The 144,179-nt window shown below is 43.8% G+C and overlaps 2 protein-coding genes across 2 annotated transcripts in view; both read left to right on the forward strand.

Annotated features, from left to right (window-relative positions):
• The first annotated feature begins 45,712 nt into the window (after positions 1-45,712).
• TLCD4 (TLC domain containing 4) lies at positions 45,713-109,673 on the forward strand. The gene is made up of 7 exons (XM_083157054.1): positions 45,713-46,059; positions 75,866-76,026; positions 85,614-85,703; positions 93,135-93,193; positions 94,499-94,593; positions 104,126-104,199; positions 107,049-109,673. Exons 2-7 carry the CDS (start codon positions 75,872-75,874, stop codon positions 107,362-107,364), a joined length of 789 nt encoding a protein of 262 aa, XP_083013180.1. The 5' UTR covers positions 45,713-46,059; positions 75,866-75,871; the 3' UTR covers positions 107,365-109,673.
• Positions 109,674-130,735: 21,062 nt separating this feature from the next.
• The window catches only part of LOC146027277 (uncharacterized), a 17,267-nt gene continuing 3,823 nt past the window's right edge, over positions 130,736-144,179 (forward strand). The window contains exons 1-7 of the mRNA XM_083158217.1: positions 130,736-132,303; positions 132,383-132,482; positions 132,682-132,807; positions 133,048-133,155; positions 133,340-133,558; positions 133,756-133,794; positions 134,012-134,466. Of these exons, the coding sequence (XP_083014343.1) occupies positions 132,298-132,303; positions 132,383-132,482; positions 132,682-132,807; positions 133,048-133,155; positions 133,340-133,558; positions 133,756-133,794; positions 134,012-134,466 (1,053 nt within the window). The 5' untranslated portion in view covers positions 130,736-132,297. The remainder of the gene's footprint in view (positions 132,304-132,382; positions 132,483-132,681; positions 132,808-133,047; positions 133,156-133,339; positions 133,559-133,755; positions 133,795-134,011; positions 134,467-144,179) is intronic.

The following is a 144,179-nucleotide window of genomic DNA, read 5'->3' on the forward strand; positions in this document are numbered from 1 at the left end:
TGAAGGGGCAGTTCCTATGGGCACGTCGGCACGTGAACCCGGTCCTAACTGGACTGTCCTACACTGGACTACACTGCGCTTGAGTCGTGCCGTCACACACCCGTTCGCCTCAGTTATTTTTCACACTGGGCGCTAGTTACACCTTGGTCTTATGCTTATTTTTGAAATATTTCTGTACAGAAAATCTTCCCAGGCCGGTAGCTTTTCACTAGATACTTATGCAGGTATAAATCCCTTATAATACGCTATAGGAATCTATTAAAATAATGCTTGAGTTGCTTGTTTTAAAAAAAATGAACAAAAAGAAAAAAACTTATTTTCTTTTATTAATCACCGCCTTATTCGCAGTATATTACTATACTGTTTAAATAAAGCTAGTGGTTTAATACTGTTTACCTTTGAGTTCCTATGTGTGCTGCATGTGCAGTACCAATGAACAGCCACGTGTGTACGTGCGTTGTTCACAGGCCGCCGATGAATCGGCCACCCACGTGTTCTATAGTGTATTTGCAAGGTTGCGCTCGGGTTTCGCTATACGCAGTAATTGCGCCTAAATGTGGAATAAATCCCTTAACTCCGTCCGAAAGTTACGTATCAAGATGCGAAATAAATCCCGCACTTAATCCGTAAATCACGTACAAAGATGCGAAACTTTCCCGATGTGGGCACGTGCGCGCGCACCTTGCGTAATACACAATAGACGCTTTACGTTACTGTAAAAGGCCCAGGACTTGTCGCCACGTGGCGGAGTCCCTGGTTTTGCAGTAACTAACAATACAAGTTATAGTTTTGCACAGAGGGGATCCTCTATGTACTATAATAAACACAGACTCCACGTGTGCGAACCTTATCGCGCGTGGTACATATACTGTAATGAACAAGCAACTCAAGACACTATACCCCGTTAAACTACTTGTGGCAGGCAGAAGTACAGTTTACTAAACACTTAATATATACTTTAAACACGTGGTTTTCACTTATTGTGCTCCGGGTTCAACGCTAGCACTTCCCAAACCCCGCACCGCCGCGGACCTGGCCTATCCAGCAATGGATAATACTTCCACCCTTTTGCTGGTATAGGTCGGGTCGCACGCCTGGTACTGAGTTCTGGAATGTGGAGCGGACGGACGATGCCCCCAATTGTTAATGGCGATTTATTATGACCAGAGAGACAATAAGTGAAAAGCGCAGGTTACGTAATAAGTCCGCAACCTGCGTACCCTTTATACCTAACTACGTGCGAACAAAACGTAGCGCAGCGTAGCGTACCTTTTATTGTATATTGTACACCCAGAACCAATACCTTAATAAAAGATTCCTTCGCAGTAATTTGTCTCTAAACTGCGAATATACCTTTATGGACAGTGTTCGTAATATACCTTTATCGCTAAATGCGAATAACAGACACAAACCACAGTATAGAAGTAAGGAGATAAGAACTCCATAAAAAGGTTGTATTTAAGTCCCTAATGGACAAAAGGGGGTTACAGGAATAGAAAATACAGGTTTAACAAGTGATACAATATGCTAACAATGAATACTAAACAGGCTCTGCTAAGGGGAAAGAATACAGATACAAGACACAATCAGCCAACAATACAATAAGAATAAATACCGTTAATGCAACCGTTACCCGTCTCATCAAATATGCGAAGCGCAGTCCGGTCAGAGCTCACTATCGTTCAGGGCTGAACTATAGTCCGGTAGAAAGTCAGGGAAATGTAGATGTGCCGAAGTGACCAAGGCAGCCCTGGGTCACCTTTCTTATAGGGTCAGAAGGGGGAGGTCAAAGGCCATTCCTATTGGTCAGAGATCGTATGTCAGGTCCACTGTGATTGGGGGGTAAGATTATACACCTGGTTTGACTAGGTGCAGGGGAGTGAATTTTAAGAGTCCTTTGTTTAATGGTTTCGGCGTCAGCAGTGATAAGAACCAGTTTCATCTAGATTCCTTTGTTACATACTTTCAACAGAAACTGTCCCTGGAATATGGATTATGTCCATAACTATCGAGCCGTGTATATTGCGAAATATTCGCAATGACCGGAATACTGCGCATAATGAACGGAACGGAACGGTACTAAACATGATACAGACAGATGCGTGCAGGGCTAACTAAGCTATGTGTGGCGTTCTAAACCTTTAACTATATTTCATTTAGTGTAAGTATGTTATTATGAATTTATGTGTGATAGTATGGCTACTCTTCTGGTCCACTTTGTCACACATACTCGGGTATGGAAACTTTATTTGCGCAACTCTGCGAACCAAAATGGCGGCCATACTATCCTAAAATGGCGTGTGTGTAACTAGACTTCCACAGTATGTAGGATTGTAAATTGCCAGGGCAGTCTGAATCTTAAAGCAGACTGGTGTGGCCATTGTTTCACTAATTCACCCTGCAAGGAAATATTGTCGTTTTATTCATTCGTTTCAGTTAATGTTTACATATTTGATTGAGTAAGAGTGCAGCACAATTTGCAATATCCTCTTAATAAATATCGGTTGCTGCCAGCTGTTGTTTTTGCTCTTTTGTGGGTTCTCTACCGGGTGTTCCATCCCCTGCCGCAGGTGCGTCCTCATCAGCAAAAAGGGCCGTGAAAACTCCAGAGTGTACAGCCGTCGTCTGGTCCAGGTACGCTCTCATCTAATCGTTTCCAGGGGCTCTTGTCACAACTTGGCGTCTACGAACAGGATTGTCAAAGACCCCTGTGAACGGCGAAGATGTTGCAACCACAGAACGCAGCGGATGCAGGAGACCAACAGCAGGTCGACCAACAGCAGGTCGACCAACAACAGCTCGACCAGCAACAACCTAATCAGCAACAGCCGGCAGAACAAGTGCAAGGCAGGAGAAGGCTGCCAGATACACCGATGGCTCCAGCGGCTCAAATCACCATGCCCTACTTCTTTGGGGCACCGTGGATGCCAACATATTCCGGAGACTCCCGCACGCCTGGAACCAGCTCCTTCAGAGAGTTCAAGGAGGGGTTAATGAACACATTCCTGATGTACAACCCCAGCGAAGAACAGAAGGCGGGAATGGTAATTGGACAGCTGAAAGGGGCGGCGCGACGAGAGGTCCGGTCATGGTCAGCGGAGGAAAGGAAGTCAGCTGACGGCATACTGAAGAAGCTGGCCGGCATCATTAACGCACAATCCGCTGCAGAATTGAAACGGCGACTGTATCTTCGGAAACAGCAGCCTCAAGAGACCCTGCGGGACTTCGCCATAGGACTACAGGAAGCGATGCGGGCCATTCAAGCGAGAACCCCACAAGACGTTACTCCAGTGGATGAGACGCTGATCGACATTTTCATTGAAGGAGCCCGAGGAGAGGCAATTAGGTCACAGCTGAGAATGTGGAGGCGACAGAAACCCGACTGCACCTTCCCGGAGTTTAAAGAAACCACCCTGACCATCCTGGGGTTAAATCAAAATGTCGATGAAGAAGGTGGAACTGCGTCAGCGGGAATGGAGGATGATGAGGTGGAGCAAGCCAAGTTCTTCCCAAGATTTGAACCCAAAAAGACCAAGCTCACAGTAACACAACAAGTCCAGGCGACCTCGAATCAAATGGAAACCCTCACCACGGCAGTCACAGAGATGATGAGAGAGCTACGGGACATGCGAAAGGAACAGAATGAAACCCGTCAAGGAGGATGGCAACGTGACTCAGGCGGAAGAGGCAGGCGACAGTGGGACATCCCACGAAGGTCGGGCAGGCGCTCCACAGACCAGTTTGACGCCCAAGGAAGGCCCATCTGCCGCCGATGTAAACTCAGCGGGCATGTCGAACGAGAGTGCGATAAACAGCCTTTAAACGACTCAACCCCGAGGCCAGGGACCGACCCTCGGGAGGAACCTCGCCAGTAGGTCCGCCAACCCAAGAGTGGTGGCCGCAGTTCGTTGGCAAGTGCCCCCACTTGAAGATAAAGGTGAACGGAGTGGAAATGGCAGCTCTCTTGGACACCGGGTCCCAGGTGACAACGATACAACTTGATGCGTTTCAACGCTACTGGAGAGAGGAAGAGATAGTGTCACCCCCGACCCCGTGGCTTAGTCTGCTGGCCAGTAACGGACAGCCAATTGAGTTCAGCGGCTACTGGGAAGCAGATCTCAACATTGGAGAGGCGCGACTAGAACGTCAGGGCTGCTTGGTCACGTCCACCTGCAACGAACATCTACCCCCGGTCATCCTGGGAATGAACGTTCTGAAGAACTGCCCAGACGAGCTGGTGGAAGCTCTCCGGATCGAGATGCGGGCTGCCGCCCCGAAGGAGCGAAGAGCCATGCAGCAGACAGTGCGCCTGATCGAAGGGCACAAGCGCTTCACCAACTCACAAGGGGAAGTAGGCAAGGCGAGGGTCACCGACCGGCAACCCATCCTTCTGCGGCCCAATGCCGAACACGTGATCTGGTGCAAGGCCAGGATCGGCCCAGGTGGGCGAGACTATGATGCCGTCATCGAACCATGTGACCTCGAGGGACAGCAGCCTTTTGCCGTGGCCAGGACGTTAGCCAGAGTAGAGCGTGGGAGAGTCCCCATCCGCGTGCTGAACCCGCACTGTTCCGACACTGCACAGTGGCGAACGTGGTCCTGGTTGATTTCCAGGATATCCTTGGAGAGTCCTTGCCGAAAGCCCAACCAGGAGCCGTGGTGGGTCAGTCGAGCCTAATCACAACTGAGACCGCATGGTGGAAGGAAATACAGGTTGGGTTGGCGACTCCGATACCCCAGCAGAACAGCGTGAGGGCGTCCTTCAGGTCGTCTGCCGGAATGCCAGCGCGTTCAGCCAACACCCAGCCGACTTCGGACGTGCAGAAGGGGTGCAGAACCATATTCCCACCGGATCTAGCCCACCCATTAAGGAAAGACACCGGCCATGTACCAGCCAGTGAGGACCATGCTCGGGGAGATGCAGGAGGCCGGCGTGATCAAGGAGAGCCACAGCCCATGGGCCGCCCCGCTGGTCATAGTCAAAAAGAAGGACGGCAGCCTTCGCTTCTGTGTCGACTACAGGAAGCTAAACGCAGTCACCCACAAGGACGCGTACCCTCTGCCCAGGATCGAAGAGTCGCTGACGGCCCTGAAGACTGCCGTCTACTTCTCCACCTTGGATCTGACCAGCGGGTACTGGCAAATCCCGATGGCCCCCGAAGACCGGGAAAAGACGGCATTCACCACCCCCATGGGCCTCTTCGAATTTGACCGGATGCCCTTCGGGCTTTGCAACGCCCCTGCTACATTTCAAAGGGTCATGGAGCACTGTTTGGGCCACAGGAATTTTGAGATGGTCCTCCTGTATCTGGATGACGTCATCATCTTTTTCAAGACGTATGAGGACCATCTGAAGAATCTTGAAGAAGTCTTTGTGCAGCTGACGCGATGTGGCCTAAAGCTGAAGCCGTCCAAGTGTCACCTCCTGAAACCTCAAGTGCAGTACCTCGGGCACATAGTCAGTGCTGAAGGAGTAAAGCCGTATCTCGAGAAGATCTGTGCAATTCGAGACTGGCCAGCACCCAGGACAGTCAAGGACGTGCGGAGCTTCTTGGGATTCGTTGGCTATTACCGACGCTTCATCGAACACTTCGCCAAGGTGGCCGCGCCCCTCCATGAACTACTCCGTGGCAAGTCGGGTCAAGAGAAAAGGAGCACGTCCGTGGTCTCCTGGACAAGTGAACACCAGGCGTCCTTTGCCCAGCTCAAGCAGGCCCTGCTTGAAGCGCCCCTCCTGGCCTACCCTGACTACGAGAAGCCCTTCCGGGTCTACACTGATGCCAGCCACCGAGGCCTGGGAGCTGTGCTCTCGCAAGTCCAGGACGGTAGGGAGAGGGTGATTGCCTACGCCAGCAGGGGCCTCAGGAAGACGGAGCGGAACAGCGAGAACTACTCCACCTTCAAGCTCGAACTGCTCGCTCTCATCTGGGCGGTGATGGAGAAGTTTAAGAATTATCTGGTTGCCACTCCCTTCGAGATAGTCACCGACAATAACCCCCTGGCCCACCTGTCGACAGCCCGACTGGGGGCACTGGAACAGAGATGGATGGCCCGTCTAGCCAACTTTCGCTACACCGTGGTCTACCGAAGTGGCAAATCCAACGGCAATGCAGATGCCCTGTCCCGCCTGCCCACTGAAGATGTCAAGGAAGAGGAGCAAGACCGGTCCGAAGATGTTGAGACCCCGGTGTTTAGGACACCCAAGGAGTGCAGAGCTGTTGTCACTTCCGATCCCGTAGTGGCCGCTATGGACGCCTCCCCTGAGTCGGGCCCCAGTGACCAGTTGGGATTCGATTGGGAGCAGATACAGGAAGGGAGTTCGGTGATTAAAGGCCTGAAAGATCTTCTTCATCAACAGAAGCGACTCACCAAGGCGCAGAGGGTCAAGGCCGACCCCGAACTGGTCAAACTGCTGAGACATCGTGACCGCCTGAGCCTCCAACAAGGACTCGTTGTGCGCACCAGCCTTGATCCTGGGACCCACCAGCCTGTCTACCAAATCGTGGTGCCAAGAGAACGAGCCAACTTCCTACTCACGGCCTACCACAACCAGTCGGGCCACTTCGGCACCCAGAAGACAGAAGCCACATTGAGGAAGCGGTACTTCTGGATTGGGATGCGCCCAGACATGGGCCCTTATTTTGATCGGTGCGGCCCGATCAGAATATGCGGCCAGGACCGTGCAGGCGAATCCCCGCCTTCCATACGGATCGCCACCTCCGTCTGTACGCGGATATGTGTCGGTCCGCATGAAAGTGGACGGGGATACGCCTTCTCCATCTTGGGAGCAGCCCCTGCATTTGATGGTCGCCGAACATCGAATGCAGGGCCGCACGCTCCACAAGCGCCCGCCACCCTAGACCACACTTGTCCGTATGAAATCATGTATGGGGGCGGGCAGCTGACATCCGGCGATGTCAGATGCCCGCCCCCTACACATGCGTCACTGCCTCATTACCATGCATACGCCCTGCGTTTGCATTGGAACATCCATGAAACGCGGGGCGTATGTATAGGGTAATGAGGCTAAGTAGCCCTTCACGCCCCTCTCCGCCCCCTGTGCGGCGTCTAAAGAATTCGTTCGGCGAAACCGCTTGCACATGCGCAGAGTGACCTCTGCACATGTGCAGTAGAAAAACATCGGCGGTACGACCGCATGCGGAAAAATCCGCACCGATCAGAATAAGGGCCATAGAGAGATGGTGCCGAGATTGCGTGAGGTGCAGCCTGAAACGCCCGGTCGAGTCTTCTCAGAAAGATCCTCTACATCCGATACCCAGCAGTCGACCGGGTGAACTTGTAGTGCTGGATCACGTCAAGCTAGAGTCCAGTCCCAGCGGCTTCCAGTATGCCCTCACCATCATGGACCACTACAGACGCTTCCTGGTGGTGGTCCCAGCCCGTGACCTGACCGCGAAAACTACAGCCGAGCTCTTCATCAAGCATTTTGTCCATCACTACGGCTACCCCAACAGAGTTTTGACAGACCAGGGCCCGGCATTCGAGTCTCAACTCTTTCGCGAACTGTGCCAAATGTACGGATGTCGCAAACTCAGAACTACGGCCTACCATCCGCAGGGGAATGGCCTGTGCGAGCGGGCCAATCAGACAGTGATCGGGATGTTGCGAAGCCTCTCCGCTGAGAATCGGGCCCAATGGCCCCGCCTTCTTCCAGACATGGCCTATCTGTACAATAACACAGAACATTGCTCAACGGGGTTCACACCCTTCGGTACTTGTGAGTTATCTGGGCGCCCGATTTCTAAATCGGCTCGGATCGGGCACATTGCATCGCATCGCATGCGACCATCGGATGCGATGCGATGCGATGCGATGACCCGATTTTTCCATAGGAATCAATGTTAAAATGGACTGAGTCCATTTTAACATGGAATTCAATGGGAAAAAGGGGTTCTTTTCATACCCCTACTATCCAAGTGGGCATGGAGTTGGATATAAACCTGTGGCGAGCGTAGCGAGCCACCGAGCCCGAAGCGTGGCGAGCGTAGCGAGCCCCGCGAGGGGACACAGAATACCGTCCCCTCGCGGGGCTCGCTACGCTCGCCACGCTTCGGGCTCGGTGGCTCGCTACGCTCGCCACAGGTTTATATCCAACTCCATGCCCACTTGGATAGTAGGGGTATGAAAAGGACCCCTTTTTCCATAGGAATCATTTTAACATTGATTCCTATGGAAAAATCGGGTCATCGCATCCGATGGTCGCATGCGATGCGATGCGATATCGCATCGCATCGCATCTGATTGTATGCCTTAACTTAAGGCCTACAATCAAAAAATCGGGCGCCCAGATAACTCACAAGTACCCACCCTTCTACTTGATGTTCGGAAGGCAGGGTAAACTCCCCAAGGATCTGGAGCTAACCCCGGAACTCTGCGAAGCCAGTGCCCCGCACACCGAGTGGGTGCAGGAACATCAACACCGCATTGAGACCGCCCGCCAGATCGTGGGAAAGCGCCTAGAGGTTGTGCATGCACGCCAAGAGAGAGATTACAACTCCGATGCAAGGCCAGTCCCGTTGCAAGTGGGTGACAGAGTGTGGAGGAAGAAAAGTCGTCGAACCAGCAAGCTTGATGCGATGTGGGAAGATACACCGTATACCCTTGTGACCGTTCCATCTGGCAACTCATATACGTATCAAGTCCAAGCGAAAGACGGCCGAATTACCACCGTACCACGTGATCAGCTGAAGTTATGTACCTCCGCAGAAGAGGAGCCCGCATTACAGGAAGCAGAGAGCCCTGTGGCAGAGGGATGGGATTCCTGGGGAGGTGTACCACTTAACGACCCCTTTAAGTTGATGATGTTCTTGGGAAATGCTGTTCCCAATCTCAGGGTCAGGAGCGCCGCACCAGGGTCGTTGGAAGATGAACCAATTATTGAAGAGCAAAATCCAGTGCCAAACGTTGCTCATGTTGAGGCTGTACCAAATGTAATCGGTGTCAGGAGGTCAGAGGCGTTCTGCCCTCGCGCTACCGAGAATAACTTGACTCTGTTCATTGAATGTATACACCTCTTTATATGTCCTCTTCTGTACCGTTAGTTATTTGCAATGGGCATTGAAAGGACTTTGTTTCAGACTCAATGTTCCTGTTTTGCTGCGTGCGGACACGCATTGTTCCAGCAGGGGGATGTGTGGCACCCCATTGCAGTGGCGCCCTTTACCTGACCCCCAGTGCTGTATAGGTGGACCCTTTGCTACTGACTGGGCCAGCAGGGGTTAATGGAAGTGCAGTGTGTGTGCCCCAGCTCACCTTCACGTGGACAGCGCATGCTGCCCTCCTGATTGGCTCTCCACGGCGCGAAGTAGGAGGGTCAAAAGGTGAAGTATGGAGCGTGGGGAATGCGGGGGCTGAAGGAGTAGTCGGGCGGGACAGCTGAGCGGAGGAGAGGAGCCGGGCGAAGAGGCGGCAGCGCTGCTGGCATAAGGAAGCAGGCGCGCCTGTCACCAGTGACCCCCGCCGACCCCGAAAAGCTGTGAGCGGCACATGAGATAGCGGAAAGGAGGCAGCCACCACGGAGCTGAGCGGCGCCTGTTTGCAGCGCGGTGGGGGAAGAAACGTCCCGGCCGCACCAGTGACAGCCGGAGAAGGACGGCTGCAGTTGGGTGAGGCTAAGCCTGAGATCCAGAGCCTGCGCCCAAGCCAATTGGAAAGGGAGCCGGAGGAGGCAGCCAGCGCGGGTAGGAGAGGGAGAGCCAGCGCAGCAGTGTGACATCAGGCGACACCGTTCAAGACCAAGGACACCGCCGCACTCCAGCACCCAGGGTGATTGACAGCACAGCAGAGGACAGCGGGACGGATCGTGACTGGCAGGAGCTGGCAGTGGCAGCAGCCCCACAGGTACTTGATTCTCTGTCCTGGTCACCCAGTGTCTCTGCCACCCCATAGCCGCCCTTGCCCCAAAGCATAACTGACATCCAGGGGCCCTGCCAACCCCGGGCCGCCAAGGTCACCTGCACCCTCCTTGCCCCTGGAAAGGAGTACCTCATCAACCCCATTGCCAGGGTATTGCTGCACCAGGGCCATCCCTGGCAGTTGCTTGCTTAGCAGGGAGTTACCCCAGAAAACGGGAATTCGCCTGTACCCTTTTAAGGGATTGTTAATCTGTTCTGAACCATCCTCGATAGTGTGCACACTAAAATAGGCCTACCCTTTACCCTGAGGATTTGCCGTCGTGGGACCTTTATTTAAACTCTGGGACAGTATCTTCATCCTAGACTGTGGGGTAACCTGCCCATATAAAATTGTACGACGCCATCTTGTGGACATTCTTTACATTCTTTATTAAAGCAGGACAGTTAACTTTTTGTAACATCCGTCCTTAAGGTAGTCATCTTTAGTCTTGTTCTTATCCTTGTTTTTATTGCCGTCTGTCATTATTTGTACTGTCATGTCATGTGCGATTGCTTAGTGTTACGGTACCGTATGTAGGATTGTAAATGGCCAGGGCAGTCTGAATCTTAAAGCAGACTGGTGTGGCCATTGTTTCACTAATTCACCCTGCAAGGAAATATTGTCGTTTTATTCATTCTTTTCAGTTAATGTTTACATATTTGATTGAGTAAGAGTGCAGCACAATTTGCAATATCCTCTTAATAAATATCGGTTGCTGCCAGCTGTTGTTTTTGCTCTTTTGTGGGTTCTCTCCCGGGTGTTCCATCCCCTGCCGCAGGTGCGTCCTCATCAGCAAAAAGGGCCGTGAAAACTCCAGAGTGTACAGCCGTCATCTGGTCCAGGTACGCTCTCATCTAATCGTTTCCAGGGGCTCTTGTCACATAGTCACTGGTTGTTCCCAGGCTCAACAGGGAAAATTAGGCTGGTGTGAAAGGGGTATTAGATTGACAAGTCACTGGCCTAGACTTGAGAGTGGAGTCACAGGCCTAAAGTTGTCCTTGACTAATTATCTAAAACCCAGAGAGAAACATACCTCAATTGTGACACTTACGTAGACTAGGGGGGGGCGGAACAATTGTCACATCTCTAGACTGGTGTCTCACATTGCTGTACATGGTCCAGATAATCATTGATTCAGAATGGAGAGAGACTTGTACATGAATGGATGAACAATTAAGAGCTACAGTCCTCATAGAAGACACAGCTGGAGAGTGAAAACTGCGGCCACTACAAGATGCTTTGTCTGGTGCTGTCCTCTGTGTGCCTGGCAGAACCGTAGATAAATGCACAATTATTTCCTTCATAACACTAGAACATGCTAGTTTCATAGGTAGAGAATGATGTCCATTACTACTCATCTGGATACGTTTTCATGTTCTTTTCCATAGCAAGGTCCAAACCCTAATTCTCTGGGGGCCCTATTGCTGCTATGTGTTAGAATAAATTATTGCTCAGGTTCCATGCCCAGGCTGCGCATGGTCGGTCATGTTTTTGGGAAAAGTGCTGATGCAGGAAACCGTTTCTCAGCCCGGGCCTGCTGGGAGTTGATCCCTGCGGCATCTGTTTCTGCTGAAGCCGCACTGCTTTGTCCAACCAGTAACTGAGCCAATGAGCTGCGCCGTCCAGCTTTCCAACAATATGTGGAGCGAGAAGCCCAGGAAAATCTGGCAGGTCCAACAGTGTTTAATGAGTGCTTTTACCTCCTCAGCCTCAGAGAAATTGCTGCACACTGGAGGAACTGAACTACTGTATTTCACCTGCATGTATTACTTTATTTACTACCAGTCACTAACCAGAGAAATCTATACATAGGGGCAGATGTATGAATCTGCCTATAACGTTTTGCACATAACGAGTCCCGCTTCTCCAGTACAACGTGGAGAAGCGGGCAAACATTATAGGCAGATGTATTAACCCCCCCAAAGCCGATAAGGAGAGCCATTATGCCCAGCGTGAACGGCTCTCCTTATCGGCTCCCCCGCAGCCCCGCACATGCGCACTCGCAGCCCCCCCCCGGCCGGCTTTCTGGGCATGCGCGAGATGTCGCTGAAACCGCAAGATCTCCAGCGCAGCCCAAGCCAGAAGCAGGGCTAGCGTTGTCCCCACAGTGGGGTATAGGACAAAGCTAGCCCTGAGCTGGCACTGGGGGGATTGCAGGGGACAGCCCTGCCGAGCGTAACTCGCACTTTAGGTGCGCTAGTGATACATTAGGATAAACGTAACCCCCCCCAGTTAACCAGCATTAAGTGCATTTCTGCACTTAACACTGGTTCATACATCTGCCCCATTGTTACTGTACTTCCTTCTGCAGGCTGCTATATGACACACAGTGAATCATCTCTACTGTGTAGCTGACAAAGGCTCTCCTACCCCCTGCGTGACTGACAATGGCTCTCCTACCTCTTGTTTGACCAATAATGGCTCTCCTACCCCCTGCGTGACTGACAATGGCTCTCCTACCCCCTTCGTGAATGACAATGGCTCTGCTACCTCTTGCGTAACTGACAGTGGCTCTCCTACCTCCTGCGTGACTGACAATGGCTCTCCTACCTCCTGCGTACTGGCAATGGCTCTCCTACCTCCTGCGTGACTAACAATGGCTCTCCTACCTCCTCCGTGACTGACAATGGCTCTCCTACCTCCTGCATGACTGACAATGGCTCTCCTACAGTACCTCCTGCGTGACTGACAATGGCTCTCCTACCTCCAGCGTGACTGACAATGGCTCTCCTACCTCCTGCCTGACCGACAATGGCTGTCCTACCTCCTGTGTGACCGACAATGGCTCTCCTACCTCCTGCGTGACTAACAATGGCTCTCCTACCTCCTGCATGACCGAAAATGGCTCTCCTACCTCTTGTGTGACTGACAATGGCTCTCCTACCTCCTGCATGACCGAAAATGGCTCTCCTACCTCCTGCGTGAATGGCAATGGCTCTCCTACCTCCTGCGTGACTGACAATGGCTCTCCTACCTCCTGCGTGAATGGCTATAACGTTTTGCACATAACAAGTCCCGCTTCTCCAGTACAACGTGGAGAAGCGGGCAAACATTATAGGCAGATGTATTAACCCCCCCAAAGCCGATAAGGAGAGCCATTATGCCCAGCGTGAACGGCTCTCCTATGAACACTGGCAGGAGAGTTGTTGGGGGGGGGGGGGGTTGTGGAACCTGGTGGGGAACAAGGAGGTGGGTTGGTGACACTGGGGATGGTGCCGGGGGATTGTGGGTAGGGGGGCTGTGATATCTCATACAGTGGTGCTGGGGAGGGGGCAGGGTTACTAATTACCCGGGCCCAGGTCTGATTGAGGGGCCCAGTAGGGCTCCTGTTTCCTGGCAGTAGCAGCTGTAGCAGTAACTTTTCTCAGGGAGGTACGTAAAGTACTATTTCTTTCTGGATTTTGTTTCACTGTTCACACCTCAATCCTTGGGGTTGATTGAATAAAAGAAATGGGAGTGCTATATGTTAAATAAAAGATGGACATGTGCTTTGCCTATTGAAAAAAAGGTGGTTAAAAGAAAAGCATTTTTATAAGCAAATGTACTGAAAAAATGTTTACACTCTTTAATGAGTGATTTTGTTAGTGGCGGTACTTTTTGAAGTGTGCTACAGCAGCTGCCTACACTTTCCCTACTATACCTATGCTTGTAGTTCTGTGTGGCGCAGCCACTTCGGCGTTACTTCTTCCCAGCCGCTCCGTTCTGCGTATTCTGTCCGGCTCAGACCGGAAGTTCGGATAGCATCTTCCGGGTGTGGTATCGGCGCTCCCGACTTGCGGTCATCTAGCAACCAACGCGTTTCGAGTGGGTACTCTTTTTCAAGGATGGTTTGGCCACTGCTGGGTACTCTTATTTATACTAGAAAACTTTATTTCAAATTTGAAAAAAATGGTTTTTCAGGAAGTGGTCATTTTGGTAAAAGGAAGTGATCATTAAAAATGCGGCAAGCACGTCTCATCTTTCATATAGAGAAAATGGTGTTTCTGATGGTTTGTTGGTTATTTGCTGATTGTTTATTATTGGAGAAAGGCATTTAATTCTATGTCAATATTTAAACCGGCTGGGTTCAGGGTATTCAGTTCATATATCCATTTGGTTTAGTTTCTTTGTAGTTCATTCACAAGATCTCCTCCTTGCCAGTGTATATTGACACTTTGTATTGCAATAAATTTCAATTCAGCTGGATTTTTATTATGAACTTTGAGGAAATGGTCCGATACACGATGTGTCATCAAGCCTTTCTTTATGTTATAAATGTGTTTGCTGATTCTTGTTTTTAGTTTCCTCTTTGTTTGCCCTACATACTGGTGTCCGCAGGGGCACTCCATTAGGTATATGACCCCTGTGGTTTCACAGCTGATTTGTTGTTTTATTTTGTATTTCTTTTTCGTTTGGTTGGAGATGAATTCTTTAGGTTTGGTTCCCTTTTTGTTGGTGATTTTACATCCCATGCAGTTTAGACATGGGTGGAATCCAGATGTTCTTTTTTCTCCTGTTCTTTGGTCCAGTGGTATGTAGCTTCTGATTAATTCTTGATTTAAAGTTTTTGCTTGTCTGTATGTCATTTTTTTTTTTTTTTGGATGATGTGTCCTAAATGTTTGTCTAACTGTAAAATGTGCCAGTGTTTCTTTAGTGATGCTTCGATCTGTTTGTGGTTGCTGCTGAACTGGGTGATGAAGGTAGTGGTTGATTCTTGCTCTGAGGTTGATTTTTGTTTGTATTCAAGCATTTCTGAACTGTTCATTTGGCTTACTTTTGTTCTTCTTCTAAAATGAATTCTGTGTATCCCTTTCGAATGAATTCCTTTTTGGCTGCGAGGCTTTGTTCTTCATAGGTCTTTGTGTTTGTGCAATTTCTTTTAATACGTCGAAAGTTGGGAAGTTTTGTATCCATCTTCTTTGATGGTTACTGTTGTAGGGTAAGATATTGTTCCTATCTACTTGCTTCTTATGTGTTGTGGTTATTCTATTATTTTCTATGATAGTGTTCCCGCTAAAACAGCCTGGTGCCTGCCCTGGCTGTGTGCACGGGGATGTGCAGCGCCGCCTTAGACGGCGCTTCCCCGGCAGCAAGGTAACTTCGGCGAGGCCGGGCCCAACTCCTTTAGTGACGGCGGCGGCCGGGCCCGACCCTTTTCATGACGTCGCGGCCCGGGCATGCCCCTTTTGTGACGTCGGCTGCCCACAACTGTGACTTCGGCAGGCCCGGTCCGCCCCCCTTGCGCTGCCCCCGTGCAGCGGCGCCCTGCCCCCGTGCAGCGGCGCCCTGCCCCCGTGCAGCGGCGCCCTGCCCCCGTGCAGCGGCGCCCTGCCCCCGTGCAGCGGCGCCCTGCCCGCCCTCATTTCTAGAGGGAACACTACTATGAGAATTTCCAAGTTAAGGAATACACTGAATTGTTTGCTTGTTGTCATGGTAAATTCTAGGCCGTAGGTATTGTTGTTTAGGGGTTGTTTGAAGTGTTGTAGGTCTTATTCAGAGCCATCCCAGACGAAAAGAATGTCATTGATATATCTATATCAGATTTTTATGTGTTTTTTTTATAAGGGTTGTTTGACCAGATTTGTTCATTTTCCCATTGCGCCACGAATAGGTGTGCGTATGAGGGGGCAAACGAAGTCCCCATTGCTGTTCCCCTAATTTGCGGATAGAATTTACCCTCATACCAGAAGCAGTTGTTGTGGAAGATGAACTCTATCTGCTCCATTATGAAATTAATTTGAGTGTATGAAATATCTTCGATATGGCTTCTTAACATTTGCTTTTGGGTACTTGTAGGGTTGTTTTTCTTTTGTTGGTATTCTTCTTGTGTTCTTGGAGTGTATGGGTAGAATGTTTTCTTGTATGTCACATCTGTATTTGTTCTGTTTTTGAGTGACACCAACAACCACCAATACAAATACACACGAAGACTACATCCATACAGATTTAAAACCAAACTCCGCATTCTAACCATCTCATGTGAAAGGCCCACATATAGAGACCTTCCAACGACTAATGGAAGAAGAAATCAGACGATTACCAGACCATACGAAACAACATTTCAATATTATGAAACAACAGAAAGAAGCATTAAAAGAACTAAAAGGAGACAATACCATAACAATAAAACCTGCAGACAAAGGCAGTGGCCTTGTCATCATGAACAGCGTACAAAGCAGAAGCAGAAAATCTGAAATCAGATACCACCACTTACAGGAAACTTTCAACAGATCCAACCAACAAATTCCAAGAAACACTTCAAAGACAACTAGAAGAAGGCCTACAAATGGGAATAATTACAAAAAAGAACATGATTACATAAACACCACAACCCCAAGAATCCCCACCTTTTACCACCTACCAAAAATCCATAAGGACATCCATAACCCACCAGGTCACCCAATAGTATCTGGAATTGGATCACTCACATCTAACTTATCAAAATATATAGATACATTTCTTCAACCACTGGTAAAAAAACAACAGAAGAGTTATCTAAAGGATACCCTACAGGCTTTACAGATATTGAGAGATCTACAACAGGAATCAACATATATACACTCTGCACGAGTGACGTGAAATCATTATACACCTGCATTGATCATCGGTTAGGATGCCAACAAACCCGACACCTTCTCTCCACAGAAACAGATATTTCAAACACTCAAATAAATTTCATAATGGAGCAGTTAGAGTTCATCTTCCACAACAACTACTTCTGGTATGAGGGTGAATTCTATCTGCAAATCAGGGGAACAGCAATGGGGACTTCGTTCGCCCCCCTCATATGCAAACCTATTTGTGGCACAATAGGAAAACGAAAACCAATCTGGTCAAACAACCCTTATCAAAAACACATAAAAATCTGATATAGATATATAGATGACGTTCTTTTCATCTGGGATGGCTCTGAAGAAGACCTAGAACACTTCAAACAATACCAAAACAACAATACCTACGGCCTAGAATATACCACGACAACAAGCAAAGAATTCATTGTATTCCTAGACTTGGAAATTCTCATAGAAAATAATACAATAACCACAAGAACACATAAGAAGCAAGTAGATGGGAACACTATCTTACCCTACAACAGCAACCATCACAGAAGATGGATACAAAACATCCCAAATGGCAACTTTCGATGTATTAAAAGAAATTGCACAGACACAAAGACCTATGAAGAACAAAGCATCACAGCCAAAAAGGAATTAATTCGAAAGGGATACAAAGAATACATCTTAGAAGAAGAAAGAACAAAAGTAAGCCAAATGAACAGTTCAGAAATGCTTGAATACAAACAAAAATCAACCTCAGAGCAAGAATCAACCACTACCTTCATCACCCAGTTCAGCAGCAACCACAAACAGATCGAAGCATCACTAAAGAAACACTTGCACATTTTACAGTTAGACAAACATTTAGGACACATCATCCCAAAAAAAAAAAATGACATACAGACGAGCAAAAACTTTAAATCAAGAATTAATCAGAAGCTACATACCACTGGACCAAAGAACAGGAGAAAAAAGAACATCTGGATTCCACCCATGTCTAAACTGCATGGGATGTAAAATCACCAACAAAAAAGGAACCAAACCCACAAAAGAATTCATCTCCAACCAAACGAAGAAGAAATACAAAATAAAACAACAAATCAGCTGTGAAACCACAGGGGTCATATACCTAATGGAGTGCCCCTGCGGACACCAGTATATAGGGCAAACAAAGAGGAAACTAAAAACAAGAATCAGCGAACACATTTATAACATAAAGAAAGGCTTGATGACACATCGTGTATCGGACCATTTCCTCAAAGTTCATAATAAAACTCCAGTTGAATTGAAATTTATTGCAATACAAAGTGTCAATATACACTGACGAGGAGGAGATCTTGTGAATGAACTAAAAATAACCGAATCTTCTCAGCTGCCCAGCCAAGCCACGGCCCAGGACCCCTGCAAGTTACTGCAGAAGGTCATCACATCACACATGTTCTCAGCAGACAGCACAAACATGGCAGCATTGTGGAGGCACAAAATGATGGTAGGAGTCTAAAGTAACAGACAATTCAACAGATTATTCAGACTCCTTAAATCACTGACTGAGATTAGAGAAGTCATCAGCCTGATGGTCAGCAACATGGAGTCGCGACCCCATGCTGAGATGGTCAGGACCCACTTTGGGGTCAGGACCCACAGATTGAGAACCGCTGATCTATACTATAGAGAAGCTTTTTGTTTTACTTATTTCCCATTTCCGCCTGTTTCTTTATGTGTGTGCTTATTATCAGTTTTGAGTGCTTTGGAATAATACATTTTGTCAATTTTTCTGTAAGATATTGCACTACTGTTTTTATTTTTTCCTTGACTTTATCGGTGAAATGCAATAGTCTGGGAAGTGCAGGCTGTGCCTGATTTTGTGCAAATCTGAAAATATTTTTAAAGTAGCAATCATTTAAACGGCAACACCAGGTAGGTTTTTGCCATGTAAAAATTTCACTTGAACAAAAAACTGGACAGATTCAGTGTAGAATCCTACTTAATACTGTGGCTGGCAGTAAGCGGAAACCATAGGCAGCTGTCTTTCTCACTTTGATTTCTGCCTAACAAGTACCAGTTTATACCTGAGATCCTGGCTGTCTCCCCATACAAACTCACAAATAACATTATGTATGTCTGACAGAAGCGAGGGGGAAGCCCTATAGTGATGTGCGAAGACAAGTACAGTGTAGGGAGCACATTCATTTTTATGATGTTTATTTTATCATGGCAGCCACTGGGTCAATTTCACTGGAATATTCTGAGTGAAGGACCACTGACAGCATATTACCCAGTAAGTATGTCTGACTCTAAACCTACAGATCGGACCAACACATCGTGGGTGCTAAAAAGAACCTGAGATGTGCCACTGATGGGTCGGACCCTACAGATTGAACCTGCAGTAGGTTCAATCTGTACGGTCCGACCCGATGCGCATGCAAACGCGCGTCAGGTTGGACGAGGTGTCAAACACGTCCGATTTGAGGCGATTTCTCATCCGGATCCTTCTTGATCTGGCAAAATAATCCCAAATTGGACAAGTGTATGGGCACCCTAAGGGGCTCATTTAATATAGGATCGCATATGTAATGCGATTTTGGTGTCATTTATCACCCAGGGTTGCATTGCAATATTTGAACGTTTCTCCCGAATGTATGTCCCTGCGGTCTGCTTCGCGAGGTGGTCTGCACTGTCCCCGCTGACCACACTGCCAGGAGAAACTGTAAATACTGTAAGTGAAAATACTGTATGACTATGGGGTAAACCCCATAATCATACAGTATTACTGATGTTTTTCCCCCTAACTGGGCCTGGATTGACCCCATAGTCTATGGGGTCAATCCAGGCCCAGTGAGGGTGAGAAACATCAGTAACACTGTATGACTATAGGGTAAATCCAGGCCCAGTAAAGGGGAGAAACACCAGTAATACTGTGTGACTATGGGGTAAATCCAGGCCCAGTAAGGTGCAGAAATATCAGTAATACTATATGACTATGGGGTAAATCCAGGCCCAGTAAGGTGCAGAAATATCAGTAATACTGTATGACTATGAGGTAAATTCAGGCCCAGTAAGGGGCAGAAACATAAATAATACTGTATAGCTATGGGTTAAAGCCAGGCCCTGTAAGGGGCAAAAACATCTGTAATACTGTATGACTATGGGGTAAAACGCCCGGCATCAGCCGGAGCGTGTGAAACAGCCCTTAGGAGTGCAGCAGCCGTGGGAAAGTGAGAGAGAGTGTGGCTATCACAGACATACAGTAGATGACTTGTGTAGTCTGTGTCAGGGAATCTGCTTAGAAATCATGGAGTGAGCGAATATTGGATATTTTTATACATTGCTTCCAATCCGTATTAAGAAATTAGACAACTTATACCCCTTTTACACCACCACAAAAACCCAGGTTTTTGTTTGGTCAGCGGTGGTGTAAACGGGGCCGTGTAAATTGATATGCTGGGACATCTGTCCAGGCTCCTGTGTACACCAATGGGGGAGCCCGACCTCCCAACAGCAGCGTCCTGCGGTCAGTGTGGAGGGGGGGGGGGGTGCACAGAGCCTCTACTGCTGTACAGAGCGGATGAGGTGCAAGGAGGATGGGGGCACCCCATCCTTGGTGCTGGGCTTGCCCTCAGCATGGCAATCGGCAGTCCTATCACTGTGAATGGCGGTCCCGATGTAATCTCCAAGCCCCGCCCCCTGTACCCGTGTGCACAGGGGTAAACAGGGAATATTCCGGGTCGCTACCACAGTGTAAATGTGGAAAATCCCGCATCTGACCCGGATTGGAACTGCATTCTAAATACTGGGTTGGATGCAGGATTTTGGTGTAAAATTTGTATAAATGTGCCCTGTATATGCGCTCTCTTTATAATCTTATTTACTTACATTTTATTGCAAGGCCAGAAAGAGAAGACAGAGAATGGGAGTATGACTAAATATGAGTTGAGGAAATATGGGAAAATGTGATGATTTTTTTCCCCTTACTTGGAGCCTGAGGTGGCGCTCCAAACACCCAGTGTGTGAACTACATCAGTGCAAAGGGAGCAGAACAAACTTGTGGATCCTCTCCAAAAGGATAAGAGCCTTGTTAGTCCCTTGACTCCTCTCAGCCTAAAGCTCAGAGAGACCCTCTTCCCTCAACCCTTAAAAGGGTTAGGGCGCATGGGTTCTCCTCGACAAAGCTCGGAGGACGTGAGGAGAATGGCAGCCCATAAGGGTCGTACCACCAACCCATCAAAAATGTGACGAAAAACAGAAAACGTGGAAAAGTGACAAATGTGATGATTGAGCCATCCAAAAAAGGAGGGAACATGGGGCCTAATTCAGACCATTTAAAAAGGCTACAATTTTTGCATATGGACAAAACCATGCTACACTGCAGATGAGGCAAATGTAACATGTGCGAAGAGACACTGTGGAAGTCCCTAATGGGCAGCATCCATACAAAAGAGCTTAAAGGCTGCCGCCCACTGGTTGAAGAAGGAAGAAGATGTCTGTAAGTTCTGTATGGGCAGCAGCTATGCAAAAGAGCTTAAAGGCTATGTATGTTGAACAGAGCCAGTGGTCCTCCAATCTATTTGCACTGTTGCACCTGCTGTTTCAATTCACCCTATTGCACTGTTACAAGGTACATACAATGTGGACAGTGGCGTGCGGTGGGGTGAGGCACAGCCTTTCCTGTCATACTAACGTAAAAAGCCTATGGCAGGTGAGGCAGTGCCTCGCCTGGCTACCTTTTCTGCACATCTCTTATAAAAACTCAGTGAATCTCTAGCCTTGTATACTGCTGCACATGTGTATAATGCCGGCATGTACCCCATGGCTCATATTTTGTGTGCAAATCTGGCACTGGTACGTGCCAGGGACTCTTGAGCCATTTTCCTCACCGCACGTTCCTGAATGTGGATTCCCGTGGATGCCAAACACTAATAAAAATGCTAGTAAAGAGAATGTTTGTGTACAATATGCCTGCATGCACAGTGTTTCTCTCAGTACATACATGTAGATTGGTTTAGTTATAAACAATGTGCTGTGTTTCAGCCCCGGGGTTACCTCATGTGTGACTATAGTGACAAGGGGCCTGATTCAAACTCAATTACTGGGCTGCAAATCTTCGCAGCCCAATGATCAGGTAAATCTCTCACCGCACATGCAAAATCCCAGCCCCGTGCAAAGCTGCAAATACTATCGTAGCCGTGCACATAGGGAAATCCATTCGTATTCTCTCACCATCAAATGGATTTCCCCCTGTTCGCAGCCGCCAAGTAAGTCTAGACTGCGATCACTGGGAAGAAGGAGGCCATTGTTGACAGCAGCAACCCCCCCCCCCCCCCTGCGTTTTCCGGGGCACTCCAAACCCCTGGCGCATGTCAATCAACTTGCAAACGGCCAGCAATGGCTATGGTTGCAAGGAAACCTCTGCGCAGGCTGTACTTGCAGTGCGTATGTGCAAGGACAGCTCACGCATGAGCTTCGGTTGAACAGCTTGATAGACCTTGGAACAAGAAAGAAGTGGCAGAGCGCAATTCTATACAATTGAATCTGCTGCTGTCTCTGATAAGGGGACACCCCAGCCCCTTAGGCAACAGGAAAAAGAAGAAAATTTTCAGAGGCAGCGCTGATTCAAATAGACAATTTAAAATTTATTAAATGACACAATTTATACAATTATTACTCAGATACCGGCCGGTACTTCAATATAAAAAAACAAATATAATTAAATAAAACAGGATTAAGCAATAAAATTTGTTAGTGGCTTGCTGCAATGATCATTATATCCACTTTCTCTCTCTCCAGCTTTCAATATAGATTAGTATGCAGATGGACAGTTAGCTCTCTCACAGCTTAGTCCAGGTTAATAGATTAGATGGCATGCATGCTTTTTAGTGTTAGAAAGAGTTATTTGAGAAAACATGGAAAATGTATGGTGCTCAATTGAGCTATAACCTGCCCGCCTCTGGCTCAGTCACTCAGTCAAACTGTGGGGGATTATCCGGCTGTTGATTCCTTGCTTGTGTGCAAAACAACTCCCAGGGTTGGATCCACAGAGGGGTGTGCAGTCACGGAGGGGGAATGTAGGCAGGAAAGCACGGTGATGCAGCGGTCGGCACCTGGTCTCCTTAACGCGTTTCTCGGCCTTTCACAATCGGCCGCTTGATCAGAAGGACGTAGATGTAGTGCGCCCCCGGCGCCTGGTTTATATGGCGTCCTGAGCTCTGTGTGCGCTTGCGCTGTTTATCCCAGCCAAGCCTCGTTTTCATTTGGACGCACCGAGCGTCTGGTTTGCGTTTCATTTTACACTCAGGTCTTGTTTTCATATATATGGAGGCACTCATTGGTGGATTATTTTGTGTATCACGTGTGCGCATCATTTTACACTCACGCCTCGTTTTCATATACTGTATATGAAGGCTCACATTGGTGGATTTTATGTCACGTGTGCCGCTGCTATTCTGCACACTGTATTTATTGTATGGAGCATTCAATTTTCAGTCCGTTTTTATAATACAAATGAATATATATACGGAGAGGACTTTCTTTTATATTCATAGGTACCACAGACTGTGGTATAGTTAAAAGCACACTAACATAATCACAAAAAAAAAATAAAAAACCTTATATATATACACACATATACACTAATCTACTACAATAAAATTATAATTTTTAACATAGGAATGTCAAATAAACAAGAAACGGTGACACCACTTAGCGCTAATTGTGTGATATAATAATGAAATACATATCCTTGTTGAGAAAACAGCAATCCTGATGTGGCTCAGGGATGATGGATATCTAAAACAACAAGAAATGATACACCCCTTCTCCCACGTTGGAAATTAGAATAGGGGTATATCAATAAAGGCGATCATTGTGCAGTATCCAGGGGGTAACAATAATTTTATTCGATACAGGAAACTCACAGATTCGATGATTAAAAATCGCATATAAAACAAGGTCTTTATGTAGAGCTGCTGCAGAGTTTTTTTCTCCTCCAAACGGGAACTGGATGTTTCAAGTAGGTGGAAGACTCTGGGCACCGGTATCCCTGTCCTCTATCAGTCCAGGTAGGAGGTTAGCAGTCCAGCATCAGAGTTCTAAGTGTATGCCTCACTTAATGCATTTCGGACAGAGTTTGTCCTTCTTCAGAAGTGTGAGGCATACTGAAGAATGAAGTCCATTTATACCAGTAGTACCTACAATTGGAGGGATCCTATTGGTGGTTCCCTCCCACATGACAACAGTACACGTGGAGACGCGGGGCAGCGATGACGACCGTCGACTTCCGCCGGAAGTGACGCACCCGCGTTGCACATGGCTTTTCCTCTTGATTCGCGATACCTCACTTCCGCCGGAAGTTGTATCCCCGACGGCGTCCATGGCAACAAACACTTGAGACGGATGTATATGTATCCAGGCGTAACGTCGCCATAGATACAGCGGCCATTTTATTGCACATTGAGTATATCTCTTGAATGTTTGTACATCTAGATGAAATCAAGAAAAGCAGCATTAGATACAAATAAATATGTTGGTATAAATGCATAAATATTTTAAAAAAGGATAAAAATGACATAACATTAAAATACAAATAGAAAAGATAAAACTGCGCGGAGTGACATTATTCTAAAAAGCTTTTCAATTCAAAATCTGTATTTAGACCAGAGGGAATGAGTGTTTTTAATTTAAAGATCCATTCCATCTCTGTTTGTGAGAGTCTTTTTTCTATGTCTCTGGTCCTGGTTTTTGGTAGAATTTGAGCGATGCCTAGGAAATTTTTTATGTGGCATTCATTTTTATTGTGAATGAGTTTAAAGTGGGATGGAACTGAATGGGTGTCTAGTCCTTTACGAATATTATATATATGTTCGGACATACGGACACGAAGGTTCCTGGAAGTTTTGCCCACATAAAACATGTTACATGTGCACTCCAGGAGATAGATTACGTTCCTGGAGTTGCACGTAATAAAATTATTAATTTTATAAGTATTGCCATTCACTGTAAAAGTTAAAAATTTGGATGTGTCACTCCGCACAGTCCTGCACATTAAACAAGACCCACACCTGTGGAATCCCCTAGTACGTATGCTTTGACGGGGTTCTTCCTCTATGCTGCTTTTCACCAATTTGTCTTTCAGACAAGGTGCCCTTCGATAAATTAAACTAGGGCGTTCTGGAATGTGATTAGCTAGTATTGGATCTTGAAGAAGTAATTTCCAATTTTGATGGAAAATTTTTTCGATGTTTTTAAAAGATGAGCTATATTGGGAGATGAATGACCATTTAAATTTTTCATCAGTATCCCTTTTTGTTTTTTCTGTTAGAAGGTCATTTCTATCTATATATTGTAATTTTTCTTTTGCCTTGTTAATTTTGGTAATTTCATAGCCCTTATTTACAAATCTATCTGTTAATTCATTTATTTGCTCTTCACAGACTCCATTCTCAGTGCAGTTCCTATTTATTCTGGCAAACTGACTGAAGGGTATCCCATCCAGCCAGTTTGCATGGTGTTCACTTGAACGGTCTATGAAGCTGTTTGAATCCGTAGGTTTACGGTAGCATTTGGTTAAAATTTGATCATTTTGAATATAAATAAGTACATCTAAAAAGGATAATTCAGTTTGGCTGATGTTAAAAAACAATTTTATGGAGCGGTCGTTGGTGTTTAAGGCTTGACAAAAATTTTCAAGTTCCAATTCAGAGCCGCTCCAAATAAATAAAACGTCAACTATAAAACGTTGCCAGGATACCAGGTTCGCCCCAAGAATGCCATTGTGCCAAATCTGCTCTTCCTCCCAATATGCCATAAACAGATTTGCATAACTAGGGGCGAACCTGGTACCCATAGCAGTCCCCATAATCTGGAGATAAAAATTCCCGTTAAAAATGAAGTAGTTATTATCAAGAATAAAATTAATGCTTTCTATGATAAAATTTTGTAACGGTAAAGACAGGTCTGATTGATTTAAAAAGAATAAAACCGCATTAAGACCCTTTTCTTTGTTGATGATGGTGTATAAGGTGCTAACATCAGCGCTTATTAAAAACATCCCATCTTTCCAAACAGTACTAGATAATTTTCTTAATACGTCTCCCGTGTCTTTGAGGAAGGCTCTGGTTTTTCGTACCAGTGGCTGTAGATAAAAGTCAATAAAAGCAGATAAGTTGGAGGTAATACTATTACAGCCAGATATTATAGGCCTCCCTGGTGGATGGAGAGGATCCTTGTGTATCTTAGGTAAGACATATATTGTGGGAGTCGAGGGATTTTTAATATTAATAAAATCAAATTCTTTTTTATTAATCACATTATCCTCCAATGCTTTTTGTGTTAACAAGAGTAATGCTTTTTCTATTTTTAAAGTAGGGTCAGATTTTAATTTAGGGTATGTGTTTCCATCATTGACCTGTCGATATATCTCAGTGATATAATCGCTTTTATTCATCAAAACCACTGAACCGCCTTTTTCGGCCGGTTTTATGACCAAATCAGTGTCTTCTTTTAATGATTTAACGGCCAACATTTCTTTTTTTGTTATATTGCACTTTTTGTTATTTTGATATTTCTTTTTGTCTTTATCCATCTCAATCCCCAACAGTTTTTCAACTTCATTACAGACAGTTTTGTTAAAACAGTCAATGCAACTTCCCTTGGCCTGGGTGGGGTAAAAAATAGAAGGAGTTCTAAAGTGAACAGCTTGATAGACCTTGGAACAAGAAAGAAGTGGCAGAGCGCAATTCTATACAATTGAATCTGCTGCTGTCTCTGATAAGGGGACACCCCAGCCCCTTAGGCAACAGGAAAAAGAAGAAATTTTTCAGAGGCAGCGCTGATTCAAATAGACAATTTAAAATTTATTAAATGACACAATTTATACAATTATTACTCAGATACCGGCCGGTACTTCAATATAAAAAAACAAATATAATTAAATAAAACAGGATTAAGCAATAAAATTTGTTAGTGGCTTGCTGCAATGATCATTATATCCACTTTCTCTCTCTCCAGCTTTCAATATAGATTAGTATGCAGATGGACAGTTAGCTCTCTCACAGCTTAGTCCAGGTTAATAGATTAGATGGCATGCATGCTTTTTAGTGTTAGAAAGAGTTATTTGAGAAAACATGGAAAATGTATGGTGCTCAATTGAGCTATAACCTGCCCGCCTCTGGCTCAGTCACTCAGTCAAACTGTGGGGGATTATCCGGCTGTTGATTCCTTGCTTGTGTGCAAAACAGCTCCCAGGGTTGGATCCACAGAGGGGTGTGCAGTCACGGAGGCGGAATGTAGGCAGGAAAGCACGGTGATGCAGCGGTCGGCACCTGGTCTCCTTAACACGTTCAAGTAGGTGGAAGACTCCGGGCACCGGTATCCCAGTCCTCTATCAGTCCAGGTAGGAGGTTAGCAGTCCAGCATCAGAGTTCTAAGTGTATGCCTCACTTAATGCATTTCGGACAGAGTTTGTCCTTCTTCAGAAGTGTGAGGCATACTGAAGAATGAAGTCCATTTATACCAGTAGTACCTACAATTGGAGGGATCCTATTGGTGGTTCCCTCCCACATGACAACAGTACACGTGGAGACGCGGGGCAGCGATGACGACCGTCGACTTCCGCCGGAAGTGACGCACCCGCGTTGCACATGGCTTTTCCTCTTGATTCGCGATACCTCACTTCCGCCGGAAGTTGTATCCCCGACGGCGTCCATGGCAACAAACACTTGAGACGGATGTATATGTATCCAGGCGTAACGTCGCCATAGATACAGCGGCCATTTTATTGCACATTGAGTATATCTCTTGAATGTTTGTACATCTAGATGAAATCAAGAAAAGCAGCATTAGATACAAATAAATATGTTGGTATAAATGCATTAATATTTTAAAAAAGGATAAAAATGACATAACATTAAAATACAAATAGAAAAGATAAAACTGCGCGGAGTGACATTATTCTAAAAAGCTTTTCAATTCAAAATCTGTATTTAGACCAGAGGGAATGAGTGTTTTTAATTTAAAGATCCATTCCATCTCTGTTTGTGAGAGTCTTTTTTCTATGTCTCTGGTCCTGGTTTTTGGTAGAATTTGAGCGATGCCTAGGAAATTTTTTATGTGGCATTCATTTTTATTGTGAATGAGTTTAAAGTGGGATGGAACTGAATGGGTGTCTAGTCCTTTACGAATATTATATATATGTTCGGACATACGGACACGAAGGTTCCTGGAAGTTTTGCCCACATAAAACATGTTACATGTGCACTCCAGGAGATAGATTACGTTCCTGGAGTTGCACGTAATAAAATTATTAATTTTATAAGTATTGCCATTCACTGTAAAAGTTAAAAATTTGGATGTGTCACTCCGCACAGTCCTGCACATTAAACAAGACCCACACCTGTGGAATCCCCTAGTACGTATGCTTTGACGGGGTTCTTCCTCTATGCTGCTTTTCACCAATTTGTCTTTCAGACAAGGTGCCCTTCGATAAATTAAACTAGGGCGTTCTGGAATGTGATTAGCTAGTATTGGATCTTGAAGAAGTAATTTCCAATTTTGATGGAAATTTTTTTCGATGTTTTTAAAAGATGAGCTATATTGGGAGATGAATGACCATTTAAATTTTTCATCAGTATCCCTTTTTGGTTTTTCTGTTAGAAGGTCATTTCTATCTATATATTGTAATTTTTCTTTTGCCTTGTTAATTTTGGTAATTTCATAGCCCTTATTTACAAATCTATCTGTTAATTCATTTATTTGCTCTTCACAGACTCCATTCTCAGTGCAGTTCCTTTTTATTCTGGCAAACTGACTGAAGGGTATCCCATCCAGCCAGTTTGCATGGTGTTCACTTGAACGGTCTATGAAGCTGTTTGAATCCGTAGGTTTACGGTAGCATTTGTTTAAAATTTGATCATTTTGAATATAAATAAGTAAATCTAAAAAGGATAATTCAGTTTGGCTGATGTTAAAAAACAATTTTATGGAGCGGTCGTTGGTGTTTAAGGCTTGACAAAAATTTTCAAGTTCCAATTCAGAGCCGCTCCAAATAAATAAAACGTCATCTATAAAACGTTGCCAGGATACCAGGTTCGCCCCAAGAATGCCATTGTGCCAAATCTGCTCTTCCTCCCAATGTGCCATAAACAGATTTGCATAACTAGGGGTGAACCTGGTACCCATAGCAGTCCCCATAATCTGGAGATAAAAATTCCCGTTAAAAATGAAGTAGTTATTATCAAGAATAAAATTAATGCTTTCTATGATAAAATTTTGTAACGGTAAAGACAGGTCTGATTGATTTAAAAAGAATAAAACCGCATTAAGACCCTTTTCTTTGTTGATGATGGTGTATAAGGTGCTAACATCAGCGCTTATTAAAAACATCCCATCTTTCCAAACAGTACTAGATAATTTTCTTAATACGTCTCCCGTGTCTTTGAGGAAGGCTCTGGTTTTTCGTACCAGTGGCTGTAGATAAAAGTCAATAAAAGCAGATAAGTTGGAGGTAATACTATTACAGCCAGATATTATAGGCCTCCCTGGTGGATGTAGAGGATCCTTGTGTATCTTAGGTAAGACATATATTGTGGGAGTCGAGGGATTTTTAATATGAATAAAATCAAATTCTTTTTTATTAATCACATTATCCTCCAATGCTTTTTGTGTTAACAAGAGTAAGGGGTAGATTTATTAAGCTCGGTGAAGTGATAAACTGTCTGGTTTTTATCACCGGCCAATCAGCTCCTACCTGTCATGTTTCAAACCAAGCCTGTAACTTCACAGGTAGGAGCTGATTGGCCGGTGATAAAAACCAGACAGTTTATCACTTCACCGAGCTTAATAAATCTACCCCTGATGCTTTTTCTATTTTTAAAGTAGGGTCAGATTTTAATTTACGGTATGTGTTTCCATCATTGACCTGTCGATATATCTCAGTGATATAATCGCTTTTATTCATCAAAACCACTGAACCGCCTTTATCGGCCGGTTTTATGACCAAATCAGTGTCTTCTTTTAATGATTTAACGGCCAACATTTCTTTTTTTGTTATATTGCACTTTTTGTTATTTTGATATTTCTTTTTGTCTTTATCCATCTCAATCCCCAACAGTTTTTCAACTTCATTACAGACAGTTTTGTTAAAACAGTCAATGCAACTTCCCTTGGCCTGGGTGGGGTAAAAAATAGAAGGAGTTCTAAAGTGCGTTGTGCCTATTTGAGGTATTATAGTATCATCGTTTTTACTAAGAAAGAACCTTTTAACTGTCAACTTGCGTACAAACTTTTGTATATCTAAATAGATATCAAACGCTTTAGGGCAGTGTGATGGGGCAAATTTTAGTCCTTTCATGAGTATTTTTTCTCATAAACATTTAGTTATCTCTTGCTCAAATTAAAGATTTTTACTTCATTATTGGCGGGAGAGCATGTATTGACTAGGGATGTTTTAGGTTTTTTAGGACGTTTTTTCTTTTTACCCCCTCTTTTACCTCTTACTGTTTTCAGTTTTAATTTACATTTCTTGGGCCGTTATCTCGCCACTGTGATCTTTTTGGGGTTCTTAGGTCCCAACGAAAAGGGGTTTGGTATGAGGTAGATGGAAGTTCCTCATCCTAGTTTCATTTATCGAAGGGCACCTTGTCTGAAAGACAAATTGGTGAAAAGCAGCATAGAGGAAGAACCCCGTCAAAGCATACGTACTAGGGGATTCCACAGGTGTGGGTCTTGTTTAATGTGCAGGACTGTGACACATCCAAATTTTTAACTTTTACAGTGAATGGCAATACTTATAAAATTAATAATTTTATTACGTGCAACTCCAGGAACGTAATCTATCTCCTGGAGTGAACATGTAACATGTTTTATGTGGGCAAAACTTCCAGGAACCTTCGTGTCCGTATGTCCGAACATATATATAATATTCGTAAAGGACTAGACACCCATTCAGTTCCATCCCACTTTAAACTCATTCACAATAAAAATGAATGCCACATAAAAAATTTCCTAGGCATCGCTCAAATTCTACCAAAAACCAGGACCAGAGACATAGAAAAAAGACTCTCACAAACAGAGATGGAATGGATCTTTAAATTAAAAACACTCATTCCCTCTGGTCTAAATACAGATTTTGAATTGAAAAGCTTTTTAGAATAATGTCACTCCGCGCAGTTTTATCTTTTCTATTTGTATTTTAATGTTATGTCATTTTTATCCTTTTTTAAAATATTTATGCATTTATACCAACATATTTATTTGTACCTAATGCTGCTTTTCTTGATCTCATCTAGATGTACAAACATTCAAGAGATATACTCAATGTGCAATAAAATGGCTGCTGTATCTATGGCGACGTTACGCCTGGATACATATACATCCGTCTCAAGTGTTTGTTGCCATGGACGCCGTCGGGGATACAACTTCCGGCGGAAGTGAGGTATCGCGAATGAAGAGGAAAAGCCATGTGCAACGCGGGTGCGTCACTTCCGGCGGAAGTCGACGGTCGCCATCGCTGCCCCGCGTCTCCACGTGTACTGTTGTCATGTGGGAGGGAACCACCAATAGGATCCCTCCAATTGTAGGTACTACTGGTATAAATGGACTTCATTCTTCAGTATGCCTCACACTTCTGAAGAAGGACAAACTCTGTCCGAAATGCATTAAGTGAGGCATACACTTAGAACTCTGATGCTGGACTGCTAACCTCCTACCTGGACTGATAGAGGACTGGGATACCGGTGCCCGGAGTCTTCCACCTACTTGAAACATCCAGTTCCCGTTTGGAGGAGAAAAAAACTCTGCAGCAGCTCTACATAAAGACCTTGTTTTATATGTGATTTTTAATCATCGAATCTGTGAGTTTCCTGTATCGAATAAAATTATTGTTACCCCCTGGATACTGCACAATGATCGCCTTTATTGATATACCCCTATTCTAATTCCCAACGTGGGAGAAGGGGTGTATCATTTCTTGTTGTTTTAGATATCCATCATCCCTGAGCCACATCAGGATTGCTGTTTTCTCAACAAGGATATGTATTTCATTATTATATCACACAATTAGCGCTAAGTGGTGTCACCGTTTCTTGTTTATTTGTCACTATTGTTTGCGTGTTCGTGTTGACAGAACACTTGGTGTATCCCACTGGCTGCATATATTGTGATTGTCAGCGCTAGTCCCTGTACTTTAATCTTTTTTGTAACATAGGAATGTCGCCATTTCTAGTGACTATTACATAGTAATTAATTAATTCATAATTGATCTATATATGCTCAGCAGAGTATAAATATAATTCATATCTTTCGCCGACTACTACCTATAAGGCATAATATTAATAATTTGCTAATTTATTGTCAACTTTAATAAATTTTATTATTTTTATTGCTATTATTAAAAAAGGGGGGGTTTATGTAGTGATGTTTTATTCAATGGTTTCCACATCTATCATGGTTCAATATCTCATAATTTTTTATATATTATTTATTTATTTTATCCATTGCAGGATAGATGGAAGAGAGGAATAATACACATATGTATACAAAACACAAAAAAAAAAAAACAACAACAAGAAAACAACAAAAAAAAAGGGGGGGGGGAGGGGGGGGGGATTAGTTGCAGATATATTCAGAGATGGAGACTTGGGTTGTAGAGGACAAATGTATTAAGGAGAGAGAAGAAGTAGAGTTGGTCATATATATTATAAACCAACTCATATAGGACTCGATTCTAGTTAGGACCTGTTATAAAGGTCGGTATAGAACAGGTGGACATTATCATATACACCGCTTGTTGTTAGTTTTGATATTAACATCGGTTCTTATATCATACGATGAAGGCAGACAGAAAGGGAGGTCAATTCGATATACTACACCATGTATCAAAAAATTTTGTTCAAACACTATACACTATATATTATTAAGTTCTACACAGTCATTAAGGCCCTTAGGTGTTAAAACTCCTCATAAAATATAGAGAGCAAAAGGTAACTGAGTTACAAGGAGAGATAGAAAAGGTTTATGGACTACTTAAAGCCTTTGAAAAAACGCAGGAATATAAGGAGAGAGATGTAAAAGTAAATCAAAATATAAAAGAGTTTGAACATGAACTCATATACCAAAAGGAAAATAAATTAACTAGAGATGTACAGGATTACGAGAGAGGAGAGGTACATAGTTATAACAGAAAGACTATGAGAACATCAGAAAATTACAACAGAACAAGAAATACATATAGAAAGAACTACAAAGACACTAATAAAAAAAGTGAGATTTGGAGGCGAAAGAGGGAGAGAAAGTACAAACTACACACCTAATAAGTACAAGGAAAAATGTCAACAGAAAAATAGATCTAATGGGAGTAGAGATTTCCAGTATACAAGTGGGAGTAGGTTTGAACCACTGAGAGATGCTCAATCTCCATATAATAAATATCTGACCAGAAACAGAAGATTAGAGAGTGCACCTACAGATACAGAGGACCAGTGGACAGCATCCCCCAATCAAGACTTTTTAGGGGCACATCAAATAGGTCCCTTGATTGGCCCACTAAAAAGAACAAGAAGAGAAGAAGAGGCAGCAGGGGAGGAAAACAGGTCAACAAAAAGCCAGTGCATAAGATAAGTCCCAAAATGAAGGGCATATTCAACCTCTCATCAAAAAAATTGACATCAGATGAAATAAAACTTTTAGAACGAGGGTTGAATTTTGCACCTTCATCAAAACCTAATTTGTTCAAGCTTTTTGTGGACGGACCTGAATAGATATACACGCACCCTCAGTAGGAAACGTTTTTTTGCAACACAAAATATGAAACAAAAAAAGATAGAGGGCACCCCAATTATGCTAGATTTAGAAGATAAAATAGCTTTAGAAATGCTAGAATCCCTAGAGAATGAACAACGAGGTGGAGAAGAATCTGAGGATACGCAGCTAAAAATATATGATCTAAAAAGAACACCAAACTTCAAATGTCAATCTGAGTTTTACCCTGTAGGACCATTTGTAGAATGTTTTTATAAAACAACTTTAGATCAATTCAAAAAATTATGTGATAAGGCAGATAAACAAAATGCTAAAGATAATTTAAATCCAGGGGAACGCAGGGCACTAAAATGCCTGTATGCCGATAAAAGCATTATCATCAAGCAAGCTGACAAGGGCGGTGGGGTGGTCATACTCGATACTGTAGACTATATAGAAGAGTCATATAGACAACTAAATAATAACGTATTCTACAGACCATTGAGTGTCAACCCCACCGCCCTGTATCAGAAAGCCCTGCGTGATCTATTAGATACAGCCCTGGCTGGGGGCGCTATCACCAAGGATACTTTTCACTTTTTGTATAACTCACATCCTGTTACACCCACATTTTATTTTTTGCCCAAAATTCACAAAGCCCTGCACAAACCCCCTGGGAGACCTATTATTTCGGGTGTTGGGTCCCTCACTAATAATTTATCTGCTTTTGTTGATTATTATTTACAGGGTCACGTGGAGGGTCTGAGGTCATATATAAGAGACACACAACAATTCCTGAATTTAATAAACACAGTAACGTGGAAAGAGAGCTATACACTAGTGACATGTGACATAGAGGCACTGTACTCAAATATACCCCATAAATTGGGTGTACAGACTGTACAAAAATATCTGGAGAAGGACACCTCTATCTCTGACCCTCTGCGTGAGCTTATAATTAATGCAATTTACTTTATCCTTGAGCACAATTATTTTTTATTTAATGCACAATATTATTTACAGACACGGGGGACGGCGATGGGGACCAGGTTCGCGCCGAGCTTTGCAAACCTATACATGGGTGCCTTCGAGGAGGAGCATGTCTGGTGCGAGCGGTTCGGTGCGAACCTGGTCCTCTACGCGCGTTTTATTGATGATTTGTTTATAATTTGGGATGGGGATTCAAATTCACTTAATAATTTTTTTGATAACTTGAATCTTAACACATATGGTTTGAAACTCACCTGTAGTCACCACCCTACACAAATTAATTCTTTGGACATAGCGCTCTCGGCCAATATAAACAAACTGGATACAGAAACCTATATAAAACCTGTTGACCAAAGTAGATACTTAGAATTTACAAGTTCACATGCCACACAATGGAAAACAAACATTCCTAAAAGCCAAATGGTAAGAATTAGACGTAACTGTTCGACAGAACAAGCCTTTCACAAACAAGCTGAGGGGCTGATCCACTCATTTAAAGATCAAGGGTACCCAAATCAACTACTAAATCAGGCCTATGAAGAGGTAAAACAGATCGACAGGGAACATCTACTAATAGATAGAAACAATAAAAAAACCAGTAGAAATAGAAAAGACACCTCTCGCGAAGGGAACCAAAACAATGAAAGGAGTGTATCATTTGTGACACAATATAATAGTTTTGCATATGAAATAAAAAAAATTGTGAATAGAAACAGCAAAATCTTATTACAAGACAACCTACTGAGGGATGTAATAGAACCAGGTGGAAAGGTCATATTTCGCAAAGCTGAAAACCTAAAATCAAAACTAGTGTCAAGCCACTTCTCCATGACAGAAACCCCGTCTATAGAACCAAATATAAAAAACTGGCTCCCACCATTACCTGAAGGTTATCACAAATGTGGCAACCATAAGTGCTATACATGCCAGACAGCAGGAAATAAGAAAATCATGGAGTTCGATTCTTATGAAACCAAAGAAAAGTTTAAAATTAAAGGACATCTTAACTGCAGATCCACCTTCGTAGTCTATGTAATAGACTGCGCTTGTGGACTGCAGTACGTTGGGCGTACAACGAGAAGCCTACATGTTAGATACCTTGAACACAGAAGAAACATCCTGGGAGGTATCCGTACGCATCCCCTTTCCAAACACATCTCCTCATGTCAAGAAAATTGTGTTAATTAAATTCAAATAAAAGCTATAGAACAAATAAAGAAAACCATAAGAGGAGGAGATAGGTTTGGGAACCTATGCCGTAGGGAGGCATATTGGATATTTAGACTAGCCACATTAACACCTAAGGGCCTGAATGACTGTGTAGAACTTAATATTATATAGTGTATAGTGTTTGAACAAAATTTTTTGATACATGGTGTAGTATATCGAATTGACCTCCCTTTCTGTCTGCCTTCATCGTATGAAGAACCGATGTTAATATCAAAACTAACAACAAGCGGTGTATATGATAATGTCCACCTGTTCTATACCGACCTTTATAACAGGTCCTAACTAGAATCGAGTCCTATATGAGTTGGTTAATAATATATATGACCAACTCTACTTCTTCTCTCTCCTTAATACATTTGTCCTCTACAACCCAAGTCTCCATCTCTGAATACATCTGCAACTACCTCTCCCCCTCCCCCCCCCCCTTTTTTTTTTTTTTTTTCTTGTTGTTGTTTTTTTTTTTTGTGTTTTGTATACATATGTGTATTATTCCTTTCTTCCATCTATCCTGCAATGGATAAAATAAATAAATAATATATAAAAAATTATGAGATATTGAACCATGATAGATGTGGAAACCATTGAATAAAACATCACTGCATAAAACCCCCCCTTTTTTAATAATAGCAATAAAAATAATAAAATTTATTAAAGTTGACAATAAATTAGCAAATTAATAATATTATGCCTTATAGAAAGTAGTCGGCGAAAGATATGAATTATATTTATACTCTGCTGAGCATATATAGATCAATTATGAATTAATTAATTACTATGTAATAGTCACTAGAAATGGCGACATTCCTATGTTAAAAATTATAATTTTATTGTAGTAGATTAGTGTATATGTGTGTATATATATAAGGTTTTTTTTTTTTTTTGTGATTATGTTAGTGTGCTTTTAACTATACCACAGTCTGTGGTACCTATGAATATACTGTAAAAGAAAGTCCTCTCCGTATATATATTCATTTGTATTATAAAAACGGACTGAAAATTGAATGCTCCATACAATAAATACAGTGTGCAGAATAGCAGCGGCACACGTGACATAAAAACCACCAATGTGAGCCTTCATATACAGTATATGAAAACGAGGCATGAGTGTAAAATGATGCGCACACGTGATACACAAAATAATCCACCAATGAGTGCCTCCATATATATGAAAACGAGACCTGAGTGTAAAATGAAACGCAAACCAGACGCTCGGTGCGTCCAAATGAAAACGAGGCTTGGCTGGGATAAACAGCGCAAGCGCACACAGAGCTCAGGACGCCATATAAACCAGGCGCCGGGGGCGCACTACATCTACGTCCTTCTGATCAAGCGGCCGATTGTGAAAGGCCGAGAAACGCGTTAAGGAGACCAGGTGCCGACCGCTGCATCACCGTGCTTTCCTGCCTACATTCCGCCTCCGTGACTGCACACCCCTCTGTGGATCCAACCCTGGGAGCTGTTTTGCACACAAGCAAGGAATCAACAGCCGGATAATCCCCCACAGTTTAACTGAGTGACTGAGCCAGAGGCGGGCAGGTTATAGCTCAATTGAGCACAATACATTTTCCATGTTTTCTCAAATAACTCTTTTTTTAACACTAAAAAGCATGCATGCCATCTAATCTATTAACCTGGACTAAGCTGTGAGAGAGCTAACTGTCCATCTGCATACTAATCTATATTGAAAGCTGGAGAGAGAGAAAGTGGATATAATGATCATTGCAGCAAGCCACTAACACATTTTATTGCTTAATCCTGTTTTATTTAATTATATTTGTTTTTTTATATTGAAGTACCGGCCGGTATCTGAGTAATAATTGTATAAATTGTGTCATTTAATACATTTTAAATTGTCTATTTGAATCAGCGCTGCCTCTGAAAATTTTCTTCTTTTTCCTGATAGACCTTGGGCCTGATTCGTTTAAATCTGGCCCAAGGTCTATCCTGTTCAAACCAAATGCATGGAGAATAAGAGATGCAATTGCTTATTATCAACATCTCACTGAATTTACAATGCATTCCTATTAAGAAGAATTACAGTTTTTGTGACCAGGTGTGCGTCACTGTCAGCGCCAAGTGATCACAAATACAGATTAGGGGCCAGATGCACTAAGCTTCAAAAGTCATAAAATAGAGAGTGACAAACAACCAACCAATTAGCCCCAACCTGACATTTTTCAAACACAGTCTGTGACACGGCAAGTAGGAGCTGGTTGTTTATCACTCCCGATTTTATCACTTTTGAGGCTTAGGGGTTTATGCTGCTGGGACTGTATACGGGCGGATCGGGTTTTATTTTCATCTGCGCATGCGTAGCTTTCGCAATGCACAGGTGCGGCGACCTCACACCGCTCACGGACGAGTCTCTCCGTGCGAAAAAACCTGTCCGCAAGAGTATGGTCATTGTGGGCGGCATGGGGGCGTTTTTATGGGAGCGGCCGGAATAATGAGGAAAACTGGGTGTACACGGGGGTGTGCACACAAAATGTACGGTGCTACAACCGCTCGATCGGCGAACGCACCGTGCATTTTGGACCAAAAACAGGCAGACGCCAAAGAAAGCTCCAGATCACCCCTAGAGCTACCGTATGACAGCGGACGCCTGGGTCTGCTAATTAACGCTGATTACTACACCTGAATGTAATAAGCAATGCTGCAGCCTATTAAGTGAAAACCATGATTTCACTACCTGCAAGCCACACACAGCCCTCAAACAAATTGGAAGCATATCTTTCTACACTTCTCTACATGTAAAGGTTGTTTTAATTTTAGGTAAGATTCATTCTAAGACTTGCTTATATATGTCAAGGTAGTTATTTTATAACCATCTACACCCAATCAGAAAGTGTTTTTTATACTTTAAATGCAGTACACTCAATTCGCAGAAGTCGACATATGTCAACTTTTTCACTGTAACACCAACATAACTTTATTTAAAAGTAAAACCAATGTGGGGACACATAGATAGTGATTAAAATGCAACAATAGAAGATACTAAATATACATGTAATGAGGGTTAAAATGTTGTTTTATTAGGGTGTTTATTAAGGTAGACAATTTAGTTAATAGAAAACAATTATTAAATAACAGTTAGAATAATTAATTAATTGTCTTAATTATAGTTGAAAGGCAAGATTTGCAGTGCCATATACAGTATGTGAAGGGTATGCCACCGTGCACTGTGGCGTATCCTCAGATATATGGAAGATGTCGGTGTGAAAACGGACGAGACCCGGCCGTATACGGTGGCGTACACTCTGTTGTACGCCAGTTAACGGTGTCTAAGAGGAGACCCGTCCATATACGGTGGCGTACGCTCAAGTGTACGCCACTCCCCATTGTCGGGGTTTGTGACCGTCCGTATGCGGCTGTTCTGTGGGCGGACTTTCGCTCACCGTCCGCGTATGGGAAACGTATGGTGAAACTGGCCCTGAAACTACTTGCTGCTGTGTTTGAGAGAAAACTATGCCAGCACACCTGTGTCAGAAGCATTGTCCACGCATACACAGCAGCACTCGGTTCCAGGGCCATTGGTAGGACCTGGTGAATGCAGCAAAATATCCACCCACTGCCCAGTGGGTGGAGTCAGTAAAAGCTAGTAGGGATGTCCATCGATGATTCAAAATCATCGATGGTTCATGGCCGATGTTGAATACTTTTGCCATCGATGGGGAAGAACCAGATGGTTTCCCTCCATCGATGGAACAGCAAAATGATGCTTTGCTTTTTTTTTTTAGTGGTGGGACACGGAGCATAGCTCCGCCCCCGACACCCACGAAGCCCCCCCATGTTTTGACCATCGATATGTACAAATATTGATGGTCATCCATTGCATAGTTTAGCGCTATCGATGGCCACTGCACTGGACTTCCCTGGTAATGTATGATTGCCATCACCTGTGTAGGTAAAGGTGTTTCACCACAGGTGATGGCAATCCTACATTACCAGGGAAGTACAGGAACAGAGCATTTTCTCCTGCATGGAGAGGGGCAGGTAGGCAAGTATGGCACAGCGTCTATTCTCTTCAGGCTGGGGGGGACTCCCAACTGCACACACCGCAGGACAATGGAGGCCCCGGGACACGGGAACGTCCCCAAATACCGGGATGTTCCAGTGGTAAGCGGGACAGTTGGTAGGTATGGGTATATATCATACAAATAACCATGTCGATGTATCAAGATCATGGAGTTGATTTATCAAGCATTAGATATAGTGCAGCAGTGAACTTATAGAGATGTTGCCCATAGCAACTGGTATACAGTCATTAGGTCTACACACTTAAGGTCAGCATGCATTGAGTCAACCACTGAAGGTCGACATGGCTTAGGTTGACACATGAAATAGTTCGATATGCCTAAAGTAGACATGGATGGAAGGTCGACACAAGCATTAAGTCGACATGGGCTAGGTCGACAGTCAAAAAAGTCAACATGGGCTTTTCTCCTTCACAGCACTAAATTACCCAGACTGATGCCGCCATCGCCCCCTTTTCCCAAACCCCACACAGCCAAAAGCGTTCCCTCCGCCCCCACCAATGGATTGCATTCAGGGTTAAAAGCCACATGCGATGCCTCCTGCAATTCAATAGATATTATGTACAGCACATACTCTATCGATGCGATATTCCGCGGCGGGCCCGAGCATCGCATCGAATGGTTTGTTATAAATGCATACAATTCGATTTATCAGCCAGATGTGATCAAATTCGAATGATTGCATGCAATATCTCACAAGTTTATGGGCAGCATTAGGCATGCTGACCTATTTCAGATGTCGACCTTCAGTGTTCAACCCAATGCAAGTCGAACTTACCATAGAAACCAATCAGCTTTTAGTTGCATTGAAAAATATATTAATGTATACACACAACAGTATTTTCACATTGTAAATTTAGTACACATATCTCTTATATATTTAGCCAGATCTGTCAGTCTACACAGTGTGGCAAACGGTGGGCGGGGTTTCACGGGTGATTGACAGGCCCATCCACCGTCAGCCACACTGCAAAACCTGGCCACTTCCGTTCTACACAGCACCCCCCTTGCCTTCCGATCTCCACATCAGCTCACACCCCTCCTCGGCCGCCACTCCCCATGCCCGCCCATACATGTCCTGACTCCGCCCCACGGCTGCTCACCGCCCGCAAACCCCACCCCCAACTCATCCCACGGCACACCACCCCATGCCCGCCCATAGGGCATCCCCAAGGAAACGCACCGCGCAACCCCCTCCCCACCAGCCTCCTGACTCAGCCAGCAGCTACACAATGCGCGACACCCCCCCCCCCCTCACTCTCATACAAGTCCAGCATCACGGCTACACCCCCAGCCTCGCACTCCATCCAACGTCACCGCCCCTTCACCGCCCCCATACCTCCCAACTTTTGAAGATCCTCCGGCCGGACCCAGCTGATGCGCGACGGAAAATTCGGGGCGTGGCCTAATTTCGGGGGCGTGGCCTATACTTGCGACACTCCCGCGAGGCCACGCCCCCATTTTGCCGCTATGGGGGCATGACCCAGAGGCTCTGTGAGCCTCTAGCCATGCCCCCAGCACAGCGTTTATTCCCCGCTGCTATCGATAGCAAATCGGCAACTGGCCATCGATAGTGCTTAACTATGCAGTGGATGACCATCGATATTTTTACATATCGATGGTCATCCATTGTGTTTGATGGATTGGCCTGTGGACCAATCAAAACACGGGGGCGGGGCTTCGCAGGTGTCGGGGGGCGGAGCTTATGCTCCGTGTCCCAGCACTTTCGAAAAAAAACCAAAAAAACATTGTTTTGCTATTCCATCGATGGAGGGAAACCATCTGGTACTCCCCCATCGATGGCAAAAGTATTCGACATCGGCCATGAACCATCAATGATTTTGAATCATCGATGGTCGATGGCCATCCCTACCGCTGCTTAGCAGCCGACAGGGGGGACTCCCAACAGCCCCCCTCACCGCGGGACACTGCCGCCCGCGGGTGGGACAGCGGGACAGGCCCTAATAATCGGGACTGTCCCGCTAAAATAGGGACTGTTGGGAGGTATGCGCCCCTTCCTAACACTGCTCAGCCTCTATGCCCCGTTCCCACACCCGCACGGATCCCGCTACACCACCAACCCCTCTTTTAACACACCTCTCCTCCCTTGAAACCTCAGTTTTAAACTTTAGCACACTTCCTTTTATGTCTTATGGCAACCAACACCCCCCCCCCCACACACACACACACACACACACATACCCATGCCTCCAATGCTCACAACTACACACACATCCATCCATGCCTCCTATACTCACAACTACACACACACACCCATCCTTGCCTCCAATACTAACTACACACACACACACACACACACACCTATGCATGCCTCAAAATCCCACAAATGCACACATTTATCCATGCCTACAATACGCACAACTACACACAGACACACACCCCTCCATGCCTCCAATACTCACTACTACACACACACACATTCATGCGTCCAATACTCACAACTACGCACACACCCATCCATGGCTACCACACTCACACCTACACACACCCACACATGCATGCCTACAATACTCACAATTACACACAAACACACACCCATACCCATCCATAGCTCAAAAAATCACTAATACACACACACACATCGAAGCTTCCAATACTCACAACTACACACCCACATATCCATGCCTCCAATACTCACTGCTACACACACACCCATTCATGCCACAACTACACACACACACACACACCCAGCCATGCCTACCACACTCACAACTACACACACACACACACACACCCCTGCATGTCTACAATACTCACAATTACACACACACACCCATCCATGCCTCCAAAAATACACAATACACACACACACCCATCCATCCATGCCTCCAAAACTCCAAAATACACATGTCTTATGATTTTGACATTTGCTTCAAGGTGCCTTCAAAACTCTGTGTAACACAGTACACTTTACTAGGTTTGCCCACTAACGCATCAATGTGATTTTAACCCACACACACACTTCTATGACTCCAATACTCTCAACGACACCCACACACACATCCATCCCTCCATTACTCACAACTACACACACCCATCCATGCCTCCAATACTCACAACTACACACACACACACACACACACACACACACATCTATGCTTCCAATACTCACATCTACACCCACCCACCCACACACCCATCCATCCCTCCAATACTCAAACACCCATCCATGCCTCCATTACTCCCAACTACACACCCCCATCCATGCCTACAATACTCACAACCACACACACACACACACACACACACACATCCATGCTTCCAATACTCACATCTACACACACCCACCCACCCTTCCAGGCCTCCAATACTCACAACTACACACCCCCCATCCATGCCTACAATACTCACAACTACACACACACACACACACACACACACATCCATGCTTCCAACATTTATGCTCTCAAATGCACTTTAAGCACATTATTCTGCAAATTAGACTATATCTCACACTCACATATATTTCTACTTCTAATGGGGGCGAAGACCCACACGACGGTGTGAAGAGCGCCCGGAGGGCGCGATGAATCACCTAGTCCTTCAATATAAATGTAATATTATACATAGCATTTAGTTCCCCACTGGTTCTGTGTCTCTACTAGAATTCTGCTGATCTCTATGATTTTCAACTCTCTTTGGCCTTCCCAAGTTACTTCTGTGTTTCCTACTCCCATGTCTGCCTTTTACACCTCTTTGCGGCTCATACTGTATATCATTATATATTTGCTGTTCTTTCCCAGATATATCACCCATTTTGGGGGGTTAGCCACAAATATTGTCACTGTATGTATGAAGGAGGGACCACAGCAGGAATCTCCGATGGGATGCAGCCAGCATCCTGGAGATCATGGTACCGGCATTCAATATACCGGCGCCAGCTTCCCAACTGCTCTCAGAACACCGGTGCTGGATCTTTCAAAACCATAAGGATGCTGACACCATTATAGCAACAGCTGCCATGCTGATTGGTAGGTATGCGAATGCGAGGCGACCTAGAATGCACCAGGGAAGGAGGAGGGGTTAGGCCTAGAAAGTAACTAGTGGGAGGACTTAGGGTAAGGCTGTGAGGGAGTGGGGAAGGTTAAGGTTAGGCTTCGGGGTGGGGGGATATCTTTTGTATCCCATCTCCAATATCTGTTGTGCTTCCTCCTCTCCCGCTTGAAGCCACATCCCCATAAGTTTCTATGGTGGATGCAATGCTGCCCGATTTACTAATATCCAGAACCCTGCCTGGAAGTGGCCTCTGTGCAGGGCGGTCTTTGCTGACCACACATGCGCAGCTCCTCCAGCAGCTGGCAGAGCACATCACAGAGAAGGTCTCATTGCAGAGCCCCTGTCTCTGTGTGTGAGAAATCATACATACTACCAGTGGTATTTTTCCAGAAAAATAGGTCCAGGAACTCCGGGTCTGGGGGTGGGTTGATAAAATAAAAAGAGTTAGGGCGAGATGTATTAAAATACATCGCCGCCCTTCGTGCCCCCCCCCCCCCCTGCCGCGATGCCAGCGCATATGTACTAACATATGCGGCTGGCATCGCGGTGCGGTAATGGAGCCCCCCCGCGATACCTGTACTCTGGTCTGCGGGGGGTCTCCGTTACCTCCCAGCTGGCTTCTGCAGCCTACACGCCAGAGACAGCTAAGCAGGCTGTCCCCGGCGCCTCCTCCTCCCCCCTGCAGCCGGAAGGACGTCCGGCTGTGTTGATAGGGGGAGGAAGGGCTTACCTTCCAGGGTCCAGGAGGACCTGCAAGAAGGTAAGCCCAAGGGAGGGGGGAAAGGGGGGGTGGGCGAGGCGGCGGGGTTGCGGCGACGCGGCGAAAAGAAGCCCATAGGCTTCTATAGGGTATCGCCACCCAAAGGTGGCGATACCCTGCCCTGCGATAACGGTGCGGCCGGGTAATAGTACATAGGAAAATGCGGTAAAACGGGGGTTTTACCGCATTTTCCCTTTAGTACATCTCGCCCAGAGAGAGAGAGAGAGATTGGGGGAGATTCTCTAAGAATCTCCGCCCCCTTCGCCGCCCATCGCATATTTAATTATCGCATATGCTGTAACATATGCGATAATTAAGGCAAAGGACAGCTCTTGCATTAAGAGCTGTCCTTTGCAGTGAGAGTCGCCGGGTCCCAGCAGGGGGGCGGCGGAGGGTTGCGATAGAAGCCCATTGGCTATGGATTTTTCTGGCGATGCCCCCCGTCGCGGTAACCCGGCGGGGGATGCTTACAGCATCCCAAAATGCGGTAAAAACCCCGATAACAGGGTTTTTACCACATTTTTAGCTTAGAGAATCTCCCCCAGAGAGAGAGAGAGAGAGAGATGTATATATTGTATTTAGAAATGAAGGCACTCACAGGGGACTTTAAAATAAAACTTATCTTATGGAAAGTAAATTTTGGCTCAGAAGAGGTTCAGGAACCCAGTTCCTGATGATGTCATATTGAATAAGAGGTTCAGGAACTGAGTTCCTGCTGGTTCCTGCTGAAAAATAGCACTGCATACTACCAATGGCCTTGCATGTGGGCCCCATTGTCTTGTGTGTCCCTTATTTGTGTTTCTTCATCTACATGCTAGTCATGACTCACTCTCTTTCCCATCTTTGTTTGTCCCTGGCATTGTTTTCCCATCCTGGTGTGACCCTTGCCTTAGCTAGCTACATAACGATGATGTAATACCGCTGACTGGCCACTAGATGGGTTCAAACTGTAAAAAAACAAATGCAACAAAGATTTTAACTATTTCACTGCAGATTTCATTTGATGCATCTCCAGTATAACCTATGAGACATGAATGTAACTGATATAGCATAATACTTATACAGTGATCTTTGTATCCTTTTTCCCCCTATAGTTTGGTGATACAACTATGTTAATTATGTTAAAGTGGTTGTGATTTCACAATGTGTAAAAGCTATTTATTACAAACTTGCCAGCATGGCTTTCATACCCCTGCATGTCTCGTTTAATCACTCTTTGTTCACAATTGTACAGCATAGTGGAATATGTTAGTGCTATATAAATGTTATTCAAAATAAAAACGTTTAAAATTGATTTTTTTTTAATGTAATGGTTTTTATAAATTTTCATTTAATTTTGCCCATCTGATGCTTGGTATTTATTAGCTACTGGTTATACGCCACATTGGTGCATCTGATTTCATCTTAAGCAGCGTTGGCACGGCACAGTTAAAGGGAAGGCCCATATCCATATAGGGCAGGTCTGTCTGGCACAGCAGGGATGATGCACAAGAGATGAAACATGATCCAGTTGCTATATTGCTATATACTGCATAGCCCAGTCTTCCTATAGCAGCAGCAGCATCCCCCTGTCTTACTGCGATCACCGCCTCCTCCTGCTCACTGAGGCCCAGGGAGGGGGCGTCAGGCACAGAGATCACTGTCACACATACACACAGCACTGTGCCTGGGAACAGACTGAGAGCTCCAGCCTAAGCCTGCTGCATGTGCAGCCTCCATCTCTGCTGTTACTGCTGCTTCCTGGATCCTACTGACTGCATCATCCAGCATGGTCCCTGTCTGCAGCTAGGACAGCAATGAGCCCACCACAGCCCCACACTGGCCTACATGTAGGACCCCTAATAGCAGGTAATACACTGCTGATGGCTGCTAGGCCTCTATTCCTCATGTCTTCCACTATTGTCACTCATTTCTCTCTAAAACAATCATTTGTTTATTTTTAGTCTGTGTCATTTGTTTTTTTTTTGCATTAAGCTTTTAATCCATTGTCCTCAACCCATTGGCACGCTTTTCATCATGGAGAGCTGTTCTTCATCTGCTGTTACTGTGATTTATTTTGCAATATTAACATGGTGCTTAAAAAATAAGGCAAATAAATCAAAACTGAGCAGGTTTAGTTTGAAAGCAAGACCTATTATGTTAGTGTTTGTGTTAGATTTTTGGCATTTTATAATAGCATTGTGCACCTGTTCTGTGGCAGGAAATGCAGGGTTCCAACGATTCATATAAGGATGCCGCTCTATAAAACTCCACTGGATTTCATCACTACTGAGTGAGAAACCATACCATGTAGTATATATATATATATATATATATATATATATATATTTATGTTTACCAAGGCGCTGCTGCTATTCATAAATTACATATGGATAATGCTGTGTATTTATTACATCAGGGGTTGAGCTTCACTTTTATCTTCACATGGTATGATAAATGGGTACTTGTTTCCTATCTGGGCGCCCAGGTTTTCTACGTACGGCACCGTACTGAAATCGGATCGCATCGCATCGTACACATACACGATATTGAACGATGCGATGCGATGCGATGCGATGCGATCCGATTTCCCATAGGAAACAATGTTAAATGGCTCAATTTAGCCAAATTATCATAGGAACAATAGTAAATGGGCCAAAAACACCCCTGAACATTGAAATGTCCCCCCAAAAGTAGTTGACGCCACCCCGCCATCAACGTGAACCCGAAGCGTGGCGAGCGCAGCGAGCCCGCGAGGGGCGGCGTTACGCGTCCTCCGACCTTTTCATGCCCTACTATCCACTAGGGCGTGGAGTGAGAATAGAATAGTGTGGCGAGCGCAGCGAGCCACCGAGCCCGAAGCGTGGCGAGCGCAGCGAGCCCCGCGAGGGGACGCGGATACCTTCACAGTTATACGCGTCCCCTCGCGGGCTTCCCAGGTGTCCATGGCGACGCGGACACCTGGGAAGCCCGCAAAGGGACGCGTTTACCTGTGAAGGTATCCGCGTCCCCTCGCGGGGCTCGCTGCGCTCGCCACGCTTCGGGCTCGGTGGCTCGCTGCGCTCGCCACACTATTCTATTCTCACTCCACGCCCTAGTGGATAGTAGGGCATGAAAAGGTCGGAGGACGCGTACCGCCGCCCCTCGCGGGCTCGCTGCGCTCGCCACGCTTCGGGTTCACGTTGATGGCGGGGTGGCGTCAACTACTTTTGGGGGGACATTTCAATGTTCAGGGGTGTTTTTGGCCCATTTACTATTGTTCCTATGATAATTTGGCTAAATTGAGCCATTTAACATTGTTTCCTATGGGAAATCGAATCGGATCGCATCGCATCGCATCGCATCGTTCAATATCGTGTATGTGTACGATGCGATGCGATCAGATTTCACTACGGAGAATAGCATGGTGCTCAATTAACTTAGTGGGCGCCCAGATAGGAAACAAGTACCGATAAATGTTTACTTATTCATCCCCAACGTGTGTTCGTTTTAAACAAAGTATTTTCTAATATTTATATATGAAATGTACTGATCTGAGTAATATAAGTTTGTACTAAGCCATTCTCTTTCCTTTTTTTATATCGCTTACAGTTTATTGTTTTGTTTTTTTCTTTATATATATATATATATATATATATATATATATACACAAACACATATCTATATATATAAAATTACATTTTGGGGAGTTGCCAGCTTTAGTACCTTTTGTGTTAAATGTACCACAGGTTGAGAACACTTACAGTAGGCACTACAGTTAAAAGTGGAACACACACACCAAAGTTCTTTGACCAAAATGTATAATAAACATACAAACTACATATACAGTATGTAATGTTAGACAATTCTGTGAAAACTGTTGTTATATATGTTTTCTTTATTCAATTTAGACAAATATTGAATGCTTTTCAAAACTGTCCTGTATACAGATTTTATTGATGGAAAAGCAGATTTAAAAGCAATTAATTTCCAATTCTCTGGACATGAATGAATGTGAAAATCTATACAGAGCCAAGATTAACTTGACGTGACCTGCTTTATTCAACATCTATTTGACATGTGTTTTCCCCCTGCATTAACGCGTGTTCTCATCTGTGCCCTACATAACCGCTTCCTGATTAACCTCATTTAGGGGCCTATTTAACAAGGCAGTGTTTCATAAAATTATGGAGAAACCACAGCTTCTGCATACTTTTATGTGTTGCACTACATGTTAGCAGTCTAATAAAGGAGGTTTCTGTAAATTAATAATAAAAAAAAGAGATAATTTTATGCTTTATGGAGGCATTCTTGTAGAAGAGGGATCTCTTCCAGTCCCTCTCCCACAGCTTCCATCTAGCTCCCAAATCTGTCACTGCACCCTGAGGAGTCTTTCAAAAAATGTGATAGACCCCTCTCATAACTTGTAAGTTGTAGTTGGTCGGGATGCTTCTTCACGGTGACGTATGGCCGCTCATTTTTCCTCACCTCATGTAGAATGCACAAGGAAATAACCAAACATTTCTCACCATGATAAGTGGAAATGTTTGTGGCAGGACCTCACATGAGCAGAAAACTAAATCCATCTTCCTTCATATCTTTATAAACCTGTACCAGTTTAGTTGGCATTATTTTAAACTTTTTACAATTTTGACTAAACACTCCACTTATCAATACCAAAGTTAGCATATGCTTTCTCTAACAGTGATGAATAGTGATTATATAACTAGGAAGTATAACACTGTTAACCATATTGCTGTTTCTGCTATTGATTTGTATGGTTATTAAATAGTCATCCGGTCCTTCTTGTCCTCTTAAACTGCTGCATGTATAAAGGGCCTCTCTCCAGGAACTCTTTCCCTGTTACACCTTGCAAAGTGAAAAAGCAAGTCATGCCCAGCAGCCTCTCCCATTACTATAGCCTGTTCTGTTCCGTGATTTCTTTCCATTCACAAAATGGAAAAACCAGTTTACAAGAATTTAAAAGAATAGGTTCACTGTAATTAGTTACCTTCCTTCAAGTCCTCAGGTGTGACCTCTTGGAATTTCATTCTAGGCCCAAGGCCTTCTACAATAACAGAGGAATGTTCACCACATTATACAGTATACTTGTGTATAGGTGGCCATACACTGCATACCCTCCAACTGTACCGATTAAGCCAGTACAGTACCGCTTTTTAATGTACCGATTGTACCGGTTTTTAGGCTTCACAGCTTATCTGCTGCTAATGACACTATGCACAGCTGGAGCTCTGCCTTTTTTTTTAACCCCTTCCTGACAGAGCCAGTTTTTGCGTTCCTGACAGCCCTTTTTTTCAAATCTGACATGTCTCACTTAAGTGGGGATAACTTTTTTTTGCTTTTACTTATCCCAGTGATTTTGAGATTGTTTTTTCGTGACACATTGTACTTCAAATTAGTGGTAAATTTGGGTCAATACAGTCTGTGTTTTTTTGTGAAAAATACCAAAATGTCGTAAAAAAATGGAAAATTTAGCAATTTGCAAAATGTTAAATTTTCTGCTTGTGAGACAAATAATCATACCACTCAAAATAGTTAATAACTAACATAGACCATATGTTTACTTTATGTTGACATCATTATTTCAACTTCCTTTTAATTTTTTTGGACACTAGGAGGCTTACAATATGAATAGCAAATTCTCAAATTTTCAAGAAAATTTCAAACACTGATTTTTTTAGGGACCAGTTCAGTTCTGATGTGACTTTGAGGGACTTGTATGTGAGACACCCCCATAAATGATACCATTTCAAAAACTGCACCCCTCACAGTATTCAAAACAGCATTTTGGAAGTTTGTTAACCCTTTAGGTGTTTCACAGGAATTAAAACAAAGTGTAGGTGAAATTTCAAAATTTCATTTTTTTTGCAGATTTGCAATTTGAATACATTTTTCTAAGGAACACAGTACATTTTACTAGAGAAATGTGACTAAAAATTGATTCCCCCAATTCTTTTGTTTTCATAAATATCCTATATGTGGCCCTAGTGTGCACGTTGACCAAACCACAGGCTTCATAATAGAAGGAGCACCTACTTGATTTTGGAGCCTCCTTTTTATGAGATTATTTTTTAGGCACCATGTAGGTTTCTAGGCACCATAAGATGCTAAAAGTTAGGAACCCCCCCACAAGTGACCCCATTTTGCAAACTACACCCCTCAGGGAATTCATCTAGGGGTATAGTGTACATTTCAAACCCCCAGGGGTTTCACCAATTTTGATACAAGTGGGCAGTGAAAATGAAAAATTACATTTTTTTACACAAAAATGCAGTTCTGGCTCAAAATTTTTCATTTTCAGAAGGTATGAAGGAGAAAAAGCACCCCAAAATATGTGCCCCAATTTCTCCCGAGTACGGCAATGCCTCACATGTGACCAAAAAATACCAGTTGGGTGCATGGCAGGACTCAGAAGGGAAGGAGTGATTTTTGGATTTTGCAGCTCAGATTCTGGTGGAATTTTGGTGGGTGCTATGTCACATTAGCAAGACCCCCCAAGCACCAATACAGTGGAACCCCCCCACAAGTGACCCCATTTTGCAAACTACACCCCTCAGGGAATTCATCTAGGGGTATAGTGTACATTTCAAACCCCCAGGGGTTTCACCAATTTTGATACAACTGGGCAGTAAAAATGAAAAATTACATTTTTTTACACAAAAATGCAGTTCTGGCTCAAAATTTTTCATTTTCAGAAGGTATGAAGGAGAAAAAGCACCCCAAAATCTGTGCCCCAATTTCTCCCGAGTACGGCAATGCCTCACATGTGACCAAAAAATACCAGTTGGGTGCATGGCAGGACTCAGAAGGGAAGGAGTTATTTTTGGATTTTGCAGCACAGATTTTGGTGGAATGAATGGTGGGTGCTATGTTGCACCAATACAGTGGAACCCCCCCACAAGTCACCCCATTTTGCAAAGTACACCCCTCAGGGAATTCATCTAGGGGTATAGTGTACATTTCAAACCCCCAGGGGTTTCACCAATTTTGATACAAGTGGGCAGTGAAAATGAAAAATTACATTTTTTTTACACAAAAATGCAGTTCTGGCTCAAAATTTTTCATTTTCAGAAGGTATGAAGGAGAAAAAGCACCCCAAAATATGTGCCCCAATTTCTCCCGAGTACGGCAATTCCTCACATGTGACCAAAAAATACCAGTTGGGTGCATGGCAGGACTCAGAAGGGAAGGAGTGATTTTTGGATTTTGCAGCTCAGATTCTGGTGGAATTTTGGTGGGTGCTATGTCGCATTAGCAAGACCCCCCAAGCACCAATACAGTGGAACCCCCCCACAAGTGACCCCATTTTGCAAACTACACCCCTCAGGGAATTCATCTAGGGGTATAGTGTACATTTCAAACCCCCAGGGGTTTCACCAATTTTGATACAACTGGGCAGTGAAAATGAAAAATTACATTTTTTTACACAAAAATGCAGTTCTGGCTCAAAATTTTTCATTTTCAGAAGGTATGAAGGAGAAAAAGCACCCCAAAATCTGTGCCCCAATTTCTCCCGAGTACGGCAATGCCTCACATGTGACCAAAAAATACCAGTTGGGTGCATGGCAGGACTCAGAAGGGAAGGAGTGATTTTTGGATTTTGCAGCACAGATTTTGGTGGAATGAATGGTGGGTGCTATGTTGCACCAATACAGTGGAACCCCCCCACAAGTCACCCCATTTTGCAAAGTACACCCCTCAGGGAATTCATCTAGGGGTATAGTGTACATTTCAAACCCCCAGGGGTTTCACCAATTTTGATACAAGTGGGCAGTGAAAATGAAAAATTACATTTTTTTACACAAAAATGCAGTTCTGGCTCAAAATTTTTCATTTTCAGAAGGTATGAAGGAGAAAAAGCACCCCAAAATATGTGCCACAATTTCTCCCGAGTACGGCAATGCCTCACATGTGACCAAAAAATACCAGTTGGGTGCATGGCAGGACTCAGAAGGGAAGGAGTGATTTTTGGATTTTGCAGCTCAGATTCTGGTGGAATTTTGGTGGGTGCTATGTCGCATTAGCAAGACCCCCCAAGCACCAATACAGTGGAACCCCCCCACAAGTGACCCCATTTTGCAAACTACACCCCTCAGGGAATTCATCTAGGGGTATAGTGTACATTTCAAACCCCCAGGGGTTTCACCAATTTTGATACAACTGGGCAGTGAAAATGAAAAATTACATTTTTTTACACAAAAATGCAGTTCTGGCTCAAAATTTTTCATTTTCAGAAGGTATGAAGGAGAAAAAGCACCCCAAAATCTGTGCCCCAATTTCTCCCGAGTACGGCAATGCCTCACATGTGACCAAAAAATACCAGTTGGGTGCATGGCAGGACTCAGAAGGGAAGGAGTTATTTTTGGATTTTGCAGCACAGATTTTGGTGGAATGAATGGTGGGTGCTATGTTGCACCAATACAGTGGAACCCCCCCACAAGTCACCCCATTTTGCAAAGTACACCCCTCAGGGAATTCATCTAGGGGTATAGTGTACATTTCAAACCCCCAGGGGTTTCACCAATTTTGATACAAGTGGGCAGTGAAAATGAAAAATTACATTTTTTTACACAAAAATGCAGTTCTGGCTCAAAATTTTTCATTTTCATAAGGTATGAAGGAGAAAAAGCACCCCAAAATATGTGCCCCAATTTCTCCCGAGTACGGCAATGCCTCACATGTGACCAAAAAATACCAGTTGGGTGCATGGCAGGACTCAGAAGGGAAGGAGTGATTTTTGGATTTTGCAGCTCAGATTCTGGTGGAATGTTGGTGGGTGCTATGTGGCATTAGCAAGACCCCCGAAGCACGGTGAAATGATGAACCTAATAATCCATAGATGTGTGGTATATTTTAAAACACTCCTTTATACATAGGCCGGGTTTGTCGGGGCAAGTTTCACAGTGGAAAATAGTTTCCTTTCTTATTCCCTTTTTATAGCAAACTTTGCACCTTTTTTGTGTCCTGCCCTTTCTTGCAGTGGAGGGGATTTCGTTCGGAAAATGCTGCCCTGGTACAATACGGGGGCCAGTACTAGAAGTACTGGGGCCCTCTGCCTGCTGGTTCCCAAATACTAGGCCCTTTATGACTTCCTCTTGAAAGTGCATAAATGTCCCCCTCTGGCCGGTAGAACGGAATAGCACGTAAGCGTTATACAGTGCCATCTGGATGATATACACGGCCAGCTTCTTGTACCAGATTTTTGTTTTCCGCAGGGCACTGTACGGCTTCAGTACCTGATCTGAAAGATCCACTCCGCCCATGTACCTATTGTAATCCAGGATACAATTAGGTTTTGAGGTGTGGGTACTGGTACCTCGTACAGGGACGGAGGTGGTACTGTCTCCGTGAATTGTTGTCAGTATAAGGACATCCCTCTTGTCCTTATATTTGACCAACAACATATTTTCGGTGCATATTCCCCTGCTTTCACCCCTTCTCATTACTTGGGCAATGTGCGTTTTTGGGAGGCCTCTTTGGTTCTTGCGCACAGTACCGCAAGCTGCTGTACCTCTTGAACCAAGGGCCTTAAACAGGGGGATGCTAGTGTAAAAGTTATCCACATAGAGGTGATAACCTTTATCCAGGAAGGGGTGCACTAAATCCCAGACAATTTTTCCACTAACACCTACGAGGGAGGGGGGGCATTCTGGCGGTTCAATTCTTGAATCCTTCCCTTCATATACCCTAAACCTGTGAGTGTACCCTGAGGTGCTTTCACACAGCTTATACATTTTTATGCCATACCTTGCCCTCTTACTGGGAAGGTACTGGCGGAATTTAACCCTTCCTTTAAAATGTATAAGGGACTCGTCTATGCAAATGAATTTATCTGGGATGTACATCTCTTCAAATTTGGCACTGAAATGATCAATGACCGGCCTGACTTTGAATAGCCGGTCAAAGGTGGGATCATCTCTGGGTGGGCACTGTGCATTATCGTTGTAATGCAAAAATTTAAGGATCGTCTCAAATCGAGCCCGGGGCATGGCCATACGGTAAAATGGGGTGCTGTACAGAACATCTGTACTCCAATATTGCCTAATTTCTGGCTTTTTTACTATGCCCATATGAAACACCAGACCCCAAAACGTCATCATCTCTACTGCATCTACAGGGGTCCACCTAGCAAATGATGACGTGGGGTTTTGAGCAATAAACTGCTGGGCATATAAATTAGTTTGGTCCACCATTAAATTTATAAAATCATCAGAGAAAAATAATTTGAAAAAGTCAATTTCTCTGAGACCTGTGGAATCAAATTGGATTCCTGGCATGGCCAAAAACTCAGGAACCTGGGGCTCAAAATTGTCTGGTGGTGGGGTCCATACGAGATCAATTATTGGGGGGGGGGTCTCAGCTGCTCTACGGGGGCGTCTTTGAGGGGGTCCCTCATCACCAGAGGAGGAAGAGGAGCTTAAGGCGAATCCTTCAAATTCCCCGCTTGCATCACTGGCTGTGTCAGAGTCAGAAGCAAGCATGGCATATGCCTCCTCCACTGAATACATTCTTCTGGATGACTGGGATGACATTTGGGATGACATTTGGGATGCCATTTTTATTTTTGTGTTACTGGTAGTGAAATGTTTCAACACGTGTATAGTGTAGGGGGGGGGTACAAACTTTATTTCAACCAGGGGGGTATGTAGTGTGTAGTGTGTATGTAGTGCAGAAAAAAAAAAATACTTTATACAAAAAAAAAAAAATGAAGGGGTTAAAAAAAAATAAAAAATTGAAGGGGTCCTGCGCCAAAAATTGAGCACAGATGTTGGTCAGTAACGTCCGTCACTGAACAGCGCTCAAAGGCAACAGGAATTTGATCAAAAAAAAAAAAAATAGATCAACCCTGTGCCGAAAAAGATGATCAGTGATGTACGTCACTGATCAGCGCACAGCGGCCACAGGACACCCCCAAAATCACAGTGTGTGTAAAAAAAAAATTAAAAAAAGACCCCACAGCACACACACAAAAAAAAAAAAGGTGATCAGTGATGCGACACTGATTACCAGTGAGGGGCAGCAGGTGCACAACCTTTGGTGCAACTGACAGTGCAACTGGCAGGTATATATAAAAAAAAAAAAACCTCTGCACCCCTAAAAAGTTGCTGATCACCTCAGATATAGTGATCAGCACAAAAGGCGGGGGCAGCAGACACAAAATTTAGCACTCTCTATCACTCTCTGTCACTATCTCTCTCTATCTCTCTCTATCTCTCTCTATCTCTCTCTATCTCTCTCTATCTCACTATCTATCACTCTATGACACTGCAGCAGCAGCACTGACAGTTATATATATGAAAAATAACCCCTGCACCCCCAAAAAGTTGCTGGGGGTGCACAAAAGGGGGGCAGCAGACAAAATATAGCAGTCTCTATCACTCTCTGTCACTATCTCTCTCTATCTCTCTATCTCTCACTATCTATCACTCTATGACACTGCAGCAGGTATATATATATATATATAAAAAATACCCTGCGCCCCCAAAAAGTTGCTGATCAGTTAATTTATACTGATCAGCACAAAAGGGGGGGCAGCAGTCAGTTATATAAAAAAATATATAGCACGATCTGTCACTATCTCTCTATCTCTCTCTATCTCTCTCTCTCTATCTCTCTCTATCTCTCTATCTATAACTCTATTACACTGCAGCAGCACAAAATATAGCACTCTCTGTCACTAGGCCTCTCTATCTCTCTCTCTCTATCTCTCTCTCTCTCTAACTCGATGACACTGCAGCAGCACAACACAGCACAACACAGCACAGGATGTCACAAGATGAAGCAAGATCCCAAGCAGTGATCAGGTAAGTATTGAGCAAGGTTCTGGTCAGTAAATGGCGACAGCTGGGCACGGTGACCGCACTGCACGCTATTCCAGACCGGAATGGCATCTGCAGTGTAGTCCCCGTTAGTTTAAACCCCCCTCCATGGCTGTGATTGGTCCGTCGGTCCGACGGACCAATCACGGCCTTTGGGGGCGGGCGGGGTGAGGTGGGGTGACACCAGTGTCACCCTTACACCCCGCGGTGATTGGTGCTGTACTTTACAGCACCAATCACCTCCGATCCCGTGTCACCGGCGAACGTTATTCGCCGGTGACACAGAAAACGCTGTAATTGGCTGTTCACACTGAACAGCCAATCACAGCGATCGCCGACGGGGGGGCTGCATCGCAGCCCCCCCTGGGCATGCAGGGACATGTCTGCTGTCAGGGACAGCAGACATCGTCCCTCTGTCACTGCGTCTCTAGACGCAGTGACAGTTAGAAGCCATGACGTATATATACGTCATGTGTCGGGAAGTACTTCCCGGCCATGACGTATATATACGTCAAATGTCGGGAAGGGGTTAAATATAAGCAGTATATATAGGAAAATATTCAATTAACGGAGAGGTTCTCTCAGAATATCTTGCATTAACTCATCGGCGGTGAAAATGGGACATGTGGTGTCCCTTTACACAGGACTTCTACCCAGGTCCTGACCTGGGTAGAACACGGCTAGGATCTGGGTAGAGGGCGGTGTAAATGGGTACGCCAGGTCATCCGACCCGGCTCCCATTTACATCAATGGGGGATGTGTAACCTGCGGACCGCAGTTTCTGCAGGTTGGGGGGGGGGGGGGGTAGCACAGACAGCCTGCGCTGCTGTCTGCTATACCCTGCAGACGACAGCGGCGGCTGCTGCGGAGGTGAATAGATGCCTGTGTGCGGCATCCATTCACCTCCCAGACGACGGCGTGCTGGGCTGCCCTCAGAACGGTGATCAGTGTTTCTGGCGGGGATCACCGTGGTCCCGGCGCTTGGGAGATGATGTCATCTCCAAGCGCCGCCTCTGTCTACACTGCAGGTGGGCACCGCAGTGTAAACGGTGTAAATTCCGGATCCGACCTGGCTTGGATCCTTCTTCCAAATGCTGGGTCGGATCAGGGATTTTTGGTGTAAAAGGGGTATTACTGGATTGGGCAAAGATGCTTAATTAAATCTAAAGCTGAGAACATAGACAAATATTTATCTGTTCAATGTTTCTAGTAGGAACAAAAATCTGGCAATGTATTGGAGAAAATAACAATCCATCAATTGCTCCCAAACACTGGAAAATGGATAAATATGACTGTTTAGTTTAATTTGATAAATCAAATGACTTTAACCAATTTATGTGAATTATTATTGTTTGTTTTCCAGCATTTGGGAGTAAATGATTGAGTCTTATCCGCTCCCATACAGTGCCAGGTTTTTATTCCCTCCAGATAGATCGGACAGATAGATCTGTAGGTGTGTACCTAGGTTGACCAAAGGAAGGTCAGCATTCATTAGGTCGACACCTTGAAAAGGTTTGTATGGATTAGGTCGACAGGGTTATTAGGTCGACACAAACATTAGGTCCACAGTCAAAAGGTCGATATGGGTTTTTGGGCAAAAATTTTTTAGCCAACGTGTGCCGACAGGCGGTAATTCATGCCCTACCATCCACTAGGGCATGGAGAGAGAATACAATAGTGTACCGCTCGCAGCGAGGCACCGAGACGGAAGTATGGCAAGCGCAGCGAGCCATGCGAGGGGACGCGGTGCACCGATATGGTGTCCATGTCATCAGTGTCGACATTCCGAACAATTTTTTTAAACCCATGTCGATCTTGCCCATGTCGACCTAATGCTTGTGTCCGCCTAATGACCCTGTCAACCTAAAGCCACGTCGACCTTCAATGGTGTCGACCTAATGAATGTCGACCTAATGATCCCAATCCGTGTACCCAGCATAACCCTTAACACTGGGATGCAAAATCCTATTGGTCGGAATCCTGTCTTTCACAATGCCAAGGTATTCTGATGTTAAATGTTCGGGCTAGGGTTGGGCAGTAGGGGGAGGATTAGGATTAGGCTGTGGGAGGTGATGGTTGCGGTAAAGGTCCATAAGCACTGGTCGATTTTGAGCTGAAAGTAGCTCACTTTTGGTGTTTTGAGCTATTTTTGCCTTAATTTCCAGCAGTGTGTCTGCCCGCATCATCGCCAGCCAAGGGAACCACTTTCCATGATCTTGTACTATGGAAAGAGTTTTACCGCCTGTGAAAATCACTGCGGCGAGTGAAATCGCTCAGTTTGTATGAGCTATAGGCTGCTGAAGGGGACAGTTAGGGTTAGGCTGTGGGAGGGACTAGGTTAGGGTTAGAATACTCACCTGTGCCTCGCATGGCAGTCATAGATCAGACGGGCTGCCATGAATATATGTCTCAGCCCCTAGCCCTTGCTGCGATCGCATAAAATGTATCATTTGTAGCCGTTCACACAGGGAAAACCATTCTCAGTCACTCACCACCGAATGGTTTTCCTCCTGTACGCAGACGCCGAGTAAGTCTAGACTTGCGATCACCACGGGGGAGATGGAGGCCATTGCTGATGTCAGTGGCCCTCCCCTCGGCCAGGCCCGTCTGTATTTTTAGGTGACACTCCCAGAAAACGCTGGGGTGCCGCCTGCAAATGCCTTCTGGCTGTCAATCAACTTGCGAACAGCCAGCGATGGCTATCGGTCACTGGCTTTCTTCACACCGACAGCTTGTGCACATGCGCTGTCATTCGTTTATCTCTCTGGCTGTGAATTCACAACCGGGTAAATGGGTCTGAATCGGGCCCTATATGCACACTCCTGTGGTTCAGCAGTAGTGTGCACTATAGGCCTAATTCAGACCTGGGCCCTCATTCTGAAGTGCCATGGGAATGCCCATGAAACGCTTGGCGTTCCCATGGGTGCAACAACGGCCCACCGTCCCACGCCCCCCACCATGCAGGTGGGGCAGATGTAATACAGAGAGAGTTAGATTTGGGTGACTCATTTTGTTTATGTGCAAGGTAAATATGGGCTGCTTTTTTTTACACTGCAATTTAGATTTCAATTTGTACACACCCCAGCCAAATGTAAATCTCTCTGCATTTGTCCCACCGACAGTGCAATATGGTTTTGCCCATTTTGAGAACATTTTTACCCTGCGATCAAGTCTGAGTCAGGCCCTATATAGTTTGACTGGGAATCCAGCTAAAGGATTCCTTCGTGTCTATGCAAAAAAGCATGTGTCTATACTGAGATACAGATATTTGTGCAGCAGGCGGCATTTGGTTGGTTCACTTTTAATGACTTTTACTTTGTCATCCTCGCACTCTTTACAAACTGTGAGGGTTATTCTGATTCATTTAGAAAAGCACAATCACTCTCTAATGGATAAAACCATATGCACTGCAGGTGGGGCTGATGTAACGTGCAGAAAGAGTTCGATTTGGGTGAGGGGTGTACTTCAAACTGATATCTATATTGCAGTGTAAAAATAAAGCAGCCCGTATTTACCCTGTACAGAAACAATAAAACACCCAAATCTAATGGTGTGTACACACTGTACTTTTTGCCTTCCGATGTTGATTTTGGGTTTAAACCCTTCAGATCCCGATCCGATTCCGATGCGCGTTCACGTATCGCAAGGCAGAAAGTCTTGTCTGCCTTGAGTATATAGTGCAGATCTGCACTATATAGTCAGACTTGTATGCAAATCGGATGTGCCTTCAGATACTATCCACGATCCGATCTGATCGGATTGTGGATAGTATCTGAAGGCACATCTGACCGTGTGTACACACCATAACTCTCACTGCACGTTACATCAGCCCCTCCTGCAGTTTACATGGGGGGTTATTTTGGTTAACTCTTTCTGACAAATTCCTTCTTAGATGGACAAAACCATGTGCACTGCAGGTGGGGCAGATGTAACATGTGCAGAGAGAATTAGATTTGGTTGGGGTTTTACTTCAAAGTGAGATCTACATTGCAGTGTATAAAAAAAGCAGCCAGTATTCACCCTGCACAGAAACAAAATAACTCACCCAAATCTAATTCTCTCTGCACATTTTACATCAAAATCTAAGGATTTTGTCAGAAAGAGTGAACTAGAATAAGGCCTCATGGTTTTGTCCATTAGAGAGTGATATTTAGCCTTTCCAAGTGAATCAGAAATAACCCCCTGTAACCTTACGGTCTATCTAGAATGCTCCAGAAACCTTGCAAAGCAAGTTCTCATTCCGCATGTTTACACTCTGTTCCCATATCTCTACCCTGATGAAGATAGATGATGCAGTTGGCTAATAGTAGTTCAGACTATTTCTATAAACAGATCGACTGGGAAATTGACAGTTGTGGGCTGCTTACTGCTGTTCACATGTTAGTTGTGTTACATGTTATAGTGAATGATGGCCTAACTTGCTGCTGTATAATAAATATGCACAAGCTCATCTTGCAGTGTTGGGAAAAGTGTTGAGTAGTTTCAGGACCTGCAAGCACCATGACAGTGCAGTGACATTTGATCAGTCTGCTGACTAACAGGATAACCAGCAGAGGCTTCGCTCATCTTGTTACACTATAACATAAACAGTGCAGCTACCTAATAAATGTAACTTTTTCTGGAGGAATTGATTTACATATGATAAAACATATGACCTTCGCTGCTAGGATCAATAGGTAAAAGTCCACATTCCTCATGCATAGCAGCATTTTCTGTTTTGCCTATATTTGTATACATAAAGGTTTTCGGTACTTGTTTCCTAGCACGGCGCCTGCGATTTTGATTGTATCCATCGGGTCCTAAAAAATTGCTTCAATCGCATCGCATGCAACCAAATCGCATGCGATGCGATCGACGCAATCGATGCGATTTTTACATTGGAACCAATGTAAAATGGTCCCTGAGACCCGATTTTACATTGAGCCCAATGTTAAATGCCCCCCAGACCCCAATTTTCATTGTGTACCCACCCTGATGGGTCAAATGCCCCCCCATTGTTAACGCCACCCTACGATGAACGCCAACCCGAAGCGTGGCGAGAGCAGCGAGCCCGCGAGGGGCGGCGGTACGTGTCCTCCGACCTTTTCATACCCCCACTATCCACTTCGGCGTGGAGTTGATTTTATATAGTGAGACCGAGACCGAAGCGTGGTGAGCGCAGCGAGCCCCGCGAGGGGACGCACATTACTTCACAGGTATTACGCATCCCCTTGCGGGGCTCACTGCGCTTCCCGCGCTATATATATTTCAAATGTAAAATACCCATAAGGGTGGGTATACAATGAAAAATCGGGTCCATTGGCCCATTTAACATTGTTCCCTATGTAAAATCGCGTCCATCGCATCGGTCGCATCGCATGCCTTAACTTAAGGCATGCGATGGACGCGATTTTTTAATTGTCAGGGAAAAGGCTAAAAATAGCCCTGAAATCGCATTGGTCGCGATCACCTGCGACGGGCGCCGTGCTAGGAAACAAGTGCCAAGTTTTCTTTACTCTCATAGAACTTAAGCTGCCCTTACACGGTCCGTTTAATGCATCCGTTTGGGACTTATATAGTACACATCGCATCGCATGCCTTGTGCATGCAGTGTGCATGCGATGTGATAACCAGCTAGTACAAAAAGTATGTGCAGCACATACTTTTTGTACCGTACGATGAGATGCGCGGGAGCGTGCATCTCATAGCACAGAACGGACAGTACGGGAATGGACCCTCTATGGGCAGCTATAAAGAATTAGAACCTATTCAAGTGGATCTAACTCTCTCTCTCTCCTACTATAAATCTATATTAGTTGCTGCATGTTTATACATGGGATTGGTTCTAAATCCCGATGCCGGAATCCCGATCGCCGAAATCCTGACAAGGGGGGACGTGGATCGCGCCCCTTCCCCCCTGCAGCCCGCTGCGCTCGCCACGCAGCGGGCCTGGTGCCTCACTACGCTCAGCACACTAATTTTTTCTTCCTCTATGGGTGTTGTGGACACCCACAGAGGGAGAAAGTGACGGGTTTTTGGCGGTCAGGATTCCTGCGTCGGGATTTTGACTGCTGGGATTGTAACTGCGTCTAGGTCGACATGGGGTTTTTCACTTTTTTGAGCCGACATGTGCATACAGATGTTATTTCATGCCCTACCATCCACTAGGGCATGGTGGGAGAATAAAATAGTGTGCAGAGCGTAGTGAGGCTCCGTGCCCGACGCATACCGAGTGCAGAGAGCGATGCGAGGGGATGGGGTGCACTTTAAACTGTGTCCATGTTGACTGTGTTGACATTCAGGTAAAAAAACAGTGCAAAACCCCATGTCAACCTTTTGAATGTCGACCTAGAAACTGTCGAACTAATGACCTTTCGGCCTATAACCATGTCGACCTTTTCCCATGTCGACCTAATGGTGTCGACTTAATGACTGTCGACCATCATGCTGTAGACCAAATGATCCCAACCCGCTCAGTTTGCCACAGGGAACAGAAACAGCTCTTTGTCAGGACAGTAAATCAACAAGAAAGGGGCATCTTAAAACCCGATTCAGACCTGATTTACCCTGAACTTCCCCGGCAGCTTTCATGCCATTTTTTACATGCGATTTGGTCCGATAAATCTCATGCGATTCATCTGACTTATGCTGCCCATACACTTGTGAGATATTGCATGCAATCATTTGATTTCGACCACATCTGGTCGATAAATCCAATGATTGTATGCAGATTTTGAGTACCATACAACACAATGCGCACCCACGCCAGTTGAATCTCTCACCTCAAGATCTTATGTTCTGCACATAATATTTATTGATTTGTACGTGCGGTGGAATGCTGTTTTTGCGTATTTGATTTTTCTAAGTGCGACGTTCGATTCGTGAAGATTTCTGCTCACTTCCTGGCCACTCCTCTTCCACCTACCGTGCACAGATCTGTTTGCTAATCTGGTGGTTTTTTATAGCATTTGATGCAATCGCATTTGATCATGCAATCCCACCCGGTTCTTTTATTGCAAGGGACATTTGATAAATTACATGATTGTATGCACAATTGTACGCCCCCCCAAAAAAATCATTTTCAATGTGATTTTCCCTTCAAGGGAAATTGAACCCGATATTGCATCGAATGCAATCACACAAATGTATCGGTAGCATAACTTGCATGACACTTACATTAGATTTATCTGATGGGATGGTCTTAGGCCGGGATAGCACGAGTGCTAGGAAGGGGTGGCATAACCACCATAACCACCCCTGGGCTCATCGAGCCAGTTCTGGATCCCTAAGGGGTAAATGGAAATTCCCAGTCCATAGTCTGTTTATATGGTTAACTATGTTATGATATATTAAGTCAAAGTTGGCAATGTCAGTATCAATAATGTAACATGGTGATGTCGACATATACATGTCACCATATTCATCATGTTGACATTATCATAATGTTGATAATACATTTCTAAAGAATCTAATAAAAAAGCGAACTTTGATATTTTAGGTGGCTTGTCATGTGTCGACATTGTGTATATTATTGCAGTGCTCCAGTTATTTTGTTTTGTTCTATTATCGGGACAGGCTCTTATCTCCTGGCAAGGGGGACTTCCATGAAAATATCCATTTTCAGTTTTCAAATTTATGCAAAGAATATCAGATTCGCATCTTAAAATGCAGTTTGTGATAAATATTTAGGTAACATGTACAGTCATATTGTCGACATTCATAATGTCAACACCAGAATGTCTGCAGTCACATGACATGTCGCCATAGTGAAAATGTCAGTTAGGGTTTTTGTTAGATACTTTAGAAAATGTATTATCAACATTATGAAAATGTCTATATAATTAACATGTTGACATGTTATATGTCGACATCACCATGTTACATTATTGATGTTGACATTGCCAACTTCAACTTAGTATACCATAACATAGTTTACCATTTAAACATACTATGGACTGCACTGGGTATTTCTATTAATGCTGGGGAGTGTTAGTTCCTAATACCCCTTTCACATCTCACAAATAATCCGGGTTATTGCTGGGTTGACCCCTGTCGAGGTGCAGTAAGTGAAAAACTCAGGTCGAGCAACCAGGCAATTGATCCCCAGTTAAAAGAAGGGTTAAACCCGGTTCCCCCTGTGTATAATGGGTGACCTGGGTCCAGTGTAAAAAGGGGTGATCCGGGTCAGCTCCAGGTTCAAAATCCACGTTACGATCCCGGTTTGCGATTTGAAAGTGGTATAAGTGACCCATCAAATGGTAGCAACATGGTATATTTTAAACTGGCGATTTCAAGCCAATGACATTTAAAGTGAGAGGGGTCACCTCTGTAAGTTTTAGTGCTCAGCATAATATTTCATTAGACTTCATTTAAATAAGTCCCTGTATTTATTGGTAGGGCATGCAGTTTATCTTTGCACTGACAGCTGACATAGCAAAGGAACCTTCCACATGTTTAGTAGAACTGAAAGACTTGGGCATTCAGTCCTATTTATTGGTAAAATAACAAGGATAATAATTTTTTGTTTAAAAATAGAATATAAATATAAAAAATGCCATTTTTCTAAAATTATAAAGCATGTTGTCACTGAATTTATATTGCTGTCGTTAATTCTGAGATGCCTGCAGTAGTAGAATTCTTGTTAAAAAATCATGAAGAAGCTTTCGCCAGCAGGAACCAGACAATATTTATCGCTGGTGAAAGCGTTGCTATCCCCGGCAGTGACCCACTTCATAGATGTAATTTATAATGCTTCAAAATCTTGCAGTTGGTTCTGTGATGTGCAGTAGATTGTTCAAACAAAGATAGTTGCTTTGTAGGGGCTCCGCAAATTTGGATTAAAAGTTGGTGTATTAGGGTAGAAATAAATGAACAGAGTTGACAGGTTATACTGGGAAACGGAACCTTCTTTTGTTAGGGATCCCATAATTTATATTTTAAAAAAGAGTTTAGTCCAGAACTTCCCAATCTCCACCATTATAGTCCAATTTTGAAGGCTATCCATGCTTGGGCCCAATTGGTTCAGTCAAATTGACTTAGGTATTAAGTCACCTGAGGTCATGCCTGGATAAACTTAAAACTTAAACTATATTGGTGGAGTAGGGGAACCTCTGGTTTATTTTACATTGATTTGGATCAAGTGATTTCAAAAGTGGGTCTAAGCATAGGAACACTGTAAGAGTGCACAGGTAGGTAATACCATTCCACTTGACAAAATCCAGCAGAATAACATATATAAAAAATATTGCACGTATGGGCCTATGGGAGCAAAACTAAAATCATACTCAAACTTTTTACCAGAGCCAGGTCAGAATCTGTGTGGGATATATATATATATATATATATATACGCTTTCCCGATGGTGGGGATGCTGGCAGTCAAAAGACCGACCCTGGCATCCCGATGCAGAGTATCCCAACAGGGGCTCCATAAGTACCCTAACCCTGTCCCCTTGAACTCTCCCTGTTTGCAGCCTAACACTCCCTGTTAGTGCCTAACCCTGACCCTCCTACCCAGTCGAACCCTAACCCCCTCTCCTAATTCTCCCTTTGCTGCACCCTAACCCGAATCCTATATCCTCCTCGTGACTAAACCTAACCCCTTCCCCAGATGCTGGCGGTTGGTAGTCCACCGTCGGCATAGTAATCCATGTCGGAGTTCCAGTGCCAGGCATCCGGTGACGAACGGGATTCCGTTAGTCGGCATCCCAAACACCAGGATTTTTTAATGCATCCCATCTGGATTTGTGTCTCAATGAATTGATCACTTTGGGCCTGTATCTAAATTGGAAGTTAAGCAAAACTAACATGTAACTGTCATAGCATTAGCATGTGTCATTTAGCCCCGCCCCCTACCAGCAGACCTGCAAATCACAGCACTTTGATAGCTAATGATGTGCAGCCTGGCCCAGCCGCCTGGTGTGTCTAGCTGCAACTCCATTCTGGGCTTTTTGTAGAGGGGAGAGATTTAAAGTAGGCAAGTATGATCACTGTACATGGTCAAGAATGAATGTTAGAGCAAGCAAAGTAACCGCTACCTATCCACTAATATTCAAATGCGAAAATTCACTCTGAATATTTTTTATATATAAAATATGTGAAAATAATAATTTGTATAATAATAATAATAATAATAATAATAATAATAATAATAATAATAATAAGTTATATATGCATGGGTAGGATATGCCTGACAAATAACATAATTTAATGGCCAGGTTAAGTGAGAGACAGAAGCAATGGGTGTTCTTCACAAGAAAGGAATAAGGAGATGTCATCATTTAAAACTCTCTTGATTAACATCCAATCATGTGCCACTCTAAATGTGCCTAGCAACACCTGCTGCCTTATGATGGCCATACACTAGACAAATGCTGGGTACACACTGATAGATTTATCTGTCCAATCTGACTGGTAAGAACAAATAACAAAAATCTGGTAATGTACACAGTATAGAACCATATGAAAGTCAACCATTTGCTCCCAAATGCTGGAAAATAGACAGAAATGATTAATAAAAAAATATGTTAAATCAAACAGCTTTAAAATATTTGTCTGAATGGCCATTGTCTGTTTTCCAGCATTTGGGAACAAATGGTAGATTATTACCAGGTTTTAGTTCCAGCTAGACAGGTTGGACAGATTTCTTCAGGTGTGTACCCAGCTTAATTTAGGGCCTTATGGCGAGATTTACTAAAGGGAAAATGCCGTAAAACCCCCGTTTTATGGCATTTTCCTATGTATCAATAAACGTCCGCAGCGTTTTCGCTTTGCAGGGTATCGCCACCCTCTGGGTGGCGATACCCTATAGAAGCCTATGGGCTTCTTTCGCCGCCCGCCGTAAGCCGTCCGCGCGCCCACCCCCTCCCGTCCTCCTGTGATCATCTCCTCCCCCTGGTGTCACAGCCGGCAGGACTTCCGGCTTCAGGGGGGAAGAGGAGACACAGGGGGACGCTGGCAGCCGCCGGTAGGTGACGGAGACCCCCGCAGCCAACATCACAGGTATCGCGGGGGTCTCCGTTACCGCAGCCCGATGCTGGCCGCATATGTTAGTACATATGCGGTAGCATCGCGGCGGCTGCCGTGCGAAGGGCGGAGACGTATGTTGATACATCCCGCCGATATTCCGGTTCATTCGGTAGGGCACGAATTCACACAGGGGACCGATGTTTTGCGTATACGCATGCACGGAATATTTTCTGTGCATGTCTGTACGCAGTGAACGTCTGATTTCGGTGAGAATTCTGCTTGCCCAGTGCATGCTCCCGGCCATCCGTGCAGTAGGTGGAGAGGTGCGCAGAGGGCTGAACAGTCTAATTACCATATGTGTATGCCCTATGCGTACGTTCCCATGAAAACGCTGGATGTTCGTATGGAAATGTTGTTGTGCCGTGCGTGCAGGGGGCGGACAGCTGCCATAGCCGGATGTCAGCTGCCCGCCTATATCCCTGCTTTTCTTTGGACATATGTATGAGTGGTCTAGACCACTCATGCATGGTTGAGCGCTTGCCCCATCCTTTGATGGTCATCGGCCATCGAAGGATGTGGGAGGGTACCACTAGCAATGTGAGTGGATGTTCACATGTAACATCCATTCGCCATCCATTCGAAAGCCGTGTCGCCTTATATGGTGTGCAAATGGGCGGCACGGACTGTGCATTCGCTAGGCGGGGTTTGGTGAATTCGCTTCGGCCCGTACACGCGTCTGAGTGAAGCAAAGGGCCTTAGTCCAACCATCCACTTAGTTTGTTTGTTCATCTGAAAATCTGGTACTTTATGGGAGCAAATGATAATCAGAAATTTGCTCATAAACCCAGGAAAATTATGCCATTGGCTGATGCGAGTGCAACCCCAATGAAAAAACACAGGTGCACACAAAAACACTGTTGTAACCCATAGTAACCTGATTCTGCCATTTTTTTAGCGCAGATACAGGAAGTTATACCAAACCTCAGCAACTATTGTTTCATTAATCATTTCATATTATTTAGTGATGTTTTATAATGGACCATTACAATAGTTTGATGAAGTAGAAGGCTTTTGAATCAATCAAGATCCCTTCAAGCATTAAATATGTAATTACAGTCTCTGCATAAATAAAACACTATAGAAAGCATCCTATCTAAACTCCCATGCTTCACATTGACAGTGATGGACAGGACTGTATTCTCATGTTTTTATATTCTCCTTGATCCATAGAAGTTTGATAGATTGATGCATTGGCTGTATCCCTCTTCATAGTAGTGATAACACAGATAGATAAAATGATATCAGTGCTGTAATGGAAAGGCATTGTGGCCCTTATTCATATTGGAAGTAAAGCAAGAAAAGCAACTTTGTGGTCAACGATGGTGATGGACTGCGCATATACGCGTATGCGCATGCCATCTGTGCGCACGGACGCGGCGACTTGCATAGTCACCAGCACGGAGCAGTGTGGGAAGGGGGGGGGGGGGGGGGGGCAGTGGACATTAGTCATGGTAATGGGAACACCCAGTGTTTCATGGGCATCCCCATGACAACGCTGGGCATCCCCCATGGTAATTCGGCAACCATCAAATGATTTCTGCCCCGCACGCAAGCTGTGAATGAATGGTTATGCAAAACATCCATTTATATGCGCGCAGGGAAAATGGGTGGGTGTGCGTGCGGGCGGCCGGCAGACTGACCTCCCATGTTTCAATGCAAGGGAAGCAAATACATTTTTTTTTTTCTGTACAGGGTAAATACTTGCTGTTTGCATGCAGCGGACAAAGTTTGAACAGCTTTATTTCTACAGTTCACTGCAGATTTCAGTGTGTACTCTCCCCTCCCAAATCTAAAGGCCCCCATACACTACAGCAATTTTGGGCTGATTTTACCCGTTTCCGATGGATTGGGCCGTAAAATATGCCCATATCGGATGTGTATGACATGCCATCGTGTCCGATGCACAATCCTGTGCACATCGGATCTCTAACTATGACCACACCTGGGGGCGAGGAACAGGGGATGCATGGGATACATCACATGTGAAAGGACGGCCAGAGCCGGCCCTAGCCTAAATGATGCCCTAGGCACGATTTTGGCTGGTGCCCCCTAGCACCGCCACTAGTTTGGCCTCTGACCCTGCTCCCCTTTCCCAGCACCATCAACCCTCATCATAGCAGTCATTATTTTGATGCTCCTACCCGCAATATTTTAAATAGAAACAGTGCACACATTCGGGGCGCAGCCCAAACAGGGGTGTGTTCTTGCTGGGAAGGGGCATGGCCACACAATAGTACCCCCAATTCAAATTATGCCACACAGTAGTGCAACTTTATTCACATTATATCATGCAATGGTGTACCTTATTCACGTTACATCACACAGTAGTACCACTTTACCGTATGTACATTACTCCTCACATTATTCACATTATACCCTTAGAAAAAATCCTGAGAAAATATTGTATTTTAAGCACCTCCGTGGCCACACTGCAACCCAGCACAAAGCAGTGTGTGCTGGGCAGAGGAGAAGAGCTGCAGCTGCTGCTGTCACTTAAGGGGAGGGGGCCCGGGGCCCCCACTGGGCCCTTCCATCAGACTTTGGCCTGGGTCATTTGTACCCCCTACCCCTTTCTCTCGGCACCCCTCATAATATCTCACAGTAATGCCCCTTACACATAACACACATTATTAATGTCCTTATAACCATAATGGCCCTTACACATTATGCCAACCTTTATTGATGCCCTTTATACACATAATGATATACATAATGCCCATTACACATATGTTGCACATTATTAATGCCCTTATACACATGACACACATAATGCCTGTTACACATGTCGCATATTATTAATGCATTTATACATGACACACATAATGCCCCTTACACATATGCCGAACACTATTGCACAACCAACCCACCCGCAGACAGCACTCGCACAGCTGCTAACACTGTGACCTCTGCCTCTGCTTGGATACAGATGTTTCCTCATACATCTTGACTCAATAAGCCATGCAGCTCCTGGCCATTTCTGCTAACTTTTTTTTGCTGAAAATTTGTCTTATTTGCATTGTTATGACCAGTTCACACAAGGAGCTTCTGATGATTAAAATGATATGTGGCATGAATATATTCTGTGTGCGACTGTGGCTGTACCTGCATACGGAATGCTATGTTACAGTAATTTCCATGAATTCACTATTTCATATGCAGATACAGCCTCACTCACACACAGAATATAGGCATGCTGCATATCATTTTAATCAGCAGAAGCTGCTGATGCCCCTAGGCATTCCAAATGCCCTAGGCAATTGCCTAGTTTGCCTATGCCTAAGGCTGGCTCTGAGGACGGCATGCATTGTATTGCGGGAGGTTCGTGGGAGATCAGAGGACCATACGGTGCTGGGATACATCGCAGTAGTGTATGGATAGCCTAACTCTATCACATGTTATATCTGCTCCACCTGCAGTGAAACATGGTTTTGCCCAGTTGCTTTCTTTTCTGTTTTGCTTGCAAATCACAACCAGGCCCTATAAGCAGTAAAATAGCTATCTGTGTTCCTTCACGGCTTTATTTTACATTAGTTCACTGAAGCACATTTTGGAACTGAGTCTAAGTTGGACGCATGTAGGACCGCGCTCGTGTCATGATTTTAGATGTACAGAGTTGCAATCCAGATGTGGACGCACGGTAGCAGAAGTGAATGGGAAATGTATGGAATGTTCCTGGGCTGTTGTAGGAGTGTGGCTAATCAAACGCACAATGTTGCGTATTGTGGGCATATTACAGGCATGTCGCTGATAGCATTTGCATTTAGAGACACAATCATGTACATAGGAGGCCTTATTCAGATGGCTAATCTGCACCTGCCATAGGGCCACCATGATACGACCAATGGCGAGGTCTAAAGATGCACCAAGGAGTGTCTGAGTGTTTAGGACCGCCCTGGCAACGGTAACCGCTTTCACATTGCACTAATTACCGGGTCAAACCAGCTTGTTCCCGGTAATTAGTTGCGACATGAAAGGGGTATCAGTGTCACCAACATTTAATATGGAGGAACTTCAAATGATGATGATTTAATTTACATTGCACTCTTTTTCTGCCACGACTCAAGGTGCTTTATCTCTGATATCTCCAACATCTGCCGTGGCTCCTTCATTTCTTATCGCAAAGGTTGCTATGGGGGCTGCTATATTGTTGTATTTACCAGGGTCAGGAATGAGAATCCCAGGTGGCATTAGCACATAGTTGCCTCTGGGTTACTATAATGCATGTTCTTTCTGAACAAATAAAAATCAGGAGAGAACATGATATGAAGCAAGTCAGGAAAGTAGCAGGAACTTTGTTTGGTAATGTCTTATGTGCAAGTCAGTGTATAAGAGATAAATAAAATTACCGTCTTCAATAAGGTTATATCCATTTTGGAAGAATGGATTCGTATTCCCTAATGCCCGCCTTGGTACGTTTTTATTATTGCCCAGTGTTGCAGATGCTGCTGATCACTACTTAATTGATGGTGTAAAACAGTTCTGTGTGCTGGCCAAATGCAGGCTTATGTAATCACAGCTGACTCCCTGTTGCAGAGTGGATTTAGATGCGCCTTCTGTTTCCCACTTCCTGGATAGTGCTTATCGCTGCTGTCAGAATATCAAGCATTTTGTATTCAAGTGGAAACAATGGATTAATCTGCCCTAATGCTTGTCTTAGTATTCAAGCAGTTCATTTGCACATTACAGGGAGTGAGTTACATGCATGAAATGACCTGCATATGTAGGGGCGCTTCTCCTGCAATGCATCCATACCTGAACAATATACAAGTTTATGTTCCACTTATTGTTCTGCACTTGTACATGTTCCCCTCTAAGCACATCTGCTGAATCCTAAATTTGCAGAATTACCATCAACGTATAGGTTTCAATGTGAATAACTGAGATACTTTGGGTGAAATTCGATAGGATGTGAGAGATTTGGTAAGAAATCTCCAGTTTTTTTTAAAGCGGCAATCATTTATACTGCAAAAAGATTTCAGCTTTAAAAAAACTGGAGATTTCTTACAAATCTCTCACTTTCTGAATCTCTCATCCTATTAAATGTCCCCTATTGTATGCAAACATTTAAGTGACATGCCCTTAACACGGCTGTACACCTGAATAGCCATATCCTGGTCAACACCAAGGTACACCCTGCCAACACTTATTCCCAGGGTTGGCCCTGGGCATTAGCAACCTAAGCACTTACCTTGGGTAATCTAGCCCCAGAGGGGGCACAGCTGGTGGTGCAGGCATGATACATGCCCTAAGTGATAGAGGAAGCAAGGAGAGCCATGGCGCCTTGAACAGCTTTAAAAAAGGGTATTGATTAATCACTCTTCCTATATTTAGGGGAGCCTGGCCCAGTCGACCAACAACTATGACTCTTTCCCAGTTATATATATATATATATATATATATATATACTGTATGCCTCTTTTTCCGGGCCTGCATGTTCTCCTAATTGCTCTAAAAAACACTTTTTATGCTTGGCATGCGTTAGAAAGCCCCATTATGCCCTGATCTGCCCATCCAGGAGCAAGTGGCAGAATCACACTAATCTACAGGGCTCACACTGTCCTCAGCATTCTCAGCTAGCTGACAGCTGCCTGACCCACTATATCCATATCACTCCTGCCTCACCAGTCACCTACTACTGTACCTCCCTGTCACCCACTATATACCTGTCACTCCTGCCTCATCAGCCACCTACTACCTCCCTCTCACCCACTATATGCCTGTCACCCCTGCCTCACCAGTCACCTACTACCTCCCTGTCACTCACTATGGGGGAGATTCTCTAAGCAAGAAATGCGGTAAAAACCCCGTTATCTGGGTTTTTACCGCATTTTGGGATGCTGTAAGTGTTAACCCGGCGGGGGGCATCGCCAGAAAAATCTGGAGATGCCCCATATAAGCCAATGGGCTTCGACCGCATCCCACCACCCCCCGCAATGACCCCCGCCACCCAGCACGGACCCCCGCCGCCCCGCATCGCCCCCTCCTCACCTGTGTCTGGGCAGCACAGCGCAGTGCTGCCCGGACCTGTGACCTCCTCCCTGCACTGATCCTCTTCCGGGTGCAGGGAGGAGGAGAGCCCGGCGCAGCAGCAGCAGCGCCGGGTGTGTGAGGGAGGGGGGAGCCGCCGGGACCTGCTGGGACCCGGCGACACTCACCGCAAAGGACAGCTCTTAACGCAAGAGCTGTCCTTTGCTATAATTAGCGCATATGTTAGAACATATGCTATAATTATAAATGCTATGGGCGGCAAAGGGGGGTGGAGATTCTTAGAGAATCTCCCCCTAAATCCCTGTCACCCCGGCCTCAATAGTCACCCACACCCCTGCCTCACCAGTCACCTACTACCTCCCTGTCACCCACTATCTCCCTGTCACCTCTGCCTCACCAGTCACCCACTATCTCCTTGTCACTCATGCCTCACCAGTCACCCACAATCTCCATCATCCATGCCTCACCAGTCACCCACTATCTCCCTTAGGGTGACCAACCATCCCGGTTTGCCCGGACTGTCCCGGTTTTGACTCCTAAAATCCCGCATCCCGGCCAAACCCATCCCGGGACGCGGAAAGTCCCAGTTTTAACTAACTAAAACTGTTGGTGGATTGAAGGGCAGCCAGGGCCGGCCCTAGGCATAGGCATGCTAGGCAATTGCCTAGGGCGGCAGCCTATGCATAGGGGCAGTAGCTTTGCATTCAGCTGGGCGACGGACGGTCTTTACATACTTTTCGCCCGAATTCGCCGCAGACATAGCTCCCTGAGTCGCCGCGGCCGCCCCCGCTACCCTGACAATGATATCAGCAGGCGCAACTACTTAAGTCATGTCCGCCCAGCCAGCCGCGGCAAACCCCCACGTGACGCACGCGGTGACGCGGGCGGCGGGCAACTCAGTGCTCGCCGTGACATCCCACTCTGTCCCACCTCCGCCAGCCGCCGTGGCGTGTGCTGGGAGTAGTGGAGGAGGGACAGCAGACAGCCACGCAGCCGAAAATTGTGTGGTGGCAGGTGCGATCAACGACACCACCAACATCAGTGCCTGTGCCCCAGTGTGTGATTCCAGCCAGCCAGTGTGAGTTTTGAAGATAATAAACACTCAGGGTGAGATTTAATAGGATGAGAGTTTCAGAAAGTGAGAGATTTGGTGAGAAATCTCCAGTTTTTTTAAAGTGGCAATCATCTACACTGCAAAATCAAACTGGTTTTGCAGTGTAGAGGATTGCCGCTTTAAAAAAACTGGAGATTTCTCACCAAATCTCTCACTTTCTGAATCTCTCATCCCATTAAATCTCACCCTATCTGTCTATTATGTTTTATATGATTCAGGGGTATGTCTGTGTCTGGGACTTGATACCTACACCATAATGACCCAGACCCCCCATCCCGGGTTGGCCCTTGGAAAGTTGGTCACCCTAATCTCCCTGTCACCCATTATCTCCCTGTCACTCCTGCCTTACCAGTCACCCACTTTCTCCCTGTCACCCGTGTTTCACCAGTCACCAACTATCTCCTTGTCACTCCTGCCTTCAGTGGTCACTCCTGCCTCACTAGTCACCCACTTTCTCCCTGTCACCCGTGTTTCACCAGTCACCAACTGTCTCCTTGTCACTCCTGCCTTCAGTGCACCCTATACCTTTAAAAAGTTTATTCATCAGGAGCTCCAAAATTTCTATTTGCTTACCAAAAAATTGAAGCTCGGGCTGCCCCTAACACTGCTGAGTAAAGTCATTTAGTCTAGACTGTATAATCAATTCTTCCTTCTAATATGCTGCCGCAGTTCCAGAAGAGAAATGAATGCGTCACACAGTATAAGCAATACAGCATAGAAATAAATTTTATATTGGTCATTGCAGTAGTATCATACTGTATCTCTTTTTGACAGAAATGCTTGGTCCGACCCCATTCACACCGCAGGCCGGTCCTGGCCTAGACCCCTTTCTGTCTGCACCCACATGCTTGGAGATGATACCATGTCCAACGTCAGTGATCTGGCTCTCTCAATGCTTCTAGCATGACACAAAGGGCCGTATTTAATGCGGCCGGCGAGGGGGTTAAAAGGCGGGGAAAACATCCTTGCCATTTAACCCCTGCGCCGGCCGCTCACCCTATTCTACATTACGGGAATTGCAAGGATTCCCCCAAACAGCAAAGCTCGCGGCTAATGCAGGGACCCCGCTGCATTTAGCCGCTAGTCTCGCTGTTTCAGCGACTGCACATGTCGTTTCCCCCTTACTACAATAATCTAGCGAGGGGTAAACGGCGTATGCAAGAGGTCAGTTGAAAACTGAAAAAAATATATGATGTGACTGTGCTTAAAAAATTACTATAGCAGATTTCTTTATAAATATAGTAATTTTTTTAAGCATCATATGTTTTTGCCATTTGTTGTTGGGGAGTGACACCCCCTTTTTTTTTGCACTGCAGCTGTTTGCAACCCAGCTCCATGACCTGCGCCCCTACCTCATTCATTTGATATCAGTTCCTTTCCAGTTGAATACTGACCCTGCTCACTATTACAGCTCACAAAAGTCATTAAATACACCCCATAATGTGGGGCCTATTTCAGTAAGGTGTGCAGATCACCCCAAATTTCTATTCAGTGATTTTCAGTGATCTGTGATACGCGAGCCCTGAATCTGTGCAGAACTACAACCGAAGCTGAATCAGGCCAACGACTCGGGCTGGTTTCCGGGTCACTCAACCACAGTTATTTTTTGAAGGACCTTTTTTCCACCAGGCCGCGACTCTAAAAGACCCGGCAAAATCCCAGGTTAATGCTGCAGTGGAAACTGGGTACAAGGTAATACTATTTGATATTTGTCAACACTGTAAATAATGTGTATCTCTTTCACACAGGTTACTATGCCTAACTTCAGTACACTGACACTTTGCATCTCGGCCACAAGTTTTGCCGTCTCTCAGCTCCTGTTCTATTTGGGAAGCTCTTGGCTCTCAACGCGTCTAACTCTTGGCTTCAGCAAGCTCAATGCAAAGCAGAAGATCGAATGGAATTCCAGGTAATGCTGAGAAAAAATATTTACTTAGTGGTAAACCAATCATCGACTCTGCTGGACTAAAGCTTTATTTGCTTAGTGACACATTACTATCAACCCTGTATTTCCAGGGATGGTCAATACAATTTTATTGCATGTTTTATGTACGGCTTATGAAGCCGGATCATCAGCAGTGACCTAGGTGGAAGTACTGGCATAGTGCCAGACAGTGTTGGTCCCCCCACACTTTTTAATAGAAAAAATAGACTCACGCTCCTAACGTATGCCGTCATTTGTATCATTTGCTTCATTATTTAAGTCAAATGTTAAACTGTTTTAGCGAGCCGATGAAAACTTGTCCTATGGGCATATTTATTATAAATGGCAGTTAGCACAGTATATTAAGAATATTGATATTAATAACACACACATCGCATTAATAAGAATTCTTCAGTTAAGAATCTTTCTCTAGATTTAACAATGTCAGTTGTCAGATTAGGGCTCATACCACCCATTAACACCATGCATCTGCTGCGCATGTGAGGCTTACCAGCTGCGCATGTGAAAAGGAGAATAGCCCCTAATGCACATTGTGATGTCCTGCAGCCCATAGGAGTGTTAGTACAAGACCCTTCTTAGCCTTGCCGCTGCACTGCAGTCAGTAATCCGGGCCCTCTCTCCTCATGTTCCTTTCTTACAATATAAATATCTTTGCCACCCAAAAAATAGCTTCAGTGTCCTGTACCCTGATGCAACACTCTTTACTTACCATGTACTTGTCCGGGTGTGTTATGAAGTGGATTCCAACTGCTCACCACGCTGGTGGCTTGCTGCGCTTGCCACAGGTTCTATTCTCCCTTTATCGGGGTCATGGACCCCCACGAGGGAAAATAACCCGTCAGTCGGGATCCCTACTGTCTGGCATCCAACAGTCGGAATTCCGATGTCGGACTAATGAACGCTGGAATCCAGACTGATGAAGCGCAGTCCAGCACCCATTTGTCTAAATTGCCTTGTAATGTAATTTATTTATTTATTTTTTTGCCCGTTTATGTATTGTTATGTGCTGCGGGACCCATGTGGCACCATATAAATAAACAATGATAATAATAATTATAATAATAATAATGCTATATGTAGATGATGTTAGCCAATACAGATATTAATATGCCCATAGAAGATTATGGAGACAGCTGATCCGAGAGCTGGCAGACAGAATTCACGAGCTATCTACAGTAGGGCTATTTTCTGCATACACCCCTTCGATTTCTTGAGTCATGTGTTAGGTACTTCTCTAGTAAACACCTTATGCAGAATGCATTTAAAATATGAGGATGTTGGCACAATGAGGCAACGATAGGGGCAAGTATACCACTATGGCTTTGTGAGTATTCATCACCCGCCACTTGGAGTTAAGGTAAATGTAAGATACACACAGGAGTGTGCATCTGACACACTGGTTAAAGATCCCTTTATCCTTTAAGAGCTCCTTTGTTTGCCCAGCCATGTTATTTTCCTAACAATCATTAGGTTTTTTCCTGCCGGTTAAAGTACTGAATTGAGCTTTGAGGTTGCTGAACGATGATTCATTTGGAGCCTCTGTTTAACTCTCCTAAAACTCTGTCATAAAAAAAATGATATGTTCTATGGTTGAACTAATTTTTCTAAACTTTTCTACAGACTACTGCTTTTATTTTGCCTTTTTTTAGCTTTTACATGGGACTTTCCTCGCTCTTGATGGGATGCATTACAAGCCTGGATAGCCCCTGAATCTTTTAATGTCAAATCAGGATCTTTTTATAGTATGACATTACATTATCTTGTGAAACTGAGCAATGTTCCTCTTGCTGAAGTATCCGTATCCCATGTTGTTTTCTGCAGCTTTCTGCAGCTTTCACTGACTTTATCAACTTCTAGAATTTTGGAAAATAATTTACACATCTATTTATAAACCGTTCTCAGCCCCTTAGTATAAGCATGATAGCCTTTTTAAATGAGTTGAAACAATACAACATAAGGTATCCAGGCTTGGACTGGCCTGGGGGGTGCCAGTCAGTAGCATATGATGGCCCAGCAGCGAGATGCTTTTGTTATTGCCACCAGGCAGTCATATGCTATTAATGACTGATCCGGCGGCGATAACAGAAGCATCTTGCAGCCTCTGCAGGCTAGGAGGGAGAAAGGAGTCATGTGCGGGTGGGCTGACGTCATGACATCCGCCACATCGGTGCATCACACTTTGGATCCGCCCATTGTGATGTCACACGGCGGACCGACCCCAGTGGGCCCTTTCCTCCTATTAAATGGCAGGCCAATCAGAGACTGGCATTGTGGCGTCGCTGTGTCAGGGGGCAGAGCTATGCTCAGTGTGCTTGTACCTTGTAGGCGGGAAAAAAAAAATTGGGTGAAAGTGGGAAGTGCTGTCCGTAGAGTCCCGGTACACCACTGATAATTCCAGTAATGAAGTGAACTTGTAAAAATATATATATTTTTTTCAGGCATGTAATGTCTCAGTGAGAACTATTTTCATGAAATCACTCAAAAATGAAAGCGCAAATAGCAAGAAATACCATCATGGTCCCAATATTCAAAGTTGGGTATTCATTAATATTAGTGTGAACAATTTTTTTCTTTTTTTTTTTTTTCTAAATATTAAACACTTAGCTCTTTGAGAAAATTAAAATTATGATTTTGAAATTATGTTTTTCTTTAAACAGTATGTTTAAAGAAAAACATAATTTCAAAATCATAATTTTAATAGGTCAACTTTTTTAGATCTGGGACCCTGTCAGACAATAAAAATGATTACAGGACCCCAGCCAGTTACTACTGAATGGCCACTACATGTGTGGTCAGTGAAGTGACTGCTATTGTGACAGGGAGGCAGTGGGAAATGGGGGGTTGGAAGTGTATGATGGGGATGGAAGAGGGAAGCAGTGGGTGTTTACTTATTGAGTTATCTCCTGTCCCTCCTTCCACAGGGGCATTAGCCTGATGGTCAGCAACATGAAGTCAGGACCCCATGCAGAGGTGGTCAGGACCCACAGTGTGAGAACCACTGTGCCAGGTTATTTATCATATAACCATAAAAAAGAGGTTTAAAATGAGACCTTGCCCAAACTCTCTGAGCTGCAAATACAATTTAATAGTAAATTCGGTACTCTTTACCTAGCACGGCGCCCACGATTTTGATCGTGGGCATCGCAGGTAAAAAAATCACGGGCATCGCGGGCATTGAATGCACTAAAAATCGGGTGCGACGCGACCGACGCGATGCCCGCGATTTCCCATAGGGAACATTGTTAAATGTCTCAATTGACCCGATTTTCATGTTCAATGCCTCAATTGACCCGATTTTTCCATAGGAAACAATGTTAAATGGCGTCGGTACGCGTCCTACGACCTTTTCTTACCCCCACTATCCACGTCGGCGTGGAGATGAGAATAGAATAGTGTGGCGAGCGCAGCGAGCCACCGAGCCCGAAGCGTGGCGAGCGCAGCGAGCCCCGCGAGGGGACGCGGATACCTTCACAGGTAAACGCGTCCCCTCGCGGGCTTCACAGGTATCCGCGTCCGCTCGCCACGCTTCGGGCTTGGTGGCTCGCTGTGCTCGCCACACTATTCTATTCTCAACTCCACGCCGACGTGGATAGTGGGGGTATGAAAAGGTCGTAGGACGCGTACCGCTGCCCCTCGCGGCCTCGCTGCTCTCGCCACGCTTCGGGTTCACGTTGATCGTGGGGTGGCCTTAACAATTGTGGGGGCCATTTCACACTTCAGGGTGCCTATTTGGCCTCTGTGGGCCATTTAACATTGTTTCCTATGGAAAAATCGGGTCAATTGAGGCATTGAACAGGAAAATCGGGTAAATTGAGACATTTAACATTGTTCCCTATGGGAAATCACGGGCATCGCGTCGGTCGCGTCGCACCCGATTTTTTAGTGCATTCAATGGCCGCGATGGGCGCCTTGATAAGTAAAGAGTACCGTAAATTCTTTGTTAAAAAATTGCAGCTTAAAAGGCATATAACTTAAGATTTCTGAGTCTTCATCACACCCATTCCAGCATTTATTATACCAAATGTAATTGAAATAAGCCAAACCTTAACCCCCCCCCCCCCACAAGACTAACCCGAACTGTTTCCTCCTGTAGCCTAATAACCCTAACACCCCCCACAAGCCTAACCCTAATTGTCTCCTCCCGTAGCCTAATAACACTAACTGCTTGTTCATATAGTTCTGTGTGTGTGCAATATTGCGGTCTCCCGTGAGTCGTTTGTCACATCTTCAGGTTGGTCTTGCATGAAGCTCAATCTGATGATATCATCAATGATTTTTTTTGCAAACTGTGCAGTGTGGCCGCACTACCTACACATACTGTAAACCTGATAAATCGTTAATGACCAAACTACCAAACGATGCATGATATTTTGTTCAGTTGTTTGTAAGATTGCACAGTGTGTATGCGCTATAGCATTTTTCCAGGAGTGCAAGGAAACTCAGGATGACCATTGCGTTGTTTGCACATCGTCTATTGTGAACTTGTTTAAGCCTAACCCTCCCCTATTACCTAGACCTAACTGTAACCCCCATACTTACCATCAGCATTCTGACTGTCAGGATGCGGCTATTAGTATTTTGACAGGATCGGGATAGTGATTTCTATTACAGAACAGTCAAAAATTAAAATTAGGGGAGAAACACGAACTGCCAAAGAGATGGTGGCAGTTGCTCTTCCTCCCCTTTTTTAATTTTGAACTGTGTTGCAGCTCCTCCTCTGGAGTCTTTGGTATTACTGTATCATTAACAGGGCCTGATTAAGGATCCAGCTGCCCTAGGATAATACGGAAGTGGCTGCTCCTCCCGCTCATCACCAATTTTTTGTGCTCATATTTAGTTAAAAATCTGTAACAGCCTCGGGCCTCCGCTCCATTCATATTGCCACTTAGCACCCTATCAGTGCTGGCAATGGCAGCATTTGTAGCAATCACAGCCTTGGGGGTGGAGCCAGCCACGGCTCTCACAGTATCTCCCTTTCCCGGCATCCCTTCCTCAGTGATGACAACAGTCCCAGCAGACACCATTGCTCCCACAGTTTTTTGGGGGGAAATTTCAAGATTCCCATCCCAGCACAATCTAATGTGGCGGCACTGCACCGCGCAGCCCCCCCTCCCCCCCAGGATCCAGTGCCACAGGCTGCTGCCTAATCAGCCTATTGGTTAATCAGGCCCTAATCCTTAATGACAAGTACATAGATTTTGCATGTTTATTACATAACGATAGTTAGTCCCATAGTACATTCAGTTTTAGAATAGGCCTTTATCCTGCTGAGCAGCATATTCACAACGTAGTTTGCATTGATTATGTGTCACCTTTCACTTGCCGGAGAAGCAGTAATAATTAACCAACAGTAGATAATGCCCTGCATGCATAATTCAGTGTACGATGGGCCTCATTCAGATGTGTTGCTGATTGCTGTTGCTATTTTTCTCTGTCCGCCTTTGCAAGTATATGTTAACATGAGCGACTAATCCCAACTTGTTTACAGTACATGTTAAGTATCCCTTTTCCAAATATCCGTTATCCAAATTATTCCAAAAACCATACATTCCAGATAGTGAAAAAATATATGTTTTTTTTGCTAAAAGCACTACTGGGGACATCTGTAACAGCACTACTGGGGACATGATATGTAACTGGCACTACTGGGGACATGATATGATATGTAACTGGCACTACTGGGGACATGATATGATATGTAACTGGCACTGCTGGGGACATCTGTAACAGCACTACTGGGGACATGATATGTAACTGGCACTACTGGGGACATGATATGTAACTGGCACTACTGGGGACATGATATGTAACTGGCACTACTGGGAACATCTGTAGCAGCATTACTGAGGACATGATATGTAACTGGCACTACTGAGGACATGATATGTAACTGGCACTACTGAGGACATCTGTAACAGCATTACTGAGGACATGATATGTAACTGGCACTACTGGGGACATGATATGTAACTGGCACTACTGGGAACATCTGTAACAGCATTACTGAGGACATGATATGTAACTGGCACTACTGAGGACATGATATGTAACTGGCACTACTGAGGACATGACATGTAACTGGCACTGCTGGGGACATCTGTAGCAGCATTACTGAGGACATGATATGAAACTGGCACTACTGAGGACATGATACAGATGGGGCATGGCTCATCTTTGCAGGGGATGGCGATGGCGACGCCAGCCGCCATCCCCCGCCAGCCGCCATCTGTATAGCGAGAAGGGGACGCGCGCGCACGAGAGGCACGCGCGTCCCGCTTCCAGTGCTTCCCCCGGGTCACCACCGGCTTGTCGGCGGTCACCCGGGGTCCCCGCCACCTGTCCGCACCCCCTCCTAACCCTGTCCGTCTCCCTGAAGCGGAGACGGACAGGGTTCCCGTCGCCCCGCCGACGGAGATTGAGACGCGCGTGCGCGTGAGACGCATGTGCGTCTCAGTCAGATGGCGAGCCGGGCTGCTGGCGGATCGCCAGCGGTGACGTTCTGGCGATTCGGCAGCAAAGAAGAGCCCGGCCCCATCTGTATGTAACTGGCACTACTGGGGACATCTGTAACTGGCACTACTGAGGACATGATATGTAACTGGCACTACTGGGGACATAATATGTAACAGCACTACTGGGGACATGATATGTAACAGCACTACTGGGGACATGATATGTATCAGCACTACTGGGGACATGATATGTGTCAGCACTACTGGGGACATGTTATGTAACTGGCACTACTGGGGACATGATATGTAACTGGCACTACTGGGGACATGTTATGTAACTGGCACTACTGGGGACATGATATGTATCAGCACTACTGGGGACATGATATGTATCAGCACTACTGGGGACATGTTAAGTAACTGGCACTACTGGGGACATGATATGTAACTGGCACTACTGGGGTCATGATATGTAACTGGTACTACTGGGGACATGATATGTAACTGCCACTTCTGGGGACATGATATGTATCAGCACTACTGGGGACATGTTATGTAACTGGCACTACTGGGGACATGATATGTAACAGCACTACTGAGGACATGATATGTAACTGGCACTAAATATGTGCAATAAAATGATTGCTTGGCATTTAAATTCAGTGACAGAGATAGTACACAAACTTTGTTTCATGTTTTGAAACCTTGTTATATGCACAAATAAAATATATTTGTTTGTATTTCATGTGTTTCATATGTTTGTACAACATAAATGCAAGATACCTCAATATACATAATTGAAATATGAAAATATTATGAAATACGGAATAATCCGTTATCTAAAATTCTTCTGGTCCTGAGCATTTTGGATAAGGGATACTCAACTTGTATATGAAACACAAGCTGGAAAAGTTTTTTGAATTTAGCACAGACTGAATACAGTAGATGGGTTTCTTGTGCCATATGGGATGTTGGTTGGGTCTGCCTTTCCTTGCAATGCTTTTGAGCTTTGAATTTCACTGACTGGTATCTCTGGGAGTAATCTGATGTGCCTGTGGGGAATTTTAAAGTAGCATTCCCCTCTCTCTTGGCAAAAGAGCAGGTTTACGTGGTATGTTGAGGTACAGAGCCACAAAAAGCAAAATAAGCAGCTGTTGTATAGTCCTCAATGGGAAAGGAGTATACGTTTTTAGTTTTAGAAAACAAGGCAGTTACTTGTTTTAATAGGAAAGCCTTCACAAACTTGTAGTGCCAATATTCCTTAGCAGATTCGTGTTTGTAAGTAAAGCAAGTAGGCAAGCTAAAGGGCAAAGCCTTGTCTCACTGTGGGAGGGATTCTCTAATAACCCGCACATCGCCGGCACCCGTATTGGTAATAATTGCATATGCAGTAACATATGCGATTATTAACGCAAAGGCGAGGACCGACGATGTGCAGCGGGTCCCCCCTCCCTCCCTGAACCCTCACCTGCAAGCGCACAGGGAGAAGGAGGTCACTGGTCTGGGCAGCACAGCCTGAGGATCAGTGGGGGCGCGTGGGGCGGCATGGGACACAAAGAGAAGCCCATAGACTTCCGTGGGGTTACACAATATAGAACCGGCGTAACCCCCCCCCCCCCACAGGGAAGCCTCAGCGGTGTGGCTTTGCTGCATATGGAAATGTGGTAATAAAACCAAAAATCGCATTTTTGGTTTGGTACAAAACTGTAAGTGGGGCAACTGTAAGTGGGGCAGTTGTAACATGTTCAAAGAGATTTAGGTGGGGTGTGTCCCATCTGAAATCTAAATTCCAATGAAAAAATAAAGCTGGCAAACATTTCATACCTCCCAACATGACCCTCTCCAGGATGGACACAATGTTCTGTGCCTGGACTTCCCTGGTAATGTATGATTGCCATCACCTTTTTTAAACAGGTTAATGGAAAAGAAAGGTGTTTTACCACAGGTGATGGTAATCATACATTAAGAGGGAAGTCCATAAACAGAGCATTGTGTCCCTCCTGTAGAGGTTCATGTTGGGAGGTATGCATTTGAGTGCTACATCCAAAAGCAGCCAGTATCTACACTGCACAGAAAAAAATATAACCCTCCCAAATCTAAATTTCTCATTAAGAGCCAGATGCACTAAGCTTCAAAAGTGATCAAATGGAGAGTGATAAACAACCAACCAATCAGGTTCAGCTTGACACTTTTCAAACACAGTCTGTGACATGGCAGGTAGGAGCTGATTGGCTGGCTGTTTATCACTCTCCATTTTATCACTTTTGAAGCTTAATGTATCTTAACCCTAGATCTGCCCCACCTGCAGTGCAAAATGGTTTTGCCAAGTTCCTTTTTATTTTCTTCTTCTTTACCTACAAACATGGATGAAGCCCATTGCGTGCTTGACACCATAGTGGTATATATATAGCAATTTTCTCCATATTCTCCAGGATAGGTACTGTCTGTAGAATCTATGCACCTATTCAACTACGCAGACATAGTTCAAATTACAAATCTCTTCAGATTTCTCCCAGATATCTGATCTGACCCTGGGTTAATTTTTCACTGTGTTCATTTCAGATACATCTGATCAATCTCTGATCCTTGCTGCGATCCCCCCCTGCACTGCCGCCGGCCGCATGAGATGGCGATAGCACATTGTAGCATATGGGCTCCTGACTGCACTGCCGCCGGGGCAGTGTGGTCAGTGGGGTCAACAGGGGGCAAGCGTTAACCGCGCATGCACAGACCCTCTGGCGCTCAGCACATCGCAGGGGCGGCTCCTTTCGTCCCTGTGCTTGTGGGATGATACATCCCACCGCTAGGATCGCATTTTACAATGTGATTCTGGGCGGTAACATTGCAGCCAGATTGCATTGTAAATGTGATACATGGTACATGGGCCCCTTTGTGTCTACAAGAAATGAAGATGTATTAAGGGCAAAAGGTCTTCCACCACGCAGTGTATCACGGGGTCTGGCTGATTGTTTAATTAAAAGATCCTAAAATTGTTAATTGAACAATGAATGTGTGGATACCATACTATTAAAATATGCATTGATTTAAAATGACTGATAAACCTTTCCTCTATCCCTTCACTCTGTTTCCTTTCCCCAGGACTGTGTCTACATTCCATGCACTGGTGGTTGGCTGTTTCTGCTTGTATATTTTAGTATATGACGATGCCGTCAATGAAGACCCAGTTTGGTAAGTGGGACTGTCTTTTATCCATGTTCTTTGTGGCACTGACTGAGATATCAGTTGTATTGGAACCATCATTATTAAAAATTGGTTGTTCTACCTCTGTCTATATGATTTATGTTCTGGTCTTGAAAGTAGAACGTTTTCGGCATAGCACCAGCTGTGTGTCGGCTGCGGTAATGGTATAAAGGGTCTACAGCGTCTATGTCAATAGTCAGTAGGTTGACTTCAAAAGGTTGAAAAAATATGTTTTTTTCATGTTATTTTGGTAGCAATTTGGTATAGATTTCATTACATGGACTCCAAATTAGTGTACCATGCCCCATCCCATGGCAAGACGCCTCATTGCACTCAGCTGACTTTAACATTTCTTATCTGCATCCACCTGGATTGTAAAGTATGAAAAAATTCCCCATAACATATCTCGATCTTTTGATGTCAACCATCACCATGTCAACCTGTTGCTTATGCCGATCTTTTATCTATTTCGAACTTGTACAGGTTGACCTTGTTGGCGTTGTCCTAATGACTGACGACAGGATACTTTCTGCTGCGCCAATGGCACTCTATTATACTTTAGCTAGGATCACAGGCATCAGTTTTCCATTTCTCATGTACTAATGTGACATTGTTCTGGGACCTCGGGTACCAGTTACCATTGTTCTCAGTCCACATTGACCACTGTGACATTGTTTTGGGCACACAAGTACAGGTGGGCCCTTGATGCCTGTGCATAATGGCATATGTGGTTCTGCAACTGCCTTCATGCCATGGCAGCCATCTTGGAACTAGTTGTTCACCAACCTGACAAAATCTGGCATTGAATTATGTTGATACCTTGTCACAGGATAGAAACAGAATCTTGACAGCAGCATTCAAATGTTCAGAGTTGCAACGGATCCTGGTGAGTATTTTAACCCTAACCCACACCTCCTGCAGCCTAACCTTAACACTAAACATTAAAACCAACCCTGACTTCCGAACTTTCCATCTGGATTCTGACCATTGGAGTACATCAGGATTCTGATTGTCCGGATACCGCTGCTGTCATTCTCTCTGTCAGGATCTGGACCCCCCAGGATTCTTACAACCTCTACTTGTAACTCCCTGACAATTATAGATTTACAGAGAAGTTGGAGGGAATGAAACATGGGGCACTACAAGAATGACATACCATGTATTGGCATAGAAGAAAGGAAGAGTCATACAATATGTTTCTTTTCTTGTATGGGTCCAAATGCCTTTCTCTCTTCCGGAGTCTTAAGGCCCATACACGTTAGATTATCTTTCCAATCTGGCTGGTTGGAATGAAAATCTGGAATTTTTGGGGAGCAAATGGCAATTGACCATTTGAAAGGTATAAATCTTTCTACTACAGCTTTGAGGGATTATTTTGGCCCACACGCAACACTTCGAAATTCGCAGCATTACGTGTGGACTAAATGCCGCCTGCAGGCCCCCCCCTCGCATGCCAGATTGCCCGCACCGCTGCAATAGATGTTTTGACACCCACCATTGACCATTGAGTGATGTGGAAGGTACATGCATATCTAAGGGACTCTCAGGTCCCTTAGATATGCATGCACCCTCGACAGGAACAGGGCGGGTAGCTGATGCGATTTGCACAAGAAGCTTTTTCATGGGAACACCCATGGAACCCTGGCCGTTCCCATGGACGGTTCCCCCTGGCCTGCCGCCATCCGCCCCAACCCCCCCTCGCGCCCGCTGTCCTGGTTGCATGCGCCTGGCGAACACTCTGTTCGCCATGGCCACACTTACCGGACGCATGCACATTGGACTAGAATAACCCCCTTAGTAATCAACTTAATGTATACATATATTATTTCTTTGTTGAGGAAAAATGATCTAGTATGATCTACTGTAGTATGTGTTTTCCCTTTTGGGCGTAATGCCTCAGTTGGTATCCTACCGCACACAGCTGTGCACACTGACTAATCTCTGTTAGATACTACAGACCGATTAGTGTTGCTATTACTCAGTTATAGGTGCAGCAGCTGTGTTCCCAACCGCCTAACTGGGTGATTGGGATCTGGCTTATTGCCAGAGAGGTCTCCCATCCTGGGCAGTTCAGTGTGTGTGTGTGTGTGTGTGTGTGTGTGTGTGTGTGTGTGTGTGTGTGTGTGTGTGTGTGTGTGTGTGTGTGTGTGTGTGTGTGTGTGTGTGTGTGTGTGTGTGTGTGTGTGTGTGTGTGTACGTCACTCTTAATTCAACCCTTTGAGTGCCAACGTTGCTGTGAGCGATCCTCAAAATACCTGCTAAAAATGCCAGCATCGCTCACAGTGACTGTTATTTTAGTATAAATAAATACAGATACAGCCAAGTCATTTCATTTAAGTGTAGTTAAATATTGCACTCAAAACAAGTACAATCACTGTGAGCGACGCTGGCATTTTTAACCCAAATTTTGAGGAGCTCCCACAGCAACGCTGGTACTCATAGTGTTTAAAGGGTTTACTCAAATAGTTTGCTTGACAATTTTAAGGCCCATACACACTTGTAGATTTTCATTTCAAAGGACTTTGCCAAAATCTTTGATAGATTTATCTTTCACCAAAGTAGTGCATACACACTGAGCTATTTTCCCAAAGAGCAAGAGATTTTCAGGAGTTGAAAGACTTTGCTGGAAATCTTTCATATAAAAGGCTATTTACATAATGGACTGGGTTTGAACCCGCTGCACGGTGGAGGGGAGTGCTGCTGCAGCTCACCTGGATCCACGGTGGTGCCGTGTCGCTCCACGGTGGGGTGGGGGCTGGAGTGCGGCCACCACAGGGGGGGGGCTGCACGGGAGGAGTGAAGGGGGTGGATGCAGCCGACAAACTTCTCCATGGGGGGTTGCATGTGGGCACCACTCACCTGGTCACCTGGCTCAACTGCAGGGGGGGGGGGGGGCACCTGGTTAATAATAATAGTCATTGGTGCCCAGTGTTGCCAGTGATATATGCATTGCTGTCACATGCCAGCAATGCATATATTACTTGCTAATTAATAATAATAATAATAATAATAGTCATTGGTGCCCAGTGGTGCCAATAATATACACATTGCTGGCACAGGCCAGCAGTGTGTATATTACTGGCTAATTAATAATAATAATAGTCATTGGTGCCCAATGGCCCAATTGGCACAGGCCAGCAATGTGTATATTACTGGCTAATTAATAATAATAATAGTCATTGGTGCCCAGTGGTGCCAGTAATATACACATTGCTGGCACAGGCCAGCAATGTGTATATTACTGGCTAATTAATAATAATAATAGTCATTGGTGCCCAGTGGTGCCAGTAATATACACATTGCTGGCACAGGCCAGCAATGTGTATATTACTGGCTAATTAATAATAATAATAATAATAGTCATTGGTGCCCAGTGGGGCCAGTAATATATACATTGCTGGACTGTGCCAGCAATGCATATATTACTGGCTTTAAACAGAAACCATTGGTGGCCAGCAGTGCTCCGTTTTGGGCAGGGGGGAGGGGCGGGACCAGCAGGGTGTGTAGCTGGGTGGAGGTGTGTTAAGAGGGGCGGGGCAAGTATGGTGTGTTGCCGGGCGTGGGAGCAGGACCCCGTGTAAAGCCAGCCACAGCACAGCATAGCATCCAGCCAGATGGAGGAGATGAGCGGGGCGGCGCAGTGTGCGGACCAGGAGGGTGAGTGACAGGCGAGGGGGCAAGGAGGGGTGGGGGGGGAGGCAGCGGGGCATCCGCTGGGCTGAAAGTGGTTAATCTTTCAGCCCAGCAGCGTACACACCCGGCGATGATGGATGAAAAACCATCCATCATCGCCACATCTGCTGGTAAAACCAGCAGATGAACCACCTTGCTAGCGATGATGCGGGAGCGCACATCATCGCTAGTCGCCAATCTCTGGGGCATACACACTAGGCGATTTTCATATGAAAATCTCTCAAAACGTCTGTTTTGAGCGATTTTCAGCTGAAAATCGGTAAGTGTGTATTGGCCTTAACACCTATTTTGACAAATTCCCTAGGCACTCAAAGGGGGATATTTACTAAGATGTGTATTCTACTTCTTAATAATAACTGCCATCATCTGTGTGGAAACACCTTTCTCATCAATTAACTAGTTCAGGGGTTCTCAAACTCAGTCTTCAGGACCCCACACGGTTCACATTTTCCAGGTCACCCGGAAGGTGCACAGGTGACACATTTAAAAAGATCCACAGGTGCAGCTAATTATTTCACTTGTGATTCTGTGATGAGACCTGCAAAACATGTACTGTGTGGGGTCCGGAGGACCGATTTTGAGATCCTGTGAACTAGTTCAACACAGGTGGCAGCAATCATAAATTAAGAGGGAGGTCCAGAATCCAAGCATTTTGTACCTGATTAAAACGGTCACCTTGAAGGTTTTTTTTAAAGGCACATTGTTCATGACCTCTATTTTTGACCTTCATCTGCAGTTTTGATCTGTATACTCTCACTATGGGTGGGATGTACTAAAGGGAAAATGCGGTAAAACCCCGGTTTTACCGCATTTTCCTATGTACCATTACCCGGCCGCACGGATTTCGCCTTTAGGTGGCGATGCCCTTTAAAAGCCTATGGGCTTCTTTTCGCCGCAAACCCGCCGCCTCGTCGACCCCCCCCCCCCTTTCTCCCTCCCTTGGGCTTACCTTCTTGCAGGTCCTTCTGGACCCCGGAAGGTAAGCCCTTCCTCCCCTTAGCAATGCAGCCGGACGTCCTTCCGGCTGCAGGGGTGAGGAGGAGGCGTCGGGGACAGCCTGCTTAGCTGTCCCCGGCGTGAAGGCAGTTCAGACGGCAGGGAGGAGACGGAGACACCCCCCCCCCCCCCCCGCACACCACAGTACAGGTACCGTTACCGCACGCGATGCCAGCCGCATATGTTAGTACATATGCCCTGGCATCGCGGCGGGTGGGCAGCGAAGGGCGGCGATGTATATTAATACATCCTGCCCTGTGTGCATCCACTCATTGCAAACATAACAAGCATATTGCAAGCGTTTACTAATGCTGTATGCTTGGAAAAACCCCACAAAGGACGGCTCTCCCAGCAAAAGTAGTCCTTAGCGTTAGATCCTGTAAATTCTTCTATGCGTGAGTCCTTCTGCACTTGACTTAAGTGGCGCATGCACTGCGAGGGGTGATTGGAGGTATCCTTCTCAGTGGGAGACACGGAAAAAAGCCCATGGGCTTCTGTTAGGTAAGTGCATATAAGGTCCAGAATGTATCACATTATGGAGTTAATGCATGTGTGATAAATGGCCAAATCTCTGAAAACTGCATTTTTGGAGGTGTGGCCACAAAATATGCTGAGCTGCCTCCTGCCCTGTACCTTGGTTCTTCTGCTAATAACCAAGGTGTCATCATTATCATTGTGGTATGTAGGACATACAGAATCATATATAGCCCTTTGAACAAGTCCAGGGTTCTGGCTTTCTTGTAGTTCTCTATCTCAATAAGAAGCATAGTTACTGATAAGCAGCTTATCAGATCAGATCGCATGTGTTTTTGTGGGATCACGGGTCAATTTTCGACCGATAAAAACATCTCTAATAGGATACTGTGATAATGATCATTGGTCATTAATCACAATTTCAGGCCGTTTTATCAGACAAAATTGCTTCGGGACTGATTGGATACCCGCCAATAATGTATATAATGTAATATAATGGATGGTGAAATATAGGGTGAGATTTAATAGGATGAGAGATTCAGAAAGTGAGAGATTTGGGAAGAAATCTCCAGGTTTCTTTTAAAGCGGCAATCATTTACACTGCAAAACCAGTTTGATTTTGCAGTGTAAATGATTGCCGCTTTAAAAAAACTGGAGATTTCTTCCCAAATCTCTATCTTTCTGAATCTCCCATCCTATTAAATCTCACCCATAATGTTGTAGATTTATTTCTTTATTTGTTATGTATGCATTACATTTGTAATAGTCTTCATCACTTTTGCCCTATAACTGATTGTTGTACACAGGTTTAAATCTGAATAAATAAACCTAAAAATAGGTCCACCCCTGCGCATGGTGCTGTGCCTTCTAGTTATATGCCATACTCAATGAAAGAAAAAGGCTGGTGGATCTTTGTAAATTCCATTATCATACTCATTGATAGTAAAAAGCCAGGGGATCTCTGTAAAACCTATTAATCCTGCGTGCAAGCCAGAGATCTTTTATTAAGGCCCATACACACTGGCTGATTTTGAGCTGAAAGCAGCTCACTTTTACAGTTTGAGCCCCTTCAGCACAAAATCCGCCCAGTGTGTATGGCTCCCGCATCATCACCGGCCATCGCCGCTCCTCTGCTGGTATTATAAAGCTTTTTTGCTGTACTTACAAACATGAATCAGGCCCAAAAAGGAACATTATTTGGAATCACCAGTATAATTCAGAGCCACTGTATGTTCACCTTTTATAAAGTCTCTGGCATGGTTGTAGCTATAATTGCTGCATTGTTATGAGGCTCCAGATCAGTGTACTGTATAAGTTCCCGAAGTGCCTGTGTTCCCACAAGAGCATGTGACCGAAAAGGGTCACTCAAAAGGGGGCATGCCATTAAGTTGACTGAGGAGGGGGTGAGGTGACACAGGGATGAGAGGGAGTTAGGTGACCAGGGGTGAGGTTACCAAGGGTTAGGTGAGAGGGGGCGATAGAGAGGGTGAGGTGCCGGGGGGGGGGGGGGGGGGCGAAGGGGGGTGAGGTGATGGATTCGACAGGGGGTGAGGGGGCATGGGGTTACTTGAGAAGGGTGTGAGGCGACGGAGAGGTGCTAGGGGGAGGTGATAGGGGTCAAGAGGGACTGAGATCATGGGGGTGATGTGGTGAAAGTGTGGGGAAAGAGCAGTGGGTGGGGAGTCGAGGCAAGTCTTCTCACCAGCATCAGCGGGTCTCCTGGCCCCAGCTCCATCCGCTGCTCGGCTCATGCTCCCCGGCTGCTGTTTGGCACCATCTCCTCTGCCGCTGCTTTTGTCTTGATCCTCGGAACTCTCTCCAGGCCACTTCTCGGGAACTCGCTCCTGGCCGCACTACTGCTCTAGCCGCAGGATAGACTGGACCACTAGGGCCCTTCTTGCATTTTAAAGTGGTAACACTAGGTAATCAACTCCTAACTTTAATTGCACAGGCTGTATTTGCTAAATGACAGGAGTTGATTGGCTGTTACTTATTTATCCAATTTATATATCTACAAAGCTCAGTACATATCTGTCTGTCCACATACTGTATATATATATATTGTGTTACTGTAAATGCAAATTTTTTTTTTCACACTAAATATTCATTTTGGTTGGTTGTTGTTGAAGGCAGGAATGATACGTTGATATTTGGAAGCATGTAGACCAATATCAGGTTATTTGTAGAAAGCAGACATATTACCTATCATTCTGACAATCATTCTATGTGTCTCAGTCTAACACATTTATTTTCTAGGGGAGACCCTTATATGGTCAAGTTAAATGTCGCAATCACCTCAGGCTACCTCATCTCAGGTAATTTTTAACTATATATGTCCTATACTGTGCTTTTCAGTACATTTTTGAATGTTTAAAAGTATGTACTGCTACACCTTTCCATTTTGGGGGGAGTCCCTCCTGAGACCTTTTTACTTCTGTCAGTGGGGGAATCCCTGAAGTAAAGAACTAATAAAAAAGTTCTGAAATGTTGGAATATAATTCAAGAGTGATATCTGCACAAAATGAAGGGCGGCCAAGTGAGTATAATATAACAAAAATATTTAGTCAAAAAATGCTCACATACATCAAGACAACAGCAGTGATCATGGAACAAACTCAACCTCGGATTCAGCCCTAGTAATCCGGATGGTTTTTCTGACTTGGCATAGCCTTAGCAGCATTACCAGGAGGCTTGGAATGATTTCTAGACATTTGAAATGGTGCATGACCTCACCACTTCAAGCGTCTCATAGGCCACATCCAATATGTTTCATCATCAATGGACTTTGTCAAGGGTGTGTGTGTGTGTATTATATATATTATTTTGGTTACATACACAAGCCACACACGAAATGGTAAACTTGTATAATACCTCTTTCACACCGCACAAATAACCTTGGTCACCCCTAGTCGCCATGCAGTATGAAAGGGCCATGTTGAATATCCCGGGTCCAGCAACCCGGCAATCTGACCTGGGTTAAAAGCAGTGTTATTCCCGGGTTGGACCCGGGTTGCTGCGCAGTCTGAACGAGTAACCCGGGTTGAGTGGCAGCCTCCTTCCCCGCCCCACCTGATGCGCTGCCACTCCACCCGGCCCACCAGATGATGTCACAAAGTACAAACCCAAACAAAAATAATTAAAATTCTATCACTAATACCAAATTAATGGATTGTATAATAATATATTATTGAACTGGCTGTTAGGTATTGAATAATCAGTGGTGAAAGGGACTTGTTTGTCTTTTTTTTTTTATTACTTCACGTTTTAGCCAAAACTAGTCCAGTCGCAGACTGCCAAGGAGCTAGATCTGAGTCTGAAGAGGGAATCTGTTGCTTAGAATTCTGGCAGTGGAATCTTTTGTGACCAGTTTTCAGACACTCTGCCATATCTGTGTTAAAGCAGATTTGGATAATGTTCACATTTATTTTGTTGGGATTAATAATAAAGCAACTAAATCAAAATGGCCAAGTCTGATCACGCAAAAAGTTGTGTTTTACCACTATTTTGTCACTCGCAGTGAAACATTTTGAAACGAAACCTTCAAGTTTCATGTTTTTGTGTAATTATTATTATGCTTCTTGCATTGCTTTTTGTAAGTTACTGTGTTTTGTTTTTTGCAGACTTGTTGCTTATAATTTATTACTGGAAGGCCATCGGGGATAAATATTTTGTGACCCATCATGTGGCAGCTCTGTATGCTTACTACTATGTACTGGTGAGTGCTATATTAGCTTATACTGCAGTAGTACCGGCAGACAAGTTGGAAAGATTGGCCATGAATGAACTTGCTAGGCACAATGATCTAATTTGATGTGAGATCAGCATTGCTCTAGAGCACATAATGCCAAATAATACCTTAAATCCTAATTAGATTAACGGGATTAAAGCACTTTGTAAAGCTGGGTTTTATAAACTGATTGCTTCATTCATATACATTCATACATCATTTATCTGCCCTTCCAGTATCCAAAACCAGGAATACATGTCCGTTAGTAAAGAATACACGTACCTGAGGCTGGGGCTGTGTATGAAAATGTTCTATGACTGTAACAATCAATTTGTCATGCCTTCTCAAGCTAGTGCCATTAATATATTAAAAATGAAAAAAAAAAAAGACAAAGGTGCTGAAAAATCTCATTCTTGGTCATTCTTTATAAATATGGCTTGCGTTAACCTTTACTGTCAGACCAGGCCTGGAAAGCCTTGTGCAGTAAAGCATTGTGGGTCGTTCTGGCAGTGAAGGAACGGAGAATGTTTGCATGGAATGCTGAATCTCTTTCTTTCTGCCACCTGTGAAATGTACTAATAAATCTGTCTGCATGATAGCAATGTAACGGTATTTTAGAGGACATTTAATTGTGCACTTACTTAGGGGTAGATTTACTAAACAATTACAAATTCAGGAGTTGCCTATTACAACCAATCAGATTCTTGCTAGACTCTACTAAATGCATAAAAGCTTGAAACTTATTGGTTATTGTGGCCAACGCCTTCAGTTTCTCTATAGAAGCTTTAGTAAACCTAAACCTGGAGTACTAAGACTATATATATGTGCATGTAGTAGAGATAGTAACAGAAGTAAATAGTGCCAGGCGTTGCATGTGCTGAGGCCCTTATCTGTGCAAGCTTGAATTGTTGATGGCGATTTCATTTAAAATAAAAAAAGATAGAAATAAATGTGTACCTGTGTGTTTTATGTTGTGCAAACAGGGCAAAGTGCTGAAAATTATGTTTCTGGTCCTCACAATAGACCAATAATGTTCCTGTTTGTCTACCAAGCCATGTTTGTGTAATATATCTGAAATATATATAATACAGTATATAATCTAAATAAAAATATATACTATATTGTGGTACTCAGGGCCGAAACTAGGTGTTATTGTCACCCTGCACTGTGTCTGCAGCAGCCTGTGCCCACTCTTTTCCCGCTGGTGTCTGTACAGCAGTCTGATTCCCCCCTCAGCCTGTGCTGCCTCAGTGTGTATCATAAAATGTTATTGTACCAGTTGATGCCGCTCCCTCTATGCCTGCGGTGATGGCACGGAACTTGATCACAATCTTTGGACCTGACATCAGCTAAAGATTCGTCAGGGCAGCTCATCTCGGTGACCCCTCAAATCTGGCATCTATAGCCTTCCTGGCCCCCCTAGTCAATGAGGCAATGAGTTACTGTAGGATGTATTTTACCTTTCTGTTGCATCACGTTAATCTCTGTTGGGTGTTGTTAGATCTTGTTATCAGTAGAAATAGTACTGTGTGTCAAGTAACTGGTTCCCGGCCAGCTTCCAGACAAAATGTTGCTGTGAAATGTTGCATAGGATTTTTGTGAGCAGCTTGGAAATGTTGCTAAACAGGATGTTAAAAATGGTATGTGGTCCCTGGGTCAACAATGTCTAGGTCGAGTCACCAGGTCGACCAATAATGGTCGCCAGCCTTCAAATGGTCAACATACCCTAGTTCAACATTGACAGAAGTTCAACACAAGATTAAGGTCGACATGGGCAGGCTAGACACCAACAAGGTCGACATGCATTTTTTTGAGTGTATACCGACTTGGTTCATACTTAACTATCCAAGTGGGCATAGAGAGAGAACATAGTAGTGTGCCAAGCGCCGTGACACACCGTGCCTGAAGCAAGGCAAATGCAGCGAGCCATGCAAGGGGACATGGGTCACTTATACTGTGTCCATGTCAACATAAGTTGACAGACATCAAAAATGGTGAAAAAACTATTTCGACCTCGTGGGTGTCAACCATGCCCCTGTCAGCCTTAAGACTGTGTCGACCTTCTGTCAATGTCGACCATTTCAAGGTGTTGATCTAGTCACTGTCAACCATTAATGGTCGACCTTGTGACTGTCAACCTAGGCAGTGTCTATCTGTTATATTGTAACCCCACAAAACATAACTCTCTGTGTAGTTTATTTTATTTATTTATGTGCAGTTTCTTATATAGCGCAGCAGATTCCGTTGCGCTTTACAATTGTAGACAGTGATAAACCAAACTGGGTAACAACAGACAGACTTGGACGTAGGAGGGCCCTGCTGCAAGCTTACAATCTATAGGGACATACTGTAGGAGGGAATCACAAGGACAGGCACCAGTAATAACATAGCAGTCCCACCAATATAATACATAAGTGCCTCAGAGGGTTCTGCGTATAGAACTTAAATATGATAGGCTTTCATAAAGAGGTGAGTTTTCAAAGAACACTTAGTTGTTTGGAGGCCAGTGGAGAGTCTTATTGTGCATGGTAGGGCATTCGGTACTTGTGTACTTTCACGGCTCCCATCGCATGCCAAATGTAGTGGCATGCGATTTTTGCAGTTTTTAAGCATTTTTTTTTAAAATCGCATGCGATTTTGAACAGAAATGCCTCCAAATACATTGAAATTAGTATCAAACATGTTCAATGGCCCCCAAATGTCATTTTTGAGGCTGTACCACCCCCACTATCAACGCGAACCCGAAGCGTGGCGAGCCCGCGAGGGGCGGCGGTACGCGTCCTACTACCTTTTCATACCCCCACTATCCACGTCGGCGTGGAGTTGAGAATAGAAAGTGTGGCGAGCGCAGCGAGCCACCGAGCCCGAAGCGTGGCGAGCCCCGCGAGGGGACGCGGACACCTGTGAAGCCCACGAGGGGACGCGTATACCTGTGAAGGTATCCGTGTCCCCTCGCAGGGCTCGCCACGCTTCGGGCTCGGTGGCTCGCTGCGCTTGCCACACTTTCTATTCTCAACTCCACGCCGACGTGGATAGTGGGGGTATGAAAAGGTCGTAGGACGCGTACCGACGCCCCTCGCGGGCTCGCTGCGGTCGCCACGCTTCGGGTTCGCGTTGATAGTGAGGGTGGTACAGCCTCAAAAATGACATTTGGGGGCCATTGAACATGTTTGATACTAATTTCAATGCATTTGGATGCATTTCTGTTAAAAATCGCATGCGTTGCGATTTTTTCCTATACGATGGACATCGTGGGAGCCGTGATTGTACACAAGTACCGGGCATTCCATAGGATGGGAGCAGCCCGATTAAAGTCCTGTAATAGTGAACGGGAGCCAGTGATCTGTGCAGAAGAGAGTCGCAGATCTTGTACAGAGCTTAGTGGTCGAGATGGGAGATATTTTGTAATAAGTAAAGATATATATGCTGGTGCAGTATGGTTAATAGCTTTATATGTGAGTAGAAGTGTTTTATATTGAATACAGTAAAATACAGGCAACCAATGGAGGGACTGGCAGAGCGGATCAGCAGACGATGAGTGTCTTGCTAGGAAGATCAGCCTAGCAGCAGCATTTAAAATGGATTGTAGTGGCGAGTCTGTTCTGTAGTGGAATAGTTTGGTAATAAGACTGGAAGAAGCTGAGAAGGGCATCACAGACGACCCAAAATATTTATTTGTACAATTATCCCCGCAATTCCACAGTGACCCCTTGTCCAGTCCATTGAGGTTTTAGATCTACAGTTGGCATGTTGACTTCTGCAGCTTTACTGTTAGACTCCGGTCTCTGAGCTCTGGCACATTCATGGCCTCAAGTGAGAGCTCCATTCTATTGTTTTTTACTAGACATGGGAGAAGGGTTTGTGGCCTAAGTAAGAAAAAAGTCAGGATTTATTTAACTACTATTCATATTTTTTCATGTTTGTTTTTAAACAGATTTGTTACCCAGTTTAATCCGCAGCAATTAAGCATCACATAAAGTCACTTTAGATAGCAACTAAACTAAGAGGAATAACACTTCTCGCCAACCGTTTTATTCCCATAATTCAGATAACCTGTAAACATATTACTCACTACCCCCTCCCTCCATGTTTTCATGCTACTATGGAAATGTGTAGATATAAAACACAGTTGGTGGGATACATGATACAAGTGGGATGTACAGTACAGGGCTGCTTACTTGCACAAAATGAGTTATGGGTCTCTTTCTGCCTCTGCTGCTGTCTGCTGTACTGTGTGCGGCATCCATTCACCTCACGGACAGGGGCTAGGGGGGAGAGGGGGGGGGGTGCACGGAGGCACTTGGAGATGATGTCATCTCCAAGTGCCTCCCCCCATTTCCACCGCAGTGTAAACAGTGCACATCCTGGATCCGACCTGGCTTGGAACAGTGTTCCAAATACCAGGTCGAATCCGGGATTTTGGTGTAAAAAGGGTATTACCCTTACCAAGGCAAATAGATTGGAATGTGAATCTATAAAACAGTTTATTTAACTATCCATTTGAGAACCCTTTCCTTCTGGATATCACCATGTGAGTTGCACACAAAGTCATATGCGGACATTTTTTACTTAGTGAGCACACAACTGGGCTGCACCTCAATCTTTTACATATGCTAAATGGACATTTCTGAATGGCAACTGGGCAGCAGCAAGATGAACACACCCAAGAAAACTATCTCTTGGGTGTGAAGCCAGAGTTATTTTGGACTCCATATTCAGATGCATCTCCTGCATCTAGCACAGGGTAGTTGTAAGTGCCAATAGTAACGCCTGCTCTCCCATACAGCACAAGTTAATGTCCACATAGTAGAATGTGCAGCCGCATAAAATATGTCTGCACAGTAGGACGTGCATCTATTCGCATTAGGTTGGAATAAATTCAGAATGCTACTGCATTCAGGCCAGCATGCATCTCCCAATCCGTCCCATATCCTTTAGCTAAAATGGAACTGTTTTGGTCTCCTTGAGATTACATAGTCCAAAGGAAATAGGCCTCCGTATGGTGTAGGCCTATATTAATTTTTGCAAATCCCATTTGTAAGAACTGCAACTGGTCTATGTACACTGGACTGTACATAGGGGTATGCTGGTTGTAATGCCACACTTGATGGGTCAGCCAGGGGGTGGAACTAGCTGTGACCGGCTGTGTCTTCTTCACTGGTGGTGTGGGAGCTTCACTACTGCTTGGAGCATCTGGAACATGCTCTGAAAAGCAGCCGGTGAGCTGAACAGATGGAACCCCTCTCTGCCCCCTGGGGAAATAGTTATGATGGCAGGGCCTGGGTCAGCTGCTATGGACATTTTCCCCTTGTGAGGCTCCCGGTGCCCCCTATGTTGCCAGTGGTGCCACTTTGCAGTTCTGAATAAACTTCATGTACAGGTTTTTTGGGGGGTGTAGCCACACCTCTCCACAATTCGTGACACCCCCTCATTCCTTGGGCCCCTGCCCACTCTGCCTCCCCAGGGTTTTACGCAACTTGTGTTATGCAACCATACATACATAAGCTAATGTACCCCTTGCTGTACATAAAAAGGGTCGTATAAGCATATTGCGTACTCTTCCAGAATGTCCAGTATCCATCTGAGTAAGCAGACCGCCCTCCTGCATCCTGCCTACTTTTTTTGTGACGTGGGCATAATGGGTCCTTTGTGACACGGTTTGTTAGTAAAATGCACCAGTGGCCTGCCATTGTCACTCCTCCACTCCTGGAAATCCCAGCGGATCAGTCAATAAAGTGGATAGGTATGATTACAAGTCCATACTGCATGAAGGCGCAAGACAGCAATCCTTGGACATCCAAGACTTCTTTTATTATCTGTAATAAGTTACAGTAAAGGGTACATTATTCATTGCAATTTAGAAGATTTGAAGGGTTGATAAACACTGAAGGTATATCTAGACTCATTGATTATACAGATATTTTTTTACATCACTTGTGTATTATAGAATTAGTAATTTGTTAGTAATTTGCTCAGGGGCCAGAGTGCATGATGATAAATGTATCTAAAAGTGTTAACCCCAACTAATGTCCTCACTATCAGTACTTAATACTAAACATAAGAACACACTCTGTTGTTTGCTCTTTAACTCCTATATTCAGCTTCCACAAACATATAATAATAATAATAAGCCAGGTACTGACTTGTCTGCGTGTAATACTAATAGTGTAAGCCAAGCAGCCTCAGTGTTTGACAATGTGGATTTACCAGTATGTAACAGTACTGGTATAAAGACTGTTCATATCTGTTGGAGTCCCATCTTGCTTTTTAGGTTTCTATCCACTGATGGAGCTGTAAGTATGCCTTGCTAGTGTAGTAGCCTTTAAGTGGCAGGAGAATAAGGCCACCTGGATCCAGATTAGGTAACTACCGTTATGACAGCCATTGTTAAAGTACAACCTGGGTAAGGATAATTGCGGTTTTAGTTAAACGTCAACTTGAGTGGGTTTGGTACGAAATCTTAGCAGTCAGGATCCCAGTGGCCAGTATACAGGCAGATGGTGGTAAGCAGTTTTACCCAAACCTCCCGCCTAAAGGGGTGTACACACTGTGTGATTGCCTTGCTATTCAATTCCTATTCAATTGGGATCGAATTGAGATCGAATCATAAGGCAAGCAAAATGCATTCGATTTTGACTATACCGTACAGATTGTTCTATATAGTCTTGCCTGGGCAGTCTATTTTTCTATTCGATTTTGGGATCGAATTGGCATCGAATGCGTTTGAAACCCTTTCAATGTCTATTCGATTGTTACTATATAATTAAAATTTCTAATTAAAAGCTAGTCAGAATTGCACTGGGCATAACCTTCCCCCTAGTTGATAACCCCAACCCCTGTACATAGCTCCGGGATCTGAGATTTTGACCATTGGGATCTTGCTGTCTGTCTCCTGTCGGTATTTGATTGCATCCTGCCGGGGATGCCTAGTGTGTAGTTTCTAAGCCCATATAGATAAGGAATATTGAAGGAGTCAGCCTCTTCTCTGTGTTTATACTAGAAATATATTTCTTATGCCTATTTGAATGATGTGTCTTCCTTCACTGCCAGCTCTTTGTGTACCCCTTGTTTTTCCTGGTGTTTATTCCTTGGGAATGCGTTTATACTTTTTCACTTCTACTTATTCTTATTAGCTGTAGGTGATTTTTGTGTTGCTTTCAGTCTGTCTGTCTGACGGTGATGGTTGCTAGCTTGTGTCTGTGCTCTGCAATGTGGCCAACAATTAGAAAGTCCTGTCCATAAATAGTAGATATGTTTCAAATACACTGCATTTATGAAATATGATATATCATTATATTTTCAGTTGATTCGCAACTGCTTGTATCTTCTGGATTTTGCTACTGCATGCACATAGGGCCTAATTCAGGTGGTTTGCTAAAGCAAACTCCTTTTTTAATGACCAAAACCATGTGCACTGCGTTTGGGGCTGGTGTAACATGTACAGAGAGAGTTACATTTGGCTGGGATGTCTCTAAATCTAAATCGGAGTGTAAAAATAAAGCAGCTGGTATTTACCCTGCACAGAAACCGAATAACTCACCCAAATCTAACTCTCTCTGCGCATGTGACATCAGCCCTACCTGCAGTGCACATGGTATTGTCCATTAAAGAAAGAGTTTCCTTTTGCAAACTAACCTGAATCACCCTCATAGTGTTATGAAAATAATGGTCATCTAATACTGCTTTATTACCTATCAATGAAATGCATCCTTATTGGTGTGAGTAATATTTCAGATGATTAGGCCATTACAAAGTGAGGCCTTTTTTTCTGTTCAAAATGTAAAAAATGCAAATAAAGGTTGTTATAGTTCTTGCAGTTAACTCATACAATACATAACTGTTTTATCAGCTATCAATACATCCATAATTGCCTACCCTCCTGCATTCTGCAGGAGACTCCCTGGAATAACACCAATCTCCCTCTCTCCCTCATTAGTCTAGCAATCTCCCTCATTTCACCTAGCCCACATTACATGGTTACAAGGTAAATGAATGAGAGATAGATACATTTACATTGAATCATCAGCACCATTTTCCAGCACTTTATCAAGTATAGGATCTCTTACTAACTGCTTTGGGGCTCATCTACATTTGGATATAAGTCATTTTAGAAGATTCCTCTCAGATGTAGCAGTACACACCCACGCTTCTACGTGCCTCTTTGACAATCTCTTTTCACAATCTCTCCATATTTGGAACTAGACACGCCCTTTGGGTGGAGCATGACAAGCCCCCCTGAATGAGGTGCTGTGCAAAATTCTCCTACCAATTCTAATCTCCCTCAAACTAGTTTTCAAAAGTAGGCAAGTATGGTACATCTACAGTATCAATGAACGGTAGTGAATAATTTGGTACTGATGATTAATGTGAATTTGAAGGGGAATCACTTTGTGGGATTTTATTAACCACTCTAAAGAAGTTTGGGGGAGTTGCTACCTAACTCAGCCAATCAGATTTTCACATCATTTATCAAACTTTCTAGAAAATGGTAGCTAGAATCTTATTGGCTGCTATAGGAAATGTCTCCACTTGTCCCATTAATGTTTGATATTTCCCTTAAATATTATAGTCTTGTTTACAATAAATATGTTCAATAAATATGTTCACATCTTTTGCAAAAAACACCCTTTTCTGTAATTCCTGATTTGGTTCAAACTTTGCACCTTTTCTAAATAATGTTTTTTAAATTACTGTCTCATATCCAATTTTGAAACTATTCTTCTTATAACTTCTATTTTAAAATGGATAAAGTTCTTCGTATATTAAATAGGACAACTTCTCCCAAGGTACTTTATAGTCTGTATAAATGACTTCATAGTCATATGATTCTGCACTTTTTTAAAAAGGGAAATATAGTAAGTGCAAATTTATGTTTATACATCCTAATGAAGATATATTAAAATATCAAAACATTGATACTCTTAACCTGAGATCGTAAGTCATATTTATATTACCAGAGTACCGCCAAGTGTACACACATACACACATTTTATATATATATATATAAATAAAATATATATATATATATATATGTAAATAAAATACGGTGACACTCACAGGACTAATATACATCAGGTAAAAATAAACATGGGAGTCACCTCTCGATAAAGTTTAATTTTAACGGAATTGATTGAGGGCTGACTTACATGTCCATTTTTCCGAGGGCACCATGATTCGAAAAAATGTTGGCATCCACTGTGTAACAGTTATCCAGTTACATATTTATTCAATTAAAAATAATTAAACAGGCAATCCTTAACTATTATTTCCCCTTATTCTGTATCTGTCTCACTCTATTCTGTCCTTTGGTGTGCGGTCTCCTGTGATTATAGCCTTAAAATTGATAGTGAGGAGAGCGTTATCTCACGTGTACTACTCTGAAAATAGCATTACAGAGATGGTGACTTATAATCAGCCTGTGATATCAGCAGATGGTATAATACTAGTTCCAAAAAGAGGAAATACTGTGTATAATACATGTTTGCAACATATATTTTTACATCCTTGCTTCGCTTTCCAGGGTGAAGGAATGTTGCCATATTTTGGTAATTTCCGTCTCTTAGCCGAATTCTCCACACCCTTTGTCAATCAACGGTAGGTACCCTCTTTATACCTAAATGCTTAATTATGTGTAAAGTTCTCATTTCATGCTGTCTTTTGTAATGATTGTGGGATTTTTATGCAATATATCTTGTATCTGCTTGAAAGTGTGCCGACCACATTAAATAGTTGCTGATTAAGGGCCTGATTCAGACCGGATTGCTCATCTGCAAAGTTGCAAATACTGTAACTGCAAGTAGTTAGCCACTGCTCCTACAGAAAGGAAAGTTGCCCCATGCAAATCTGCGAATGAATTGGGAAAATATTGCTATATGCTATTCGGTTGCACATCCATACTCAGTTCTCAAATCATCAAATGATTTTTTCCAGTCTGAGCAAATGTAAGTAAGCTTGACCCTTCAACAACTCTGAAACAGAGACAGGATAATCGAAGCTGACGCTGACGTCACAGACCCTCCGATAAAATGCCTGGGCACACCTGCTTTTTTTAGACACTCCCAGAAAACAGCAGGCAATGAACACATATACAGTACTTGCTATTTTACTTTAGATTGTGGTCCATGGGTTCCCGGGGACGCATTCTGCTGCAGTCAATATAGAGTTAAAACTGATTTAATAGTTTTGCCACTAGTGTCCATGGATATCCCAGCAGATCCTGCTGCCACAAAGGCCGGTGAGAAGCCCCGGGCTTTGTCCTTCTTGTACACCTGTGGCCTGGTGGGGAGCCACTATTCCTAGCTGAAAGTCTGGACTTGGGTAAGAGCACCAATTCCCGCTGCTTCTCTAAAGCTCCGCGGCACTCTCTAAAAGGAGACCACTGCCAACCAGTGCTGGGAAGCAGGAGAGTGGCAGCACCAGGGAGCACAAGAGCATGTATCTGGGGAAATGTAGAGTGCCAAGAACAGGAGGCCGATGCTGGAACGAGACCGGCCTCCTCCTCTCAATTTACCCCCTTTCAACCTCGTAACCTCACCCCCTCTCGTCACCAATCAACTTACACCGTCACCTCACCTCCTCTAGTCACACGTCAACTTACCCCATCAACTCACCTCCTCTCTCCTCTAATCACCTCACCCTGTCACCTTATCCCCTCTCCCCACCCGTTACCTCACCCCCTCTCTCCACCCATCAGCTGGCCCACTCTCTTCCACCATCACATTGCCACCTCTCGCCGCCTTTCTCTTTCTCACCTCTCTATCCTTCCCTAACTCGTCTCTTTCCTCTTTTCACTCTCTCCCCGTCTCCTCTATTTCTCTCTCTCTCATGCTCTGCTCCACCCCGTCTTTGTCTCTTTCTCTTTCCCTGCTGTCTCTCCTCTTTTTCCCTATCCCCTGATCTCTCTCTCCCTTTGCCATCCCCCTCTCTCCTTTACTCCCCTGCTCTCTTCCCCCTGCCCCTTTTCTCTCAACCCTCTCTCACTACCTCTCCTTCCATCTCTCCTCCTTCTTTATCTCTCTTTCACTTGATGCATGGAAAGTGAAGCTGTACATTAATTGGTAGTCTGTGTGCAAAAAGTGATACTCCAAAAACCCTCACATTAACCTGTTCATTTCCATGTTGATCTTGTGCAAGTCGACCTTTTGGGCTAGTCGACTAGGTTGACACTTTCAACCTTTTTACTGTCAAATTAATGAACCATACACTTTTTCCTACAGAGGAAACAATATGGAGGACGGCTGGCTGACAAGAATAATCAGTAAATAAATATTGTTAATACTGTACATATTAAATTAATATCATAGAAAAGAATGGTATATATATACTAAAATAAATAAATAAACAGTATTAATATAGTAATATGCATATGACATAACACACTAAAATGTTAAAGATAAAATTGACTTAATGTAGGATAAAATGTTCAATTAGCCACTTATTTACAAACAGGCAATGTGTTTTTTTCTGCAGAGGAACTCAGATGTTAGGTCCTGAGTTACGACTTTCAGATCGCAAATGCAGGGTCGCACAGGACTTTTAACTGGTTCAGTCCCGATGCGACCCTGCATGTGCGGTCTTTTCACACTGCGAACCGATAATATTACCAGTTCTTATTGCCATGTTGCTACCCGTTTGCGGCACCTGGTAACCCCTTTAGCATTGCACTAATTACCGTGTTGAACTGGTAAGAAACCGGCTTGTACCCGGTAATTAGTTGCAATGTGAAAGGGGTATCATAGTCCTGCAGCAAAATTCGAGCGCCGGGAAATCTGTCAAAAGTAAATCCCTCAAAGTGCCTGAGGTTGGACACAAATTCCACCCTTGCTTTGAAACTTGCATCTTGGGGCAGAGGGAGGTACAGTAGTGGCAAACAGCACCAGGTGGTGGCCCACTCACAGTAGGTTGTGCCGATTCACTCCTGCCTCAATTTGTGCACACACCTATGCTTGAACTATATGGGGACATATATCAAAGCTTGGAACAAGATAAAATACCAACTAATCAACTTCTAACTACCACTTTAACTCTTTCAAAGCTTTGATAAATCTCCCCCCCTAAATGGATGTTTGGTCCTCAATAGAGTAATGTACAGTATGTGCTGAATTCCTAAGTCCATGCACAGATGAGCACAAAGATGCAAGTCCTTGTAATAGCTGCCGCCCAACAAGCTGCAGCCCCATGTGACCAGCATCAGGCAGTTTAATAGTAATTTGCTGTATACTGATACTTAATTCATGAACAATGCATAGTTCATTTTTAACTTTACCAATGAGAACATTTTTTTTATTTATTTTATGCAAATTTCCTTTTAAGAAACTGTTTGAAAACACGTGCTAATGTACCAGCAGATTAAAGTGTGATTCTTTTGATGATTTGGTTGTTTTTTATTATCCATCAGATCTATACAGCCTTCATTACTCTTTACTCTTTGTTACGTTTTGCAGGTGGTTCTTTGAAGTACTGGGATACCCCAAACATACTCTGCCTAACATGTTGAATGGAGTCCTGATGACCGTCGTCTTCTTCATTGTCAGAATAGCAGTCATACCCACTTATTATAGGCGTGTCTTCTCCACCTTTGGGACGGAGGCATTTCACAGACTGGGTCTAGGTGCACAGTGTGCCTGGATCATCTCCAGCATCTCTCTGGATATAATGAACGTCATGTGGATGATGAAAATTACAAAGGGATGCTACAAAGTTCTCTATCACACTGATGGCATGTTGACCAAAACTCAGAAGAATGGGAAAGCTGAATAGAAGTAACATATTTTCTTGCGTCTTCCATCCATCAACCCGCATGTCCATTTTTTTTCTCTCCCTCTGACAAAAATAATTTAATGAACTTCCATTGTTACCTCTTTGTAAACTCCATCTTGTACCCTGAGCTTCCACAAACACACTAGTCCAAAGAGGGAGAAGATTTTTGTTCCGTATAGATACCCCAGGTCGTTGATCAGCAGCAAGCTCTAGTTTTGATTTAATAAGCATCCTGTAATACTGATAGAAGGATACAGGTCTTTCTAAAAGAGTGATAGGAGTACTGGCTGACAGGAAACACATCGCCCATCTGACAGGTCTTCTTGGCTTGGCGTTATGATATGAAGCAATCTTCAGATTCAACTAGCGGAATGAGTTTATAATTAAAATTAAATCCCAAAAGAGTGAATATTTACCTCCTGTTCTTGCAGATCATTGGAAAGACTTGGTGGGTTGAATTAAAAGGTCCTTTTATCTGTGGATACAGAGATTACACTTAGATCCATACTCTACTGGAATGTTTGGGAGACTCACAAATTTCTCATAAGACCCACAAACCTCTAGATGGGTTGGCCACCCACCCACTTCCTTGTGAAATAGGTGGGATTTGCCACATCATCATAGCCTCGCCCTCTGTATGCAATGCCTCCATCTGCAGCATGGGGCAAAGCCAAATTACCCCATTTGCCACCTAGCACCCCCACAGTGGTCACCTTTATCTACCCAGGTCTCTAGAGGATTTTAAAAATATTGACAAGTATGCCTTATAATCACCCTAATAAAAAATAAACGTGGATGCCATAGTTTTTTTTTAGCAGGGTCACAGTGTAGGCAGCATTACGCGAACATATACTCCTAGTGCTAACATCACAGATACTGTATTCTATGGGTCTCACTTCTTTCCATTTTACACCAACAGTATCAAAGTCATGTCCAGCACCTGTTTTCCATGGGTTTTCCCCACATTTAATAAATATTACCATTATATAAGCATTACACAGCTCATTTCAGGCTTAAGTTATCCACATATACAGTGATTCGTGAATGGTATAATGTTTTCATTGAACTATTTCATCAAAATGCTCTGAAAGTTCTATGTACCCGGTACGATGCGCGCTCCCGCCCACATCCCATTGCACGGCACACAGTATGTGCTGCCCGTACTTTTTAAACTAGATTGCCTCGAATCTCCTTCCAAATGCACGGTGCTTTAGCACATCCTATGCGTTTTGAACTAGATGTGATCTAGTTTAAACCGCACGGTGCGCATTGCACCATGTATGGGCACCTTAAGTCTGATACACTTGAGGGTTCACATGGGCAAAAAAGAGTCCCCCTGATTATGATTACTCAGTCTGGACACATTCTATGGTCATCTAAGATCTCATCTAATATGGACACATCATATACAGTGCTGTGTTGGGCCTTTATTGTAGTTATAATGTACCCAGCACTCTGGGCATGGACATATCTCTTGATTAATAATGTTTCCATTTTGTACCCAACATAATTGAGGATGTTACTGTAGCTTTATAATAGAGATGCCCTGCTTGTACGTGCCTAATATCATGTACTATCAGACGCAGAATTGCTGTATTGCTGGCAAAACAAAAATAGTAGGCAGGCTTGGCCACCATATTTGAGGGACATTTGTAGGCACTTACACAGGCCCTTATTCTGGTTGACTCGCTCAGCCGCAGATTTGGACGAGGGCCGATGTTTTGCGCATGCGCAGCAGCATTTCTGAGCATGTGTATACGCTTCCCAGGAAAACGCTAGACGTACACATGCAAATGTGTGCGGGGTCGGACAGCTGACATAAGCTGACCGCCCAATTTCCTGCAATTCTACATGCATATGTTAGAGTGGTCTGGATCACCCTTACATATGCGTGCGCCTTCATCATCATTCGATGGTCAGCGACAATCGAAAGATGGGGGAGGTTCCCACTGGCATGCGAATGGATGTTCATGTAAAACATCCATTCGCAAGCCTTGCGAACGCATCCTGCTTGTGAATGGATGGCGCCAGCTAACCATTCGCAAGGTAGGGTTAGGGTGACTCGCAAGCGAGTCAACCAGAATAAGGGCCAAAGTGTAACATTGGGGCTGATGGAGAGTGAGTACTATACAGTAGTATAATAGTATAGGTACTTATGTAGTATCTGGGCTGCCGATTTTTTGATTGTATGCCTTAAGTTAAGGCATACAATCAGATGCGATGCGATATCGCATCGCATCGCATACGACCATGCGATGCGATGCGATGACCCGATTTTTCCATAGGATTCAATGTTAAAATGGACTGAGTCCATTTTAACATGGAATTCAATGGGAAAAAGGGGTCCTTTTCATACCCCTACTATCCAAGTGGGCATGGAGTTGGATATAAACCTGTGGCGAGCGTAGCGAGGCACCGAGCCCGAAGCGTGGCGAGCGAAGCGAGCCCCGCGAGGGGACGGTATTCTGTGTCCCCTCGCGGGGCTCGCTACGCTCGCCACGCTTCGGGCTCGGTGGCTCGCTACGCTCGCCACAGGTTTATATCCAACTCCATGCCCACTTGGATAGTAGGGGTATGAAAAGGACCCCTTTTCCCATTGAATTCTATGTTAAAATGGACAGAGTCCATTTTAACATTGAATCCTATGGAAAAATCGGGTCCATCGCATCGCATCGCATGCGATATGGTCGGGTGCGATGCGATGCGATGGACCCGATTTCAAAATTGGCAGCCCAGTTACTACATAAGTACCATAGTATATTCATACAAACATAGAATTTGATGGCAGATAAGAGCCACTTGGCCCATCTAGCCTGCCCATATACATACAAGCATACTTCTTTTTGTTTGGGGCCAAGTTACCTTCTAGTACATTTTTGAGTTGTGGTGGGAAACGGGAGTACCCATAAAAAAAATCTCACAGACATGGGGGAAATATATAAACACCACACAGTTAGGGACAGGATGGGAATTAAACCCAGGACCTCAGTTCTGTGAGGCAGTAATGCTAACCGTTATACCATCCGTACTATCATAAAGTAAAACGCACATGTGTGCTATTGCAGCTATTGAGTGGCAATAAAGATGTGTTAATGGAAGGGCAAGATCTGCCGATGTTCATATGACATATGCCATACACCCATTAAGAGACAAATACATGCTGGTGACAATAACTAGGTGGATATGCAGAGGTGTATGATTAATATGATGCTGGTTGCACACATTATGATACAAAAAAATGTAGAAAATAAAAAGATTTTGGGAGAGTTTTCCCATTTTTTAAAAGTGGCCATCAATTACATGGCAAAATCAATCTGGCTTTTTAGTGTAAATGATTGCCGCATTAAAAAATTGGGAAAGCTAAAAATCTCTCACTTTCTGATTCTCACACCCTGTTATATTTGGCCCATAGTCTGAGATGGAATTATTTGACCCTCTTGCTGTCTACTTACTGGACAAATAGGGAATTTGCTTTGGAACAAATTGGTTCCTAAGCAAATTTGGTCCTCTAAACACCGCCCACATGACCGCCCACCCCTGCCTGCACACTGAATATGCCCGCACACATACGAATGGATGTTTTGCATAAACATCCATTTGCAACCTTGCGTGCGGGGGGTGAAACTATTCGATGGTCGCGGACCATCTAATGATTTGTACAACGCTCGCAGATCTAAGACACCTCTCTGGTGTCTTAGATCTGCGGGCTTCCTGTACGGGAAGAGGGTGGGCAGGAACATCCACTGGCATCAGCTGGTCGTCGTTATTATTCTTTATATGGCGCCATAAGGGAACTGCAGAGCCCAATTACAGAGCACATAAACAAATAAGCAAATCTGTGACAGTTGAGGACAATAGAGGACAAGTTCAGGGTACATAAACATCGCTGCATCAGCAGAGGACACTGGAATAAGTATCGGCCTGGCAGAAAACTCTAACTGCCTACCTACACTGATATCCTAATGGTGTGTGCACACGGTGAGATGTGCCGTGCGATGCGATCCCCTATACCATTGCATCGCTCGGCATGCATGCGACGGCATACAATTTTGACTATATAGTGCAGATCTGTTCTATATAGTCAAGGCAGCCAAGACTTTCTGCAGTGCGATACGTGAGCTCAAATTGGGATCGCAAGGGTTAAAACCCATGCGATCTGCGTGCGATACCGATGCGATTGTGACTATATAGTCAGAATGGCAGGGTGATTGTACCCGTGTGTACGCACCATTAGTCTTTTTATTTAAGTCTAAAATAATTATACAGCTTTAGGACGAACTGACTTTATATTGGATTGGCTTCAGTAATGAGAAAAAAAATGTAGTAACAGATCAAAGAACAAATTAAAAAGGGCCTGTAATTAAATACGGCATGCTCTCCTAAATTAATTATCCGCCAGCCTAGGAATATAAAAACCTCAATAACAATACAGTATTATTAGAACTCATGGGAAGCGTATAGTATTTAGCCTTTAATAATTCAATCAAAGTGTATTTCTTCAATCATACAGTAAGACACAGATACACCCCCCATTCTCAAAAGTTAATTGGGCCTTTACCATTCAGTCTCAATAAGACAGGTGTGCCTTGCATATTAATTCCAATATCTCCTATTGTGAATAATTCATCGGGCACGGGTTTAGTCTCGGATATTATGTAAAATCATTCAAAAGTCATAGAGGAAGAAATCTATTACCGCGGCATTTCCAGCAGGTATTCTGAAATATTCACTCAGGTTTTTTTGATAGTGTGTTTTGTTTTATGCACTTCCCAACTGAAACGGTTTTATTAGAAGGTAGGAATATTCCTAGCATGTTAAATAGTAGAACTCCACTGATCCTAAATAATTAATATTGCTTTGCATATTTAATGACTTTCACCTTCATTTACATTGGAGGGCAATTAGAACATTTTCCATCACATCGATTGAAGTTTTTCTGTTGTGTTACGCATAAACTCAGCTCTAAAGGGGATTCCGTTTTATTTATTTTATGACAGTGCTTTGATGATAACATGTAAATAGATTCATATTTGTTGATGGTTTGATATCTTTTTTGTTCCACAATGCTAAGGGAGCAGTAAAACTGCACCGGTTAACATAAAACTTGATATTTTTGTGTCCGCGCACAAAATAATATTCTTGATTATTTTTTCCTAATTATAGGAGGGCAATAAATAAACAGAGATTTTATTTTCTTAATCTCTTAATGTCCAATAAAACCGTTACTTGGATGCAATGGATTATGACATTTTGAAAGGTTAAATGTTATTTTTGTCTAGGTATGTTGCACCGCTCCAGGGCTAATCTGTGTATACACAGAGGGCCCTTTTCAGAGTTATTATGCTATTTTGAATAATGAATGCAATAAAAGTTTCTCTTAAACTAGAATGACTGGTAGTGTGACGTCTGAGTAACAGAACCTCATTTTTTATTTATGAGAGATGTAATAAACTTTAAAGGTAATGCGCACTGCCTGCTTTATGTAATGGGAAAGACGCATGGTTCAAATTCATCTGGATGGATTCTCCCCAGAGCTAGGGCTCCCATCATTTTGAATCCCATATGACCTCAAATTTGTTTATGACGCAATGGACTAAAAGCAGTATCGGATTTGCTCTGGTAAATTACTGCAGCTTATTGACTAGCCCAGGGCTATCCTATTAACCCTGATACCAGCACTTCTAAAGGGGAGCGATGGATGGACAAATGGAGCGATTTTAGCCCATATAAATTAAGCATGAACTGCTTCATGTGTCTGTCTCCGAGCGATCCCCCCCCCCCCCCCATTGCCATCACCTGACTAGATCTTGATTACATGTAGTAAAATCGCCAGTGTTCTAATGAGTGAGCACTGATAGCAAAGATCGCCCACACACACAATGCTATATATGTATGGGCGACCTAGCAAGCCCTGTGTGCTGAGCCCATACGCTTGCGCAGTTTATCGATAATCAGACGTTATGGCAATTGGTGAATGGTCCGTGTCCCCCGCCGCCCTGTAACTGGGACAGCGTGCGTGTGGGAAGCTTGCGTGTCCCAGTCAGATGTAGCGCCATCTCGCCAGCGGGTATAGTCTGGCGAGCCCCGGCACTGGCTGAGAGGCGCTCCATCTGTATATCTAAGTGTAGTAGATTGCATAGTTCTATGCATCTATATGGTTGGATCACCAGCACTTGCACTCTTGGTTATACTGTCTAGTCATCATCATTAGTGTGCACTTGCACCAGCGATATGCCTGGTGGCCTAACCAGGCTTTGCCTACATCCGGACGCCCATTACCATTACAGATTTGAATCAGTTGTGTATGAATAAACCCTGTGTATGTTCTGTTTTGTGTAGTGCGATAGCCTCGAGATCTGCCAGCAGAACTGACCTTAGTTTAACTCTGCATCAGCTGAAGTTTATTATCTGCAAGGCTAGTTGGTCCATGCACACTCCCTTTCCATGCACACTCACTTTCCTTCTCATGAAGACACAAGGAGATGTACAGTATGTATCACATTTTCAAGAGAGATCAAGGAGAAAAGTTGCCCTTAGCAAACAATCAGCTTTTGTTTTTTTATAGTCCATACCAGGGCTTAAAGTGGTATTGGACAGGTGGGGGAACTCATTTTCCTCTGCCACCTAATTACCCCCTCCCCCATTAGACAGAGCCAGGGCCAGTAGTAGGAATTTTGGAACCCTCTGCAAACTAGAATGCTTTTCTGCTAGAATTTGCAGGGCCAAGGTGGAGGTTGAACTAAATTCACTATTAGAGGCGGTGAAACTCCAGGTCCCCCTAATTTAACCCCTGGTCCATACTAAATTACTGATATCTAGAAAGCTGATTGGTTGCTGTGGACAACTTCTCCCCTTTATCTCTTTTGTCCACTTCATCTCTTTTGGTTTGGCACATCTTCCCTTAACAGTTTGGTTCGTAACATTACAGACATCACGGGGCCTTATTCATGTTTGTAGGCAATGTCCTTTGTTCGTGCCATTACCCTCAGACTACGCATGTGTTGCAATGTGCTGCTGCGATCCCGCTCGCAATGAGGAATTCATGTTGACAAGAAGTGACCATTAGGAAATGTTGACATGGAGTTTACAGGGAGTGGTGTGTCATTGCCTTTTCCAGGGTTTGTATCTGCTTTCAGGGTGTGTATCTGCTTTCAGCATTCTGATGCATCGGGTCAAGAAATTGGGTGAAAAGTGGAAAATCACATGTGTTTTAGATCCAATCCGAAGCGCAGTCCCATGTGCATCAGATGGGAGCCACTCAATGTTCCTAATTGTTGCATATAGGATGTGAATATGTATGCCCTTGCAAATGAGCGGTGGGCATTTCAGTTAACTCCTGGGCTGTAGCTTCACTTGGTTGCTGCTCCGTACCCTTGAAAATAAGAATTACAATTCTCTTTGGTACAAACATGAATGAGTACCTTATAGCAATCATTGAGAACCAGTCTGGCATGTGCTGTGGTGGCTAGCTCCACTCCACTGCAGTGGGTCCTAAAGTTACTCATACACGGTGCGACAGTGCAGTGTGATGAGATGCGTGCTCCCGTGCGCATCCCATCGCACAGCACAAAAATTATGTGCTGCCCATGCTTTGAAGGTGCCCATACATGGTGCGACAGGGCAGTGCGATGCGCATTCCCGTGCACATCCCCTCGCACAGCACATAAAGGCCCTTACTCTGGTTCACTAACAAAGGAAAATTCCTTTTCAAATGGACAAAACCATGTGCACTGCAGGTGGGGCAGATGTAACATGTACAGAGAGAAATAGATTTGGGTGGGGTTTTACTTCAAAGTGAGATCTATATTGCAGTGTGAAAATAAAGCAGTCAGTATTTTCCCTGCACAGAAACAAAATACCTTACCGAAATCTAATGCTCTCTGCACCAGTTACATCTGCCAAACCTGCAGTGCACCTGGTTTTGTCCATTTGAGAAGGAATTTGCCTTTACGAGTGAACCAGAATGTGACCGGATGCCTGCCCTTACGCTCTGGCTACACCCTTCGGGTCCACAGATAGCAGTTCCTGGTCTCAAGGGACCTGCCCAATAGGGGATTCCCTGTTACCGTCAGTAACCGCCTGTTACTGACTCCGCCCACTATGCAATGGGCGGGGATATGGCTGCCACCACCAGACTCCTACTACATGGCGCCTGGGACCACGGATACCTCCTCAGGCCCAAACGCTGGCACCTGAGTACTACCTGCTGGAGTGTGTGCGTCGACCCCCCGCAAACCCCCCGACTGGCGTCGGTTGGTTCCCCACTGGTCACATACCCGACCTCTGCTTCAGTAGCTGGCAGAGCGGAACTTCGGAGGACGCTGGGCAGTATACCCAGAAAAGCCGGAGAACGGATTTATTGCGGTAATTCTGTTGGTCGCAAGATGGAGACAGTCGCCTTGAGGCAGAAAAGTGTTTATTTGCCAATAGATCTTAAAAGATTTCTTCTGTTATCATAGGAGGCACAGCATACAGATGTTTACAGCATTGAAGTCAGGTAGAAGTACCAATACCAGGGCTCACAGGCCCTCTTTTTATGCTACTCCAATACATATTACCACAGGGGCAAGCCCACCTTGTGGTCTTCAACCAATCAGCTTAAGTGCATGAGATGTGCATGCGCTGGGCACATGCACATTCAGCATTGTCCTTATGGACAGAGGGGAGTGGTTACTCCTTTGAGTCACAGCCCACCTGGGGGCCAGGAACCACCAAGGTGCCGGTCTGTCTGGCTAGGGGGAAGGTTTCCCTCCAAAACCTACTTTCAGGAGCCTGCCAGGGGACCAGCTGAACACCTCTAGCCCAGACTTGAGCTCCAGAGATTGCACCTGGGCCAACCACTCGCAAGTTCCGCCACTGGATGGGCAGCCCTGATCCCCTGGCCGGGTCTCCTGCACGCTGACGGAGAGCCCCATGGAGCTCCAGGGATCCACTCAGCTTGTTAGAAAGCTGATGTTCCCTGCTACCTTCCCTGCAGCTCCCAGTTTGGGAGGCTGTCTGGGAAAGCATTCCGTTTTTTGGGGGTAAAGAATGGGGGGAACCCAGCAGCCCACACAGGACTCTGGATTCCCCTGGGACACAACAGTTACAGTAAGTGCACTTTTCCTTTAAAATACATTTAAAGCACACACTTGTTACACACTGAGCCTGTGCACTGTACAGGCTCCAAAAGCCACACAACACCCTTTAAATACATTTACAGTACATTGCATGTCAGTTTCATACATTTGTGTTATTTGATATTTTGTGCTCAGCGCTGGGCTTCTGGTAGCCCTGCAGCCCAGGAAAGCCATCCTGGCTGCAGGAGCTCACTCTGTGAGGTGCTGGGAGGCTAGGTGGCGCAGCCGCTGCCCCCTAGCCCCCTGTGCATCAGGGGAACATTATTGCTGCCTCGCCACAGCCTCCAGTCTGGGGCTGTGGCGCACCCAAGCCCCGATGGTGGACGCTCACCCCCCCCCCCCCCCGGCGCCGGTTAAATGCACCATCCCGCTGCAGCCCATGCCCCTGCTACTGGCGCTGCACGCCGGGAACCGGGGTGTCCGGACTCCCAGCTGCCTGTCCCCCGGCCGGCTCCTCCGCACCAGTGACTCCCGGTGCCCGGTAGTCTCTCTCCCACCCAGAGGGACCTGGTGGCGCACAAAGGGTGGTCGCGGCTGCCAAAGGGGGACCGGTGCCACGCCGCCCATACAAGTAAGGTAGGTCGCCAATCGCCCTTTGTCCATTATGGCGCTGGGGCTGAAGGGGTTAACCCTCTCAGCTCCACGGCCGCCATTACCCACGTGTGCCGGGTATAGGCGAATCTAGAATTATGGTAATGGGTGGTCCCAGATCTAGACATAATAGAAGGGGGACCTTTGCTCGGCGTAGCCGTGTGGCAAAAAGGAGGCGTGGCCTAATGGGAAGGAGGCGTGGCATCACAAAAAGGGGTTTGGTATTACACTTTAGACCATACACAGTAATGCCCATTACACATTTTAGCAAACTCCGTAATACCCATTACACATAAAGCCACATGCCGTAATGCCAATTACACATAAGGCCACACACCATAATGCCCATTACACATTGTGCCACATATCATGATGCCCATTACATACTATATAACAAACCATAATGCCCATTACATATTTGCCACATAAGTGCTGCTTACCTACGTGCTCATTGCTAGGGGGTTCTTGCTTGATGGCACCATAGTACCCATTACACATGATGCCGCACACCATAGTACCCATTACAAATGATGCCGCACACCATAGTACCCATTACACATGATGCCATGCACCATAGTACCCATTACACATGATGCTGCACACATAATGTCCCTTACACATGATGCTGCACACATAATGCCCCTTACACATGATGCTGCACACATAATGTCGCTTACACGGCTGCCGGACGGGGTCCCGACAGTCATTAACCCGATGTCGGAATCCCGACTGTTAAAACACTGACGGCCGGGTTCCCGACGGCCGTCGGCTATTTTCCCTCGTGGGGTCCACGACCCCCATAGAGGGAGAATAGAATAGGTGGCGAGCGTAGCTCGCCACCGTGCCCACAGCGTGGCGAGCGCAGCGAGCCCGCAAGGGGCTTTGTTGCGCTGGCCACACTGTCTGAGACCAGGCAGTCGGGATCCCGACGTCGGGATAATGACTGTCGGGATCCCGACTGTCGGTGAATCATACCACACCCGCTTACACATGATGCTGCACACTGTAATGCCCCTTACACATTAAGCCACACATTATGCATAATGCCCCCACATAACGCCACTTGTAGCGTCCCTTAAGCAATGCCCCCAAAGGTGCCACTTACTGTAAATTTTTATATGAGCCTCCGCTGCTGATGCAGGGAGAGATGGAGAGCGGTGCAGCTGCTTCTATGGGGAGAGGAGCAGAGTGCAGCGCAGAACACGCTCCCACTCCCCTCCTGGTGTCCCGACTAGCCGAGTGGACATTTCAAATATTGTGCGCGCTGTTGTTGTGCGTGACGTCGGGGGAGCACGCCGGGCGCGGGCACCACATGATTAAAAGGGGGGGGGCGGGCTGAGGTGAAAGCGGGGAGAATAATTGGAGCGGAAGCTGCAGGGGTGACAGTCATTGACAGCTGGGCAGAGAGCAGGGGGCTGCCCGGCTGTATTCAGAAATAATACCCCTTTCACAACAGAAAATGCAGGGATTTACCCGGGAATATGGCCCCAGGATCATGCATTTTCTGGTGTGAGGGGGAGAGACAACCACTCTCCTCTCCCTACCCCCCTTTAACAAAACAGCTATATCTTTGGAACCAACTGACCCATTTACATGAGACCAGTATCATATTGAAGAACTTTTGAGTTGGCTTCGAATGATTTTGGTCCCGTGAAACTGGGCTGTTTGGTTCAAGAGAAATCTGCCCTCAAAGAACATAAACAGTCATGAAATTACATTTAAGAAATGAAAAAAAAAAAAAAAACAGTTTAACCTCAATATCCCTGGAACCAATTAACCCATATGGATCCAGCCTGGTATCAGATAGAAGGCCCAGTGATTTGGGTTCGACTGAGATCAACCTTAAGCTTCAGTGATGCCGAAGGGGGAACTGGCAGCTGTTGAACTGGGTGGGGGTCCCATGTTATCCTATAGGGAAAACGTTCCAGCTTTGCCTGGCCGTATCTCCGGTTCCCAGAGGGCTAGAGACACGGAGCAGGGCTCGTTGGAAAGCCCCATCCCTCAGCTACAAAATTGCCTATGGTGCCAGGGTCTCCGGCCACACTGAATAATGGCCAAAGTCTGTGCAGCACTTGCTTTTAGTACTAGATTGCATCGTATCTAGTACAAGCACGGTGCTTTAGCACATTGTATGCTTTTTGTACTAGATACAATGCAATCTAGTACTGTAAGCACAGAGTTCATCACACTTTTGATGACTGGGGAGAGAGTGTGTAAAAAATGGATACATGTTAAAATGTGGCTTAAAAGTCTTGTTCCTTGAATGTAACAAACTAAAAAGGGGGCCATACATCTACAGATCGATGGTCAGATTGGGCTGGTTGGAACAAAAACCTGGTAATATCTGAATGACAATTTTTGGCAGTTTTCCAGCAATTCAAAGCAAATGGTCAACTGTCATTTGCTCTCATCCATTACCAGGATTTTGTTCCAACCAGCCCAATCTGACAATCGGTCTGTAGATGAATGGCCATTATACTGATGGAATAAAAGGCCTAATTCATGTTTGTACACAATGCCTATGTTTTTCAAAATTGAGCGATTATTGTCAGAATGTGCATGTGCCGTAATTGCACTGTGCACAGCCAAGGGACCTTAACAATGGTGCTTGTACTGACATATTTTGTGTAGAGTGATTGACAGGAAGGGGACACCTGGGGGAGTTAATTTGGGAGTGACAGCAAAAATGAAGGGGTGTCATGGCGAGCTTTGAGGTGTGAATCTTTCTTTTGCTGCAATCATGTACAGCTCCCAGGTCAACCCTAGGAGCTGCGCAGACCCATCAGCACTGCGTATCATTTCCTTGATTGCTTCTCTATATTTTTATATTTTTCCAACAAAACAATGAAAATGGTGCTACAGCAGCAGAACCCATATATTGTTTCTGTTATTTTGATGAGCAGTATTTGTGTTATTAGCATATGATAATTTATATGATTTGTAAGCGGTTGCCAAAAAGTGCCTAATATTTATGTCAGAAACAATGTGTATGTGGCACCACCTGGTGGAATAAAATAATACAGCATGTCAAAATACATCCTTTGAAGTACAAAATTAAACCATGAATAGAAAAATACCACTATTGCTGAATCAATTTGACATTTCACATCACCTAAGAGTAATATGGTTTTTGTTTAACCAGATGACACATAAAAGTGACATTAGTTATTGCTAACACTACAATACACAAAAATTGGGGATTTCCAACCACAGGCGCAAGTTGAAGTCTTATGGATCCTCCTAGATTCTCCTTAGCGGTGTCTCGACCATGTAAGGGAAATTCAGAAGGAAAGGTCGTGGTTACTACTACCCAAAATATAGTTTTACTGTAGTAAATATATGTCTTGTTTCTTGTAAATCAAAGAAAGGAAACGTACCCTACTTACAATAAGCAGGGCAGCGTAAATACACGTAGCGGTTTCTTTTTTTCTCTTTTTTTTCCTTTTTTTTCCTCTTTCTCCTTCTTCTTTCTTTCTTTTTTTCTTGTTTCTTAGATTTTTCCTGTTTTCTCTCTTTCTGCGGACCACCTCTCACAGATTATACCTCGGTATTGTGGAAAAAGTACACAATATGTATAGTTAGTGATTTGTTCTCAATGTGATGGAAGATTAGAAAGAGACACCCAGTGGTCGAATGAAGTGCAGAGGTGGTGATTGGATCGTACCTTACTCACCAAGATAGAGGTAAGGTACATATATATAGGTTTCTTTATCCTGGAGAGGTTTTAATACACTTTAAAAATGATGGCGTACCCCTACTCACGTCAGTAGAGATCTCTTTACACCCGTAGCGTGTTCTTTAAAGGGACTTTGACCTTGGCCGGAAAACAGCAGTTGTTCTCTCCAGGATGTGTGGTGATGTGTATATAAATAATATAATAGAAATATATTAGATCTTAGTGGGTTTCTGAATCCTATGTAAGAACACCCAGTGATCACATGAAGTGGAGTGGTGATTATCGGATCGTACCTTACTCACCAGGACAAAGGGTAAGGTACATAAATAAAGGTTTCTTTCATACGGGGAAATTCTATTTCTTCTATAAGCCCAAAAGGTGATTGCGTACCCCAACTCACGTCAAGGGAGATTTCTTTATACACGTAGCGTGTTCTTTATAGGGGGAGGGGGGCTTGACCTTGGCCCGAAGATGATAATTTTTCTCTCCGAATGGTATAGTGCAGAAAACAATGTGAAAGAAATTGTTAACAATATTCAGTGGGTCTCTATATTATAAATATATAGAGATTACTCCTATTGGAGAGTGTATAATATAGCCAAGGGGTACTAGTATCGTACCATAACTCACACGTGGTAGTGCAATTTAACACCTGTAGAGGTATCTTTATCTGGGGGTGAAGGTTTTCCACAGTGAAGGTGCTTCTATTGAACGGTGCAAGATAGGGGGATCCCAACAAAAGATTATTTTGACGTACCCAGACTCACAATTATACAGCGTTACCACCACATATAGCGGTTTCTTTTAATCCTAGGTCTGGGGAAGCTTGGTAATTGATAAAGGTGAATCCAAAACGGTGATTTCAAAAAGAGGGGGAGATGGTCTCTTCAGGAAAAGTTATTTATTTATAAAAACAATAGCAAGAAGTATCCTTCATCCCAACGATGAATGGATGACAAAAGTAGTCCCAAAAGATTTTTTCGCAAACAGTCCCAAAATTTACAAGAGGCATATAAAAATACAAAACATGATAAAAAAATCCTAAAAAATTTTCTTTAAAAAAATACATACAAAGTCCAGAAAAACGAGGTATCCAGGGGGAATGATGGCTGCTCACCTTCCACAGAAATTTGTCAACGCGTTTCGGTGTCTACACACCTTTTTCAAGACATATCTGTGGACAGTGAGCTACCATCTTTTATACTGGGAGCAGCCAATAAGGGTACACAGGAAATGAGGTAATTGTTATTGCATTAAATTATTCAAACCTTAAGTACACCATGTAAATGATATGTTTTATATCATGACACATAAGGAAAACAAATATAGTTCACAAAATCAATATAGAAAGTCCATAAACATTGGTAAATATCCATCCATCTGTATGGTATAAACGGTCACCATAGCAACCATGTGCGTCACTTCCTGTCTCCAAGGTCCGTTTTTTCGAGACGGTATTATTGCGGCAATCTAGTACATCAATTGTGTACTGTGTACCTGCGCACATTCTGATTGAAGCCTCTAAGTGTCGGGGATACTTGCACGGACTGCAATGTTAGATCCAGAAGTACGCGCTGGTGTTGTTATAGCGCTTCCGGTTGCTGGAACGCAACTACGGAAGCCTGGATGGATCAAATGGCTAGGAGTGAATGCAGCTTCCTGGTATTTGAACCGCATAACGCGGAAGTAGCAGGTTTGAACGGCTTGGCTTTGGAACGCGTCACACGTTGCCATGGTGACCCGTTTCTAGCAGATAAACAAATGCAAAAAGAGAAATTAGAAGTCTATTCATAACGGCGATATGCATTGCACTATTCAAAATCAGTGACTAGATTCCTGGTATATATATCCTTTTAAACATTTACTGAAAAAAACGCTGTATACTAGAGCCAGGGCTGTCATATATGACGTGTTTACAAAAAGGATTTAATTTAAAACGTAGATGTTATGTTTGTATTGGTACACTCATATATTTAACCAATATTTTTAAGCGATTGTGCTCTGTATGCACTAGAACACAATCAATGCATTTTATATACATTTGCAACAGACAGACATGGTGTTTGTGGGGAACAGTGACCCCCGGCTCCAGGCACTCTATCAGAGGAACCATTTGAGCTCGAAATCACTGTTCAATCCACCTGGTATTAGAGTATTACAATTAAAGATGAGATTCATTTCCATTTTTGCTAATGGAGTAATATTGTCGTTATGTCTAAGATTGTTCTTAACAACTCTGAGTCCGCAGAATGAGACAATTTCTGCGGGAGAGCAGTTGTGAGCTGCTTTAAAATGAGCTGATAATGCATGGGATTCAAAACCGTTCTTAATGTTTCGAATGTGTTCTCCCAGTCTAGTTTTTAAGGCTCTGGTTGTACGGCCAATATAATTTTTTTTACAGCTACATTCTATAGTATAAATGACATTTTTTACATTGCATGTTATGAAATCTCTAATATCCACCTTATATTCATTTATCGTGTATTCTGTTATCTTATTGGAACCCTTGCTTTTTATGTTCTTACATCCCACGCAGCTACCGCATCTGAAGAAACCTTTTGTGTTTATTCTTGACATCGGTGGTTTTGAGGTGTATGCACTCTTCACCAATGCGGATTTGATATTAGGGGCTCTGCGGTATATGTGTTTAGGCCTTTCTGGGAGTAGGTTCTTTAAGATGGGATCACACAATAGGACTTTCCAATGTTTTTTAAACACTTTTTCGATATTTTTATGTTCCTGTGTGTAAGTTGATACGAAAGCAAAGGCAAAATTATCGTTCTTAGTCTTTGTTTGGCTAGCAGTCACGGGACTTATGGTGTTTATTTCCACTAGCTCTATTTCTTTCTCTAGTTTTTCCTTTTCGTATCCACATGCAATAAACTTTCTTTTCATATCAGTGGCCTGTTCCTGAAAGATTTTATTGTCGGAACAGTTTCTACGTAATCTTTTAAATTGCCCTTTGGGGACTGAATTCAGCCACTGAGTATGATGGCAACTTGATGAGGAGATATAGGTGCCGGAATCTGTGGGTTTGCGATAGTTTTTATATTTAAGCTTCCCCTCCTCTACATAAACCGTTATATCTAGAAAGTTTATGGTTTTCTCATCTATTTCAAAAGTGAGCTTTATATTGCAATTGTTGTTGTTTAAATGCTCACAAAAGCAGAGGTTCCAATAAGATAACAGAATACACGATAAATGAATATAAGGTGGATATTAGAGATTTCATAACATGCAATGTAAAAAATGTCATTTATACTATAGAATGTAGCTGTAAAAAAAATTATATTGGCCGTACAACCAGAGCCTTAAAAACTAGACTGGGAGAACACATTCGAAACATTAAGAACGGTTTTGAATCCCATGCATTATCAGCTCATTTTAAAGCAGCTCACAACTGCTCTCCCGCAGAAATTGTCTCATTCTGCGGACTCAGAGTTGTTAAGAACAATCTTAGACATAACGACAATATTACTCCATTAGCAAAAATGGAAATGAATCTCATCTTTAATTGTAATACTCTAATACCAGGTGGATTGAACAGTGATTTCGAGCTCAAATGGTTCCTCTGATAGAGTGCCTGGAGCCGGGGGTCACTGTTCCCCACAAACACCATGTCTGTCTGTTGCAAATGTATATAAAATGCATTGATTGTGTTCTAGTGCATACAGAGCACAATCGCTTAAAAATATTGGTTAAATATATGAGTGTACCAATACAAACATAACATCTACGTTTTAAATTAAATCCTTTTTGTAAACACGTCATATATGACAGCCCTGGCTCTAGTATACAGCGTTTTTTTCAGTAAATGTTTAAAAGGATATATATACCAGGAATCTAGTCACTGATTTTGAATAGTGCAATGCATATCGCCGTTATGAATAGACTTCTAATTTCTCTTTTTGCATTTGTTTATCTGCTAGAAACGGGTCACCATGGCAACGTGTGACGCGTTCCAAAGCCAAGCCGTTCAAACCTGCTACTTCCGCGTTATGCGGTTCAAATACCAGGAAGCTGCATTCACTCCTAGCCATTTGATCCATCCAGGCTTCCGTAGTTGCGTTCCAGCAACCGGAAGCGCTATAACAACACCAGCGCGTACTTCTGGATCTAACATTGCAGTCCGTGCAAGTATCCCCGACACTTAGAGGCTTCAATCAGAATGTGCGCAGGTACACAGTACACAATTGATGTACTAGATTGCCGCAATAATACCGTCTCGAAAAAACGGACCTTGGAGACAGGAAGTGACGCACATGGTTGCTATGGTGACCGTTTATACCATACAGATGGATGGATATTTACCAATGTTTATGGACTTTCTATATTGATTTTGTGAACTATATTTGTTTTCCTTATGTGTCATGATATAAAACATATCATTTACATGGTGTACTTAAGGTTTGAATAATTTAATGCAATAACAATTACCTCATTTCCTGTGTACCCTTATTGGCTGCTCCCAGTATAAAAGATGGTAGCTCACTGTCCACAGATATGTCTTGAAAAAGGTGTGTAGACACCGAAACGCGTTGACAAATTTCTGTGGAAGGTGAGCAGCCATCATTCCCCCTGGATACCTCGTTTTTCTGGACTTTGTATGTATTTTTTTAAAGAAAATTTTTTAGGATTTTTTTATCATGTTTTGTATTTTTATATGCCTCTTGTAAATTTTGGGACTGTTTGCGAAAAAATCTTTTGGGACTACTTTTGTCATCCTTTCATCGTTGGGATGAAGGATACTTCTTGCTATTGTTTTTATAAATAAATAACTTTTCCTGAAGAGACCATCTCCCCCTCTTTTTGAAATCACCGTTTTGGATTCACCTTTATCAATTACCAAGCTTCCCCAGACCTAGGATTAAAAGAAACCGCTATATGTGGTGGTAACGCTGTATAATTGTGAGTCTGGGTACGTCAAAATAATCTTTTGTTGGGATCCCCCTATCTTGCACCGTTCAATAGAAGCACCTTCACTGTGGAAAACCTTCACCCCCAGATAAAGATACCTCTACAGGTGTTAAATTGCACTACCACGTGTGAGTTATGGTACGATACTAGTACCCCTTGGCTATATTATACACTCTCCAATAGGAGTAATCTCTATATATTTATAATATAGAGACCCACTGAATATTGTTAACAATTTCTTTCACATTGTTTTCTGCACTATACCATTCGGAGAGAAAAATTATCATCTTCGGGCCAAGGTCAAGCCCCCCTCCCCCTATAAAGAACACGCTACGTGTATAAAGAAATCTCCCTTGACGTGAGTTGGGGTACGCAATCACCTTTTGGGCTTATAGAAGAAATAGAATTTCCCCGTATGAAAGAAACCTTTATTTATGTACCTTACCCTTTGTCCTGGTGAGTAAGGTACGATCCGATAATCACCACTCCACTTCATGTGATCACTGGGTGTTCTTACATAGGATTCAGAAACCCACTAAGATCTAATATATTTCTATTATATTATTTATATACACATCACCACACATCCTGGAGAGAACAACTGCTGTTTTCCGGCCAAGGTCAAAGTCCCTTTAAAGAACACGCTACGGGTGTAAAGAGATCTCTACTGACGTGAGTAGGGGTACGCCATCATTTTTAAAGTGTATTAAAACCTCTCCAGGATAAAGAAACCTATATATATGTACCTTACCTCTATCTTGGTGAGTAAGGTACGATCCAATCACCACCTCTGCACTTCATTCGACCACTGGGTGTCTCTTTCTAATCTTCCATCACATTGAGAACAAATCACTAACTATACATATTGTGTACTTTTTCCACAATACCGAGGTATAATCTGTGAGAGGTGGTCCGCAGAAAGAGAGAAAACAGGAAAAATCTAAGAAACAAGAAAAAAAGAAAGAAAGAAGAAGGAGAAAGAGGAAAAAAAAGGAAAAAAAAGAGAAAAAAAGAAACCGCTACGTGTATTTACGCTGCCCTGCTTATTGTAAGTAGGGTACGTTTCCTTTCTTTGATTTACAAGAAACAAGACATATATTTACTACAGTAAAACTATATTTTGGGTAGTAGTAACCACGACCTTTCCTTCTGAATTTCCCTTACATGGTCGAGACACCGCTAAGGAGAATCTAGGAGGATCCATAAGACTTCAACTTGCGCCTGTGGTTGGAAATCCCCAATTTTTGTGTATTGTATCGTTTTTTCAGTTATTGGGTGATAACTGGGGGTCTGTACAGTCCATAGGCAGCATAGCGCCATCACAGGTCATTTTCTATACTTTTCGAGATTTTTATTGCTAACACTGTTGCTGCGAGTTCCAATTAGCACATAGGCCTTTAATCAGATCTTATCGCAGTACAAATTTGTTTGGAAAATGGGCAAAACCATGTGCACTGCAGGTGGGGCAGATGTAACATGTGCAGAGAGAGTTAGATTTGTGTGAGTTATTTTGCTTCTGTGCACGGTAAATACTGGCTGCATTATTTTTACACTGCAATTTAGATTTCAGTTTCAACACACCCAACCCAAATTTAACTCTCTCTGCAAATGTTACATCTGCCCCACCTGCAGTGCACATGGTTTTGCCCATTTTCCAAACAAATTTTTACTGCAATCAGATCTGAATAAGGGCCATAGTGGGGATATCATTAAAAATGTAAATAACTGTTACAGTACTGACTGTTATTATTAATACATAGGTCCCTTAATATTAGATCAGACACTAACACAAACAAATAGGAAGGATAATAAGGAATATAACGGAGGAATCAAATTAGTAGAGATGTGCAGACTCGGATTCCAGAGATGCGAGCCCCTGTCATCATTCCGAGCCCGGGTTCCGAGCAGCGCTCGGAGATTCCCGCCTGACTCGGGTCCGTCTGCGTGGTCAGAACGTCATCTCCCGGCGCCAGATTTCGCGAGGCTTCATTCCAGTCTAGTAGTGGGTTGGGAGAGGGTGTGTTGGTGCTGCTGCTGGGGCTTAAACTTGAGCTTGACCTTGAACGCAATATTTTTTATTCGCTGGGGCTGTCTCTCAGTGCTGCTGTGTAGTCTAACTGTGTACTTGTAGTACTACTGTCTCCTCTGTGCGGTCTACCTCTGGTGTGCTGTGCTGTAATTATTTTATTCGCTGGGGCTGTCTCCCTCAGTGCTGCTGTGTACTCTGTTCTCCTCTCTGCTTAGGGTGGGCTCTCCCTAGCAAGGAGGACAGTCTAACTATGTACCTGTAGTACTACTGTCTCATCTGTGCTGGGGCCTACCTCTGGTGCTGTGCTGTAATATATATCAGGGTTGCCGACTTTCAAATTCTCCTCTCCGGGAGAAGCCCGGAGAGGAGACTTCCATTACCCGTTCCGGGGGCGGGGCTTGTCTGTGACGTCATTAAGCCCCTAATAGTCTAAATCACTGATCTCCATGGAGGGGGCGGGGCTAAAATGACACGAGTGTGTCATTTTAGCTCCACCCCCTCCTCTGAGACCCGCGGATTGCGGCATTTAAATGCCGCGATCGTGGGGCTTAGTGGGGGGCCCCCTGATTCCGGAAGGGTTGCCCACCCTTCCGGGGGGCCGGGAGGGGGACCCGTTTTTCGGGAGACTCCCGGTAATTCTGGGAGGGTCGGCAACCCTGTATTATATGAATAACTAATTATATTATATATAGTCCACTGGTGCTGCCTGCACTGAATCTGCCAGTATTATTTACTTACTCAGTCCACTGTTGCCACTGGCAGTGCTACTGCCTACCTAGTGTACCTACCTAGTACATACTAGGCTGCTATATCTAATTTAATTAAAAAATAATACTTGTGCTGTGTGGGACTGTAAAAAATAATTCCATGCTGCTGGTGCACTGACATGTGCCACTGAGTGCCATTGCCAAGCAGTACCTAATAATAAAATTAATTATTATAAATTCTGCTGGTGCACTGCATAAAGTGGTGGTGTGTAATATAACTACCTTTTGTGGTGACCACTGGCAGTGCTACTGCCTGCCTGCCTGCCTACCTACCTAGTAGTTTATTTTCTCTACCTACTAGGCTGCTATATTATTAATAATTAATTTAATTATATATAGTCCACTGGTGCTGCCTGAGTAGATAAGGCACACTTTTTCTTCAAACTAATTGGTTTTGACAGGTCCACGCCCCTTTTATACAGTTTGTCCACGCCCCCATTTATACCAATTTGATATCAAACTTGATAAGCTCGTATCACGTTTGATATGAAAGTGGTATAAATAATATTAACCCCCGTATTAAAATATAATTGGTTTGATACTGTAACTTCATACACTGATATTGGTTATGTGAAATAACACATATATAAAGTACGCTTAATGTTATCTTAATCAGCTGGTAGAATTTCTAAACATAATGCTAAAAAAGTTGTTAGAAAAATATGGTATACAACAGATATATAATTCGTAGAACTGTAGATCTTGTTTTATATCAAATTTGATTTGTGTAGGATGTCGCGCAACGCCGATCATCAAAACAGCCGGCTGAAAGCCAGTTATTATAACGTATTAAAGCCGGGGAGTCGGATTTGATAAACATTATAAAGCTTTGAAAAATAAATTTAAAAGGGCAATGTGATTTGGTATAGCTCATAGATCTTTCACAGTGAATAACACAGGCAGTTCATTACCAACTATAATAACACTTACCTTAGAACGAGCCAAAAGCGCTACAACGATGTGGCTGACCAAACGTGTATCAAAAATAAATAAAATAAAAATAAAAAGTTATATCCCAACACGATAAAGCATCTAAGGTCCTTCTTGCTTTTAAAATAAATGAAATATCCGCGTACATAACAAAGAGGTCTGGGTATACATATGTTATGCATTTAAAGATACAGAGCCATTCAGTCTGGGGCCTGACATGTTGTAGGCATTTAAATTTAAAGACACACAGCGTGAGAAGTATAGTGTTACTTTTAGAAAGACATCAGATATGACGGATGATTGTAATTTTCAAAAGTGATTTTAAACACCGGATTCCGTAGTCTTTGAAGACGTTGACATTTACGTATGACGCAATTAGCGTAGACAGCACAGCAGGGCTGGTAACAATTATATTCATTAGAAAGCACATACCTCTGAAAAAAACATTTTCACACGGATAACCGTTTAATTAGGTTAGACAGAACAAAGAAAGGCCATGAAATCTTTGCAACAGAGCATGAGTGGCATCTAGTGGCAATGTATTGCAGTTGCAATCAAGTTCCAGACGGAGCTAGAGACTACAGAATTAACTTATATATATATATATATAGCTATATACAGAATTAACTTATATATATATATATAGCTATATACAGTATATATATATATATATATATATATATGTGTGTGTGTAATGTGATGGTATCATTATATTATGTGATGAATAAAATATTGTTAATATGCTATATTAATTTAAATCAAAAATATATTTTAGAAATAAAAAAAAAAAAAAAAAAAATAATAATGTCTACCACAACCACGTCACTAATATTCAATATACAATCACAGCTGTGCCGTCAACGTAGTATATATTTTAAATTAAAAAGCATACACATGTATATATAGATCTTATGTAGTCTGTTGATGTTGAAACATATCTGTCATCTATTTAATAATAAGGATAAGTATTTTATACATCACATTTTTGGTTTTATTTTATCAAGCAATATATCCTGAAAACAGCTGTGTTTCGGGTAATATGCTATATATTTGTTATGACAGTCTTTAACTTTGGAACACAACTCATGAATATTCAAATGAGACAAATGCAACACAGATGTGTTAACTGACTGAAACATATAAATATGTTCTCCATGAGACCAGACAACTACCAGGCATCTGCCACACATTGAGGTTGAAGGTCTTCACACACACACACTATTCAAGACAGAGAACTTGAAGTTTTGACTTGAAGTTTTGTTCCAGAACAGGGGTAAGTCTAATTTAATTTTCTAAATAAATAAATATATATATATATATAGATATATACACAATATTTCTAAATAGCATAGTTTTAATATTTTATAATATACATAGCAAAATGTATTATTTAGCGGCATTGTGGGAGTGTTTAGTACGCTTTTAAACAATCTTAAAATATACTTTGGTGCTGTATGCTAGTTATTAAGGGGGGCCTAGGCTGTATAGAGACTTACGCTGGTTTAGTATGTTGTGGAATTACAAACCCCGGCATGGCTGGCCTCAATTTTGTTATTAGGAGTTGTTAATACAAAGGCAATGCATGCGGGTGTTTGTAGTTGATAACCGGCCATTTGTATGTGTAGTTCTGTGATTAGTGTGTTGTATATAGCGATTTAAAAATGTATTATTTAGCGACATGGTGGGAGTGTTTAGTACTCTTTTAAACAATCTTAAAATATAGTTTGGTGCTGTATGCTAGTTATTAAGGGCGGCCTAGGCTGTATAGAGACTTACGCTGGTTTAGTATATTGTGGAATTACAAACCCCGGCATGGCTGGCCTCAATTTTGTTATTAGGAGTTGTTAATACAATGGCAATGCATGCGGGGTGTTTGTAGTTGATAACCGGCCATTTGTATGTGTAGTTCTGTGATTAGTGTGTTGTATATAGCGATTTAAAATGTATTATTTAGCGGCATGTTGGGAGTGTTTAGTACGCTTTTAAACAATCTTAAAATATAGTTTGGTGCTGTATGCTAGTTATTAAGGGCGGCCTAGGCTGTATAGAGACTTACGCTGGTTTAGTATGTTGTGGAATTACAAACCCCGGCATGGCTGGCCTCAATTTTGTTATTAGGAGTTGTTAATACAATGGCAATGCATGCGGGGTGTTTGTAGTTGATAACCGGCCATTTGTATGTGTAGTTCTGTGATTAGTGTGTTGTATATAGCGATTTAAAATGTATTATTTAGCGGCATGTTGGGAGTGTTTAGTACGCTTTTAAACAATCTTAAAATATAGTTTGGTGCTGTATGCTAGTTATTAAGGGTGGCCTAGGCTGTATAGAGACTTACGCTGGTTTAGTATGTTGTGGAATTACAAAACCCGGCATGACTGGCCTCAATTTTGTTATTAGGAGTTGTTAATACAATGGCAATGCATGCGGGTGTTTGTAGTTGATAACCGGCCATTTGTATGTGTAGTTCTGTGATTACTGTGTTGTATATAGCGATTTAAAATGTATTATTTAGCGTCATGGTGGGAGTGTTTAGTACGCTTTTAAACAACCTTAAAATATAGTTTGCTGCGGCATTCATTGTATTGTAATGTATTGTGTGTGTGCATGCTGGCATACTGGCGGCTTGTGATGTGCGGTCTGCTGACCACGCATGGATATGATGGGGTGCGGCAGTAGCTTTGTCGGATCACCTGTAATTAATTTTTATTGGCTGAACTATAGAATACAATGTCAGGAGGTATTCATAGATCAGGTCTTTGTGAGAGCGTTAATAGTTTTATGTGATTTTGTGCACGCAAATTTCGTTATGGAAACTTATCGTGTTATCTTTTATTATCAACAGTGTCATCTAGTGGTTGTTGCAGAAAACACCTTTGAACTTAAGCTATCAACAAAACGCCAACATGCAGGTGTGTATATGATATTTACAATAGTTTAACAATAGCTTATTGTATTGTTATTTCAACTTATTATTATTATTTATTACAGAGAAAGGAATACAAAACCATTAATGCAAATAAAATAAGTCTCAGAGACTTTCAAGATTTACCCAGCTTTCAACAGCCGTCAAATGAGCAGACAAATACGTGTAAGTTTACAGATCAAAGACACATTGTTGTTGGTGGTTATAAATGTTACTCTGTTGGTGTTAATTATCAAGCGCCCTATTGGTATTAATGTTACACGTGTTGATTGTATTTTTCGTTCTACAAAATTGTTGTGTTAATTTTTATTTTATTTTTTATGTATATATTATTTTTTATTAAATTGTTAATCCCATAAATCAGTTTCAGATGTCACAAATGACGCATCTGAAGTTGGATCATATGGTTCGGATTTCACAGTCGGGCCGGATCTGACGACATTCGAAAACCCATACACAGCATACTCTGATTTGTCCGAATCACAAAAATGTAGGTGATCATAAGCCGTCAAAAAAAAAAAAAAATGTGATGTATGTTAAAAAAAATGTGATATATTATTATTTCCAAAAATATGTCTCTCTCTCTCTCTCTCTCTCTCTCTCTCTCTCTCTCTCACGCTATCTCGCGCGAACTCTCACGTTCTCACTCATATATATATATATATATATATCCTGTTATATTCATTTTTATACAGCCTGTGATATTAATGTGTTATTTGTTCTCTGTTAGTATCGCCGATTATGTCGAAATCTGATGCAGAACACATAATGGATGATCTCTGGAATTTACCATCGGCAAAACACTATAAACAGCTATACCAGACCCCGGCTATACAAGGTGAATTTTGACGATTGGCTGGTGATGTTTTTATAATGTGTTTTTGTGTTAAATGTTACATATCGTCGCAAAATCATGAATAGTGTCCACAGGAGTTGTTGTTATCATGACTTAAATGACGTTTTTTTTTTTTTTTTTCTCAAGTCGGCGAATGTGTCGTTAATTGATAATATATGTATTACAGATGACATAGCTAGCCGGTATGAACCTACGGTACCTAGGGCCGATACGTGTGAAGCGGGACCATCCGGATACAGAGAACCGACATCGAGTGTTGGATCAAACGCCAAACAACCCAACAACACATTGGCTAAAGAAGCAAAAAGAACACAGATCAGCGATCAAGCTTTCTGGTCATTGTTTAAAGGAACCATGCCGGCGCAAACCTTTGACAAATACCCGTGTATGTTTATTTATTTGGTTTCTTATATAGCACAACATTTACCACTGTTCTTTACAAATGGAAACCACAGGTATTAAACAGACTGTGTAGATGAAAACCGACAAGGAAGGTGGGGGTTGGGAGGTCTGAAGTTGTTATAAAGCGACTGTCTTTGTGGCCGCGTATGTGTAACTAAAACGGTGTGATTTTTATTACAGTAGGAACCACGCCGATGGAAAGATCTGGCAAATATTCAGGTGTGTGATGTAATGTTTATTTATTTAGTTTCTTATATAGGACCGCGTTCATCATTGTTCTTTACAAATGGAAACCACAGGTGTTAAACAGACTGTGTAGATGCAAACCGACATGGATGGGGTGGGTGTTTTGGGAGGTGGGTCTGAAGGTGTTATAAAGCGGTTGTCTTAGTGTCCGCGAATGTGTAACTAAAACGTTGTTATTTTTTATTTACAGCGGATCCGCGACGATTCGCAAAAATGATAGCAGCGGCCGGGGTTGCTCAACCACTCAATGCTGAAATGGATGGGGGTGAATCAGCTAAAACGGTGATCGACCCACAACTTCAAGAAGATGTATCAAGGGCCGAGATCATGGCCACCGAGCGCGATGATTTCAAGCCAAGCAAGCGGAGAATTACAAAAAGTCGAGTCGGTCAAGAAAACAAGGCCGATTTATCAGACCTTAAAAGAAGATTGAAATATTCGGAAGGTAGACCCGTGAGAAAAAGAATTGCATTACAAACAGTGCCAACCGTGAGTAATGTGGATTACCCGCACGCATTTACAACACCTGCAACACCTACCGAATCCGACATTGACATTGCCGGTAATACAAAGACTGTGAAGACTCGTAAAACTTTACGACTGTCAAGAGAGAGATACACGCCACTGACGGATGATGATGTCATCGTAATTTCAGACACGCAGGAACATCATACTACAGAAACGCAAAGCGTGGTCAGTAACACGCCTGCAGATACATTATCCGCTAATGATGAGGACTTAAATGGTCAAACATTTTTTATCACCCCTAGTGAAGAGTCAGTCTCAGATACACCACAGAATGATGATGAGGTTGTAACATCTGTAGCCGGAATCCCTGATAAAGTAATGGGTGATGATTACACAAAACTGCCCAGTGTTTTTACCACGGGCGGCGAGGCAACCGCATCGGGCGGTGTGGATGCCCCGCCGACCGTGGTATCGACAGACATAGTTGATGGGGGTCAGAATGTGGAACAATTAGGACAAGATGCGGAAATACAATACTACGCGGTCATGGGGAGGATGCGTGAGCATATAGGGTACATGCGTAGAAATGTCAATACCATGTTGAACCGTATAAAAGATGAGCTTTATGGTTCAAAAAAGAAGCCAGAGATCATTAAAGAACTTGTAGAAATGTACATGAATGTAACATCAAACCATATAGCAGAGACCGTGAGGACTAGGGATTTTATTAAAGCGAACATGTATCATTTTGCAGAGATAATTGAAACGGATCCGTGACTAGGCATGGTGGGTTATGGATTGAAACGTAATTTACATGTGTGTAAAAAAGTCCCAAGAATTAAAGCAAATGTACCGTGCAAAATCTCACACTTATTTCGCCGTTCAAAAATAAAACAGGCTTTAAAATGCATATACAGGCTGAGAAAGCGTAAACAACACAGGGGGCGATGCACAACCCCAACCCCAGGTGCACAGGCTGACAAATCACCGGACCAACCATTACCGGGTGACGCTGCGTCACCTGACAATGTTGAACACCCCGCAACGCCCATGCATAATGACATAGATGGGGGTGCGCCACCCGGTAATGGTGAAGGTCGGCGAGATGTGTACTTAGAAGCTGTTAACAGGTATGAGCGACACCATCCTAATTTCAGAGCTATTGAGTATCATAATCATTTTCAATTTGTTAATTTGGAAAGAGTTACATCATTTGCAGAGGGTGTTGAAGCCGTACACAACGCTATACAGGTTATGATTGATGAATTCATGGTTGGTGTTGACCCTAATGATCGTGTACAGTTAAGATTGGAGGGGGGTGGTTTACACAACGCCATCTACTCACACCGAAAGCCGCAAGAATCATTAGACGCTGTCAGTTTCTTGAATCAAATTACAAACACTCTTCAAAGTAACGCTGAATTCTTATTAGGCACGGGTTTAAGGTTTGTGATCACTGTTTTTAGAAATAGAGCGGGTGGGGCCCTAACTGGTCGCGGCCTTAGACGCATTCCATACAGCTTAATTATAGAAAGGCGCAGAAGACACCTGTACGATTTCAACAATACGCACAATTATTTGTGCTTTGCGGCATCGATCTGCAAACTTCTGGATAAAGGTAATGCCACAGACGCTGAAATACACGATCGGGCGCTTCAAATTCATAAGGATTTGAACCTACCGATCGATAAAGCAGTCAGCTTTACCGACGTTGTTGTTTTTGAAAAACACTTAAAAACAAAAATTACAATATTATATCATAATAATCGTTCTTGGCATTACTATTCTTCAGATACGCGCTACGGTGATACCCTGTATGTATTATATCACGATTCACACTATTATGGACTGATTAATATCTGCGCATTTCTCGGATCGAGATTTTTCTGTTCCTTATGTAATCGAACTTATGAGCGCAAAAATAGCCACGATTGTCTTTTCTTTTGTAAGGCTTGTCACAGACAAGCGTGCGCTGATGATGGGGCTTCCGCATTAAGATGTTCGGTTTGTAGGGTGTTTTGCAGATCGCGTGAATGTTTAGAGGAGCACAAATCCTTAGCTTTAGATCGCAAAATATCCTGTCTTGAACATGTTTATTGCGACAGGTGTTGTCTCTACCGTCGCAGGTCTCATGAGTGTCAGGGGCTAAAGTGCTCTACTTGCAAGGCATATGTTGATGGGTTTGCGGATCATTTGTGTTACATACAGCCCATCAAAGCGGAAGAACCCACCACCAAATACATCTTTTTTGATTTCGAATGCATGCAGGAGACAGGTATACATATACCAAACTACTGTTACGCTCTCACATTAATGGGTGAGAAATCCTGGGAGTTTAAGGGCAAAGGTTGTATCGATGATTTTGTAAAGACGTTCATGAAACCAAAATTTGCGCATTACACATTCATAGCCCATAACGCTGGGCGGTATGATTCGTATTTTGTATTGAACAAGATCATCAAAGAGCGGTATACAGTATCCCTCATCTCTAATGGCGGAAACATAATGTGTATCACAATAAAAGATCTGAAGATCAGGTTTATAGACTCTCTCAATTTTCTCCCCATGAAATTGAGCAGATTTCCAAAGGCCATGGGATTTGATGGCGTTAAAGGACATTTCCCGCATTTTTTTAACACAGCCGATAACCAAAATTACATAGGGGTCATGCCCTCAATAGAATATTTTGGCCTACAACACATGATGCCTGAGGAGGCCGCTGATGTTACAGAGTGGTACGAAAAAAACAAACACAAGGCGTTTAATTTTCAAAAAGAATTAATACGATATTGTAAAGAGGATGTCAGAATATTGCAAAAAGGGTGCGCAGCTTTCAGATCAGCCGTTATAGCCATGACAGAACAGGAGTTTGTAATAGCGGCAGAGAAAAAAGATGTAGTCGTTAAACGTCACGTTGATCCATTCCAACTGACGACTTTAGCGTCGGTTTGTATGGCTATGTATCGTTGTAAATATTTACAGGCAAACACATTGGCTCTTGTACCGGGTGATAACTATCACAAGACCCAGAAGCGTTACTCAACACCAGCCATACAGTGGTTAATGTACATAGAACACAAAGAAGGTGTGAGTATAAGACACGCTTTACAAGGTGGTGAGAAGAAAGTCGGTAGATACAGTCTGGATGGTTACGCCGTGATTAACGGCGTGCCAACAGCTTTTGAATTCCAGGGGTGTTTTTATCACGGTTGTGACAACTGTTACAAAACCGATGATGAAAACAATCTGACTAAAACAACCTACGGTCAACTGCGGCACAAGACACAGTTAAGGATACAATACCTTAAACGGTGTGGATTTCAGATAAGGGAGATGTGGGGTTGTGAGTGGAAGAAAATGAGGGAGACTGATGAGGAGCTTCAGGTTTTTCTGAAAGGTTTGGAAATCCCTGAACCCTTGGATCCTCGTGATGGTCTTTATGGCGGCCGCACTAACGCCATAAAACTTTATCACAAGACAGAGTGCGATGAAAAAATACACTATTTTGACTTTACTAGCCTATACCCATTTGTCAACAAGACCAAAACATATCCTATACGTCACCCACGCATCATTTATAAGGACTTTGATGATGTCACAAAGTATTTCGGTTTTGTTAAATTAAAAATTAATCCTCCGCGAGGCCTTTTCTTTCCAGTTTTACCGGTTAAAATGAATGGTAAGTTAATGTTTCCGCTGTGCCGCACATGCGCCGAATCTGGACAGTGTGAGCCGTGTGTTCATGACTCAGAAAACCGCGCCCTAACCGGTACATGGTGCACAGTGGAGATAAATCTTGCTATAGAAAAGGGGTACAAAGTGTGTAAAATCTATGAGGTGTGGCATTTTGATGAGAGATCTGATGATCTGTTTTCAGGTTACATTAAAACACACCTCAGAGATAAACAGGAGGCTTCTGGTTACCCCAATTGGTGTACAGACTCTGTGAAACAACAAGAGTACATAGACGCGTATCAAAAAAATGAGGGCATAGCTTTAAGACACGAACACATAAATGTCAACCCCGCCAAAAGACAAATTTCTAAATTGTTTTTAAACTCATTATGGGGTAAATTTGGTCAACGTAGCAACATGCCCAATACTTGTCTAGTGACAGATCCTGATAAGCTTTTTGAATATGCCTTTCAACCACACTATGAGGTGTCTGCTTTAGACTTCATAGACTCAGAAACTGTTATGGTCAACTGGAAATACGCCAAAGACCATTATACCAGGTCTTCAACAACAAATATATTTATAGCAGCATTTACCACAGCGCACGCCCGCGTCGAGTTGTACAACCTATTGGATAGATTACAAGATAGATGTCTGTATCACGATACAGATTCTGTAATTTTTGTCAGCAGGCCCGGTGACTGGAATCCGCCATTAGGCGATTATCTAGGGGAGTTGACCAGCGAACTACCATCTGGTACGCATATAACAGAGTTTGTTTCAGCCGGCCCCAAGTCATACGGCTATAGACTAAGCAACGGCAAGACGAGCCTCAAGGTCAAAGGTATAACGTTGAATGTTTGTAATGAGCAGCACGTTAACTTTGACAGTCTGAAAGAACTGGTCTTAGATTATCCTTTAAACCCCAAAGGCGAGGATCAGAAAAAAATTGTGACCAGGCAGCCCGGTATAGTACGTGTGAAAAAGTACTGGCAGATTGAAACCCGTATGCTGCAGAAAACGCAAAAGTGCGTTTACACTAAACGTAACCTCACGGATAATTTTACAACCCTACCATTTGGTTATTAAGATGGATATCCGTTTTCAACACCCCTTCTCCTGTATTTTAGCCGGACCCTCCAATTCGGGGAAAAGTTATTTTGTGAAAACACTAATACAACACGCATCCACACATATGACGCATGTACCTGATAATATTGTTTGGTTTTACACCTGTTGGCAACCGATATATGACCAACTTCTGAGTGCTCACCCTGGTATGCGTTTTATAGAGGGTTTGCCCGAGTCATTTAGCGACGACCAGCTTTTTCCCCCTGATAAGATTAATTTAACGGTGATAGATGACTTGATGGATGCAGCGAGTAATAATTCTGAGGTTGAGAAAGCGTTCACAAAGTATGTGCACCATCGTAATCTCAGTGTCATGTACCTTGTGCAAAACATATTTTGTCAAGGTAGAAAGAGCAGGACTATACATTTAAACACAAAATATATGGTCCTGTTTAAAAACCCCAGGGATAAAATGCAGGTTAGCATTCTGGCTAGACAAATGTACCCATCAAAATATCGTTTTTTTCTTGAAGCCTATGAGTCCGCTACGGAGCCTCCATACGGTTATTTACTGGTTGATTTAAGAAACAATGCCCTTGATGATTATCGTTTACGAAGCGGTTTATTTCCCCCCGACACACCAGTAGCTTATGTTGTTAAGAAGCGGGGTTCTAAATAGCTATAACCGCGCATCCTATAGTCATTCATTACCGCTTCTAACAGCTGTGAACATGTCGACCAGGATAAGGCGTAATTGGGGCCTTTTAAAAACCCTCATTAAAGCCAAACCGGCCCAAAGAAACGCTATATTATCCAACGCTTCAAACGATTTGGTGACAGCCATATGTGAGATTGCTCTCAATACGCTTAAAGGTAAAATACCCCTGTCACAGCGCCAGTTGAACTACCTTAAAAAGAAGAGGTCCCTTATAAAATCGCTTTGTAATAAGAAATGCGCCATTGGGAAAAAGAAGAGGTTGGTGAAACAGTCGGGTGGGTTTATCGGATCGTTGCTAGGATTTGCCATTCCATTAATTACCGGACTACTGTCTAATCGGTGATGGAATACGCTGAGAAAATGTATCTGGTCCCCCAGCAACAGATAGACCGTTTAAACAACAAACCAAACAACGATGATATACGCAAAACAGCCACGCAAGGCCTAGATGCTGAGATCATAAGTATACTACATAATAATGCTTTATCAGAGTATGAAAAGGCAAAACGCTACACAGCTGTGTTACAGAGATACCTGGTGTTGAGTAAACAAACTGATAGAGAAATGTCAACTTTAACGCTTTTATCACCCGGTGCAAATGCTGTTGAGGATACAACTAACCCTACACAAGACGACGCTACCGACGCTGTTTACCACGATGTCTTGAACAGTGTTAATGCGCGGTATAAAAAGAACTGTGAAATACTAATGAGTAAAATGGTTCGCTCTAAAGACATTGCGAATTGGGACCGCAAGGGTGTGTTTATGTATAAAGGCGTCACAGTGCCAGGATCCAATGTGTTAGACTTGATAAGGGGTATCACGCAAAATCACAGCGTGACGAGTCATAAAATGCCTAACGGATGGATTGAATTTATGCGCGCTATGGCTGAGTTGAATATCCCGTCCACTGTAGTTGGTAATGCATCAAACAGATTACAGTTAGATCGCTTAAAAGCTGAAATCTACGATGATGAAATTGGCAATGTAAATATAGCCTCCCCAATACACAACATTAAAAAAAGTCGTATAAATGTTTTAAATTCCCCCGGGTTAACAACGCCCCACGGATACTTACTACCGAGGAAAAGATCCGTAAATCTGTTTCAGGATTCGCAGTGGTTGAACCTTTAACATATAACTAATTTATAATGTTTTTATACGATGTATTTTTGTGCGTTTAATTTGTACGATGACGTTTAATTTGTAATGCATCATGTATTTAGTGTATTGTTTTAACTGTAAAGTTTATCGTGTTATTCGTGATTATTTTGCTGTAAATACATATTGTCTGTACCAATAAAATATGGTTATGATTTATAAAATGTTGTTTTGTTCTTTGATTCTAACCAGTTTGTCTGCAAAAATATGCAATCACACGATATAAAGTTCAATAAGCAAGATTTTTTAATAGAAAGTAACCATAAGCAATGTACATGCAGCATTTCAATCACAACATTAGTTACAAGTTACACAAACAATTTTGTATTACACATTATTTTTATCAAACACATGTTGGTTACTGGTGACACAGGACTGTATACAGTTACCCGTATATCGACTCAAACAATGACTTCTAGGGAGACGTCTTACAAAGTTTGATACATAGCGATCATTACGTTTTGTATCAAAACTAAAACGGCCCAACACATCTGTATATTTGTAATTTTTACACATGAAAAATATAAAGTATATACAATATTGCCCACAAACGGTACTGTTAAAACCTTGCAACTGCTTATTTTGGTGGTAAATTCTTTTTGAATTTGAGTTTAAAAAATTTATTATGGCCTTTGGGAATAGGGGATTGTCAGGTTCTAAACCGTAAGAGTCCAAAAAGTAACACTCGCGCTGGTTGTTAAAATAAACGGCCAACCAATGCTCCCCCGGTTGGGCGCTGGTGTGTGTGTTGATTACAAACGCGCAGGGGTATTGCGATAGTTTACCGTTCGGAAGCATATCACACGGGTAGGTCCCTTTAAAAAACAGGCGCGTCACCGGATTAGCGTACAGTATACAATTTATCTGTAATGTGTTCATATCGCTGATGGGGTGATGAATATTGGTAAATATACGATAAATATAAAAATTATTTATTTCATTTATAGATAATCATACAACACATCGCGCCGCTGGTTGATCTCGATGATATTATCAAATAATGCGTATATTATTATGTTGACTGTCCGGTCTAGTGCTCCTGCAAACCGGAATTCAGCTCGTAGATTTCCGGTTCTGATTAGAGACAGATGCTCCGCGCATTCCTGTTCAGGCGACAGATCAAAAGCAAATAGTGTGTAGCCGTTGAGGTACTCTTCACGGTCAATTAGTATACCCGAATCTGATTTCTGCTTATTTGTGATCTGAATGAGCGACATATACTCGCGAACCGCGTTACCGTGTTCAAAGTCTGGTTGAAATGGTTTGGCCGGATGCGGTGTTCCATCCAGGTATAGGGATGCGAAGTTTACATTTTTATGTTCAAACCGTAGAGGGTTTTTGTCATAGGCTCCTGAAAACGCTTCATTATCTACAAAAGCGGCTATAACGGTTTTTGGCACCTGTCCTAAAAACAGATTTTCTAAATTAAATACGCGACTCCCCGTCGGTATGCTATAGATCTTCATGCCCACTCTATCGATCGCATATTTGGCGTTGGTGGTCAGTAAGGCCTGGGCGTGTCCAATCCGGACTGCGGGTGAGACCTGAACCCTTTTCACAAACAGGGACGCTGCAACAATCTGAATTTTAAAGGGCTCCGCTTCAGCAGACATTAAGCAGAAAGCATCTTTGTTTCTGATGAGTTTTATCTTCAAGTCCACGGCGTTCAATATTAGTTTATGTTGATGAAAAAGGTCACAGTGTAGCGGCCCCAATAATTCAACCGTTCGACTTTGTGCCGTTGTTCTTGCCCTTTTTATAAACCCTGTGTTTACGCCATCCAGGGTTCTTGTGTTGTGTTCTCCAGCCACATCTTTGTAGAATAATCCAGTTGTGTGTTTTGTGGATAACGCATCTGAGCTATAATTCAGTATGGTCTCTATGTAGGCCCTATAAGCGTAAAGATTATTGGACTGCGATATGAGCCTATCGCCCAAAGTGACATCAACCTGGCTAAATAAAGTTGCTATGGGGTAATTAATAAGAGCGACCTTGGCGTCTTGAGGTATAGCAGTGTTATCAGGCCGTACGATCTTGCAGGTCACGTACAGCAACGTGTTGTTCAGATCGTAGTAGTGTTCCCCGCTGGCCGCTATGTAGAATTCAAGCGGCGCGGTCTCGGATAATGCCGCCAAAGGTTGAACTTCGACGTAGAGGCTTTTCTCTACGCTGGTCTGCGTCGGTGGTACGTCAAAAAGGTCAAGTTCAGATTTTGCGCATTCCATGGATTCATTGTGTATGAAAGACATGCTTAAAAAATATCACCGACCCTTCGCTTCGGTTTCCTTTTTTTAATTAAGCCGCGTCTGCTCCGTTTTTTGTTTAAAAGGGGTCTGCACCATGTCGGAAGTCGTATTGCCCGCTTCCGTTTATTTTTAGCCGCCCCTTTCCTGGCATAGATTAAACCTGATCCATCTTGCTTCGCTTGATTTGCGTCGTGTATTTTGCTCACAACCGCCGCTGTGGCTTGTCCGATGACGTCTTTCGCGATGTTGCGTGCTGCATTCTTCACGTGGGGCTTTGCTATCGCCAGCCCTCTTCGGAAAAGCGGTACCGCTTTTCTGAACAGGCTTCGAAAAATTCCACCTAAACCGCACCCGTACATATACGCGCTGCCGTGAAAACCGGGTAATCCATTACCGGCCTGTGTTTTATAATATTGCGCGTAGAGCCCCGGGTCACCATAATTTTTAACGGCCACCATTGTCTTTAATAAAATTCGGATTTGCGTCGTCTGAAATGTAGTTTCACGTTCGCTTTCCCAAACTTGAATGACATGTTTTCGTTCTGATCATTCTTTATCTCTATGGCTATAGTGTCAAAATGCGTCTTGCACAACGGAACATAATCGGGCTTCTCATACCGTATAGTGATCATCTCGTTGTTACGGCCCTTTATTTCAACGGTGCGCAACAACGGAACATAACTATCACCGACCCTCTGATGTTCGATAATATCTGTGTACACGAAGAGCGTATATTGCCCGCCGTTGATGTCGGCGCACGGTTTTAAAAACTTAGTTTTCGGGTATAACCCCAGTATTCTCGACAATTTAGGACCGGCTGTGATGTTGTACATCGCCTTGTTGTCGATGATTATCTCTCGTTCAAGCGGGTCGTACAATAGTTTTAAACCATCCAGTTTATGTCGGTCAATTTCAGCGTTGAAAGAAAACAGTAACGCCCCGATGGTTTCATAAAACCCCGGTTTAACGCAAACCCTCGTTGCTGTACCGCTCGTCCCATCCCACTTTGTTATTTTCAAC

This window comes from Crinia signifera, chromosome 8 (genome assembly GCF_055691185.1).
Source record: "Crinia signifera chromosome 8, ASM5569118v1, whole genome shotgun sequence".
Taxonomy (NCBI): Eukaryota; Metazoa; Chordata; class Amphibia; order Anura; family Myobatrachidae; genus Crinia; species Crinia signifera.

What these genes read in the sequence shown, in the direction of transcription:
- TLCD4 (XM_083157054.1), top strand. Translation starts at nt 75,872, where the DNA reads ATGCCTAACTTCAGTACACTGACACTTTGCATCTCGGCCACAAGTTTT. An exon ending in GTCAATGAAGACCCAGTTTG is followed by an intron (nt 85,704 to 93,134) that starts GTAAGTGGGACT and finishes TTTATTTTCTAG; the next exon opens with GGGAGACCCTTATATGGTCA. An exon ending in ATGCTTACTACTATGTACTG is followed by an intron (nt 94,594 to 104,125) that starts GTGAGTGCTATA and finishes TTCGCTTTCCAG; the next exon opens with GGTGAAGGAATGTTGCCATA.